This window comes from Macrotis lagotis, chromosome 1 (genome assembly GCF_037893015.1).
Source record: "Macrotis lagotis isolate mMagLag1 chromosome 1, bilby.v1.9.chrom.fasta, whole genome shotgun sequence".
Lineage (NCBI taxonomy): Eukaryota > Metazoa > Chordata > Mammalia > Peramelemorphia > Peramelidae > Macrotis > Macrotis lagotis.
In genome coordinates, this window is record NC_133658.1 from 4,405,332 (window position 1) to 4,549,510 (window position 144,179).

The 144,179-nt window shown below is 42.0% G+C and overlaps 1 long non-coding RNA gene across 1 annotated transcript; it reads left to right on the forward strand.

The window, feature by feature from the left end:
• Window positions 1-43,448: 43,448 nt before the first annotated feature.
• LOC141512584 (uncharacterized) lies at window positions 43,449-101,124 on the forward strand. Its single transcript, XR_012475535.1, has 3 exons — window positions 43,449-43,793; window positions 45,914-45,985; window positions 101,020-101,124. It is a non-coding gene; the product is annotated as an uncharacterized LOC141512584 (long non-coding RNA).
• The last annotated feature ends 43,055 nt before the right edge of the window (window positions 101,125-144,179 follow it).

The following is a 144,179-nucleotide window of genomic DNA, read 5'->3' on the forward strand; positions in this document are numbered from 1 at the left end:
CTCCAATTAGAGGTTGGTGTGAGGAACAGCAGCCATCTTCCTCCAGTCCTCTGGTCCTCCAACCCTACTGTTCCTGGCTCAAGATCTGACAACCTGCATTTGAATATTTAATTGATTCCAAATGGCCTCAACCATGTATGTTCGCCATCACCCTTTAAGACCACTGCCCCCCACACCGCCTCAGGGCTTGCAACAACCTCCTCCCAGGGAGAAGGCTCCTGTAAGTTGTAGGTGACATGAAAGGAAGGAGTTGAATCTTAGCAGGATCAACTCTAGGTGACTAAAGGGACCTTCTGTAAAGCCCTGGGCTTTCCTTCAGCAGCACCCATCACAGCCCAAGGCCAAGGAGGAACCTCTGTGAGAGTGGGGTTCACTTCCAGGGTAGGTATGGAATCCAAGCCCCTTAGAATCCAGCTCTCTCTCTTCCCCAGGTGGTGCTGCCACTCTCAGGAGAGATACCTACCTAGAAGCCAGATTTCCACACACAGAGGAGTCCCAGGGGCTTGCATCTTGCCTCTGCCCCATGCTTCCCTTGTGGCCTTGGTCATTCCCCCCACCCACTAATTCATCATGTGAATTAGGAGGTCCCAAGTAACCCAAGCTCATGCCCCCATTCTCCACTCCCCAAGTTCTGCAATGCATTGGTCAATAGGGAAAGATAGAGCTAGTGGTAGCTTCTTGGCAGGGCTGAGGGAGCCAGCTTACTGACCCAGGGAGAGTTCTGCAGCAGTTTTAGCTGCATTTCTCATCTTCCTTGTTCCCCAGAAAACAAAACTTCCTCCTCTACAGGGATGCTCCTCTGAAAGTCATCCATGTCCTTTGCTCAGCTTCTGCTCTATGTGGTGCCTCATGTCACCTGCTTTACCAGGGAGTGATGCTCTCTTCTCCTAGCCTCACTTTCCCAGGCCTGTCCCCTCCTCTCTCCAGAGGCAAACCTTCAGAAAGGGCTGTTGAGTGATCAACTCAGGACTCGATTGTGAAAGTGGATTCTGTTCTGCTACAGTGCCACCAACCAGTCTTTAGGGTGGAAATGAAGACATAGACCTGGTATCAGGGTGGCTGCCCAGACCTGGAGATGGGAAGACTTGAATTCAGATCCAGTCTGAGACATTCATTAGCTATGTAACCAGGCAAAGTGGCTTCACTTCTGCCGCTCAGTCACTGCAGAACTCACGTCACAGTCTTGTTGGGAGGACAGATGAGCTAAGATTTGAAAAGTGCCTTGTACATGGTATGGAAATGTTCGGGTTGCTGGTTGTTGTTATTATTGTTATTAGAAGGGTCTGGCAACATTGAATGAGGTGCCCAAGGTCAAGGGAGTAGAGCAGGGATTTGAACCCAGATCCTTAGATTCTTGCATGTCTAGGAGACCAAGCCTTCCCAAGGAGGAATAGGTCCAGTAGCTTCCACAGTAACAGTAGCTGACCTTTCTGTAGCATTTTTTGGACTAGCCTTGTGAGCTCAGCAGTCTACAGAACTCTGTACCTTCTTATGACCTGAAGGGGTGAAAGGGCTTGCCCGGGTGGCAGAGTGTGTGTCAGAGAGACTGACACCCAGGCCTTCCAGACTGTGCAAGAGGCTACACTTCAAGGTCTCTCCCAGTTCTACTAAGTATGTTCATCTTATTTGATTACCCTGCTAGGCCCCTAGGGAGGCAGGTCCCATTGCTAGCCCATTTTATAAGGAACAAGAAGTGGTGACGTGCCTCTTGCCATGCATCTGGTGAAGCCTGGGTTCAGCTCCTCCCTCAGACACTAGCTGAGACACCCAGAAAAAGCAACTTCAAGGCTCTGGGCCTCATTTTCCTCACTTACAAAAGATAGCATTGGACTTAATGACCTCTCCTAGCTTTGAATTCTTGATTCTCTAAGTGCTCCAGGCAGGATTTGTACCCAGGTCCTCATGGCTCCAGGGAATTCTCCAGAGAGGAAGCCTCCTACTTAAGTCAAGAGAGGAAATGATGACTCCTTCCTTAGATGCACCCTACAGGAAAGTGGCTGGGTCAGTGGAGCAGCAGAATACCCTTGTATTAGTTTATAATTATCTTCTTGTGTGTATGGTGGTCATTTTCTATGGAATGTGAGCCCTGGGAAATGGGCAGCCTGGTTGTTTTGTGAAAAAGCAGAGCCCCTCTCTGTGGCCCATCCATGAAAGGACCGGAAGCGGCTTCATGTTGGAGGTGTTGGGTCCATGCCTTCTGTTGACAGAAGCGATTCTGCCCAGGGGTTTTGTGTTAATGTAATCAAACACTTGAGAGTCGGAGGCAGCCCAGGAGAGCCCCAGTCCACCCACCTCAGAGTTTATCTTTAGCTCATCTGGAAGAGTTTATTTTAAACACTGAACATTGTTTGCTGCTGTTGAAATGAAAGTGAGAGGGTCGCTAGCTTTCTTCCAGGGCCATCTGGCTGCCTGGGTGATGGAGCGTGGGCTCCGATCTGCGTAACCCAGCTGGGGGAGCTCTCGCCTGGGTGTAGGTCATGCAGCTGGCTTGGCCGCACTTGAAAGGGCTCCCACAAGGCTATCAGAGCCACGGGAGAGGGAGATGATGGGATGGGAGCAGGGAGAAGGGGAGAGGGTTGGCAGAGAGGACAGAGGCAGCAGCAGGAGATAAGGGTCGGGAGGGCGGAATGTTCCAGTGCCTTCCTCACCAGCCTGTGCTGGGCCACCTGGGGTCCATCCCAAAGGGGCAGTGAGTGGGCAACCTTGAGGTGGTTGCCCCAAGCTTTCCAAAGAGACATACAAACCTACTTGACAGAAGCAGGACAGCCTTCTCTCCTCGCATAGCTTCTCAAGAACCCTTGGGCAGGCTCTTCAAGGATCATCATCTCCATTTTGCAGTTGAAGAGACTCGGAATCCTGCACAGGATTCTATTAAGAGCTAGCATTTCCTGCATTTCGAGAATTCAGAGCGCTTTATAATTGTTCTCTCATTTGATCCTGGGAGAGGGGTCCTATTATTATCCCCATTTTACAGATGAGGAAGCTGAGGCAGAAAGAGGTTCCTGCCTCCTGGCTCAGCACTCCCTAGCATGTAAGTGAGCCCTTGATACATGCTGCCTCTCATTATGTGATTATGCCATGTCCAAGATGAGGAGGGAAGCAGCTTTGTCCACTCTGCCTGGATGTGTCCCCAAGTGGTGTTTGCACCGATGCTCGAGGGGGCTTGGGATCCTTTCCTAATGGCTCCCCCATATGGGGAATAAGATGGCGGACATCAAGAGTGGATTTCAGAATGGGGTCTTCTCAAAAGTCCAGAAGTCACCTTGGAGATGTTGGGGTTCAGGATAAGGCCTCACCACCTCTTTGATGAATGAAGAGACTCTGGAAGATTCTCCTGTTCCCATTTTATGAGCAGCAAGCTGAAGCTGCAGCAGGGAGTTGTCCCTGGTCATCCAGCCGCTAACTGATGGGGCCCAAGTCTCTGGGCTTGAGAACCAGGGTTCCTGGATCCCAAGGCAGTACACAGCAGAGTAATAGGCCAGACACTGTGCTGAGGGCTCCGATGTCAGGCCCTCCGTCTCCTGAAGACTGCGTTTCCTAAATGGCCAACTATTTCTACAGGTCACATCTGTATTGCCCTTGTTAATGAGGGCCAGGGCAGCTAGGTGGCATCATAGTGCCTGGTCTGGAAGCAGGGAAGACCTGAGTCCAATGGCCGCCTCAGACACTCACTAGCTTAGTGACCCTGGGCAAGTCACTTCACCCTGTTGCCTCAGTTTCCTCATCTATAAAATGAGCTGGAAAAGGAAAAGGTAAGATATTCTGGTATCTCTGCCAAGAAAACTCCCAATGAATCATAAAGAATGGGATACAACTGAAAAGTGACTAAAGAATAATGAGGCCCAGGGGAGGCAAAGATTCCTGCCTGAATCTGATTTGAATTCTTCCTTGCAATCCTTTCCAGCAGAACTGATGCTCTTGAATTCATCCAGCATTCAAGGAGCCCCTGGTAATGATCCCCCCTCTTTCCATCCTTTTCCCAAAACCTGATAATCACATCAAAATCATCACTGCTCCAATGAAGGGTGAAATCATCTATTTTCCTTTGCCTGCACTCAGTCTTTCCTTCTGCCTCCATCCTAGGTTACCTATAGCCAAGGTTTCCTTCTTGGACTACCCCTCCCTACCCGCTTCCTACTGCCCAGGTCCCTAAGCCATTCCCCTGAGCTGGAGGGTAGGAAGCCTCTGCCCTCTTGCAATCAAACTGCCTTTCCTATAGGTTCTGGACTCTCCCCTCAGAAGTGGCATTATATGTATTTTGTATTTATGCCTCTTCCCCTCTTGCCCTCTAGAAGAAGGGAATCCTATGAGGACAAGGATTGGGTCATTTTGCTTTGGGGATGTCCAGAGAATGAAATCAGGGATTTCCAAGGTCCACACCGATGTCCCAACCTACATGAAGCTGGGCATATATTGAATCATGTTTCATTGGCTGTCCTTGCACCATCCTTAAAGTCCTATGCTGGCCAAGAACAGATAAATTAGCATGGCTCTTGTGGGAGAAGCATTTCTCTAATGATTGGTGGAAGGAGAACTACAACAACAGAGACCTAGAGAGAAGATCAATAACTTCAAAACCTAACAATGACTCTAGGAAGAGAAGATCTGAGAAAAGGTCATTGAACTTGGCAGTGACAAGGTACCTAAAGAGGATTTGACATAAGGGGAAAAACTTCTTAATGATTTTGTTGTTCAGTTATTTTTCAGTTGTGATGGATTCTTTGTGCCCCTATTTGGGGTTTTCTTGGCAGAGATACTAGAATAATTTGCCGTTCTTCAGCTTATTTAACAATTGAGGAAACCAAGGTAAACAGGGTTCGATGACTTGCCCAGGGTCACATCCCTAGGGAATTTCTGAGACTGGATTTGAACTTGGGTCTTTCTGTCTCCAGACATGGCACTCTATCCATTGTGCCATCTAGCTTCCCTGTTTCTGGCTTTCCCAAACTAAAATTCGAGTGAACACTGAGATTTTGGAGGTCCTCAAGCCAACGATGACATGTCAGGAAGGTTGTCTTGGCCATGAATGGGTTGAACTAGAGGACCTATTTAGATTCTGTCATTCTAGATTCTCCTTTGGACCAGGTAAGGGAGCATGGGCTCATGTGAACACAGGTAGGGACTTAAGGGAAAGTAGGGAGAACTTTAAAGTAGGACCATGAAGTCACAGATGGAGGGGAAGGGGAGGGTATAAAATCCAAGCTCCTCTCTTTGCAAAGATGGGAAAAGAAAATGATTGGACAGACTTGGATTTAAATTCTAACTCTCTGACCCTCAGCTGCTTGCTCTACATGTCTTCTAATCTTCCAACCCAAAATTTAGACTATGATTTTGAGGATCACCTAATTAGTAAGAAATGATCAGAATTTGAACCCAAGGCCTCAGTTTTCAAATCCAAATCCACCCTTCTTTCTTTCATGCCAAGCTTCTGGTTTTGATTGATGTGTAGTAAAGGATCTTGACTCTCCTCTCAAAAGTGTCCTTGGTGGAACAGGTGGTATTGTGTAAGAAATTGCATCATTCCAATGTCTTGAAAAAAAGAATGAAAGGAAGAAAAGGAGGGAAGGAAGGAAGAAAATGATAGCTTCCCCAGGCCACCCTCTCTAGTTTTTCTGTCAATGCAGTTGAATAGGAAAGACTTCTGCTTAATATCTCCCATTGTAAATTAGAGGGTGGTTAAAGCAATCCGTCCCCAACGCAGCCCACTGGTTTCATGCCAGAGGGAGAGAGATCATATTTCATGGGGATTGGAGAAATTGCCCAAACAATGGTGATGTCTGAGTTCTATCATAATGCAGTGATCAAAAGAAGCATGTTGGAGGGCTCCGATACCCCGGGCAAAGCCGAGCCTCCTCCGAAGCGCAGGGCCTTTAACTCTCCCACATCTGCAGAGAGTCCAAAGAGATTAGCAATGCCCTCTTAGCAAAACAGACTAATTAAAGACTTCAAATACCGAGAATAGTTTCCCTGCGATGTAACTTGCCCAACTGATAACACAGCTTGACGTGGCTCATATTATTTCACTTTTCAAAAAATTTCAATTGGGGGAGAGATAACACAGAAACTTTCTGGGTTTCTTTCTTTAAAAAAAAATAAAAATCAGACCTGAAGTCAGCTTTCAAATGCATGGTCTTATCATATTGGTTTTATTACCACAAATAGCTAACGGAATCCTGTTTCCAGGCTCCAGATACTGACTTTCTTCCCCTCCCCACCCTTCTGTCCTTTAGGGATTGGTGTAAGGGAGAAGATCAGGATATGGTGTGATAGGGCTTTAAAATGAGGGAAATTCTTCACTTCCAACGTCTCTTTGGAGTTTCACAGTCATCCCAGGAGGGAGGTAAATGATTGTTATTTCCCTCCCATATGGGTGAGGAGGACAGGATGGAAAGAAGGCACTTACTTTTCCAAGCTAATACAATGATTGCCAAAAGTGGGATTTGAACCCAGGTCTTCCTTCAGCATTCTGCTTCTGTAATAAAGAAACATTTCCTTATTAAGTTATATTGGTTTTATACCCTTCCCCCCCCAATAAAATGTAAGTGAAACTTCAGTTAAACCATATTTCTTTGGATTTAGCTAATTTGTACTACCTTGAACCAAATTTCACTTTGGTTACACTTTTAAAAAAGGGTTAAATATTATTGTTAGTATTGTAAACAGAATTGAAAGAAGCATAATTGTAGTAAAAAGATATAAAAATAGTTCTCAGAAGAATTTAGACTACTAAAAACTATAAAAGAATTCTTCAAATCAATAATAACAAAAGATTTAAAAAGTTATACCTCACTCCCTGTAAGTTGGCAAAAATGACAATAAAAGTGAATAGTCAATTTTGGAAGGAAGGATTCTGGGAAGAGGGACACTGATGCATTGTGGGAGTTATGAATAATGGTAACCATTTTGGAAATGTAGAATTATGTGAAAAAATGGGCTAAAATTCCTCTATCCTTTAATCCAGAGATTCTGCTTAGATCATAAGAAAGTCATTGATAAGAAGAAAGTCCTCACATTCACCTAAATGTTTATAGTGACAATTTTTATAGTAGACAAGAATTAGAAGCAAAGTAAACGTCCATTGATTGGGGTATGACTGAAAAAACTGTAGCCCATGAATATTCTGTAAGAAAGGGTGATAAATGTAGAAGATATTTATGAGTCGATGCAGAGTGAAGGCAGCCAAGAAACCAGTGGATGCCATGACTACAGTAATGGGAATAGGAAGAACAATTATGAAGCAGTAAAAAGTGAATGTTTCCAAGACTATAGAGAAGAAACTTCTCCCCAAAGAATAGATATGAGTGGAAGTCCCCAACCTACCATTAGCAGAGTCCACAAAAGATTATATCTTTTTCCATGCATTAGAGTTCATGTTGCTGCTGCTGCTGCCACTATTGTTTTCTCTTCTTCTTGGGTAAATAGCCCAGGAGACCACACAGGTAAATCATGATCCATGCATGAGGTTATTGGAGCCTCACAGCATTCCAATGAAGCCTTTAGCACATTATTGTCCCATCTGACAGATGTGGAAGTTTTCTAAAACTGCCTAAGATTCATTGGGCTGCCACTTGTTTCTGTTTGTAAAATAATAATGATAATAATGGTAGCAATCATTGCTTTGGTGCTTGTTTTTATCTATGCTTACTCTGCTCTTCATGGTGAACCTTGTGAGATGGGCAGGTGCTATGATGGTCCACGTTTTGCAGAGGGGGAAACTGAGGCTAAGAAAGGTGTGCTCTGCACCACCAGCCTTAAGGCTGGTTTTTGTTTATTTGTACAAGAGAATGAATGAAGACAAAAGGGGGTGGTAGGCACAGAAAGGAAGCGAAAGATGTGGAGTCAGAAGACAAGAGCTCATACCTGATCCCAAAACTTACTGTGTGAACTTGGGGAAGTCATTTAACTTCTTTTGGCCTCCAATTCCTAATTTGTGAAATAGGGATAATAGTATATACTACAATCAGTCAACCTTTTTTAAGCCAGTCTGAGTTATACCAAAAAAGGCAAAAACCAATCCCTGTCCTCAAGGAGCTTATGATCTCCTTGGGGAGTGGGGAGAGAAAACATGGGAAATAATATGTGAGAAACTAACTACCTACAGGAAAAATAAGAGATAATTAAGTGGGGAGGTTCCTGGAATGAGGAGGAGCTGGAGAGACTTCTTGTAGAAGGAGGAACTTAAAGGAAGCCGATGAAGGCCTCAGTGGTGAGCCTGCCCTCTAGACATACATATATGCACATGTATGGACATGTGGACCCCAGCAGCTACTGCACTAATTCAGGCAGGAGAGTGTCCAGGCAGAGGTATCGGCCTGGTGGACACAAGGTGAGCACAACTCTGCCTGGATGCTCTCCCTTTTGTATTATAAAAATATGTGTGTATGTGTATGTATGTGTGTGTGTGTGGAATGTGGAAAGAGAGAGAGAGACAGAGAGAGAGAATTGCAATAGTTCAGGTGTGAGATCTTAGACTAAGAGAGAAAAGTGGCATCTGTGATGGATGGTTTTGGAAATACAGGTTCTGTGTGACAGACTGGCCAGAGCTCAGGGTTGGACCTTCAGAGACCCAGGTCATTGTCACAGTTGAGTTATTTCCTTGCTTTGGGACCTTGGACAGGTCACTGTCCTCTCTGGGTCTCATTTTTCTATCTCTACAAAAATATTCACTGAAGTTACCTTTTAGTGTAGTGTTTCTTAAAAACCTAAGGCTTTTAAACCCAAAGGGACATCACTAATGCAGACATTCCAGTTCAGGAGTTTAAGGGAAATACCTTGGGGTTGGAGAAAGGAGATCTGTTCCCTGCTCATGAGGCTCAGAACCCTGCCCCCCATCTCTCCAGCCTCTTGACTTCCTTGCCATTCTTGAAGTATTGGTGCCAACCTCCCACCTCCCTTATAGCGGAGACTTTTTCTAGTCTTCTCAACACCCCCCCCCTCCCCAATGACAGTTAGTGTCTTCGGTTATCTTGTTCGAACCTAGTTGTAACTTGTTCCCAGCACATAGTCGGTAGTAAGCCAATGGTTGTTGAGTGGTGGTTGACTTACCTCTGATTGAGCATACTTCTTTTGGGAAGGGACCTTCAGGCCTTTATGGGGTGGGGAGTAGGAGACCACTTCCCTCCATTATAGCCAGAGCAAGGTCCTAGTAACCCTGTCCCACAGCCTCTTAGGAAATAAATTCTGCCTGCAGTCGAGAGAAAGAGTTAAGAAGTTATTTATTCACATCATTAGTCATCTAAATTCTTGTAAGGAGTAAGAGCCAAGCCCCACAGGTCAGCCACTCCATGTTTCCGAACCACTTCCACTGTTCTCTAAACACCCGTCCTTGATTTATAGCCGAGTTCTGGCCTCTGCGGGGCCTCCTGAGCCAGCATGTCCTTCCCCCAAATGGGGACTCTGGCCTCTCCCGCAGCTCTGATAGACTTGAGGGTAGCAGGTGACCTCTGCTGCCAATGCAGAGCCTCCAATTAATGGGAAGGGTCCCCAGGAGCCCTTCTCCCTCCACAGCAGCCCCCAGTCCCTTTGTATTTTCAACTTGCTTCCTGAGGATTTCTTGGCAGGAGTTCCTTCCCTGTATAGGAGGACTATTCAGATCTGGAAAGGACCTCCTTTGAGGCCTAGAGACGTTAAATTGCTTGACCCTTTAAAGTAACACCACTGGTAAGCAGTGGAGCTAGAATTTGAACCCAGCTCCTTTGAATTGAGAGCCATTTCCACGTACCAGGGCACTCCCTACCTTTGCTCTCGGGTCTTATTGGTACTATTGTTATTTTTATTGATATTGATTAACTTTGGTGTAGTCCCCGAAGGTTTACCGGGTCCCAGGAGCTGGGTTAGAGAAGCCTCAGGATTTCCATTCTCCGTCTCCAGGAAGGGAAAGGCCAGAAGTGGGAGTTCACACCAGTAGCCCCTCCAGCTCTTGGGAAGCTGGGCAGGGGCATCTCTTGAGCCCCTAGAGCTCTGACCTGCAGCAAAGCCCATTGGTCAACACCAATATGGAGGGCCATATCTCCTTCAGGAGGAACAAACCTGGGAAGACAATAAATCCAGGGTTATGAGCTCCTCCAGAAGTGGAATTTGAACCAAGGCTTGTCTAACTCGAAGCCCTCCACTCTGTTTTCCCCCTGCTCAGCTTCTCTCACAGATTAGTTGGTCCAACCCACTCTTTTTACAGATGAGGAGACTGAGGCCTAGAGAGGGAGTGGGAAATGACTGGACTGAGGATGACTGGAAGAAAATTTACCCTTCCTTTAGTTGGAGCCAGCCTCAAGACACCTCCCACTGGAGGTTTTCCCTCCTTTGGACCATTCCAGGAGGACTTGTGCAGCAGTAAGGCTGCCTGTCTGCTGTCCCAGAAAGCAAGGGCAGTGTTCAGAAGTGTTTTTCAACCCAGCAAAATAAAAAAACAATGTACACACACACGCATGCGCACACACACACACACACACACACACACACACACACACACTTCAGTTTAGTCTTTAGTTTTAAAATCTATGCTGTCCCTTCAGTCTATACAATCAATAAAAAAATTAGCCAAACCCTGTGTTAGTTGTTTTTGGAGGCGTAAATACTCCCCCCTGACAATGGAACACCAGGCTCTGCAGCCAGCCTATGGGGGCTTGTCCTAGCAGTCCTTTGAGACACCACACCTTCCCCCCCAGATTAGGTATGAAAGACAAACATTGTAGAGCTCTCAAGACGGCAGATGGGCCTGGGTGAAGAATGACTTGAAGCACCTGGTGAGGGGGAGCTCAAGGAAGGCTGGAGCAATGGAGGGACTTCACAGAGGGGGCTGGGGTTGACTCTGACATTTAGGTAGGATTTGGTGAGAACTGAAGGTGTGTGTGTGTGTGTGTGTGTGTGTGTGGTGTGAGTGTGGTGTGATGTGTATTGTGGTATACATATGCATGTGTGTATAAGCATGTGATATGTATGAAGGTTGTATACAAGGTGCATGATGTGCACTGTGTGATGTGTATGTTGTGTGTGATGTGTGATGTACATGTATATGCTGTGTGTGGAGTGTGAGTGTATGTGTTGTGTGTGTGGAGTGTGTATCTGTGTGATGTGTATTATGATGTGTGTATTAATGTATGTATGTGGCATGTGATGTGTATGGGTGTTGTGTGCGATATGTGTATGTTGTGTGTTTTGTGTGATATGTATTGTGGTGTGGGGGGTGCATAGTGTGTAATGTGTGTGTGATATGTTTATGAATGTGTACTTTCCAATGTTCCTGTCCCTGGAGGGTAGGAGAGTGGTGCCCGCACTCAGGAATAAACATCCTCATGCCTGATCATAGCCTGTACATCCCAGGGACTCTGAGCTCATTTATCAACATCCAGAAGTCATTCCTCACCCCATCCCAGCTGATTCCTCATTCCCTTTGCCCTCAAATTTTCCACCCCAAAGTTTCATCCCAATTCCTCCCCAGCCCTTCTATGGTGCCCTCTGAATGCCTGTTCCTTAGACAACAATCTTCCCTTTATTTCCAATCTATTCCTCTCCCTCTCCCTCCATCTCTCTTATTGAACCCGGCTCTATGACCTCTCTGGCCACTCTTTCCAGGTGTGGCTGCCCCTTTGTTCACTGGTCAAGCCTGGGGATTTGGGATTCTTCTGGTTTCCCAATGTCCCTTCTAGGTTCTCCCTCCCTCTCTTGCTCAGGGACTTCTCTTCCTATCTGCTACCCAGTTAGAATTCTGGTAGTCATTGTCTGTAGACCTCCAGATCGCCCCTCCCTTCCCCAATGAGTCTTCTACCTGCTCCCAGTCCTTCTCTCCTCCTCTACTCCTGTCCTCATCCTAGGGACATATATAAGAAATAGTCTTTATTTCAACTGACCTTTATACCAACTAAAATCCTCCCTTCTCTGGGAAGGCTTCCTCACCCCTCTTAGAATAGGAGAGAAGTTGTATGTATTCATTTCTACCAAATAAATTATGACCATCCTGATTGAGCAACCCAGAGAAATGCCCTCCTGCCTTGGCAGATGAGAGCCCTGGCCAACATCCTTGGGGCTTTGCAAACCTTGCTGAGCTTCAGGATCCCTGGAGGGGCACTGACCCTTTCACTAAACCCTCCAGCTCCAAGGCTGTCCCTGGGGACCACATTATTGGAAACCTTGATCATTCACCTGGAGAGCCAGTGACTATCCCAAGTTCTCCAACTTAGGTTTGGAGCAGAGGAAGCATCAAAGTGGACTAGAGTCATAGATGTGGGACCAAATCCCCACCATGTCACCTGACCACCTGGGCTCTTCCCCCTGAGTCTCAGTATCCTCCTTTATAAAACCAAGGGTTGAACTAGAAGATCCCCAGGTCCCTTTGAGCTCTGACAATCTGCTTTTTTACAAATTATTTTGATGGTAATTGAATCCAGAGTCAGGAGGTGGAATCACAGAGGGACTGTCATCGTGTCTAGAATTTATTAGGGTCTGCAAAGTGCTCGTTAAATATTATCTCATCAATTCCAACAATATTGGGAGGTTAGCACTGTTATTAATCCCATTTTACTGATGAGAAAACTGAGGCAAACAGAAAACAAGTGACTTGCTTAGAGTCACACATCAGTTAAGTATCTGAAACTAGATTTAAGTTCAGATTTTCCTGACCCCAAGTCTGGCACTCTGGGCATTGAGGTGTTCCCTAGCTGCCTCTAGACCTATGGAGGTCTGAATTTCAAGGGAGGAGGACTTGAGTTCAAATTCACCTCAGACAGCTACTAGTAAAAACTATTGATTTGTAGGCATTAAAAATAGGGAACTTTTTCCTATCAAGGGAAAACTTCCTCCAGATGAGAGCTGCCCCAGAGTAGCCTGGCCACTTTGGGGGAGATGAGTGGCCCCTCCATGAGGGATTTTGGGCAGAAGCTAGAGACTGCTCCTGAGGAATGTGTTAAAGGGAATACTCCTCTTGGGTATGAGCTGAGCTCCCTTCCAGCTCACAAATTCTATGATTCTACTGTAGCCACGTGGTCAGAGATCACTTTGCTCAGGAAGTTTCCTTACCTCTAAAACAAATGACCAAATTTTGATGACCTCTGTGGTCCTTCCCAGATCTCAGTCTGATGAAAGATCTAATTTGTGGTGTCTCCCTCCTTTGTTTTATGGAAAAGGAGTCTCTGAGAGGTTAGATGAATGACTCAGGGTTCATCAGGATTTGAACCTGGGTCTGAGGATGCACTCTCACCCTTACAGCATGTCCTCCAGGCAAACCATCCAGTTCATTCACTTCAGGGACTTGGAAAAGCTTAACAATAGCAATAGGTGCCTAGAAGGCTGGGCATAGCATCAGGAGACAACTGGGTTCCTATCCAGTCTCAGCCTCTGATAACAGGGCAGTAAAGCTTTTTCACTTTAGAAATGAAGCCCACAGCAGACCCTGCAATCCCAGTTGTCTGGGGACTGAGCCACAGACAGGTTGGGCAACTCTGTTGGAACAAGCATGGAACTGGTTGTGCAAGGAGGGATTTAGGAAGAGAAACCAGGATTTAGAGGCCCAAGTGCCAGAAATGGAAGACAAACAAGCAATTGGAGCTGGAGACAAGTGGATCAGTGACAGTGCAGTTTTGGGCAAGAGAGAGAGAGAGAGAACGAATAGTAGATTTGGATCCTCTGGACTTGAATAGGGATCTTGACCCTGCCTCTGCCTAGTTGTGTGATTCTGGACAGAACACTCCCCTCTCAAAACCTCAGTTTCCTTTTCTGTGAAATGAAAGGGTTGGACCATAATATCATTTCTGGCACTGATACGTTGTTTTTTCTTCAAAAAGGGATGAAATTTTTTCAAAGTTATTTCCCAATCTCACTGAGCATCAGCTGTGGTTCATGTAAATCTAGTGCTGACTAGGAGTTGGGACCCAGGGAGCCTTCTGGGTTGGAGCCCCAAAGTCCAAACTCAATCTCTGCTCAGGCTGACAATAGTCTTCTACACCTGGAACATCCTGAGGATAATTGTGAACAAGGAGATGTAGACAGATATAGTAATCCAATGCTCATTTATTGGATTCAACCTGCTCTGCTCTAAAGGTTGTTTTGAAAATGCAAATTTGTTCCAAAACTCACTCTGTTAGGGAGCAATCTGAGCATAAACTGAACTTTCCCATTTCCTATGTGCAATTTCATCTAGGAGAAACAGTGAGAAGACAGAAGTCTTCACTGCTTTCCCAAGCTGCCACTCTTCTGATGCCCACTTCCACAGTCACATTTCTTTCTCAGTCAAGGTCAAGGGTTACATTCCTTGTGTATCTTCTGGATTAGTCAGAGCTGTGGGCAGTGGGCTGGACCACCAGCCTCATGAATTCCCCTTCCTCCACCTCTTGCTGTGGCCCTTGGACCCTGTCCAGGAGGTTCTGCAACTAATTATTGTAGAATTTATTGTATTTGTAAAGTATTTAACATGTATAACAAAAATATAAAAAATAAGTTAATATTTATATAGCACCTACTATGATCAGGCACTGTCCAAAGAATTTTACAGTTATCTTATTTGATCCCTGCAATTCTCTGGGAGATAGGTATTATGATGACTTTAATTTTACAGTTGAGGAAACTGAGGCAAAGAGACATGAAGTGACTTGCCCATGGTCTCCCATCTAGTAAATATCTGCGACTGCATTTGAACTCAGGTCTTTGATTCCAGGTCTGAGGGTCTTTGCACTGCGGTGCCACCTAGCGGTACGAAATGGCAACTGCTCTTGTCTTTTTCTGAATGTCACTCTCATGTTCAATGGTTGTGCCCCTGACTCCCTTCCCCCATAGTCTCTGAGCTTTCTATTGAACAGCATCACATAATAGCAATGATGTTTAGGGAAGCAGATGTCCTGTCACAGTGGAACTGACCTCACCAACTAAGCGTTAGACTGCTGTGGGCACCCAGCAGGCTGGTCATTGGTCCAACCCAAAAGGGTGTCTACAGATGTCAGCTGACTGCAATGAGTCCATAGCTCACACTTTCAATATCCTCACTTGATTAGATTATCTTTCCAACTTTAGTCTTGATAGAATGATAATATAATTGATTGAAGGATTTAAGGTATTGAGTTTGGAGAAGAAAAGACTAGAGGAAATGGTGGGGAGTGGCTGCTTTTAAGCATTTGAATAATAATGAACAAGTGGGAGTGTGTGTGACCCAGGCCAGCACTAGTAGCATTGTGGGGAGGTTCTAAGAAGGAAGAATCTGGGTTGATGAGCAATGATGCCAGAGCAGCCCAAAGATATAAAGAATCTCTATATGAGCTGGTGATCACTAGCACTTGGAGATCTCAAACAAATAGCAGGAAACTCCTCTTCCTCCCTCTCTCAGAGTGCATTCTTCAATCTTTCAAATGGTTTTTCTTTTCTCTGTTGTTACTCTCCTTATTTTGCTCAGTTCTTTATGCCTCAGTTCATTCAAGTCTTTCCATGTTTCTTTGGAACTTTCCCTTTCAGGAAAACAAAACTGGGAAACAATTTTCTCAGCTAGGAGTTCTGATAAATGTCTCATTTCTAAAATATATAGAGAATTGAATCAAATTTATAAGGTTACAAGTTATTCTCCCACTGATAAATGGTCAAAATGAACAGACACTTTTTTTTAGGTTTTTGCAAGGCAATGGGGTTAAGTGACTTGCCCAAGGCCACACAGCTAGGTTATTATGAAGTGTCTGAGGCTGGATTTGAACTCAGGTACTCCTGACTCCAGGGCCGGTGCTCTATCCACTGCACCACCTAGCCTCCCCCAGACAGTTTTCAAATGAAGAAATTAAAGCTATATGTAATCATATGAAAAAATGCTCCAAATCACTATTGATTAGAGAAATGCAAATTAAAACAACCATGAGGTATCACCTCACACCTCTCAGTTTGTCTAAGATGACAAAAAGGGAAAATGATCAGTGTTGAAGAAGTTGGGACTTTAATGCATTGCTGGTGGAGTTGTGAACTGATCCAACTATTCTGGGGAGCAATATGGAACTAGGCCCAAAGAGCAATAAAACTTATCATACCTTTTGACCCAGCAATTCCAATTCTTGCCCTATACCCAGAAGAAATCATAAAAAATAGAGACAGTCCTACATATCACAAAATATTCATAGCAGTTCTTTTTATAGTGGTAAAGAATTAGAAATTGAGGGGCTGCCCATCATTTGGGGAATGACTGAACAAGTTATAGTATATTCATATTATGGAGGACTATTGTTCTATAAGAAACCATAAATGGTTGGACTCTAAAGAAGCATGGAATGAATTACAGGAACTGATGCTCAGTGAAGGGAGTAGAACCAAGAGAACAACATACACATTAACAACTTTGTGAGTTGATCAGTGTTGATGGAAGCAGCTCCTCTCAGCAGTTCAGAGAGTTAGGACAACCCTAGGAGACAATGCTATCCCCTTCCAGAGGAGGAAAAACAAAACAAAACGAAATAAAAAAATCTTTCAGAATCTGAATGAATACTACATTTTCTTTTAAAAACTTTCTCTTATGTTTTTCTTTCCTATCTCATGGATTTCTTTCTTTTCCCTTAATCTTAATTCCACATAACAAAAATGACTGATCTGTAAGTATGTTAAATACAAATGTGTATGCACAATATTCACCTGACTGCTGCTTAGGGGAAGAGGTGGGAAGGAAACTATGCAACTTAAAAATATGCATATGCATGTGGATGAAAAAATTTTATGACATGTAGTTGGAAAAATAAATAAAATATCAATAAAAAAACTTTCCCTTTCATTGGTCCTTTTGAAGAAATAATGTTAATTTGAAAATTAGCATAGAATTTACCTTTTAAAAGTGTGATATCCAGAACTTAACACAATCCTCAGATGGGTTCAAACCAGGATCAAGGACAGCTAGCTGGGGTAGTGGCTAGAGCTCTTGGTCCAGTTGGGTGACTCTGGGCAAGTCCCTTCACACTTGTTTGCCTCAGTTTCCTTAATTGTAAAATGTGAATTATAAGAACATGCACCTTCCAGAGTTGTTGTGAGGATAAAATGAGATATTTGTAAAATACTTGCACATAGCTATTTTTTTAAATTTTATTTAAGGCAATGGGGTGAAGTGACTTGCCCAAGGTCACACAAAGTAATTATTAAGTGTCTGAGGCCACATCTGAACTCAGGTCCTCCTGATTCCAGGACCCATGTTCTATTGCCTGCACCAGATTCCACCTATTTGTTATTGGAACCCTTTGAAATTTGTTTGCTTCCTAATGAGACACCTGTCCAGCTATTGCCTTTTTCTCCTTCTCCAATACACATTTTTAAGAGGAAGTAGACATTTTTTGTCAAGGTTCCCATCATCTTCACCTCAGTCTCCCAGTTCTTCCTTGCTGGTGTGAACCAGGTTCGATAGAGATTCCCTCTCATTGGTTCTTCACATTTTGTAGAATGATGAGGAAAGTCAAGTTGTTAACGATCACTCTGCTGTAATTAGAGAGAGCACCGGAAGTCTGGATCCATGAAGTCCCCCTCCCTGCTAATCTTTTTTGTAAGGTGGACACCTGTCTAGATAGAACCAGGGAGAATACACAATCTTCGTCCTCTCTCTAAATGACCTTGGAAGGACTCTGATGAAAGGTAGCTTCTTTCTAGCTGCCCTGGCTCTCTCCTCTGGGAGCCTTAGCTTTCTGTTCTCTGAAAGGCAAGGTCACAAATATTTATTAAGGGATTCCTGATTACTCAATGCTGGGCTAAGCCCTGCAGAAACACATAGAGCCCCTGCTCTCAAATCCAAAGGGGTGAAGACAACATGTGCAAGGTAGTTGGAGGGGAGGATCTTCATGGGGCCAGAGTGATGGCTCCATGGAACCCCTCAAGGCTCCAGGAAGAATTCACCCATGGTAGAAGAGGTGCTCCCAGGTGGAGCAGAGGAAATATGGAATAATAGGCACTGCCTAGTTTCCCTCTCAAAGGAGCTGTGAAGGTTCTCTAAGATGGTGAATGGGAAGGCCTGGACAGTGCTGTGGTTAGAACTCCCAATTTTACAATTCTTTGTGAATGGTTGAGTTTTAACTATGTCAGTCCCCTCAACTAACCTCAGTCATAGCCCCTACAGCACTTTGTGCTCTATGTTCTAGATAAAGAAGTCATACCTCTTTGAACATGGCTGGACCTTGCCCTCTCCTGGCTCAACCACCAGCTCTGCTCCTTACCTCCCCCCTGGGATGAGTCATGGGAGAGGAAAGGAATAGAGGGCACTGTTATCCATGAAGCCTCCCCCCCAAGAGGGATGAAAACATCTTTCAATTTTATGGGTAGGGTTCTGTTACCAAAGAAGAGTTTACATGCAGTGACCATTTCTTATCTTCAACATCACTGGGTTGGTGAAGCCAGAGCACAGCACCCAGAGAGAAAGTCTGAACTCACTTCCCACCTCTGACCCAGGCCCTATTGGATAACCATGGACAAGTCCTTTCCCTTCTCAGTGATGGGCTGAGGTGGGGGATAGTGCCCACCAGTGCTGTTGGAGGGTGGTTCCTCCCCTGGGAGTGCTCTATTCCAATGACATCTTGGATCCCATCCCTACTCCTAAATAACAAAAGAATGCATAACAAAGAAACAACTATTGACCAAGAGGTGTCATGGTGGCCTGTTTGAGTCCCAACTAGAAAGCTGGCCAAAAGGGACCCCCTCCCCCCACCCTGACTTGAAGGGGGGCTGCTCTGATCTCCTTGGTCTGTCTTTTTCCTCAGGCTCAGGGCTGTCCCTGCCTCAGAACAAAAGAGATTTCAGCTGTCACATTCGACAGAGACTTGAACTGTTCTCCTTTCTAACTTGGCTGACTTTCTGGGTGTGCTGCTTTGCATCAAATCCACCCCAGCCCCCTCCCTCTTTCCCACCCCACCCCCTTTTCCTTAGATGATTGGTAAAGATTAAATATCCTGAAATTATATCGATGGAAAAAAGTTAATAGAAATGTTAATCCAAATACAAGTTTAACAGTTCCCAGCCTTTGAAATGAGAAGCAGGCTGTCCGCCCACTGGGATACCAAGGCCTGAGCACAGGTGTTAATTAGCCCTGGGAGAGGCCCCCAATGCCTTGTGACTGGGGTAGTACCCCACTTCAGAATTACATTTTAAAACATTTTTAAAAAATAATAATTAGGAACAGATTCTATTAGAGAAGACTGGAGAGGTTTTAGAAGAGGGACCATATTCTATCCAATTTGGGGTGGGGGTTTTCCCTAGTTCCCCCTCCTCCTCATATTATAAATGAGAAACTGAGGCATGGGTTGGGGGAAGCTGATAGGTTCAAGAGTATTGTCTCTGAGCCAGGACTAAAACCCAAGAGATACATTTCCCCCAAGCCTTTATTTTTCACTGAAGATCCTAGACTGGAGAGAAGAGGAGTTTCCTCTCAAGATTTTCCCCAAGGTGACTCAGATCTGTTCATCCTGTGGTCTCATGGGTCATTGTTGGGACCTAGGCTTACTAAGGGCATTCACTCTCTCCTTCCTACAAACTGGGAAAAGACTAGAGCTCAACCCGATAAGGGCAGCCTGCCGGCAACTGTGTCAAGTGTTAGAGGCAATCAACATGGGTAGGAGTCCAGAATGACCTAAACGATGGGAACCTTAGCCCACAAAAGAGGTTTCAAGAATGGGAGGAATATTGGGATAGTCAGAGCAAACTTCAGAGCTGGGAAGAACCCGATACAATACTGGAGAATCTTAATGGAGCATACAACAGGGACCATCAGAGCAGATAGACCTAACCTTAGAACAAGGGCACCTCCCATAATGGCGGCAAGATGACTGGACTGGGAGAGGTAGAACTGTGTTCAGATCCAGACCCAGCCCCTCATTGCTTCCATAGTATGATCCATCTTATTTTCCCTTTCTGTGCAATGAAGGGGCTGGATTGGATGACCCTTAAGGGCTTTTCCTGCTCCAACTCTCTGACTCTGTGATCATAGAATGCCAGAGGTGGGAGGAACCCTAGAGACACCCAAGGTCAACATCCTCATTTTACATGGGATTGAAACAAGACTCAGAGAGGTTGAGGTTTTCTGTTCTTTGTTTTTTACTCACTTAGTGGGGGGGGGCATGCCCTCAATTTCCTTTCATACCTTAGTTTCCCATTTGTAATTTGATATGCTTGGACACTATTGTGGTCTCTGTCTCAGGGCCTCTAATAAAATCTGTCCCTAATTATTATCCTTTTTTAAAATAAATGTTTTAAATTGTAATTCTAAAGAATTTTCAGTTTCAAGGCATCGGGAGATTTCCTAAAGGCCAACGGAGATATGAACCTACTTACTCCCGGGGCAGGGATATTTTCATAGTCTTGATTTCTGCCATGGAGCTAACTCTTATCCATCCCATGCTGCCCCCTTTTTTACACCCAGCCTTGGTTGCTGGGAAAGAAAGGGAAAGGAGCCCAAATGGAAACCACCATCCAAAGCATGGAACTCCAAGGGTAAGCTTCGGGCGCCCTCTTCCGGCAGAGTTTGGCCCTGGCCCCTCCAGGGCTTCTGGCTGGATTAACTCTATAAATAGACCCATGATTTATTAAGCAGATTTGAGGCTCATTTGGGGAGCTGAGCCATTATTGATCTCTCCCCCAAATAAAAAAAAAAACATTTGGGGCCCTGACTTCTCCAAGGGCACCTGGAGTCATTTAGAGCCTCCAAGCCCAGCCTGGCTGTTGGCTCGAGCTCCCCCAGCCCCAAGATGCCAAGTTCTCCATCAGGAGAACTTTTGTAACTCAAGCAAAATAATCATCATCTCCCCCCACTGCTCTCCCCGCAGCGCAGGCGGCCGGGTTTCGGAGAGGATACACAATACCTTGTTATAAACCGTGTAATGTTTTTTAAAAGTATCTATCTGACAGCTTTGGCTCAGGCCCGATCCTCTATCTAGATTACTTCAATATGTCGCAGGCCGATCGCGCTACAGAGTCCACCGTTTCCACGCCAAGGCTTTCTGTCTTGTCCAACCTTCCCATCTGGAAGTAATGAGCCTAATATTCTTGCTCTCCCCCCATGAAAGCCATGTCACAAAAAGTAGCAGTCTGAGGAACTGCTGAATCCCCCAAAGACATTTGAGATCCATTGAGTCTCTTAGCTCTATCCCAAGTCATTTAAGCACAATTTTCCCCCAGCTATCCCCAGAAGACCCATAATGCTGGGAAGAGCCTACAAGAGATCTGACAACCATTTATAGTTTAATCCTCTTTTTGACATCTCAAGAGATTTAGTTGAAAAGATAGTGGGGGGAAAGGAAGGACTTTCTGGGAAAGAAGGAGCAGTCTTGAAAGGGGCCCCCTGTTTCTGAAGGGGCATACCACCCCAAGGAGCAAATCCTGGAAACCCAGTTACCTCCCTCCTGTAGATTCCTCACCTTCTCAAAGAGTAGTCTGTACTGAGCACTCATAGAATGTGATCTTAAAGGGACACTTTTCCTAGGAAAGTACAGGTGACACTCATTTATTCACAGCTAATGAGATAGTGCCCACCCATGCTGGGAGTCTAGCCCTGGGATGCACCGCTTAAGTCTGGGACAAGCCAGAGGAAGCACTAGTCTAACAGGAGATAGTATAGGCACCTGAGAATTGCGATCACAATTCTTATCCATCCATGATTAAGAAGAGAATGTCAAAGGACAGCAGAGGAATTGAAAAGGATTTTCAGGAAATCAAGTGTTAGGTTGAGAGAAAGCTACAGGGTGAAGAAACTGTGGAGGGTTAGCCTGGAAAAGAGAAGACTTAGTGAGTAGAGACAGATGGGGTTGCCCATTGATGGACCACCATGTGCAAGAGAACCAGAAATATAGGAGTGTGATTTGATGGCAGCTAAGGTTTCTTTAGCTTCAAATTTGTGATGCTGTCATCCTCTCTGATTCATTATATAATATTGTGAATGAAACTTTTGTTCTCTGTGTTGTCTCATTGCTATACTTGGAACTCTATGAAGATGGAGGGACTGTCTTACTGACACTTTGTAGTCTAGCCTCTGATATATAGATATCCATATATATACAAATATATGCATATTTATTTCTATATTCATGATTATATAACATATATATGTAGAAAGAGAGAAAGACATAGAAAGACAGAGAAACAGTGAGAGAGAGAGACAGAGAGACAGTGAGAGAGAGAGAGAGAGAGAGAGAGAGAGAGAGAGAGAGAGAGAAAGCCTTCTCTATAGAAGGTTCCTTCTGGCCCTGAAATTCTGTGAATCTCATCATCCACAGTTTCAAAGATGAGGACCATGGGAAAATATGGCCTGGGGATGCTCTTTTGGAGTTGTTTTTTTGAGTGAGAGGTCCCCCACTTGACTATTTTCCCATGGTGGATTCATTCTCCTACATAGATCACTCATTCTCTTTTCTTTTTTTTTAAATTGATTTAGTATTTTATTTTTCTCCAATTACATTTAAAAACAATTTTAAATATTCATTTTTAAAGCTTTGAGTTCCAAATTCTCTTCCTTCCTCCTTCTCCACCACACCCCCATTGAGAAGGCAAGCAATTCGATATAGATTATACACATATGTAATCATGTAAAGAATATTGCTATATTAATCAGATTGTGAAAGGAAACATAGATCAAAAAATAAAAAACCCACAAGAAAAAAAGTTAAAAAGTATGCTTCAATCTGTATTCAGATGTCATCAGTTCTTTGACTTGGGATGGATAGCATTTTCTGTCAGAAATCCTTCTTGTGTTGAGAATAGCTAAGTCATTCACAGCTGATCATGTTGCAGTATTGCTGACATTTTGTACACAGTACTTTTCACTTTGCATCAATTCATGTAAGTCTTTCCAGGTTTTTCTGAGAGTATCCTGAGAACATTTCATAGAAGAACAGTATTCCATCATAATCACATGCCACAATTTGTTCAGTCACTCCCCAATTGATGGGAATCCTCCTGATTTCCAACTCCCTACCCCCATAAAAAGAGCTGCTATAAATATTTTTGCATATTCAAATCCCTCTTCTTTTGTCTTATTTGGGATATAGGCTTAGTAGTGGTATTTCTAGTTCAAAGAGTCTATGTGTGGTTGTGTGGCTCTTTAGTCATAGTTCCTGATTGTTTTACAAAATGGTCGAATCATTTCACAACTCCACCAACATTGCATCAGTGTCTCATTTTTCCATATCCCCTCCAACATGTTATTTCCTTTTTCTGTCATGTCAACCAGACTAATAGGTATGAGGTAGTACCTCAAAATTCTTCCAATCAATAGCAATTTGAAATAACTTCTCATATGATTATAGATAATTTTAATTATTCATCTGAAAACTATTCATATACCTTTTAACATTTATTAATGAGTAATGGTTCCTATTTTTTATAAATTTGATTTAGTTATCTATATATTTAAGAAATGAGGTTTTTAACAGAGAAATTTGCTTAATTTTAAATTTATTTTCCTCCATCCTATTTCCTCCTTGCCTTGCTTATTTTATATTCTCTCTTCTTTCTTTTTTCACCCTGTCTCTCCTCAAAAGTGTTTTGCTTCTGACTACTATGTCTCCCAGTCTGCCATTCCTTCTATCACCTCCTTTCTCTTATCCCCTTGTCCTTCTATTTCCCTATAGGGCAAGATATCTTTCCATACCCAGTTGGGTGAGTTTAAGCCAATTCTGCTCAGAGTAAAGTTCACTCATTACCTCACCCACCACAGCCTCCATCCTCCTCTTTTTATAAAAGGTTTTTCTCGATTCTTTTATGTGAAATAATTTACCCTATTCTACCTCTCTCTTTCCCTTTCTCCTAGTGCATTCCTCTTTCTTACCTTTTAATTTATTTTTTTTAGAAATCATTCCTTCATAGTCAGCCCATACCTATGCTCTCTATCTATAAATACTCCTTCCAACTCCCTAATCATGAGAACGTTTTTATGAATTAAAAATAGCATCTTTGGGGCAGCTAGGTGACACAGCATTGGAGTAATGAAGAACTTAGTTCAAATCTGGCCTCAGATACTTGATACTTACTAGCTTGGTCAAGTCCTTTAACCCCATTGTCTCACAATAAATAAATAAAAATAGCATCTTCCCATGTAAACAGGTTAACTTTATTAAGTCTCTTACAATTTCTTTTTCCTGTTTTATCTTTTTGTACTTCTCTTGTGTTTTGTATTTGAAAGTCAATTTTTCTATTCAGTTCTGATTTTTTTTTTTATTTATTAAGGCCATGGGTTAAGTGACTTGCCCAAGGTCACATAACTAGGCAATTATTAAGTGTCTGAGGCCAGATGTGAACTCAGGTCCTCCTGACTCCAAGGCTGGTGCTCCATCCACTGTGCAGCCTAGCTGCCCCCAGTTCTGGTCTTTTAATGAATATTTGAAAGTTCCCTATTTAATCAGTTGTACGTTTATTTCCTAGGAAGGGTCATACTCAGTTTTGCTGGGTAGGTGATTCTTTTTATTTTATTCTTTTTTTATTTAAGGCAATGGGGTTAAGTGACTTGCCCAAGGTAACATAACTAGGTAATTATTAAGTGTCTGAGGTCGTATTTGAACTCGGGTCCTCCTGATTCCAAGGCTGGTTCTCTATCCAGTGTGCAACCTAGCTGCCCCCAGGGTAGATGATTCTTGATTGTAATCCTACCTTCTTTGCCCTCAGGAATAGCATACCCCAAGCCTTTTAGTACTTTAAAGTAGAAGCTGCTAGATCTTGTGTTTATTGTTAAATGTTAAAAATTTTATATTTATTCTAACTCTAGCTCTAAAATATTTGAATTATTTCTTTATGGCTACTTACAATATTCTCTCCTTGTTCTGGAATTTGGTTCTAATATTTCTGGGAGTTTTCATTTTGGGATCTCTTTAAGGAGGTGCTTGGTGGATTCTTTCCATTTTTATTTTGCCCTCTGGTTCTAGAATACCAGGGCAGTTTTCTTTGATAATTTCTTGAAAGATGATGTCTAGACTTTTTTTTAATCATGGTTTTCAGGTAGTGCAATAATTTTTAAATTCTCTCTCCAGCACTTATTTTCCAGGTCAGATGTTTTTACAATGCGATATTCCACATTGTCTTCTCTTCACCCCCCCCCCACCATTCTTTTGGAAAAATGGACATTCAATTAAATAGGGAACTTTCAAATATTCATTAAATGATCAGAACTGAATAGAAAAATTGACTTTCAAATATAGGACTCAAGAATATGATTCTTTTATTGTTTCTTGATTTCTTATAAAACCATTAGCTTCCATTTGCTCAATTCTAAGGAATTATTTCTGTCAGTGAACTTTTTTCCCTCCTTTTTTATTTGAGTAATTCTATTTTTAAGGAGATTTTTTTCCCCTTCATTGAGTTTTTATGCCTCTTTTTCCATGTGACCAATTCTACTTTCCAAGGCATTTTACCATTTAGTCTTTTCTATTTTTTTCAGTTTCTATTTTCTTCAGTAGTTTTGTGTGTTTCCTTTACTAAGCTGTTGACTAATTTCTCATGATTTTCTTGCATCCCTCTCATTTCTCTTCCTAACTTTTCTTCTATGTCTCTTGATTTTCAAAACCCTTTTTGAGATCTTCCATGGCCTGAGACCAAGTCATATTTTTCTTGGAACTTTGACTTTATATTCTTCTGACTGTGTGTTTTGATCTTTCTTGACATCATAGTTACTTTCTATGGTCAATTTATTTTTTTTCTATTTTGCTCATTTTTAGTCTATTTCTTGACTTTTACCTATTTTTTTTAAAAGTGAGACTGTTTCCATGGTGGAGGGTGCACTGTTCCAAATTTCATCTGTGTTGTGCAGCTGTTTTCAGAGATACTTCTAGGGCCCTGTAAGTTTTCAGTTCTCTCTGAGCTATGTTCACTACTCTCCTGGCCTGTACACTGGTCTGTGAGTGAACATATGTACTCTTTTCTGCTCTGGAACTGTGAGAAGGGAATTTCTTCCACCACAGTCACAAGTGGGGTGTGTTCATAGCCCTGAGATGCTACCTATAATTGATCCAGAGTCCTACCTCAGTGCTTTCAAAGAGACCCCTATAATTTCCCTTTAACCTGTTGTTCAACCATCATTGAGCTGAGAGCTCCAAAAACAGTTGTTGCCACTGTCCAAGGTCTGAGTTTGAGTTGACTTTTCATGCACTAGACTTCACTCCATTACCACTCAGGTATGATAGACATTTTGTATTGACCTTTTAAGCTGTCTTTGACTGGAAAATTATTTCACCCTATCCTTTTGTAGTTTCCATCACTTCAGGAATTGTTCTATAGCTTGATTTAAAGGTATTCAGTGGGATATAGGGAAGAGCTCAGGTGCCACTGCCTTTTCTCTGCCATCTTGGCTCTGCCTCCTGTATCAATTTCACCTAGGACAGCTGGGTTCAGCGTCATGATGGAATTTCACCACTAAGAGGGCATGGATACCCTTAACTCATGACTTCAGGGACTCCCTGTCCTTCATCTTCCTGGAGGATCACTGACTCTGGGGCTGTGCCTAGCTGGCATTCTGAAGCACAATCACCCTGTGCTGGAGCTAACCTCTTTATTTTGAAAAATTAATTCATGACTCAGGAACGGCAGAATTTGCCATAAGCTAGCTGCCTGAGAGGAGGTTGTGTTGGGGTCTGTCTTTTTTATACCAAGCTTTAATATATTTATTTGGAAACTTGACCTCTGTTTCTTCTAGAGCTAATCCCATGTTTTCTCTGAGCTACCTTGGGAACTCCAGTGGATGAAAAATATGTGCTGATCCTGGAGTGCAGGTTAATTAAAAGAATCCCAAGGGTGATGATCTTGGAATCATCACCTTATATATCCACTTCTCAGACTCCTCAGAGCTTGGGACTGACTCCTGACCAAACAGGGAAGGAGCCCTGTATATAGGCTACTGTCAGACATCTGGGCTCAGGGCAGGGCATCTGTGCCTACCAGCTGTATGACCTTGGGCATAGGATTCTGCTAATATTCTGATTTCTAGTCTCTTCTTCCTCCTTAAAACAAGTTTAATACTCTCTGCATATGGTCTTCCTCACCCAGGTAGGCTAAGGGAAGGTCTACAGGGAGCAGGAAGCAAGGCATGCCAGAATTGGAACAATAACGGTGGGCATAGGAGGACTCAGGTGAAAATGGGAACTCTCAGGCAGGCACAGGAAGATTCAGGGCTGCTGCTCTCAAGGTACCTTTCCCACAGTTATATGTTTGACCATAAGAACAGGACAGGCACTGACCATGTGGCCCTCATGTCTCTGACCTCACTGGAATTTGGGAATTACTATAACTATTATTATGCCTATATAATTCTTTGAGACAGGGGAAATACTTTGGGATTATTGTAATTGTTATTATACACACACACATATATCTTTGTAACAGAAAAATAGCAGAAAATTTCTAAAAGATTTTAGAAAGTTGATAGTAGCTCTGTGTTATACATTTAGCAATCAATATGAGTTAATGAGAGAAGAGACATTTATTAAACTTTGACTGTGTACTAAGCACTATGCCAAGTGATACAGAAGCAAATGTAAAAGCATGAAATCATTCTTGCCCCTGAGCCTCTTATTAGAAGCACATATAGGGTGGTGGAGCCACGAAGGAACATTTCGTTTTGAAAGTTGTAGGGAAGACATGTGAAATCATGGGGGATTTGATTGACACAGCCTCTGAAATTGGAGACCCTCTAGGGTCAACTCATGGAGGGGAATGCAAGGAAGGACAGGGGGAAGCAGCAACCCCAGTCCCTCAAAGCTAAGTCAGCTGCTGAGAGCTCCAGAGAAAGAAACCATTAATGTGATTATGGTTCCATAACTGGGAAGGACAATGGGGATGGGGAAGTAGGGAAGGGGCACATGCCTTCCAAAGTAGTTGCTGAGAACCTAAGCTAGAAGACCTGTGGGGATATGATTGCCTATGTGAGGCATTCCCCAAAGGGACAGTGGTGCCCAGGGTGAGATATTGGGAGTAGAAAGGAGTTAGTCCTAAAGAGCAGGGTCTCTAGTCTAGAGAGACAAAGGAGCTGGGGGTGAGAGATAGGGAAGGAGTCAGATAAGAATGCCATACGTATATGCGACATGTGTACACCTACCTGGCTCACCTGTATTCACATGAAGCACAATGGTTGTTTGGTTGATTGGTTGGTTCTTGCCCATTGCTATGTAAGATCAAAATGACATCACTATGTTAGAGACAAGTTTCAGTATGTCTGACTGTGGATAATCAGACCAAGATGAGCTCAGAATGCTCTACCACAGGATAGGTACAAATGTGAATACCATGTGAACACCTAGGGTGGGTACTCTAAACTTATGTATCTCATGTTTCTTTTGAGCTGCATCATAGAGCACAACACTCTCTCTAATGAGGGTACACCATGCTGGGTGGTCCTGTGCCAGTGTCTCCCATGCTGCACAATCACTTCCAAAGTTCTTAAGAAAGACCTTCAGGGTGAGTGCCTGCCCTATGTAAGTTCTCTATTAAATAGTCTTTTTGGCAAGTATATGTCTTAATTTCACTCTCTAAGTGATCTTTTTGGGTTTTGTAGAGCACTTTTCAATTATTTTTATTCATTTATTCATTAATGGTAATCCATTTTTTTATCCTATAAACATCTCGGACAGGTGGGCACAATAGGATCGTTATCCCCAAAACTGAGGACTCAGAGATACAGAGACTTTTTTTTTCCATTCAAGCCCTTCCCTTTTTATCCTGGTGCATTAGTTTTGTTTGTACAGACACTTTTCAATTTCAGATATTCAAAGTCATCAATTTTATATTTTGTAATTATGTTGTTGGGTTAAAAGTACATCTCCTACTCACAGCTACATCCATTCAGAATGTATTATGTAATATGGTATAAGATGCTGGATTAAACCTAATGTTTACCATGCTGATTTCTAGTTCTCTGAGCAGTTTTTAACAGAGAACATTTTCTTAGGTTATTTATGTTTTCCATTTTATCAAACTCTAGGTAATTGAGTTTTGCTGTTTCTGAATTTCCCTTATCTTGTCTGCTCCATTAATTTATCTGTTTCTAAGTCAATACCAGATGGTTTTGATGACTTCTGTTTAGCAATATAGTTTGAAGTCTGGAAGAGTTCGTCCTCCTTTGACTCTACAGTTGAGATTTTTTTGTTTTTTTCCAAGTGAATTTGTTATTATTTTATCAAGTTATAAAATATCCCCTTAGTAATTTTGACTGATACATAGTTAAAAGTATAAATTAATTTTGGTAACATTGATATTTTTATTATACTGGCACACTGTAGGCATGAATATTGAATAGTACTCCAGCGGTTCCCTTATTTCTTTAAAAAGTACTTGTAATTGAATCTATTCAAATCTTTTATGTGCCTTAATAATTTGATCCCTGTATATTTTATGTATTTTTTTAGTTATTTGGAATGGGATTTCCCCTTCTATTAATTCTTCCTATGTTTTATTACTAAATTTTAAATTAATTTATTATTTAAGTTATATAAAATATAAAATTAATATATAAAATGATTTTTGAGGTTTTATTTTGTGGTCTGAAATTTTGCTTATGCTATTAATTGTTTCAGTTAGTATCACTGATATTTCCCTAAGTTTTCCAAAGTAAACCATCATATTATCAGCAAGTAGAATAGAGTTATCTCCTTTTAAGCCATCTTTATAACTTTGATTTCTTCTTTTCTTATCATTGTTAACATTTTCAGAACAAGATCAAATAATAGTGAGGAAAATGGGTTTCAATTCTATTTTTATTGGGAAAGGTTCTGGTGTATCCCCATTGCACATGATGCTTTCTTTTGATTTAAATTATGTTTTTGATGGCATTTTAAAAAAGCAGAGAAAATGAAGTCTGTCTCTACCTACTTTATTAGATTTTTACCTTATAGGGTTTTACTTTATAGGGTTTTGTACTTTTTCAAAGGCTTTTTTCTTTATCTATTGAGATGATCAGGTGGTTTTGTAAATTTGAGGCTTTTTGTTTTTGTTTTTGGCAAAGGAAAGGGATTATGTGACTTGCCTGAGGGGACCCCTGTAAGTAAGCATTAAGTGTTTGAAGTAGAATTAGAACTCAGGTCCTCCTGACTCCAGGGTGGTGCTCTATCCACTGTGCCACCTAACCGCCCCCATATTTGAGATTTTAATACCTTTTATTGTTTTCCCAATGTTGAACCATCATAATATCCTTGGTACAAATTCACTTGGTTATATTGAATGATTTCTTGGATAAATAAATCTCTGTATGTTTGATAGGATTTCATTTATAATTTTTGCATCATTGTCCACAGCTGGTCTACTACACTTGTCCTAGCTCTCTGAAATACTGAGAGGATCTGGATCCATCAAGGTTGATTAACTCACAATGTTGTTGTTAATGTGTACAATGTTGTCTTGGTTCTGTTCCCTTCTCTCAGCATCAGTTTCTGTAATTCATTCCATACTTCTCTAGAGTCTGACCTTTATGGTTTCTTATAAAACAATAGTGTTCCTCACATTCATATAACTTAACTTGTTCAGCCATTCCCCGATTAATGGGCATCCCCTCAATTTCCACTTCTTTGTCACTAATAAAAGAACTGCTATGAGTATCTTGGAACATGTGGGACTTTTCCAGTTTTTTATGACTTCTCCCAGATAGAGACCTAGAATTGGAATTGCTGGGTCAAGGGGTATGTTCAGTTTTATTGCTCTTTGGGCATAGTTCCATATTGCTGTCCAGAATGAATGAATCAGTTCACAACTCTACCAGCAATGCATCAATAGCCCAGTCATCCCACAATCTTGCCAACATTGATCATCTTCCTTTTTTTTTTTTATCAAGGCTATTCCCATCCAGTAGAAGAAAAACAAAACAAAACAAAAAACTTTCAGAATCTGATGAACACTATATTCACTTTTTTAAAAAAAAATTATTTTATGTACTTCTTTCCCTTAATCCTAATCCCTCATATCCAAAATAACTAATCTTTAAACATGTGTAACACAAATATATATGTATAATATTAGCATGACTGGTTTGCTGCTGAGGGGAGGGGGTGGGAAGGAATAGTGGAAGGAAATATTATAGCTTAAAAATATGCATATGCATATGGATGAATTTTTTTCATTTTTAAAGGTTTTTGCAAGGCAAATGGGGTTAAGTGGCTTGCCCAAGGTCACACAGCTAGTTCATTATTTAAATGTCTGAGGTCACCAGGGCTGGTGCTCTATCCACTGCACCACTTAGCTGCCCCTCATATGGGCATGTATATGGAACATGTATTTGGAAAAACAAAATAGCAATTAAAAGTTTTGTATAAATATTAATTAATTAATGAGATTGGCCTATAGTTTTCTTTTCATATCTCATTTTTCTATATTTTGGTGTTGAATTATATTTGTCTTATGAAAAGGATTTTTGTAGATGCTTTGTTGATTTTAAAGAATAATTTGTGAAGTATGAGTGCTACTTTTTCCTTTAAAAATTTGCCAGAATTCTCTTCTAAATATATCAGATCAAGGGGTGGCTAGATGGCGCAGTGGATAAAGCACCGGCCCTGGAGTCAGGAGTACCTGGGTTCAAATCCGGTCTCAGACTTACTAATTACCTAGCTGTGTGGCCTTGGGCAAGCCACTTAACCCCTTTTGCCTTGCAAAAAAACAACCCTAAAAACAAACAAATAAATAAATATATCAGATCAGAAGTTTGTTTATTAGCTTTTCCTTTGGTAGTCTCTATAGCTAGATCTATAGCCTTTTCTGAAACTGGATTTTAAAATTTTTCACCTGGTCTTCTGATACTTCCAGCTTATTACATTTTTGAAGGTGATCATCTATTTCTTTTATGTTCTGTTTTGTTAGTATATAACTTTGCATATGTTCTGATTCTTCATTTTGTTTCTTCTAATTTTGCTGTGATTTCACCTATTCACTTGCTCTTTTTTAAAAAATTTATTTTATTTAAGGCAGTGGGGTTAAGTGACTTGTCCAAGGTCACAAGCTAGGCAATTATTAAGTGTCTGAGACTGGCTTTGAGCTCAGGTCCTCCTGACTCCAAGGCCAGTGCTCTATCCACTATGCCCCCTAGCTGCTTCTCTCATTTGCTCTTTTATTTCATTTTTTGCTCTCTTTTTAACCTCTTTGACTATTTATTCATTTTATTAGTCTTTTTTAAAGAAAATAACCACTTTTAGTTTTATTCATCATTTCTGGCAGGTTTTTTGTTCTAATTTATTTATTTCCCCTCTAAATGTTTAATATTGCCTCTTGTGTTTATTTATTTATTTGTTTGTTTGTTTATTTGTTTATTTATGTATTTTGGTTTTTGCAAGGCAATGGGTTACACAGCTAAGTAACTATTAAGTATCTGAGATCAGATTGAACTCAGGTCCTCCTGACTTCAGGGCCGGTGCTCTATTCACTGTGACACCTAGCTGCCCTTTTGTGCTTATTTTTATTTTGTTTGCATGTTGACTTTCTGATTAAAATACATATTCAGTTCATTAATCTTCTCTTTTTCTGTTTTGTTAATGGATATTTGCCAAGATATAATTACCCTAAGGACTACTTTAACTTCATCCCAACAATTTGGTGTGTTGTTTTATTATCAATTTTCATAGCTATTATTTGGGATTCTTTAGGATTTTATTTTTTTTTTTAGTTTTAATTTGGATCTGTATATTTTGTTTATGATCCCTGAATCAATTACTGGTTTTACTGCACCATGTCTGTAAATGATCAATTAACTATTTCTGTCTTTTTACATTTGTTTGCAATATTTTTGAGTCAATTTTTTGAAAAGTTCCATAGAGTGCTTAGAAATATGTATTTTTTGTGATTTCATTTAGAAGGTGCCATAAAAATGATTGATTCTCCATCATTTTTTTAGTTCTGTAGTTTTGTTTTTGTTTAATTTTTCTGTTAGACTCATCCAAAAAGGCAAATCAATATTGAAGCCTTCTGTTACTGTTGGGTTTCTGTTTCTTTGTGTAACTCAGGTGATGATTCCTTTATGAATTTGGTTGCTAAGGCTTTTGGAGTGTGTGGGTTTAATGTCAATTTGGTTTGTTATCCTTGCACCCTTTCAGTACAATGTATTTTTCTTCCTTGCCAATTTATTTATTTTTATTTGGCAGATATCATGATGACAATGCCTACTTTTTTCAGATCTACTTCATGCATAGTGATTTTCCCTCCATTTTATATTGTGCAGGTCTTCTATACATCTATACAAACCTCTACACATATATGCAGAAGTAGATTCAATCTCCCCCCCAAGGAGGTAAGATAAGTGGACTTTTCAAGCACCAAATCCCCTAGGTCACACCTTGCCCTTCACAAGCCATCTTCTGCCACCCAAAGGAACATTGAACAATGGCATGTCACTCTCTCCTTCCTTTCCTTCCCCCTCCTTCTTGCCTACTCCCCTGTGGGGACACACCTTCCTCATACAGCTAATGCATCACTCACTTATTTCTATTCCCCCTTTCCTGTACCTTCTCATGCTGTGATATAGCCCCCAAAACATTGATTCACCTGTAGAGAGGTTGTGTCCCAATGTCCTTGTCTGCTTCTGTTACTATCACTGCTCCTAGAATTCTTCCTTCACTCTGTCCCTTGGGTATATTTAGAAAGAAGTCTCTTAACAGTCTCTGCCTTCATTCTACTGTAGCTTTAGTCTTTGACTGTTGCTTTCATTTCCCCTCCTGCCTTTCTGTTATTCATCGTGCTCTAGAAAAAGGTCACCTCTTCCTGTGACACACGCTCAGCCCCTCTGGAGTCATCTATTGTTCTGGCTCTGTAGTCAGAAGACCATGACTAAAAATCAGCTCATCAATGTGTCCATGTGTTATTTGGGTTGGAATCAGGCATACCTCCATATGCTTTGAGGATTAGTCCTTTATTCCTTTTTATTGGCCACCATTCCAATTACAGGAAGAGGAAAAGACTTGGGATGAGAGTGGTCTCTTTAGCTATTTGATGGAGCAATGGGGGCAGGGAGGGGAAAGGAGCAAACTTCCTAATAATTCTGCTAAAATTCAGAATGAGCTAAAGATGCTGGCGAAAAACAAAAGTAATGAAAAAGGTTGGGTTTGTTGGTGAATATTTTGCAATACCTACATGAGAAAACATGAGGAATGGGATCACTGCTCAGGGTCCCGTGATAGTTGATAAAAGAGATAACGTTCAACTATTTGATTCGTTTTTCCTTTGACTTTTTTCTACCGAGAAGAATCATTCTTAGACTAAAAATGGCTGAACAAAAATTCCTAATAAGATATTTTATTTATTATTAAATTACTTAGAAGAAAGTTCTACTTCTTATAAGTAAGGAGATTAAGAGAATACATAATTATTCTTGTTGGTGTTAAGTTCCCAGTCCAGGTACAGAAAGAATGTGTAGATGTAGTCCTGGAGGCACTATCAAGTGATTGGGGGGGCTGAAGAATGGAACACACCTTACAGGTTTGTAGAAGAGTAAAGGTCCTGTTTTATTTTTTTAATTGGAGGGAAAAAAGAAAAGGAGAAAACAACCTTTAAACTTTAATCAATTGAACCTGAACCTCCATTCCCAACATAATCCCAGATTTTAGCAAAGCTGTTGGAGAAATGTCTCAAGCTATTCATGTGGGAAATCAGAAGAACTAGATTATGGTATGATCAAGTGGATTAGAAAATGAATGAATTGAATGAAGCAAATGAAATGCTTGACATACTTTAAATATTATGCAAAAGACAAGGGATCTGAATCCAAGCAAACAAGACAGTGCCTACCCTCAAGGTGTTTACAGTTGAATGGAAATGGCAGATGACTTGGTTTGGCCAAGAACCCAAAGAAGAAACATTCCTGGCTCAAGGTGAGTGGGCAGGAGGTCTATCGAGAAGCTCATCTTGTACCTCTCCTTGGGCTTGGATGATGGGAAAATTGAGCAGGTTTTGAAATAGATACAAAGCTGGACTCACTGCCCAATAATATTCAGCAACTTAGAAACTCAAAAAGTTCCTTCAGAATGTAAGCTCCCATGAGTGCAGGGACTATTTTCATATTTCTCTTTTTCTCTTCCCTGGATAGCTTGGTAGTGGATCCTTAATAAGTGATAAATCAAATTGATTTTACAAGCTAGAACTTGGGACTGGCTTAAGTGAGATTAAATATCCCAGAGTTGATTGTAAAGTCTTGCCTATGAGTTAAAAAAGTCAACTTCCCAAAAAACATGACTGCAGAGACATAGTCAGACAGCAGCCCATCTGAGAGCAAGTCTGGGAGTCAGAGTGGACTTTAATACCAATAAGAGCCAATGGTGCAGTGCTTCAGCCAAGAAAGTTAGTAGCTCTTTGGCTTGACTGCAGGGCTAGAGAGTTCAGGAAGAAAAAGGAGATATGTTAGTTCCTTGCTAGTGGGACCATCTTGTTTCTTTTTGTTGCATTCACTAGGATCTGGAAAGCAGAAAGCACTCAATAAATGCATGCTGAACTGACCGAGGTTGAACTTCTCTGGGATATATTACATGTAAACTCAGCACTGAACAAGTGCCTGGATGATGCAGTGACTGGATGGCAGTCCCCTCTTCTGGTCAGACCACAAGTAGAGCTGGGAGGAAATGGAATGGCCCACCCTGGAAAGCAGTAGGTCACTTCTCCTTAGAACTGGGGACAGACCTAGGAGAGAAGGGGATCTTCAGTTGTCCAGGGACATCCTGGAGCTCTCTCTTTGCCAAAGACAACAACCAAGAACTTCTCTGCTTGCCTTGGTGATAGTTTCATTCCTCAAAAGATGCAGGAACCAATAAGAAGGAATTCTGGGTTGGATCTGATTTTCACTGTCAGAGAGTTGTTGTGGTTGTTGTGGTGGAAAGGATGGCTACTTTGGGAGGAAGTAACTGCTTCCTGTTAGATTTTGTAATTAAGGAGAAGAAAACCAGGCATAGTCTGACTCTGGATTTCTGAAGAGCTCATAGTTCAGAGGAAGCATAAGAAGGCTACCCTAGAAAAGAGTCTACAATGGAAATCATCCTGGCAGGGAGGAAAGAAACTCAAGAACAAATTTCAGAAGACATAAAGGGAAACAATTCCAAATGAGGAGAAAAACCAGGAGCCATCTGAAATGCTTATGTTAATGAACTCATCTACCATCTTAGATTTTAAAAAGATGTGTTCAAAAAGACAGATGTAGTCAATGAGCTAAAGAAAGACAGGCACACTCATACAGTGTTGGTGGACCTGGTCCAAGCATTCTGGAAAGTAACTTGGAATTTCCAAAGTGCTTAGAATGCCCGTGCTCTTTGACCTAGGGACCACACTGCTAGTCATAGAACCCAAGGAAGTCAAAGATGATCAGTGCCAGGAAATAGCCATTGAGAAAGTGACACCAGGAGGGCAGAGAAAAATCATGGAAATAAACAGGGCCTCGTTGGCTTCCAGAATGCTATTTATCACTGACAGCCTTTTCAGAAGCAACATGCTTGCTTCCTGCCAAGGTCATGGCTCTTGCAGAGGTGGGAATTGTTGGAGGGACTTCCTCTGCAAGCCAACCTCTCCTCCTGTCTCTTCAAGCCCTGGCCATGTGTACTGTGTAGAGGAAGGACTGACATCTTCTATATGGTGGCATGAGAGCATATAAAGTGGGACAGCTCTGCCTCCAGCACCTGGGGTGGATCAGCCCAACTCGGAGCTCAAGCTGGGGTTGGCATCCCCACACTCCAACCCAAACTTCCCTTTCCCATGGAGCTTCCAATGTTTTGCCCTGGAGCAAAGAGTAAACCTAATTTCTCTCCCCCGACCGCAGCCCAGCGTGTCCAGTACCAACCACTGAGCGATTTCCATCCTTGTGGTGGAATGGCTAATTGGTAACACATTCAACCATGGTGTATTTTTTTTTACAATATTGAATCTTTATTAACTTCTGCAGCATGATGGATGGACCCAAGTGGGTCTTGAAGTGGGATGTACAAGATGGTGCTATCTGTCATTCCATGTCTTCACCTCCTTTCTCCAACAAGAGGCAGCAAATTCTAATTGTGTTCTTGAATGTCATATTTGTGGAAGGGGAGAGGTAGGCATTTAGTTATTTATTTTTGTTAGCAGAGGCCAGGAGAGCAGAAGTGGGTCCATATGCATTTTAATTGGAGGGTGCTATATTGTTGAAATGATGTTGATAACCTGGCTAGTAACCAGAGGAAATTGAACAGGAAGAAGAGCCTTGAGACCATGAAATAGGAGGCTCTTGAAAGAACTGGTGACATGTAGCCTAGAGGGGAGAAGGCTGGGGTGGGGCAGAGGAAGCTCCCTGAAGGTATTTGAAGGGTTCCTTTATGGAGGAAAGATGATGGATATTTTGATTGACCTGAAGAGGCAGAATTACATGAGATGAATGTCATGTCCAGAGAGATCAATTAAGATTAGATGTTCCTATCAATTAGAATGAACCCCAAATAGAATGGAATGGAATGGCTGGGGAGGCAATGGCCATTTTGATGCCACTCTAAGGTTTTCAAAGGACTTTATATACACAATCTAGAGGAGCTATAGGGACCTTTACTATGCCAGTTTTATGGATGAGGAAAGTAAAGTTCATTCAAGTTAAGTGACTTGCCCATGGTCACACAGTTCATAAATCTCAGAGGCAGAATTTGAATCTAGGTCATACATTCCATTTTTATATGTCATTAACACACACACACACATACAAACACACACACATACACACACATACACACACACACACACACCTTCAAGCAACACAGGAATTCTTACCAGTGTAATCTGGGTTAGTCTTCTGAGATCTTTTCTAATTCTCAGGTGCTGATTCTGAAATCCCACTTTGCATCTGGACTAGTGAACAGGAGCAGCAAAGATCTTCTAATTATTCTTCATTGATGTCTGTGTTGTTTAAATCATAACCAATCCTGGAAGACAAGATCAAGAAAGTCCCTCACTGCTTTCTATCATTGATCTCTCTCTCTCTCTCACACACACACACACACACACACACACACACACACACACACAAACACATATATGCACTCACACATAGATACACATACAGAGAGGCATAGTCATATACACCACACACAGAGACATAGAGCTGGGAAGGCTCTACCAGGTCATCTCTCAGGTGAAATACAGCCTCCATCCCTGCAAATATGGACACATTAGGTCTAGATGTTTGGGAAGAGGAGGAAATGTAGTTATTAGTTGCTGATAATCATTAGACTATAACAAACTTAAGAATTTGATTCTTTGTGGGGGAAAGAGAGTTGCTGATCAGTATCTGAGCCCTCCCTCCAGGCCTAGGACATCCTATCTGAGCAACCAATCAGATGCACAGAACCACCCTCTTCCCCATAAAATCCATGATGCTTGCCCACATGGAAGGGCTGTCATAAGAGTTAGAAAAGATGATGGACTCATGGAGCAATGTAGACTACTGGAACCCTGGTGTAACCTGCACATTGGAAGTTTTGAGGGTGATCCCTGGCAGGGCCATCACTGGATCTTTTCCTGTCCCTGTAAGTCTAAAGATTCTTGTGTCCAAGATCATCCACCCCCTGATAGACTTCCTCACCCTTGTTTCTGTCCTTGGTTGCTCCCACCTTCCCCCAGTGCATCATCTTCTGACTCTTCCTTTCTTGGTATCTGTTGAAGCACCCTGAAAGTAAAGGTCTTTGAGCATTATTGACATATATCCCTCACAAGTGGGGAACCCTTTGAACTGGGTCAGCTGGTCAGTGTGGGAGCCAAGCCAAGAGAAGAAATTGCTTCCCTGTCATCTCCAACCAAGGATTCTAGTCCTCCCTCCTGCAAAAAACTATTCTAAATATGGCTTTTCCTTTTATAGCAGAATTCTCCAAGTAATTCAGGTATCCATTTAAGCAATAGATATGTCAAAGATTTATGATGGTCATTCCATTTTATCAGGCATAGGATATTTGATAGCTCCACATCTTCCCCTCAATCTTCTCTTCCCCAGAGTAAATACCCCAATCCCTTCAAGGGATCCTTGAGTGCCATAACTTTGAGGTCCCTCATTTGGAGAACCATTAGTAGAGAAATTCAGTCTGAGCAGGATTCCACAATGAGGGACCCTGCTGTGTTTACAAATCTGAGTCATGAAAATGTAACAGAAGACTAATCAGAGTGAGAATTGGATACTTCACAAATAATTTCATTACTTTTTCCTAAATTCCTCAAGAGAGTTTTCCACAGCAAGCATGAAACACATGGAAAGTCTCAGGCATTTTTTTTTCTGGTTTGTCAGTATTCATGTATCAAGAAACAGCCCTGCCTATCCACACCCCTTCTCTGCACCCTGTGGCCACCACACCCTAAGTTGGGATTGACCCCCTTTATTCTTTTCACTCTTGGATAACAGAAAGTTGGTCATATAAAATTTACTCAAAATTTCCATCCCCATGTCCCTTAAGTGGTGTGAAAAATTCTGGACCATCTGATCAGGGAAAAAGAACTCGGAAAAATTAGCGGCAAGTGGAAACAGCAGTGGGGAACTAACATGAATGGCTGTCTCAACAAAGGCCAGATTTCCCAAAGAATGGCGTTCTCCCACAAAGCAGCCCTGACCAACTTACTGGCTGTTCAACACCAGCAACTATTTCTCCCATTTTGATTATGATCATGGAATCCCATCATCCCAGAGTTGGGACATTCCTCCAAGTCCATCTGGTCCTACCTATGGAATCTCCTGTCCAACCTTTAACAAGTTCCTTGAAATTTCCAAGTCTTGATTGCTTCATTTGCCAAAATGGAGATGGGGATACTTACACTCACTATATTGTTGTGAGATAGGAAGTGAGACCATGCCTGAGAAATACTTTTGTACTTGGGACCTGTGATGTGGGCAGAGATTATTATGGCTGTAATCATCTTTTAAGTATGGAATTGGTTCCTGAGTCTCACTGATGCTGGTGCCCCTTCAACTCTTTAGATGAACACCCAACCATGCATTAGCCCACTCACTACCCTGGGGACCCCATTGAAGTTCTCCAGACTTCCCAAGGTTGTTGAGGGAGTACATGAACAAGAAATCCAATGGTTAACTCTACTCTCCCTACCCCCCAACCAGTCCATATTCTTTTTGATTAGATATTTCTTTTTTTTTTTTAATTTAAATTTTCTTTTATCCCAATCACATTTAAAGGGAGTTTTCCACACTTATTTTCTGTAAGATTTTGAGTTTCACATATTTCTAGCTCCCTACCTTTCCACCCCCTCTACAGGAGAGAGACAATAATCTGTTGATAGATATTTCTTTTCATCCCCACTTATCTGTAATGTATAGCAACCTGATCACACAGGATGTGTCCTCTGAGGGTTAAATATTTTTAACTCTTTATTTATTTATTTACTCATTTGCTCATTTATTTATTTATTCATTCATTTAGTTATTTATTTATTCATTCATTCATTCATTTGTTTGTTTGTTTATTTAAGGTAATGTGCCCAAGGTCACACATCCAGATTTGAACTCAGGTCCTACTGGCTCCAGGGCTGGTGCTCTATCCACTGCACCACCTAGCTGCCCCTCATTTTTAACTCTTAAAAGGCTGGTAGCATTCAGGTATTTTAGCCTCATGATAGTGGCAGAACAACACCAGGAAAACAATAACATTTTTATTAAAGGTGTAGCATGGACAGTAGTTGCAAAATCATTCTTCCCCAAAAGCATGGGTCACCCTCTTCCACAAATACACAAAGAGTCTTTAGAGAGAGGATTCACAACCTTACAAGATATTGTACTGTTTATTGAATAAAAGTGACCACTTGGGAGCACCTCAGTGTGGAGTCAAGAAGAACTGAGTTCAAGTGTGACCACAAATACTTTCTAGCTGTGTGGCCATGGACAAGTCATTTCACTTCTATTTGGTTCAGTTTCCTCAACTTGTTAATGAGTATAATAATAGGACCTACCTTCCAGAGTTGGAAAGATCAACTGAGAGACAATTAGTAAAGTGCCAAGCAGAGAGACTGGCACATAGTAGGCACAACAAGCAATCATTTGTTATCTACTTTCAGTGAGGCACTTCCCTAATAAGTTCTGGGGATACGGAAAGAAGCAAAAGACAGTTCCTGCCCTCAAGGAGCTCACAATCTAAAGGGGGAAACAACATGCAAACAAATATAGAAGCAAAACTATATACAGGCCAAGTAGAAGATGATGAGCAGAGGTTTGAGTTGAGACAGACCAGAAGTGTATTCCATTCTTTTCCCTCACCCCTTCCATTGGAGAATCCCATGAAGTTACCCAGAGGCCACTCTCCTTTCTAGGCTCAGAAGATCAGTTCCTTTATCACCTCGATATCTCAATGAATTTACTCCAACTGGCATGGACTCTCCCATTCCAATTCCATTTGCTCACTATTACTGGACCAGTCTCTCCAGTCCTCAGTCAGTGGGGAGGACTTTTCCCACCAAAAGATTGATTCACGCTTTGCCTGAGTTCATTGGGGATTGACTTCTGTCTTTATCTGTGGTCCCTGAGGCCATGTTGGATTCTTTCAGGCAATCACAGGATGTTTCCTGTAGGTTGGCATCTACTTTTCATCCAGGAGCCAAAAACTCACTAATCCCATCTAATTGATTAGGGATTTATTAGTTTGAGGTTTTAAGCCTAAGGGTAACATTTTGTAATGAAATTATTATTATTATGTATAAGTAATATGTGCATTATAATAGCATTAGATAATGAAATTTATACTATAATATAAATCCACTTGGAAGGAGATCTTATGATCCTCAGGGATTTATGCTCAGTCTTTACTGTTTATTGTCAGATCTGAGTAAAGGACAGGATTTCAAACACATTATGTTTGCATAGGGTGCATAGCTGGGAGAGATGGGTAACATGGGCATCCAGAAGGGTCATGACAGGCCAAACCATGGGCCCAAATCTAATAACTGCAGGATCACAGAACATTAGAAAGTTGAAACAGACTTTGGTGGGGTTCTCTTCTCCAACTCATACTCTGTTGTGACAAACCCTATGAATGATCACTCAGCATCAACCAAATAGGAACCAACAGCTCTGAGGGATAGGCTCCTTCTTAAAGAAACTTCTCCAAGATGCCTTTGTCAAATTTTTAACTCATTGCTCCTAATTTTCCCATCTTCAGTCAAAAACAGTCTAGTAGAATATAAGCTCTTGGAACATAGGGACAATATTCAGTTTTTTGTTTGTATCCACAATCCCTAGGATGCATTAGGTGTGTAATAAATACTTTTAAAATGGACAGTCCTTCAAATAATTGAAAGCAGTTGGAACAACCCTCAACCCTGAAGTCTTTTCTTCTCCAGTTCCTTCATTGCTCTTCAAATAATATGATCATTCTCCATCCTCTGGGCCTTCATCCATCCTCAATGTCCTTCCTCCTATGATCACGCAGATGCTGTTTGACCAGGGTAGCATCGGGATTGCTGAAGTCTTGTCTACTTGTGGCAAATTCCCATTGATTTCTTGACTGCCAGGAACACCTAATACATCTTGGACTTGCCGTTCATGCTGACTCCTAGATCCGTTTTTTCCTCCCAGAAAAGCTTCTATTTCAACCTTCCCACTCTAATTTTTAAACTTTGAAGATTTACTTTTTTATAACTCTTCCGCACTCTGCTATTTATGACTAATGTGACCTTGGGAAAAGTTATTTAATATCTTTTGGTCTCCATTTCCTTATCTGCAAAGTGCAGAAAATAACCCTTAAAGTTACACTCTAACCCCAAGTCTATATAGACCCTGTAATTGATAGACTCACTCTGATTTAACATTTAATTTATCCAAATTAAATTTCATTTTGTTATATTTCACCCGAAGTTCTTGCTTGTTGAGATCTTTCTGTCCCTACACCTGTCTCTCAACATTGTACCATATACTACTTTGACGGGCATGCCATCTAAGCCTCTTTGCCAGTCACTGATAAAACATGAGGCCAAAGAAGATCCCTGTAGCTCTCCACTGGAGACTGCTTTCTAAATTTCTGTTGTTCAGTTGTTTTTCAGGCACATCTGACTGTGATCCCATTTGGAGTCTTCTTGGTAGTCTTGGTAGTCTTCTTGGTAAAGATACTGGAGTGGTTTGCCATTTCCTTCTCAGTTCATTGGATAAATGAGAAAACTAAAGCAAATGGGAAAGTGACTTGTCCAGAGTCATATACCTAATAAGCTGGATTTGAACACAGGCCTCTTTGATTCCAGGCCTGGCACTCTATCCATTGTGATACCACCAAGTTTTGACCCACCCCTTTGATCCAGACCTTGAGTGAGTTCAAAAACCATCTACCTGTCCAACTCTCTGGCCAACTTCTCCCCATCTACTCAACAATAGCAGAACTAGAAGCTTGGATGAATGTTTTACTAAAATTTTATTAACTCATTTTTCCTGTCTCTAAATAGAGCTGGACAAGATTAGTGTAAAGGTGAGGCATAAGCAGGTTAAATTTGGCGTGGAACACATGAGTTCAAATCCCACAGTTCTACTTCCTTGGTGGTCTAGTCTTCTCCCCACTGTGACCTCATCCTCTTTCTCTATATAAACAGGGGATAGGATAAGAGGATGGTGAGCTTTCCTGGAGTGACCCCAGCAAAACTCCATGGAAGGCCACATCTTGATGCTCCACAGGCCCCACTGAGTCTTGAGAAAGGCTTCAGGGCCAGAAAGGAATTGGAAACAGAGAATGCCAGAGCCCCAGGAGAGCTTTCTCTTGAGTTTGGACAGTATGGTTACCTCCTCGTGGTGTGCCTTGTAACTATGGTTTCCTTTTGTTCTCCTTTGCAAAGTATTTGTTTTCATCCATTTTCTCATTAGACTCTCAAAAATAGTTATGAGAGATACAGGACAGGGTCCAGAGAGAAGGTCTTCAAAGATACATTGGCTTTAGAACCCATGTTGCAGGGAAGGGGAAACTGCCCTTTCTCATCATGTGAGTTGTTCAAAGGGAGAAAATGAGTTACTGTGGTTGGGGGGGGTGAGTTCCAACCCAAGCAGAAGGTATGAGATACTGAAGACTGAGTCATCTTCTGCTAGTTTGGGGGAAAAGTAGAATTAGAACCCAGGTCTTCCCATTTGAATTCTCTTTCCAGGATCCCACACCCACTTGATGTGGGGAGCTTGTCCGGGGGTCATTTATCTTCCATCCCTTCTTGGAATCCATCCTTATTGCTTCAGCTTCTACAGACTGTCACCTCATGATATCGTGAACATGCTCCCAGGATACCGAAGGGACAGATAAAGGGAATTCATTTGTGGAAATGGCCTGGATGCTGTGGTCTAATAATGCTTGAGGTTGTAGGCTCTGAGAAGGGCCAGCCAACTTGGAAAGAAGCAGTCTTTCATGGGATATTGCTGAGAGTTTATTTGTTTAAACACTTACCCTTTTAGTTGGTGACTTGGGGGGGGTGACAAGGAAGGGGGGGGGGATAAATTTTTGCTCAAACAAACAATTGCAAGAAATACCAGGCCTTGTTTGACAGACCTTGATAAACAATGAGCTGTTTTGAAATTTCAGCAGCCTTGGGGGTAAATGTGAGAATAAGCTGGGAATTCAGGCTCCCCTGACAGATGGAAGTTTGTCAAGTGAGAAAGTCCAGACTGGCCTCCAGGACCGCGCTGACAAGTGGTGCATGACACCATCAGAGGCCAAGCCTGGAGCCCCACCCTGGTATAGTCCTCCTAGTCCCCTAGGATGACCACCCCAACCTGCAGGGTCTCCCCTTCCCCTCATCAAACTAGGGACAACATCTTGTCAATATTACCCCTGATATCTCCATTCCCTTCTTTCCATTCTCACAGATGCCATCCTAATTGAAAGCTTAGTCATCAAGCATTTATTGAGCACCTACTGTACACCAAGCTATGTAAAGTGCTGGGGTTACCAAAAAAGGGCAAAAATAGTTCATACCATGAAAGGCCTCTCATGTTAGTAGGGGAGACACATGGCAACAACTCTGTACATGCCAGACAGGTGCCAATTAAATTGGACTTCTCACTTAGACAATGATAATAGCCTTCTCTTTGGTCTCCCTGATTCAAGTCTCTTCCCCACTCCTGAAACAGTTTTAACAAGGAGTGGATCTGGTCCTGATCCTAACTCTCCTGCTCTACAAGAGTCTATGACTTTCTAATGCCACCAGAATGATCCTTAGCCTATCATTCAAAGCCTTCCACAATTTGACTCCAGCTGGTCTTCCTAAATTTATTTCAGATTGTCTATGTTCAAACCAGAATATCTTTCTGGCTCTCCCCCAATCACTTCCTAATATCAGCCTGTCCTCCATGAATCATTTTTGATAATTCTCAACTTCATTTTGAAAATTGTTTATCATCCTAGGCTGACCTGTGAAAGACCTGAGATTAAAAAGGCCAGGGTCTCTCACTGCACCTGGGGTCATCTCCAGTTATATATATATGTATATATATACATATATATATGTATATACATATATATATATGTATATATATACATTTATATATATATATATGTATACACACACATATATATATATATATGTAGTTTGTCAAAATGACTTTTTTTTCTGTTTTTTTCTTGAATTCCCCAGGAATGACCTGCCTCACTTGGTATCGTTCAAGCTTTACTTAAACTAATTTTATCCTTTACTTCTTTCTTCTTCAATAAATGATAGTACTCATAATTGCCTAAAATCCTTAATCTTAAAAATTTTATAAGCAAACATTTTAATCCATTGTTGCCTTTGACAGATACCTTTCTCTATTTGACAAGTAAGGCAAATGTTTAACTGAATGAGGCACTTTTGCTCTCCTTGTTGCAAGCAATTCATTTTTATCTGTTTAATTTCTCAGTAAAATTTAATATAGTTGGTGTTGATGTCTTTTCAGTTGTCAGTTTCTCAGTTTTGAATTTCATTAGTTTCCTTAAATAACTCATCACTAAATCTTCTAATTATAATTCATATTTTCTTGTCACTATTTTTTCTTTATATTAAAGAAAAATAGTCTGATTATGCCATGGGTCTATCTAGGATTGAAGTCCATTTATTAAATGGAGTCCATTTCTTTTTTTAGGATGGTATTTGGTACTCATCACACGCAGCATCTGCCAATTCTCTTTTTGAAGAAGATGTTTATGATACAAAGGTACGTGGCTTCTGTAATCATCATGCCTTGGATTTCTTTCATTTCTTTCTTAACCATACTTTCTTATATATATGACTTTATATTATGACATGGTTCCTCCTTTGCATTGAAATCATCAAGAATCAGGCTGTAGGTTGACTGGAATTGGCAGGTCTTCCTTAGCTCTCCAGAGATTCTCTCTGCCTTCTTCACAGAATCTTTTTCAGTTATCACTATCAAGGATTTTGTTACTTAAGGATGAAGCTTTCTAAAAAATTATCAATAATGTAAATGATATAATTCCATGAAAGAAACAATACTAATTTCTTGGGAAATCAGGAGAGATTTCCTGTAGGAGGTGACACAAAAAGTGTATTTTGAAAGAAAGTAGTGTGTGTAAGGATCAGAGGAAAAGGGGGAGGATATTCCAGACATGAGGTGAAAAAGAAGAGACTTCAGTAAAGACTCCATTTGGGAAATAGCGAACAGACTGGTTTGATTGGAATTATATAGTGGACAGTGTTTGGGTGAGAATCAACAGTGAGAGAAGCAACAGGACATCATGTGGTGGTATCCTATAGACCACCCAGCCAGACAAAGAAAACATGCAGGAGTGTGGACAACAGATTACAGAGCTGGCAGAGAGGCTCAATCTCTCAGTGATGGGAACAGGAGCGATGCAGATATCTGCCAGAGTTCTCTCTCAGTAAAAAGAGACAAAATGGTGCATCATTGACATAAATTAATGGAAATTTCATTGTTCAGAAGGTAGAAGAAGTGATGAAATATGGAGAAGTGATGAAAGTGATGAAATATCTATCCTGGTGGTGATTCTGACCAATCAGGAGTAGCTGACCACCAAAAGAGAAATGATGGAAACCTCTGAAGAGAGGGACCATAAATAACATCTGACTATGACAGATAGACAAGGAGAGCCAATCTGGGCACAATTTGGCCTACATGTTAACTCTTGGAACAGTGGATGGAAGAGAGCTCAGAGAAAGTTTGCCAGTAGGTGTCAAGGAAGAGAGAGGGCAGCACTGGAAATTAAGAAGACCAGAGTTCAAATCCTTCATCAGACACTTGTAGCTTTGTGACTCTGGATAAACCTCTTAATCTCTGTCTGCTTCAATTTGCATATATATAAAATAAGGATACCAATAGTGCCTACCTCCTAGGGCTATTGTGAGGAGCTAATGAAATATTGTATATGAAGCATTTTTCTATTTTTAAAATACTTTATAAATGCTACTTCTTCTTATTATTAACAATGTTGCATAGTTAGTCATCTCAAGAAGATGAAAGTCTTTCAGGAATGCAATTCTGAGGGCAAAGACAGGGCTGTGTCTGCATAGTGATTTCACCTTGCTACCCATAGGTAGGCATAAGGCATTGAATAAGAAAGAGTGATATTGTTCACTATAGGTCTGTTTATATCTACAGATGTGTATATTCAGAAATAGAATTGCTATTTTATTCTCATTTTTATGTCTGGTTTCTTCACCATTATAAATATTATTTCACATGGAAAGAGAAACTAAAGTCCCCCCTTTCCCCCCCAAAGCTTAATCCAACATTGAAGCCAAACTAAGTGAGAAGACATTAAGAAATACATTAAGAGAGCCCTCAGAGAGTCTTCCTGACTCCACATCTCCACTATTCATCTCTTTCTTCCCTTTCACTGCTGATTTCTTTGAAAGAATCACCCACAATTAGGTATGATGGTGTCCACCTGTGAACTTCACCATTTCTTCAGATCACTAAGCTCCATGTTTGAGTCATTCACCACTCCTGTTCCCAAAGACATGGGTTCTCTCAGAAGTCCCCATTGGCTTCCTCCTTTGGGAGGGAAGGGATGCTAAATGATCCTCTCAGGGCTCTGCTATACATGCCCTAAAATATTGTCTTTCAGAATGTTAGTTAAAGGATGAACAGATTGACTTTTCAAGCTGTTAAACATTAAGAAGCTGACTTAGCATCATACAGAACAGGAAGATTTCTGTATGTTTGGAGGCATATGGAATTCAGGGAGGCAGGTATTAGACACATGGTCTACACTGATCAGAACAGAGTTTGAGTCCTATGGTCCTTTCTGTCAGCTACTGGAAAGTAGAAGTGATATAAAAGTAAAAGAGAATAATCAAAAAGTGTCTAGGAACCAGAGATCCACTGACAAAAATGAATCAATTTCCACCCACTAAGTCTCTAAGTCACAGAGTAGGTGCTATCCTTCTCTTGGTAGAATATCCTTTTTGGAGAGTTCTCTGGACCCATGAGTCAACAGATCTGCACCTTATCTTTATATCAGCCCCCTCCCCAGCCTGCCTTCAGGTTCAGGGGCTCTGTCTTCCAGGAAGCCCTCCTTGATCTTTCTCTGTTGGAGATGTTCCCTCCATGCTCGCGTCCTGCCCCTACCTTGAAATGATGCTGATATTTGTATTCTCACTCACTGTCTGTGTCCATGGCAGACCCACCCTGAGAGCTCCCATTTCTCTACATAATTCTTCATGACTCACACAGCCCCTTTCCTCCAACATAACTGTGACAGAAGGGATTCCAGGATCATTGGATTTGGAACTGGTTATCCAAACCAGTTATGGAACATATCATAATTATCTTAGAGATCAAACAACTTCTATTTTATAAGAGAGGAAAGTAAGGAGTAGAATTTTAGGATCTCAAAGTCTTAAGAGCCAACAGTGGTCTGTCTTTTCAGGAAGGAAAGGAATCCTTACTAAGCTACACCAGACAAGTGGCCATTCAGCCACCCCCTGAAGAACTGCAAATAGAGAAAGTGGACACTATTGTTCAAGGAAGCCCAGAGAGGGCAGAGTCTTGTCCTAGGTCACTTCTATCTCTCTCACCCTATTCTCAAACTCCTTTTACCCCACACTGCCCTGTCAGATAGCAAGCTCCATGAGAAAAGGAAGGAATCAGATGGTACTACAACACATTGCTCTGAACATAGCAGCACCTAGGGAAAGACCTGTAATCTAGATCTCAACTGAACCCAGTTGAATCATTTGGAATTGAGTTGAAGGACTGACAGGAGGTGTGGTTTTCCCAAGAGTGACTGCTGCTGTGAGAGGAGAGTCTCTGGCCCATTGGAACATCTCCAGGGAGGAAGGGGAACTGTGCTCCCAAGAGGAGTCCCAGCTACACCAGAGTTCCATCCTTTTCTATGGAGAAGTCTCCCAGAAGCTTCTTTTCTCCTTCCTCTAGCAGTAACCCTTCTAAGCTGGCCTCTGCCCTGACCCCTTCCCAGGCTTCCAGATCATCGGCACTGATCCCTTTCAAGCATTGTTAGAGGAAGATTTCTCAATAAGAATTCACCACACCAATTAAATCACAGCTTCAATTTAAACAAAAACCCTGATCAATCACCACCAAAGCTTTTTGTGTGTGTGCACTTGATGCCAAATACATCCTCATTGTCATCCTCCTCCTCCTCCTCCTCATATTTATATGGCACCCTGAGCTAAGAACTTTTCAACATTATCTCATTTGATCGTTTCGTGGAATTTGGGTGTCCCTGTTGGGATCATTCTAAAGCAGTTACGATCATAGGAATGTTGATTTATTGTTTTTCCAAGTTGACTTCCAAATGAAAAAGGACAGAACATGGCTTGTCACCCACTGCTGTCATTCTCAGCCAGCAGCTGGCCATCCTTAAACCTGGCATTGTTGCTTGAGGAGACTGAGAATGTTCACAAGCTTCTTCTTGCAGATGATTTCCTCCCGGGCAGCTGGGGAGGCAGGAGGCCATTGAGTGTCAGAGATGAACCGAGACAGGGTCTGTCTCTTCAGGACTCTCTGGGAGCTTGCTGGGAAGGAGCCAGTGGAAAGTGAACAATTAAACATGAGGAACGTGCTGTACACAGAAATCAGTTAAAATATCTTTCTTTACAGCCATGTCCAATTCAATTGAGCATTGGAATCGATTTCAGAGCTCCGTGAACATCGTTATGCAGATTCTTAAACATTATCCTATTAAAAAGGAACAGTCAGTCTACAGGAATGAAGTCTGAAGTGTTTTCTCCTTCCCAGGAATGACAGTGGAGTTTAAAAACAGCCCCGTTACTCATTGAAAAGGACAAGATCGGGTGACAGGCCATGTTCTTTCCTATTCCGTTTGGAAATAAACATGGAAGAAAAATAAAGCAAGGTTCATAATTATTTTAGAATCATTACATAAGGCTTAAGCCAGTGTCAGTAAATGACCATCAAGTCCAGGCCCTGCCTTCGGGCACGATGGCAGTCAAACCCATGTGGCAATCCAACGCTGACAGAATCCAGGACTGGGCCAAGCTCAGCAGCCTCCCTTTGGGAGGCTCCAAGAATGAAGACACAACCACTCCTATTCCATCCTCTACACCTCTCTCAGGCAAGGAGAATAATCAACAAGACTCACAAATGTTAAAGCTGGATGAGCCCATTGACCGACAGAGAATGCCTAAGGTCATTGGGACCTAGGAATAGGGAATATTAGAACTGTGGGGACTTTGGACTATAGACTAACAGAGTTGGGAGAAAGTTCAGAATATAAGCTACCAGAATTAGAAAAGACCTGGAGAACATAGAACTGGGAGGGACTTTGGAACATAATATTTGAGGTAAGAAGGACCTTGGAACATAGAATATCAGAACTGGAAGGAACCATAGAACACAGAATGTCAGCATTGGGGGGGGGGCCTTAGAACATAGAATAACAGAGCTGGAAGGAACCTTAAAATTCAGAATATCAGAATTTGAGAAACCTTAGACCCCAGACTATCAAAATTGGGAGGGACCTTGCTACATAGAATGTCTGCCAAGCTTCCTAACTCTAATCTCCTGCTTTCCCTCCTGCAAGAGGGATTAAAGTGTTCAGGGTCTGTGAGAGAAGGGACATCTAGATTGTCTTTCTTTGAACCACATGACACCTCAAAAAAGGGGCATGGGATTTCAGAGCTGAGAGGGATGTTAGAAATAGAATGTTAGAGGTGGGAGGGACCTGTGAATAAAGACTTTCAGAGCTAGTCAGGGTTGTGGGTGGGTAGGGTTGGGAGTCTTGGAACATAAGACATCAGAATCTAGAGAGATTTAAGAAATATATAAATTGGGCAAGACCTTAAAATGAAAAATGCTAGAATTAGGAGGACCTTGTAGAACAGAGAATGTCAGAGTTGGGAAGACTCTCAGAATAGAGACAGACAGAGGGAAGAGGAGCCAGAGAGATCACTTACACCCTACACCCACATTTTAAAATGGGGAAAATGAATTACAAGGAGGAGAAATGAAGATCTCAGATCAAAAAGTTGGTAAGAGCCAAAGCTAGGATTAACACTCAGCTCTTCTATCTCCCTCTCTTATAGAGCCACAGTACTCTATCTTGTATTAAATTTGTCTACCTATGAGTTCATAGAGACATGAAAATCTAATCTCTACCCAAATGATGAATCCTCTCTTTATCAATGTAGTAAAATATAATAATATTTATATTCATTGTCCCCCTGAAAAAAAGCAAAAACAAAACCAGAAAACCTCCTTGGTAGTTTTTTAGCAACTCTCCTCCCTTATATAATCATATAAATTCCTTAAGAAAGCTGCTTATGAGTAGGGCCTACACCTCCTTTCCTGTACCTCCCTTTTAACACCTCCTCAATGTTGCCTTGGACCAGATCATTTAGAGCTCTGTCCAAAATCACCAAAGATGTTTTAATTGCCAAATCAAATGCATTTTTTTCAGTTCCTATGTGTCTTGAACTTGACATTGCCGATCACACTTTACTCCTGGATAATGTTTTCTCTCTAGGTTTCTATGACACAACATTCTTTTGGTTCTCCTCCTACGTGTTTGATCCTCCTGCATCTTCTTCACTGGTTCTTCATCTAGTCTAACCCAATTAACTAGAGATGTCCTTCAAGGCTCTGTCTGGGATCTCCTTCCCCTTTCCCTCTATACTCTTATTATTTGGTGATTCCTAACTTCCGTGAATTGAATGATCATCTCTATGAAATCTCTATTATATCTCCATGAAGATATAGTCCTAAATTTCCTCTTGAGCTCTAGTCTCACATCAATAACTTCTGAACATTTCAGGTTCACTCAGGAACCTCTCAAATGAATTATGTCCAAAACTGAACTCATTACCTCCACCCACTGAACCCCCAAGTCTTCCCTCTTCTGAATTTCCCCGTTACTGTTGAGGGTACCACAATCCTCACATCATCCAGCCTCAGAAAACCAAGATGATCCTCAACTAACCCTCTTAAAATGACTTCATCCATCCAATCTGTGACCAATACTGTTGTGTTTTTACCTTTCATTCATTCAATAACCATTTATTACGCACTTACTATGTTACAGGAGGTGTATAGTATTCAGGAGGACTAGCACCTCAGTGTGAGGGTGGTTCCTATGCCTTTTTCAGGGCTGCTCATTCATCTTTGGTATCCATCTGCACTCAACTCTCATCTGTGGTTCCAGAAAGGTGTACTTGGCAAAGCAGCCGCAACCTGATAAAACAGCCTTGGTAGATGGGCTAAACCAGAATGAGAGGAAATGACAGGCTACAAATCCATTGTTGAGTCAGGAGAGTGGCTACTCCAAACATAGGAAGACTTCCCCCAGTGGAAGGGGCAGATGAGAATGGTTTGTTCCAACAACCATGAAGACAAGTGAAGAAAGTGCTGGGAAACACTTGGAACTTGGTTAGACATCAAAGATGTCAAGGTTATCCACTGCATTCTGGGGCCACCACCAGTCACATTGACTTTTGTCTTGTCATGGGGCTTTAATGATTTTGGAAGAGAGAGTGAGGAAAATGGCTTTGTGCAATTCTGCCTCATTTAAATCCTATTCCCTTGCAAGTCAAGACATTACCCATGATATCACTGGTCCTCTTCAAAAGTGAAGGATGAACAATAACAACAAAGATCCTAATTTAATTTATTAATTCAATGTGTTATTTTTTATTCGCTTTCAGTTTTTTTTAAATCTCTGGCTTTTAGCATGTTTATTTTGGCATTTAATTAAGGGAGGCCTAATTTATTGGATTTTTGGTTTTTGTTTTTGATTGCATGCCCAATTCATCAATATTTAGAGATATAAATTTTCCTCTCTGGACTGGGTTAGCTGCTTCCCCCAAATTTTGAGATTTTTGTCTCATTGTTTTAATTATCTCTTAGGAAATGATATATTGTTTTTGTGATTTATTATTTGAACCACTTATTCTTTAGGATCAAGTTATTTATGATTCAATTCATGTTTAATTTCTTCTTCAGTGGTGCTTCATTAAGCATGATTTTTATTTCATTGTGGCTCATAAAAGATGTATTTAATATTTCCATTTTCCGCATTTGTCTGATTTGTTTGCCCTAACATGTTAATTGTTGTAAATATACCACAAGTGGCCAAAGAAGTAGAAATGCTTCTTTCTCATCCCTTTCAATAATCTGCAGAAGTCTATCATCCTTATCTTTTCTAAAACTCTATCCATGCCCTTCCCTTTTGCTTCATGTTTTGGTTAAATACATCTAGATCTAAGAAGAGCAAATTGAGCTCCCTCTCTCTATGATAGTTTAATGTTTATTTTTCTGTATAATTTAACTTTTCCTTTAAATATTTAGATGCTGTGTCATTTGGTTTATGTTCAGTATTAATAATTCATAGTGACCCTGTTAGCCTTAGTTTCTCATCTGTAAGATGAACTGGAGAAGGAAATGGTGAACGTCTCCAAACCTTTGACAAGAAAACCCCAAATGGGATCACAAAATGTTGGACGTGATTGAATCAACTCAAAAACAGCAATTGGCAGTGGTATTAAGCTCCAAAATAAATTGGGACCACTAAGATGTACATAAGGATACCCGTGAGTCTCATATTGATTTAGAAAATCACCTAGTAACATTACCTCTGTTCTATTATATTTTTATTTATTTTGTTAGATAGTTCCCAGTTATATTTTAATCTAGTTTGGACAAGACTCAGGTATCTTGGCCCACAAGTTACCTTGGACACCTCTAGCCTACCTTTCACCAAAATTGGTTTCCTTCTCTTTCTTTTAATTAAATCTTTTTGTGCCATTGTTTCATAATTACTACCCCCCCTTTTTTAACTTTAAATGAAACAAAAGATTTTGCTGCTACCTCTTATTTTAATTCTGTGTGCATATTTCTCTTTAGAGTGCTTATTATCAACAACATAGTTGGATAATGCTTTCTGATCCATTCTATCCTTTTTTCCATTTTTTGAGGGAGTTTCTCCATTCGTATTCAGAGATGTGATCGCTGAGTTTGTATTTACCACCATTCTATACTTTTCCTTCTTTCTCAGTTTCCTGCTCCTTCTTCTTAAAAGAAGGGAGGTGGTGAGAGAGAAGGATGGAGTTTAGCACCAGTGATTTGGCTGTGGTGTAATCAGTTACTGCTCCTCTCCTCTCCTCTGGCTCAGAGAGGGTCTGATCCTTTTTTTTTATCTTTTCTCCTAAGTCTCTTTTTGACATCCATCTTGTTTAATTAAAATGAATCCCTCCTTTCAACTTTCCTCATTATTGTCTTCTTTCTTTTCCTCCCTGTTGAATAAATGCATTTCTGTACTGAACTATGTGTGTTTGCACATGGGTGTTTGTGTGTCTGCATGGGTGTGGACATGTGTGTGGACATGTGTGTGAACTTTGACAAGTTCAGAGGAGAGGGCAGTTTAAGGATCCCTCCTCCCTACATCCCTTGCTCCTTGTTGATATAGACTTCTTCTCATGCATCCCAATGAGGTGAGAACATCTCCCTCATTTTTCCCCTGTCCCCTCCCTTGATAGATGTCTCCTCCCTTCTCTTTTCATTCTTTTAAAATCTTAAAAGAAGGGAAGGGAAAAGGGACCAAGCATTTGTTCAGCATCCCTCCTGTGGGTCAAACACTGTACAGAGAGCTTGAAAAATATCTCATGTGATTCTCACAAGAATCTCGAGAGAAAAGGACTCTTATTATTTCCATTTTATGGCTGAGGAAACTAAGATTGGCAGAGATGAAGTGACTTGCCCTGGGTCACACAGCAAGTAAGTGTTTGAAGCTGAATTTGAGCTCAGATCTTCCTGATCTGACTTTAGTGCTCTACCACTGTCCTTCCAACTACTTTGACATAACAGAACCAGTTTCAAGCCCTAAATTTAATTAGACTTTCTCTTTAACCCCTCTTAATAGAGTTCTGAGAAAGCTTATGTAACATCTCCCAACATTAGTATAGAAACACTTTGGTTCATGTAATTTTTTGCTCATATTTGCCTTTCTATATTTCTCTCCTCTTCCCCATTAAAAGGGGAGCTTCTTGAGGGCGGGGACCGTTGTTTTTTGCCTTACTCCATATCTGCCAATGTTGATTTGCAGGTATGGAGTAAGGCAAAAAAATGAAATTAAGTATCTACTAAGGCAAAAAAGAGTGATATTCAGTATCTGCTCTGTGCTAAGTGCTAGGAATACCAAGAAAGGCCAATGTCAGCCCCTGCCTTCAGTGAACTTCCAGTTTAGTGAGGGAGACAACATGCAAACAGCCATGGACAAACAAGCTTGGGCAGGTTGAATTGGAGATGATCAGCGCCAGCCTGAGGAAGAATCAGAAAAATCTTCTTCCTGAAAGTGGAATTTTATCTTGAACTTGAAGGAAGCCAGAATATGGACAGAAAGAAAGAGAATGTTCTAAATATTGGGGGAGCCTGAGAAAATGCTGGGAGATTATATATGTAGCATGTATGCATGCATGTATGTGTGTAGATATATATCTGTAAATAAACAAATGTATATATGTATATGCCTATACACACACACACACACACACACACACACACACACACACACACACACACACCTTGGCCACCTCTTAAAGGCTCCTTCCTCCCTTTCCCATCTCTTCTCACTATGTTCCCCTTCATGTACTCTGCTCTAGGGATGCCAAGCCTCATGGAGCTTACTTACCTAAGACCCTTCCCCCTCTGAGGTGACTCTTCCCTGGCTGTGTCATTTTAGAATATTCACCCTCCCTCCCTCTAGCTCCACCTCCAATATTCCCTAGTGCCCTCTGGGGCTCAGCCCAAATCGTGAGGGACCCTGTCTCTACTTGCCTCTTCTTTCTGAGGTTCCTTTCCACTGATATGTATCTATCTTATGGGTAACTTTGTTTGGGGGGAGGGGGTTGTGCCTAGTATTTCCACCCATCTAGGATGAGCCTACAAGGAGGATGAGTTTTCATCTTCCTCTGTAGCCCAGATACTCAGTCTGGTGAAAAGCTTCTAGGAAGTCCTTCGTAAAAGTTTGTTGCCAAAACATGCCTGTGATGTTTGATGCTTCCTGGGATGTTCCATATCCATAACCCCTCACTTGTGAATTGGTGGGAGCGAGGTTTCTTTTCTCAGGCCACACTCGGTCATGAGAATCCCACACCATTCAGGCCGCAAGCTGCCAATCACAAAGCTGCCAGAAGCCTGGTGACGTGGCCTGTGTCAGCACATGGAGATCATTAAGTTTCATCAGATACCGATGTTTCCCAATCATGTCTCACCATGTGCTTGGTAAGCTCTGCCGTAGTTATTCACTGGGGACTCCGGGGAGGATGTGGGAAGGATTCCTTCACTTTATTAGAAATTCCTCCATTTGGCAGTTGGAGAATCTGCTGAGATTTATGGAAGCTGCAATGGGAGGCAGAAGACCAGAGTTCAAATCTAGACTCTGCTACTTACTTGCTCTGTGTCTCTGGGCTGGTTTACCTACCTTTCGGAAACCCCATTTTCTTCCTCTGTTAAATGAAGAGTTGAAATAGATGATTTTTCATAGACCTTTCAACTAAGTCAACATGTTTGTATGTGTTGTTGCTTTTGTCTTTTCAGGTGTTTAGGGGCTGCTGCACTGGGGCTCTAGCCAACTGACAGATACCAGTTGGCTGGTCATGGGCATGTTACTTTATGTCCTTCAACCTCAGTTTCATCAGTTGGAAGATGAACCTAATTCTACTTGCATTATGAATTTTATTGATTTGTGAAGAAAATATGTAGTAACCCTTAAATATTAAAACAAATTAACTTAGGCTATTGATTAGAAGGTCAGACACTGAAACTGAAGCTGAAATCCTTTGACATACTAATGAGAAGATGGGATTCATTGGAAGAGACTCTGATGTTAGGAAAGATTGCAGGTAAAGGTTAGGGTTAGGGTTAGGGTTAGAGAAGGGTTCAACAGAGGATGAGATGGGGAAATGGTGTCCTGGGAGCAACAAGCATGAGCATGGACAGACTTGAGGAACCATTAGAGAACAGAAGAGCCTGGTTCATGGGACCACAAAGAGTCAGACATGACATGGCTGAACAACAACCACCTTTAAATTGTTGTAGATTGGAGTTATTTTGGGTGTCCTGCTTACTGAGACAATGACAATGACTGATGGTTGTTCTAAGGTCTCTCCATTCTGCATTAGATGTTCTAAGGTCCCTCCTGGCTCCAACATTCCATGTTCTCTGTCCTGGTACTCTTCCAGCCCTTGTATTCTGCATTCTAGTTTCAAGTTTTCTCTGGGTCCAGAAAATCTCCTCTTTATTGAACTATTCATCCATATTCTTACAAACAACACAACAGTTGATATTTTCTCCATCTAGAAAACAGAAGACACATGTGTAGGCAGAGTATTTCTTATCTGACAATCAGTGGCTCTTTGGGACACGGAAGCTCCCACATTGCCCGCCACATCAGACATCACTGAAGGAACTTAGCCTCTGACCTCACAGTGCCTGAGTTGGGGTGCCCCATCCCTTCTCTCCCATCATGTGCAAGTGCCAGTCAGGGTTGGGTGAAATGGGGGCAGTTCCTGGGCCCGGGAGGCCAAGTGATTGGATGGAAAGGCAGCTGGGAACTCAGGCTCCTTCTCGCAGCCTCCGAGGCAGGGCAGGAAATAGGAGCCATGTGTGTGGTGAACGGCAAACAAGTCCTGGGTTTGCTTCCCTTGCTGGTGTGGTCCTGGCATCAGAGGAAAAAGGAGTTCCAGCAAGGCCCTGCTCCGAACATGGGGCTGCCTCCCCTTCCATTCATCTTCCCTGCTTGGCCAGGCCGCCCGCCTTCTGCAAGGCCCTCCCCGGCCAGCCAGCTGGCTCTTGGATCAGCCTCAGATTCTTCTGGATCCTTAAGGGAGGCCATGTCAGAGCTGGCCAAGAAGCTAAGTGAAAACTGATGACAGAAGCTGACATGAATCAGCCCCGCCGTGAGTTCGGCCCTGCCGCGTTCTCCCAATAAATCAAAACCCAGCGACTCCAAGGGGGCATTTCACTGTTAGAGAGCAACTGTTCGCTGTGGTCTTCAACTGCTAAACAGGATGAATTTAGGATTTAATTGAATCAAGCATCAGCCTCTTTGTAATAAACTCCATATTGGGGTGTGTCCCATGGGACCTGGAGGCACCCCATCTCTCCAGCAGTCTCCTGTCTCTGCCCTTCCCCATGGTCTGGGCAGCCTCTTTGGCATGGCAGTCTCCTCTTTATTGCAAATCTAATGGCAGCTCTCCTGAATGGATAGACTCTTCCCAGATCAAATATTTTCAATTCACAGTGGGGACCACCAGAATAAGGAAGATGGAAAAAAGACAATGAACACCATCAGCTGAAATAGACTCTGCAGGAGGAGGCCCTGGCCTGCCTGGCCCTCAGTTTCCTCCTCTAACCCTCCTTGCGTTTGTGCTAAAGATCCTTCAGTCTCTCTAAGGAGGAAGCTGAAGTGGAAATAGCACATGCATTAGAATCAGGAAGGGCCTGGGCTAGGATCTTCACTCTGGTCTTCTTCTTCTTCTTCTTCTTCTTCTTCTTCTTCTTCTTCTTCTTCTTCTTCTTCTTCGTCTTCTTTAAAAAACTATTTATTTATTTGTTTGTTTTTCTCCATTTGTACATGTATATTTCCAAGTTACAAAATTTCCTTCCGCCCTTCCTTCCCACCCCCTCCCCGCAGTAGGGAACAGTCAGGTTAGCATTTTACATACATATCTTGTTAAACATATTTACAAATTAGTCATTTTTGACATGAGGAATTAGGATTAAGGAAAGACATACAGAAGAGATCATTTTTATAAGGTGTTCAGATTTGGTAGGGGTGGTTTTTTTATGTATGCTTTGTTTTGTTTTGTTTTGTTTTGCTTCCTCTGGTTGGGAATAATATAGACCATTACCAGTCTAAAACAATTACAAATTATGGGATCAAGGGAATGCCATTTTTATCTTTTCTCAACCTTATTTTTCTGATCACGACAATGGGGCTAAGACTCTAGCATGTACCTACTTACCTCCCAGGTTTGTTAGGAAGATCCAATTATATGATGCATGTAAAGGGCTTGGCAGTTTAATGGACCTGGAAAATGAGATCACTTTTTAAAATTAATATTCCTTCTCATTACTGATGACCACAGGGCTCTCTGGCTCTTAGTAACTGGACTTTCCTGACCTCAATGAGAATCAGTCCCTGCAACTCAAAGTGTGGGGCAAAGGCTCTGGAGCTGTTCTACTCTGCTGTCTTCAGTAGGAAGCCAGCCTCCAGTGGTATCCGGTACAGGAAGGGCTCCATGCCCCAGAGGCCTCACTGACCACTTGTCAGCATCCTCTGGACCTGAGTTCCCCAAATGATCACAGCACAACCCGATGCAGAAAACTTCCCAGAGACCCCCACACTGGCACAGCTCTGCCACTCCTCCACCATGCTACTTTGACAAAGGAGTCTCATTTGGCTCACTTTCTGTCCTTCCTTTCAAACTATTGGATGTAATGGTCACAGTTGAAAGGCTCAATTCAATTTGATATAATTCAATTTAATTCAATCCCATGCAACAAGAGTTATTCAATGTCTAACACATGCCAAGCCCTGAGCCAGACTCCAAGGACACCAAGGCAACAGCGCTATCGTCCCTCTTTCGAGGAGCCAAACCTGATATCCTCAGGATCACGGGCAGTAGTGGCTGCCTCCCTGATCCCATGGCAAGTCTGAAGATAGAGGAGATCCAAGAGGAGCAGCAAGGAATCCCAAGGGAGAAGGGCTGAGGATGGACTCAGATTGTCCTCAATCAGAAAATGCAGACAAGAACTCGCCACAACATCCTGTTCTCAACCTTGGCTTACTCATGGGAACAAATGCAGAAGTAACTGTGGCCAAGGAGTTCTACTCAGCTCCTAGGAATTTGAGGTAGAAAGGACATTAGAGACAATTTAGTATATATATGGAGGGAGAGTTTGAGACTGAAGGTGGGTGGGGAAGGGGCACAAAAATTAAATGACATATGCAGGACTTGAACTCAGTTCCATTGAATTCAAACGCCACTGATTTCTATTAGGATCATGGTTTTCCTAGCCATCAATTGGTCAGTCATTTAGCTTTGTCAAGCCCCTTCCTAAACACTGGACATACAAACATAAGGAAAGTCCTTGCCTTTGTTATGCCTTCTGGCTAATAATGATAATAACAGCATTTATGGAGCATTTTAAGAATTTCATAAATATTGCCTCATTTGATCCTCAGAACCACCTGGGAGCTGGCTGCTATTTTTACTCCTATTTTACAGTGAGAACAGTAGGATGGTGTTATCAGTAGCTGAGGCTGAGTCTGGAGCTTGAGTCTTCCTGATTCCATGGCGAAACAAGCTACCTGCTTCTTTATATTCTCAAAAGAAGGCAACATTTATAAGTATTTAAATATTTACAAGATAAAGATTGGAGCTTGGGAAAGCATTTGGCTCACTGAAACTCAAAGAAAGCCTTAGTCTTTTTTTAAATTTTATTATTTATTTTTTAAAATTATATGTAAAGATAAATTTATGCATTCATTTTTTGGTAAGGTTTTCTCCCTCCCTGGGAAAGCAAGTAATCTGATATAGGTTATACATGTGAAATCATGTTACACATATTTTCATATTACTTACATTGTGAAAGAAGAATCAGAACAAAAAAGAAAAAATATGACAAGGAAAAAGCAAAAAATAATAACATTTTAAAAGGTGAAAATTGTAGGCTTGGATCTGTAGTCAGATTCCATAGTTCTTTCTCTGCATGGGGATGGCATTTTCCACCCCGAGTCTTTTGGAATTGTCTTGGATCTCTGTGTTGCTTAGAAGAGCTAACTAACTCTATAATGGCTGATCATCACACAATGTTCCTTTTTATGTACATTGTTCTGATTCTGCTCACTTCACTCAATGTCAGTTCATGTAAATCTTTCTGGATTTTTCTGAAATCCACCTACTGATACTTTCTTACAGAACAATGGTACTCCATATCATTCATATACCACAACTTGTTTAGCCATTCCCCAGTTGATGGGCACCCCCTCAATTTCCAGGTTTTTGCCACCACAAAAAAGAGAAGATATAATTTTGAAAATGGTCCTTTTCCCTTTAGAGGTATGTTTTAATTATTAGGAAGTTTGGTGTGAGGGTTTTTACCTTGTGTCCAACTGAAACCTACTCCTCTGAAATTTCTTATGCTAGCCCCTTGTTCTGTTCTCTGAAACAAAGCATGGGACAGCTAATATCTTCTTCCTTTTCCCACTCCTGACTCAATTTCTCATGTCCTGATTTACTATCCCTGCTTCTTCCAGCTTCCTGCAGTTTTCCAAGGAACTCAAGACTCACACAGATTTTTACCTGAAATGAAATGAATCATCAAAACGTTTGTGAGTGCTTGAAAATATAATTAAGATTAAAATTTTTTCAGGATATAAAATAAATCCATATAAATCATTCACATTTCTATAAAGTACAAAGTCCAGAAGCAAGAGATAGCAAGAAAAGTCCCATTCAAAACAACTGTAGAGGATATAAAATACTCAGAAGCACTTGCCAAGGCAAACCCAGGTACAATATGAATATAATTATAAAGCATTTTTCACACAAATAAAGTCAGATCCAAACAACTGGAAAAATAACAGTTGTTCATAAGTAGACCAAGTTAATATAATAAAAATGACAATTTTACCTAAATTAATCTATTTATTCAGTGCTATACTAATCAAACTACCCCAAAATTGTTTTATAAAGCTAGGAAGAATAATAAAATTCATCTGGAAGGACAAAAGACCAAGAACATCAAGAGATTTAATGGAAAGGAAGCCTAGCATCCTCATTTTCATCCTCTAGTATCCAGTGAAATTCAGGGACCCTTCTTTGAGTCACATTTTTGATGCATAAAGGAAACCAATGATATTGAGATAGTCAACCAGTAGACATTAAATGCCTACCATGTGCCTGGATTGTCCTAAGGACTGGGGAAAGGAAACAAAAAAGGAGCTTCCATTCTCAAAGGGGAAGACAAGACAAAGAAGACAACTGAAAAAGGGAGAAAAGTACTTAGAGATAGGCATGTTGAAGTTCAGAGGGGGAATAACCTTATGGGAAATGAAGAAAAGACCAGGCTGGATGCCCTCATTCAACAGAAGTTAAGAGAAGGATCCTGTTGGCAGAGGGCAGTTTTTCAGTGTGAATATGAAATTTCATGGAGCCCAGATTAGGCATCCCTGTGTTCTTTTACATAGCATGGACTAGAATTTTTTCGTTCAGTTTTGAGGAGGACTTGATAACCTAGGATGTTCCTTCTATGGAGGAGATTCTGGAGTTATACTTGTTCTCCTTGGATCCAGTGAGGGATTGTCATCTATCATCTGGAGACTATCCTTTCTAATTCTAGAGAAGGTCTTATATTTTTCACAAGAGAATAAGATTTTTAGCCACAAAAACCCTCAAACACCATTTTCTAAGTCCCAGAAAGGTTAGGTCTGTGGAAATATAGGGAGTGTCCACACTGGTACTCTCTCAGATCGTTGGTTATTGAATGGTGGGTTGATGATTGATATTGATGGTGATGATGATGATGATGACGATGATGGACTTTGAATAGGCACTCTTGGGGGATGGAGCTCTTAAATTCAACTCAGATGGAGAGCAGTAAGTCATATTCTTTTTTCTTAGGAAGCCCATAGTCCAGTTGGACAAATAAGACATCAATATGTCAGCATAGAAAAAAATGAGTTGGCTCCCTTTACAGGAGTAGATTTCAGCTGGACACAAGGAAAAAACCCTCACACCAAACTTCCTAATAATTAAGTGGACTAGGCTCCCTTCATGGTGATGGCTAGATGGTCACCTAGCCATAATGTTCTAGATGGGGCATCTTCACATTCATCCTCTAATATCCAGTGAAATCCAGGGAACCTTCTCTGAGCCACACTTTTGATGGGCTTGAAAAGGAACTATTAGTCTTTGGGAGCAAGGGAAGACAGAGATTTTCTGGCTGCCATATTGGAGAAAGTGTCAAAACAAACTTGTGAGATTTACCATGGGTACTGTGTAAAAAAAATCTGTTTGTTTATCTAAGATTTTTTTGACCAACTAGATCTATGATTTTCTTGTTTTGAGAAATTCTATCTGTGGGAGGTTCTCTAGCAATGCAAGACAACACTGCTCAGTAATGTAGGCTCCGAGAGTTTAAGGGATGTCCAGGGGTGGCACAGTCAATACATGTCCCTGGGTCATCCAAATGCCAAAGTCAATTCTGTTCTCTCTTCTACAACTGTCTCATTATCATTATTTATAATTGATATAAAAAAACATTTCTTGAGTATTTTAAGGTTTAAAAATATCTTCTATATATATATATATATATATATATTTCTTCTATATAATATCCTTGTAAGAAATAAAGTAGGATATTATCCCTCTTTTTTAGATGGGGAAACTCTGGTCACTCAGTTAATCGTCCCAGCCAGAACTTAACATCACACACTGTTCAAATGGGAAGATGCCACCAAGGGCAACTGATCCACCATTGGAAACTCTCAAAATTGCTCCCAAGGTGTTGCTGACAAGTTGTCATCTGCCATACCTCATCCAACCTCCAGCTCTTCATTTATTTTATTTTATTGGAGGCAATTGGGTTAAAACATTTGCCTAGAGTTACATGGCTAGTATATGTCTAAAGTCAGTTTTGAACTCAGACACTCCTTATTTCAGGGCAGTGTCGCTGAGTGCCCTATGAATTCATTTTAACTAGAATTTTCTTCATAGAACTTTACAAACATGACCTCATTTAATCCTCACAACTACCCTGGGGGGCAGATTATATCATTATCTCCATTTTATAGATGAGGAAGTCAAGATTGAGAGAGATTAAAGGGCTTGCCTGGTATCCCACAGCTGAGGTTGGATTTGAACTCTGGTCTTTCTGAGTCCAAGTGATGTGCTCCCTTCACTGCACCATCCATCTTCTTGATAGAGTGATGCATTTTTTGGATTTAGACCCTTACAAAGCCTACCTACTAAAACACCATGACCCTTTAAAAGCAGACACAAATATGGGCCAGGAAATGTGGAAACCCTTGACTCATGGGGTGGCATCCCACTGGTCCAAGCCAAAACTTCAGGAACTCAATTGTGGCCATATGGCAATTATCACAAGCCCCACGTGCATCCCAAGGAGCCACGGAAATGCTCTATCTTGAGGTTTCCAATGTCTTACTTGTAAATGTGCCTTCTTCATTTGTAGCCCCTCTCCCTCCCCAAACTATAAATCATCCCCTTCTGTCCACAATAGACACCGCAATGGTGTCTTGTTTCTTTGGCCATGGACTCTGCTGGTGAGAGGGCTGCTGGCTCTTCCACTTTCTCTTCTAGTTCAGGATGTTGTGGCCTCCACAGGGTTGGCAGGGATCCCACTTCACAAAGATGACCCGTTTGTGACATATTGGCTGCCCCAGATACAGAAAGTCAGCCCCTTGGAGAATAGCACATGAAGTTCTCAGCCTTTTGGAAAAGAAAAATGGTGGAGGATGTCAAGAGGAAGGATCTGGGGACCACAGAGCTTTCAAAAAAGAAATTTCTTACCAATTTTCTCAAGCTCTGCCTTGGAGGGTGGTTTAAGTCACACAAACCTCCTAGGTGGTGAGTGAACATGCCAAGAGAATGGATGGGCTCCCGTGGCCTCAAAGACAGGAGTTCATATGGAAAGAGGAGAAAATCAAATCAAGTCTTCTTGGAGAGGATATCATCTTACATTGGCCATCAGGAGGGGATTACCGGCTATAGTGTCTCTGAAGGGAGGCCTGCAATGGGAACCAAAGGCTCTGGGTTCAAATTCTAGGTGCAGCCCTCCTCCTCTGCCAAATGGGGTGAGGAACTGGATTCTTAAATTCCCTCTACCTCTAAATCTTAGCCTTAGAACCATCTAGAAGTGTGAGGTGCCAAAGGAAAAGCTTTGTGATGGAATCAGATTTGGGGAAGATGTATCAAACAACCCCACCTTGAGGTCCATTTTCTGCTTGGTGACTCCCTCCCTTTTGGGAAGGAAGGCCTGACTTTCCTGGACTCATTCTCCCTGTTGCCCTCTGACCACCTTTCCCTCCCTACTTTCTCTCTCTCCTTTAGAGGTTCCCTCCCAACATTAGGACATAAGCTCATGGAGAGCAGGGACTGGCTTGTTGTATCAAAGGATTTGCAGAGCATGGACTCATACTAAGTGCTGAAATACTCCCAATGTGTTCTCTCTCTCTCTCTCTCTCTCTCTCTCTCTCTCTCTCTCTCTCTCTCTCTCTCTCTCTCTCTCTCTCTCTCTCTCTCCCCCCCCCCCATCCTATCTCCAAATCTGGATACATTTTTCTAATCTGTCCACCACTTTACCCAAAGCAGGCACTTAGTAAATGTTTGTCAAGGTTTTAAATGAGAGGAAAAAGGTGACTTGGGGAGATGTGGAAAGAGCCAGGCCAGAGCCTGGACCAGAAGCGAAGCAAGCTGAACATCCTAGCCAAAGAAGGGGGCACATTTCAGGGAGAGCTTCAAGGAGGGGGCAACCTTAGGGCAGAGCCTCCTCCTCTTCTTTCCCCTCCTGATCTCTCCCTTCTTCCTCTCTCCCTCCTCTCTTCCTCCTCCTGCCCTCCTTTCCCTCCTCCTCTGCCCCCCTATCTGCCTCCACTCTCCTTCTTCCTTCTCCCTCCTCCTCCTTGTCCTTCTCCCCTCTCCCTAGTTCCCCCAGTCATCCCATCTATACATGAAGCAGCTAGGTACACAGAGCCCACATTGTGGCTATTGGCAGAATGAAAGCCCCAGGGAATATCAAAGATTGAGGAAAGAAAGACGGCGTTCCAAGCCTGGAAAATCCCACAGATGGCAAAGCCAGCTGGAGAATCCCAAGGTTTCTAGACAAGCAAACAAATGAACAAAACCCAAGTTGCCTACCCTGCTCAACCCTCTGAGTCCCTTTGGGTACCAGTTACCATCCCCACCACTCGAGGGCCTCAAGGCTAACCCAACAGTCCTACAGGGTGTGGGGGGGATAACAGTGATGATTCTCCCCTCCCCCAATTGTAGAATTAGGGAAACTAAGGCCAAGAGGGAAGTTAAGTGAATGACCAGTCTGGGTTCAGTGTGAGGGAGATAGGAGAGCCAGCTTGGACACCCAAGTCTCTTGCTACCTTCCTTCAGATGAATGAATCTCAGTCTCTCAGAGGTGGGAGCCTCCTCAGAGGCCTCCTAATGTCCTCTATTCTGAGGCAGACTTCTTTATACTCCCCCCACCACCACCACACACACACACAAACACATACACACACACACACACACACACACACACACACACACACACACACACACACACACACACTAACTGGGCAGGTCTAGAGGCTAGCTTCCTTCAAAGGTCCAGCTCCTGGGCCATCCCCCATGGGAAGCTTTTCCTGATTTACCTTGCTTTGATTCTATTTTTTCTTTCCTCTGGTCCCTTCTCCCTTTTCCCTCCCATTCCTCTCTCCTCTCTCCTTTCTTCTCCCCCTCCCCCTCTTCTTTCCCTTCTTCCTCTCTCTTCCTTCTCTGCTTTATCTTCCTCCTCTCCTTCCCCTCCCCTCCTCTTCCCCTCCCCCCAGTAATCCCATCCCATCTATACATGAAACAGCCAGGTACACCAAGCTCACCATGTGGCTATCAGAATAGCCTGAGTTAGAGCTTTGCATTCAACCCTTCCAATGTCCTCATCTGTGGGGGGAGGGAGGGGTGGCACCAGCATCTGCCTTCACAACAGAGCTGAATGTGCTTGGCAAATGTGGGCTTCTTTGGTTATTACTTTCAACCTCCTCACGTCCCCAGTGGTTCCCCCTTGATCTGTGGAGACATTGCCAGCCCATTCTAAAGGCTTGTTGGATTGGCTTGGAGGAGATAACTTTCATGAAGAGGACATTGTTTTCTTACAAGAAATTCTCCATCTACCACTGTGTCTTTGAGCCTCCTTCCCGGTTCTTCATTCTGGAGACAAGGAGAACAAGCTGAGACCCTTCTTCATGGGATGGCCTCACAGGTCTGGGCCCCAGTTCCTCTCTTCTCTAAGCTAAACATCTCCTCATTCCCTCCATTTCTATTTACCTGTTCTTCTGGCAGCCTGGTGGCCTTTCCACCCTTGAATGTCCCCTTCCCCCCTGTGACTAATCTCTGCCTTTCCAGGACAGACCTGACCACTGTTCTACAGAGATGGACTGAGTAGGACAAGGGATAGGACTTTGTCCAACTTGTTCTGTGGCATTTTCACCAGCTGTCTAGATGCTCTTCTCTCCATCTCTTGGTACCTCCAACCTCCTCCAAGTCTTAGATAAAACCCCACCTTCTATAGGAAACCTTTCTTGGTCCCCCTTAGTGTTTTCTTCTGAGATCATCTGTCTCCAGTTTATCCTGGCTCTGATTTCTTTGCTCATTTTTTGCCTGGAGTCTCCCCCATTACACCAAGCCCTTCTTGAGGCAGGGATTGTCTTTTGCCTTTTTTGGAATCTTCACTTCCTCGTTTAGTGCCTAAAAATGAAGCTGACTGACAGATATCTCCTTTTTCCTGATCTTAGATGAATAAATTTTAAGGAAGGAATAGACCACATGTTTGTACTATGAATTTCAAAAGGTCCGAAGATGTAGTAGAGGTCCCCAAACTGGAATTCACAGCAAGGTAGGCCAGCAGTTGCTGCCTCCAATCCCAGGAAGGAGTCAGCCCTTGGCAGAGGTCGGTCCAGTTTGATCCAGATGAGTAGTAGAGAACCAACTCAGCAACAATGATACACATCCTAAAGAACAGAAGGAAACCATCCATCAACTCTACCCCAAGGAGACATGAACCTTATGGAAATAATTCCTGAGACCAAGGGCGTATGTAGAACAGAAGGATGAGCAGGGAGGGATTCAAGAGTCAAGGACAATGGAACATTGAATTGGCTAACTACTGGCTTGAGATGATTGGGGAAGGCACTTGGAATCACAGCCTCAGCACCAAAAAATTGAGGATCAGATGACAAAGAAGGAGCTTAGGAGAGATAAAGCACATGGAGAAATGAAATGAAAGAAACTATGATCAGTGGAGGGACTCCAGAGTTATTGATTAAACTGCCAATAAGGTATACACCATAGTGAAGTCCATTTGGTCATGGGGCTGTTGTAGAATGAAGCAGGTGTTTCTGGGATTGATTCTGGGAGATTAGAAAGAAATCATATCATTGAGCATTAGAGTTGCAAAGGAGGGCAGGGGTTGGAAAGGAAAGGAAGACCTTGAGTAAGCAGGTAAACTCCTTGGTGAAGAAAAAATAATAATGTAGGAATCAGTCCACAAAAGTCACCGTCATTTGCCTGGGGCATTATTCCACCCACTTCCTCCAGTGTTTTTTCCCCCAGAACTCCAGATGTGAGAGAAATACTCCGTTTTACACCAGATAAACCAGTAGCACAGTATATAACCCCTAAGGGAACAAGGCTATCCTACCCAGTTGGATTCAGGGACAGCCAGCCTCAAACACCAGGAGTCCCTGGCTGCCTGTCCCTTATCTAATTGCTTATTCTGTTGCTATTTGGTCCCCTTTGCAAGGAAGGTCCACCTATGATGGCTGCCCCCGCCCCGACCCTGCTCTCTCCAAGCTCCCCATCAGGCCTCACAAGTCACTTCAGCCAAAGGGATCATCCTAGCTATGTCTGAGGCTGGATCACAATAAAATGGGCAAGGAATCACCCTGCCTCTTCTTCAGGATGACCGCAAACCACAGCCTGCCTTTGCCAGGACAGAGGGATAAGAGAGCTGACTGATGCGTGGCAGATCACTGACTCTCCTGGGCCAGGCAGGGGCCTTTTTGGGGTTCCATTTCCCATCAATCACAGCTCTCTGCACCACAAGGCTAGCCCCATTGATTCCTTTAGGATACTCTGAGCTGGCTGAGATTCCTCCCCAAGCATTCAGATTTTCCACCATGTGTCTACACAGCCAAGCACATGTGGCAATGAGAAGCTGCCAACGATATGGTGGTGACTCAGAATCTTGTGCTGTTCCCCCCTATTTCTGTCCTTTGAGAAACTCAGCAGATTAATGAAGTCTGGGATATAGGGAACTATTGGAGGCAGGTGTAAACACAGGAAGTATTTGGGGTATTGTGGACTGCTCTGTAATATTCTGAGCTCCAAAGTTTTTGATTCCAAAAAGAAATTAGAAATCTAGCAGAGGTAGGATTAATTGGCCTTGACTTAGTTGTTTGAGAGAAAGAAAAAGAAAGAAAGAAAGAGAAAGAAAGAAGAAAGAATGAAAGAGAAAGAAATAAAGAACAAGAGAGGGAAAGAAAGAAAGAAAAGAAAGAAGAAAGAAAGAAAGAAAGAGAAAGAAAGAAAGAAAGAAAAATAAAAAATAAGCAAAGGAAGGAAGAAAGCAAAGAAGGAGAAAGAAGGATGGAAGGAAGGGAGGGAGGGAGGGAGGGAGGAAGGAGGGAAGGATGAGGGGAAGGAGAAGGGAAGGATGAAGGGAAGGGGGAAGAAAGGAAATAAGAATAAGGATGGAAAGAAAGAAGGAAGGAGGGAAGAAAGAGGGAAGGAAGGAAGGATGGATGGAGGGAAGGAAGGAAGGAGGAAGGAAAAGATGGAAGGAGAAAATGAATTCCTATAAGGAAAGTTTTGTGGAATTAGTTTGTTCTAGAGAAAAGAAGACTTCAGGGACATTCATGAATTTCTCCAAGCACATCATCTCTAACCAGGAAGCCCCTCTCTATGCATGGAGTCAGGAAGTGACTAAAGTCAACTGATTACACCTGTAGCAACAAAGTGCTGCTCTCCACAGGAGGGTGTGGAATCCCCACAAGATAACTCTCCACACAAGTAGAGAGAGAGACAGGTCTTCCCTCACTGTCAACTTGTCTAGGGCCTGCTCAGACATTCCCAATAGCTTGAAGCTTTCTTAGATTCTTTCTTGCCTCCCTCTCAGGACTATGATGTGAATCAAATAAGAGAATGGATGCACCTTAGGAATCATAAAGTTGTTTGAAACTGTGCAGCCTGTATAGAAATGAGACCTGAGGGCTCCTGATGCCTTTGAGCTCATCTCTGTATAGGGTGATCATTCCTTTTCCCCCCATCCCTCCATGCCCCCAGTAGGATTCAAAGTCCCAGAGTTCAAATCATCTTTGAATCACCAGCAACAGCACAATGCAGGTACCCAGTAGGTCTCTAATAAATGCATTTAATTAAATTGAATAGTTTTACTTCTTTGTCAAATATTAAGTTCAGAGTTTGGCTATATGGAGTTTTTTAAAAGCTCTTTGTTTTAGGGGCAGCTATGTGATGCAGAGGTTAGAGCACTGGCCCTGGAGTCAGGAGGACCTGAGTTCGTGTCCAACCTCAGATACTTAATAACTACCTAGCTGTGTGACCTTGGGCAAGTCTTAACCCCATTGCCTTAAATAAATTTTAAAAAAAGAAAAGATTAAGTAAAATAAATTTAAAAAGATGTTTAAAAATTAAAAAAAAGCTCTTTGGTTTCAATACTAGTGTTAGGAGACAGTGCTTCTCTTTTTGGGTAGACATAACTAAGAGTATCAACTTTTCTGTTGGTCATTGATAGATGCAGAGCACCCCCTCATAGATGCAGAGCACCCCCTCCAGGATAGCCCCTAAACATTTTGACACTCTCCTATTGACCCTTGGGGTTGAAGTCCCCAGGTTCAGAGTACTCTGTTGATCTGTATTCATCTTTTCAGTCCAGGCTGGTAAGGGGAGACAGACTGAGAGAACAAGCAGGCAACTAAGGCAACCAGTTCTATCCAGGTTCTCTTGGCTGCTGAGAATTCTAGAGTAGAGAGAAGTTGTACACCTGGGCAAGAAGAGGTTCCAAATCTGGCAAAGAGGAAACCAATCTTGAGCAGGGTCACAGATCAGGGGTGAGAGACTTGAGCCTTTGGGTGGTGTTCCTGAATGAGAGTGACAATATACTAAGTAAAGAGCAAGTGTGGTTCTGACTCCAGAAGTGGCTGCGGTCTCAGCTGTGTTGTGAAATTTGTAAGAATTCTCAAGAAAGAAAACTAGAACAAGGATCCCAGGCCCAAGTGGAGCCTACAGGTCGGCCATTGAACCATAAAAATTTTCCAACTGAGTTCCAGTGTCTACTGGATTGCTAACTACAATGAGCCCATCAGTATGGGGCCCCTTCACTCAAATCCAATTCTTGTGTTTGTCATGGCATCGCCTCCCTGATATCATGGTCTTCTTTGAGAATGAAGGACAAACAGCATCATCATCCATGCTAGACATATATGAACTGAATGGGAATAGAGAGGAATTAGACAAAGAGAGCAGAAATTGGTCCCCCCCCATATCAGACCTCTAGATGAAACCACTGATAATTTAGATGTCTCTAAATGAGCTGTTTCTGAGATCCTGAAATAACTTAAAATTCAGTACTCTAAGAAAATAACAGAACCTACCCAGATAGTCTCTCTATGCTCCTAACATAAAACCCAATGTCAAGAGGGTGAACAAGTAAAAAACTTGATATTATGATAACAAGGACACTCAAAGCATAAGCTGGTCTTCTAGTGCCAAGATGGTGGAGTAAGGAAGGAACCCTCTGAAGCCCTCTCCAATTCCCCTCTCCATGGTTGGAAAACCTCAGATTTGATCTAAGACCAGGGAAGCAGCTCACTAACCCTGCAGGGAAGGTCCTACTCCTTGGGATGGGAGGAGAAGAGGTCCAAGAACCACAGGAGCAGCAGTCAATCTCACAGCAGGGGGTCTGTAGTAAGGCTCCAGATCCAGGGTTATCCACCAGTTAGACCCTATCTTCCTGCAAACCATAAGCCCCCTAGGCAGGTTGACAGCTGTGCAGTGCAGCAAGGTCCCACCACAGCAGCCTCTCCCTCAGTACAAGCCAACAGCAAGGCCTTGACTCAGGTAGTGAAGATCAGTCCCAGGATTGGCCAACAGCAAAACTCTCCCCTATGGAGGCCCTGTTTCCTTAGCAAGTCAATAGTTAAACTCTACTACCAGGAAGGTCAACAGGGAGCCCCCCCCCTCACCCCATCCCCAGAAAAGTCAGAAGGAAATCCTATAGAAAATCAAGCAGCTAAACCCTGAAGCCTCATGAAAGCCAGTGTTAAGACCCACAACCCCAGCACAAAAAATAGGACAGTTGTGTACCAGTCTAAGATAAAAGCATCTAATCATAAAAAAGCAAGAAAAAAAGGAGCAGAAAGAGCAATAAAACAAGAGCTTGGTTATTTAAAATTACTGTAGTGATAGGAAGGGTCGGGCATATACTTAGAGAAGAACAAGAGTGTCAAAATGACTCCATGTGAAGAGTCAAAGAAAAATATAATCTGGTCTCCAGCTGAAAAAGAAATGCCTAGAAGAGCATAAAGACGATTTTCAAAAGCAAATCAGAGAAGTAGAAGCAAAAGTGGGAAAAGAGTTGAGCATTAGGCAAGAGATCATGAAAAAAGAGTCAATAGCATGGGCAAAGCTTTCCAGGAATTTATCCAGCTATCAAAGAAAACTAGCTCCCTAAGAAATAGAACAGGCTAAATTGAAAAATAAAAGCACACCAAGAAGGAATGGGGGAAATTATCCCACGTAAAAAAGGCATGAAAGAGCCATTATAATATAATACAAGTTGGAGAAACGGTGAATTGATCTTTCAACCTGGAGCAGAATCGATTATGTCTCAGATGACGTAAAGAAAACAGGGGCAGTAATCATGATCTCAGACAAAGAAAAAAGCAAAAATAGATCTAATTAAAAGAGATAAAGAAGGAAACTCTATCTTGCTGAAAGGTACCACAGACAATATAGCTAGATGACACAGAGAATGGAGCACTGGCCTTGGAGTCAAGAGTTCAAATCCAGCCTCAGACACCTGGTACTCACTAGCTGTGTGACCTTGGGTAAGTCTCTTAACCTTGATTGCATATCATTCAGGGTCATTTCAAGTCATCCCAATTCATATCAGGTCGCTGGATTCAGATGGGCCTGGAGGAGAAAGTGGGGCTGCTGACTTAGCACAGCCCCCCTTCACTCAAATCCAATTCATGTGTTTGTCATGGCATCACCTCCCTGATATCATGGTCTTCTTTGAGAATGAAGGACAAACATCATCATCATCCATGCTAGGCATATATGAACTGAGTGGGAATAGAGAGGAATAGACCTTTTTCTCAGCAACCCATAGCACCTACACAAAAAATGACCATGAGGTCATGAAGATGTCATAAGCAAAGGCAGAAAAACTGAAAAAGTGAATGCATCCTTTTTAGGTTTCAGATTAAAAATTAAATGTAAATTAAATAATCTAATCCTAAAAACCAAAGGGGTCAAAAAGCAAAACATAGAAACAATAAGTACTTTTGTTATGACAGCAATGAGATAACAAAGCAAAATTTATGGGATGCAGCCAAAGCAGTACTAGGGGAAAATTCATCTCTCTAATTTCTTACATCAATAAAATAGAGAAAAAGCAGATAAAAGAATTGGATATACAACTAAATAAAGAGAAAAAGGAACAAATGAAAAATCCTTAATTAAACACCAAATTAGAAATCTAAGAAAATGAAGGTGAAATTAATGAAATTAAAAGTAAACAAACCATTGAATTCTTAAATAAAAGCAGATGTTGATTTTTTGTAAATAATGCAACAAGATAGAAAAGTCATTGGTCAATTTGATTTTTAAAATGGAAAAAAATACTAGTATTAAAAATGAATGGCATTTTGATCAAAAAATGAATTCTCCACAAATGAAGGGCAACATAAGGCAATTATTATGAGCTATTCTACTCAATAATATGCCAAAAATTTTCCAAACTAAATGAAATGATGAATATCTACAAATATACAAATGAACAGATTTACCTAAAAAGAAATAAAATATTTAGATGATCCTATCTTAGAAAAAGGAATTGAACAAGCCGTCAGTGAGATTCCCAAGAAAAAATGGATTCACAAGAGGACTCTACCAAATGTTTAAAGAAAAATTAATGCCAATACTATATAAATTATTTGATAAAATAGGTGAAGGAATTCTACCAAATTCCTTTTATGACATAAATAGGTTGTTTCTATCCAAAGCAGAAAGAAGCAAAACAGAAAAAGAAAATTACAGACCAATTTCCCTAATGAATATTGATATAAAACTATTAACTAAAATACTAACAGAGATGATAAGCCAACGATCAGACACCAGGAAGGCAGGAGTAGTTCAATATCAGCATAATTGGCCACAGCAATTTTAAAATCATGATTATTGCAACAGATGCAGAAAAAACTTTTTAACAAAATCACTATCCATTCCTATAAAAAATACTCGAAAGCATAGGAATAAATGGAACTTACCTTAAAATGGTAAATAATATTTATTTAAAACCATCCACAAGCATTACTTATAATAAGAATAAAGCTTCCCAATATAATTGGGAGTGAAACAAGGATTCTCATTATCACCACTATTATTCTATATTTTATTAGGAAATAGTAAGAAAGAGAGAAAAAGAAATTGAAGAAATTGGAATAGGTAATGAAGAATCTAAACTGCTTTTTGCAGATGATATGATGGTATATTTAAAGAATCTTTGAAAATCAATTAAATGAAATTGTTAATATCTTTAGCAAAGTTGAGAGATATTAAATAAATTAACATATAGTATCAGCATTTCTATATAAAACCAAAAAATCCAGAAGTAAGAGATAGAAAGAGAAATTCCACTTAAAATAACTATAGACAATATAAAATACTGGGGAATCTGCACATACACACATACACACTGACACACACACAAAACCAAAAACTCACACATACACACCGACACACACACAAAACCAAAAACTCACACACACACACACACACAAACACACACACTCTGCCCCCCAAGTCTCTCCCCCCCCCATATTCCCCCTCAAACAACTTGACTGCTTGGAGATCTGTCTTTATTTTCTAATCTAAGAGATGGGTCTGATTCATTTCCTCTCTCCCATCATCTCTTTTGGTTCCCTCCTTCTACTCTGTGATGAAGGACTCTCTGTGGGGTCACTTCTGTCTCTTCCTGGGCCCCAGGAGACCCGAAGTCTGCCCCTGAGGACCTGGCTTTTTGAGGATCCAGTTTCCTTGAGTCCAACAGCTGATTTCTAAGATGAAAGATTGTTTTCCCCTTGTTTCCTTGGCCCACTTCTCAGGGATTTCCCATTAGTGTGAGGAGGACTTGGAAGATCTCAAAAGCCCTTTCATCTGGGAGAAGTGAAAGTCAGACTGGAGTTGGAGGATAGACAAAGAGACAGATTCGTTGTCTCTAACTTCGAACCTCTAGGGATGAGTGAGCTTCTCCATCCCGGAAATCAAGTCCCTCAGACCAAAGGCAAAACCAGCTAAGACATGCCTTTGGAGTCAAGCAAAATGAGTGGGAGGGGAGGGCACTGGGTCTTGCTCCACCCAATGAAAGAAAAGAAAAAGAGGATGAACTTCGGGACTAGAAAATGATTCATTCCATAAACACACATCGAGAACCTACATAATATGCAATGTGAAGTCTAATATCGTGTAATAAAGATGGAGTCAGCTGACAAATCAAGGCAAAAGGCACCTACTTTGTGCCAGGCTTGACTGGGATTTCTAATGCAACTTGATGGAGAGATAGATATACAATGAGATAGAGAGAATTGGAGAGAGAGACAGAGACAGAGATTTCAGACAGAAAGACAAGAGAAACAGGGAAGGAGAGAGAGAGAGAGAGAGAGAGAGAGAGAGAGAGAGAGAGAGAGAGAGAGAGAGAGAGAGAGAGAGAAATTTCTTTAAGCACTCTGGTACTGGGCTCTGTGCTAAAACCTGGGGATTCAGGACAATCTCAAGGAGGTTCTAGTCTAAGGGAGGGAAACAACCAAGTTCAGTCAAAATGGAGGGGAGAAATGGTGCCAGGCATGTGAAAGACTGGCAAAGAGATGGAAGAGAGTCCAGGAGAGTGTGACTGTTGTCCTCTGAATGGTCTGGACAAGCAAGCTACCATTCAAGGGAGAGACCTTAGGGTGAAAATTTCTCCAGGATGGGAAGGAGTGTGGAGAGGGGGCAAACCCAAGGCAATAAGTTTCAGAACAATTATATGTGTTGTATGGGGGAGTTTCCTCTTTGCTCCACTGGTGAAATCATAGGTCTGGCACAAACAATTCAGGGAACTGAAATGGGCAAGGCTAAGAACTCAATGACTAATGTGGTCAGTAGTCCAGAGTCCTGCCCCTGGGAGTCAAGACTTCAAATTCTGATTTGGCCCCTGTGCCCCTCCTGAGGTGACTATGGACAAGTCAAAGGTCTCTCTGGATCCCATTTTCTTCCCCTTTTTTAAATGGGGGGGCGGGTTACTGTGGCCTGAATGACTTCTAAAGTCTGTTTCCATGCTGAACTCTGATCCCAGGATAGTGGCAGCATGGCAGGGTGAACATGGTGCTAGAAATGAAGGCAGAAAGATAGGCTCAAGCCTCTGTATCTTCATTTCTTCGTCTGCTGTGGGACAGTGACATCCAGATGCCTACCCCACAGGTTATTAGGAGGCTCCTGTGAGATGCTGTATGGTAGACATGCAAACAGCATACATGTGCTTGCACATCCACAGGCCTCACTATAATTATAACCATATTATTACTCCAGTAGGCCAGGCATCCTCTATTTAGTGATGAAGTCTTTGACTGTGGAAGCCTGAGAAGAAGGGAAAACCAAGCTATCCTCTGTTCTATGTGGCCTTTTTGACCTTGAAAATGACCCTGATTTAGTTAGGGGTAGAAAGGGTAATCAGGGCACCACTGACAACATGGCCCATGATCAACAGCACTAGAGGGAATATCCATCTCAGAGAGCTCACAGATGCCCAGCCCTTTGGACCATCCCTGACTCATTGTGGGTGCTTCCCAAGGCTTGTGGCCCACTGTATCCACTGACTGATAATGTCCTGGCCTATGGCTTTAGGAGTGTAGGGAGTGTTATCCAACAATGTGAATCTGTCATTTATTCTACAAATTAGAGTCCTGGAGCAGAGAGGGATTCTGTGAGCTGTCCAGGGTCACAAAGCCTGAAAATTTCAAGACAAGGCCATATCCAGGTTTTTCTAGGTTATTTGCTGTTCCAAGCTGCTTCTTGGATATTGTTTTTCATCAATAAGACATTTGTGAGCAGTTAGGGGAAAGACTTCTCTTCCTGAGTTCAAATCTGGACTCAGACATTTACTAGCTGGGCAACTCATTTGATCCTGTTTTCCTCAGTTTCCTCATGTGTCAAATGATCTGGAGAAGGAAATGACCAACCTCTCCAGTATCTTTGCCAAGAACACCCAAAATGGTGTCACAAAGAGTCAGTTACTACTTAAAAATGGCTAAATGGCAATAGAAAACTCCCTCCCCGTGCTGATGTTGTAAGATTCTGGAATCCTCTGCCTGTTTCTCTCCCTCTCTCTAGTCTAGTTGCCTCTCCTGGTCTTCCCTGTCCTAGAAAGAGAGGCCCAGAGAAGGGGGTTTCACAGTTCTATTGTGAAGGAGGGGAAAGAAGGGCAATCATTGAAAGTTGGACTGGTGGGAAGTTGGCGAAGCAAAGGAGGGAGGTCAAAGGAAAGGAGGTGTGAGGAAAGAGAAGCTTTTGGCTGAAGTTGGAGCCTCTGCATCTTTACCATTTTCTAAGCTGTGGCCTTTATTTGCCCTCCTGGATTGTGAGACAGATGAGGGAAGGGCTAACACCCTGCCATGATGATTAAAGGGAATTCTCTCCAGGGACCTGTGTACTTCATCCAGGCAAAAGAGATTCTCCCCCAGGTTTTCCAAAGGTGAAACAGAGAGGGGGAGGGAAGGAGAAGAATCTAAGTCTGTTTCGCTGGACAAGAGAAGCCTGGAGGAGTGGACAGAAGAGCTGTGTTCAGGTATTTGGATAACTGCCACATGGTAGATGGACTGCATTTGGTCTGTGGGGCACCAGAGGGCAGAATACTGAAACTAGGTTTGGCTGGATGAGCACTGGTAAAGGGAGGCTATTACTCTACCATTGTTGGACAAGGCGTCTCCGAGGTCACAGTTCTGAGATACTGTGATTAAGTACCCTAGGGGACAGAACAATGTTATGGATGATGACTGTACTTGAAGTAAAGAAAGCCTGGGTTGGAACCCCACTTAATAATGGGCCAAACAGGCCAGTGACTTCACCTTTCTGGGTATTGCATTCAATGAGTCAATATGGACCTTCCAGCTCTTGATCAAAATCCTATGATTTTGTGTGCCTTTTGCCTTGATTTGTCAGCTGTGTCACCCAAGGAGAAAGCATCAGACCATCATCATTTTACAGATGAGGAGACTGAGGCCTAGAGTCATGATCTGCCCTGACCAAGGATTTTTTTTTTCATGTAGGTCTGGCTCTCCTGAAGTCCAGGCTTTCTGCTGCTAAGCCCTGCTTATCCTTGGAGCAGTAGCAACCCAAAGGTGCTCAGTGGGAGCCGAGCCAGTCCAGGCAATGTGACTGCAGCTGAGGCTCAGTGAATGCAGTCTGTCTGCTGAACCATCAAGCATTTGGGATTTCTTGGCAACGACCTGGCTTTTTTCACAGACTTGGCTGACCTCATTCATCCTCTGTAGAACAATAATAATTCACATTTTAAGGTGTAGAATGTGCTTTCCTCACAACCTCATGGATCATACAGTGTGAGCCTTGTTAATCCCATGCTACACATGAAGACACCGAAACGGAGGAGAAAATGTTTGCCCGCATTGAAGGGGCCTACTGGTATACCAGCTCACCTGTTCAGCTAGTCAACAATCTGCTAACAGAGGGAAAGAACCCCCAACTCCTCTCAGCTCTGGAGGCTGATGTCATGTAAGCTTAATGAGGGTCAGAAGTCACAATGTTTTTATCTCCAACATCCAACACAGCATCTGTCACATAACAGATACTGAACAATTAATTAATTGGGTGATCTAGGGTCCATATATTAGAGCTCAATATTTCTAGGCTCTTATAGACTTTGGCCATAACAAGCTGCAGAAATCTTGACATTCTCCGGTTTAGGAGTGTGACCCTGCCTTTTGTGTTTATAGGCTATCTTTCCTCTAAAGATTTTGTCTCTTCCTTCTTTCTGTAATGAGCATCTGATGCAGAGTACATCAAACAGCATCTTCCTAGGAGGAGAGGTGGAGAAACTTGTGTCAGGGAGCAGCTCAGGACATGGAATAGTCATACCTTGGACAAACTGGGGAACACGTGTAGACATTCTATATGAGATTCCAGTCTGCCAAACACATGGCTGGGGGCGCCTTTTTCTACTGGTAACCACTTAGTCAGAACTGGGGTCATCTTTGAAAAGGACCTGCCTTGGTCTACTCTTTTTGGTCATTTTCTGTTCAACTTCTCTAGGTGGCTCTTTGGGACTCATTCACCGCAGGATCTGACCAAAGACAATGCTTGGGTCCTCCCCATTAAGGCTGTCCTGGCCCATACTCCAGTTTTGGTCAGCCTTGGTATTGGTCTTATTCCTCTCACTTGAAGGTTCCAGACTCTAAAGTGAAGAGGGGTCTTCTCCAGTAGTGGGAGGAGACATATGTGAATAACTGAGTAAGATTGGTCACTCTGTTGCTTCATCAGAGACAGACACCTACAAAGCTGAGCCATACAAACTCATCAGCCGAATTTGCTTGAAAGAGAATATAATAATTAAAGTAAACAGAATATCAATCATCTCGTTGCAAAACATCTAACCTATTGTAAGCACAAACTACAGGGAAAATGAGGAACATCATTTATAAAGTTTAACCAAATCTCTCCCAAAGAACTTCTGCACAAGAGTTTTCTCATTTTCCTTGTTTGGCCTTCATTCTCAAAGCCCACGATGCCATGACAAGCACATAAACTGGATTGGAGTGAGGGGGATTGTGCTAAGTCACCAGACTCACTTTCTCCTCCAGAGATTCCTGGGTCCAGTGGCTAGATATGACATCAGGATGACTGGAGATGGCCCTGGATGCCAGGCAATCAGAGTCAAGTGACTTACCCAGGGTCACACAGCTAGTAAGTGTCAGAGACTGGATCTGAACTCCTGTCCTCTTTGATTCCAAGGCCAGTGCTCTATTCACTGTGCTATCTAGCTGCCCCCACCCAGTCTTCTTATTAATAATTCTAGAATTGCAATTATTCCGGAAGGAAGATAGTTCTGAATCATTTTCTTAGTCCCAATTGGACATACCTCAATGAAAGATCATATGACCATCGTAATTCTCAGCAAAACAAAAATAACTTTCTGTCCCTTTATAGTCAAGGGAAGATGGAGGAGAGGGACTGCCTGGGCTCCTTGACTACTCCATATTTTGGCAGAGGAGAAACCCACTTCAGAAAGCTAATTCAGACTTCCTTGAATGGCTTACTGGAAAGGAAGAGAACAAGCCCAGATCAAGAGAATCCTGCCAACCCTCCTTCCCCCCTTTCTAGTCCCACTGGTTCCTAGGGTCTCAGGCTTGTGGTCTGCCAGGATTCAAGGGGAACTGGGGAACTCAGAATTAGTGCTAGAGAGTTAAGGGCTAAGATTAGTTCTGGAAGTATGTCAAAGGGCAAGACAGTCTCTCATTGCAAACTCTAAGAAAGAATCTATTGGGGGTGGGGTCTGGCCTTAAATCCCCTCCTCAATTCATCTGGAAGCCTCTGCTTGTTCCCTTTCAAATATATCACTGACTTGAAACAGATCTTTCCAAAGTTACCAATGATCTCTTAATTGCCATATTTATTGACCTTTTCTTCCTTCCTTATTCTCCTTGACCTCACTGGTCAATGTCAACTTTGATGTTGTCTGTTCTCTCTAGACAGTCTCTACTCCCAGGATTTGCAAGAATCTTCTCTCTCTCTTTCTCCTTCTCTCCCCTCCCCCTATCTTTTCCCCTCTTTCTGTCTCTCTCTTTCCTCTTTCAAGATTCAGGACAGATAACACTTTCTATTTTTCCACTCCCCCCAACCTCCAAGTTTCCTGTGTCTATTAAATATGTATCTTATCTATACCTAGGGGCGGCTAGGTGGCATAGTGGATAAAGCACTGGCCTTGGAGTCAGGAGTACCTGGGTTCAAATCCAGTCTCAGACACTTAATAATTACCTAGCTGTGTGACCTTGGGCAAGCCACTTAACCCCGTTTGCCTTACAAAAAAAAAACCTACACCTAGGCACATCCCAGTTTTCTTTCTCACTAGAGTGTAAGCCCCTTGAAGGGCTTTTTCTTTGCTGCCTCAGTGCTAAGCAAAGTACAATATGCAAAGCAGGTGCTCAATAAAAACCTGTTGAATTGCTCTGTCCTGGGAATACAAAATCTAAAGGGGAACAGTTTGGAGGAATTTACATTCCATTGGGGGAGAAAATGTGTGCCCCATAAGTCCACATAAAGGTAACACCAGGTCATTCCTGTGGGGGTAGGGGATGCTAGGGGAAGGAAGTCTTCTCCTAGGATTCTGAGAAGGGGAAGGGAGGAGGGAGTACATTCCAATCTTGGGAGGAGTATTAGGAGACAGGAGTGGCAAGATGGCAGATTTAATTGGACATGGCCTGTGAGAGTAATATAGAAGTCTGGAGAGGTCAGCTTGAAATGGCCCATGAGAGCTGTTTGGTCCTATGCTCAGTTCTGAGAATAAAAAGCAAGTTAAAACTCTGAAGGGCCTTATGTGTCTCTGGACTTCAGTCTCTCCATCTGTAAAATGGGATTCACATTTCTTTCCTTGTGAACCTCACAAGGATTTTATGAGGATCCAACTAGCCAAGTTGGATGCTACAAACTGTAAAGTACCTTCCACAGGTGAGCCACCTTCTACATCGAAAAGTACCTTTTTATAGCTTAAAGTGCTAGGCATACAAATGGGACTGTCCTTCCTGGGAAATGGGGAAGGACAGATGGCTCTGGGTCCTTCTCTGGCACAGGAAGGGAAGTATACATCTGGGGTTCTCTATATAAGAGAACATTGGCTGTCTAGAGCTCATGTTCTCCTCCCTGGCCACAGGGCTGATGCTTATCTTCCAACATTTTCTCTCCACAGTCTGTAAATTAGCCTGGAAAGTTCCTATTCCAGAACAGTGGTCTCTTTTGGACAGGCAGAGCAAGTCTCTGGGTTTTTCCAGGGTTTTGCCTCTTTGGCATCCAAAGGGAAACCAAAGAAGTCCCTGGATTTCCATCTGTCCTGTCAGAAAGCCATGCCCTGGAGCTTGGAGAACATCCAGAACTCTCTTTGAACAGATGAGGAAATGGATGCCTAAAGAGAAGAAGGGGTCTGGCCCAGATAACCCAGGTAAAGAGTTATGGGACTCCTCTCAAGTCCAAGCCCAAATGCAGGATAAGGCTGCACAGCAAAGTCCATGAAGACTTACTGGGTTCAAATGCTACCTGAGATACTGCTCACTGTGGGACTGTGGACAAGTCATTGAAGTGCCATTGTAAAATGAGGCTAATCATACTAGAAATAGGCAGCCATGGCAGAGTGGAGAGCTCCTGGATATGACCATGACTTCATCTACTGGAACTGACTCAGTTTCTTTTTCTGTTAAAGATCTTTATAATATCTCCTGGCTTTCATCCTATGTTGTAAAAACCATCCCAGCTCTGATACTCTGAGTCTCTGTTCTTTTTTTTTTTTTGTAAGGCAAATGGCGTTAAGTGGCTTGCCCAAGGCCACACAGCTGAGTAATTATTAAGTTTCTGAGGTCAAATTTGAACTCAGGTACTCCTGACTCCAAGGCTGGTGCTCTATCCACTGCACCACCTAGCTGCCCCCTGAGTCTCTATTCTAAAGATTCTTCCAGTTCAGACTTCCCATGGGTTTTTTAGTTTTTGTTTTTGTTTTTGCAAGGCAATGGGGTTAAGTGATTTATCCAAGGTCCCACAGTTAGATAATTATTAAGTGTCTGAGGTCAGATTTGAATTCAGATCCTCCTGACTCCAGGGCCTGTGCTCTATTCACTGTGCCACCTAGCCACCCCCTTCCCATGTTTTTAGATAATGAACCTGACTTCAGAGTCCTTTTACTGTGATCAGATTCTTGCTGCCTAGCAACCCACAAGCCCAGATGATCTCTGGCCTGGCCCAAATGCAGCTCCTCTGGCTGCTCCTTTGAGGTCAGTCCCTTTTGCTGCATCATCATTCATGTTCTGTCTACTATAGGTGATTGTCCCCTTGGTCTCTGACCTGGTTCCTTTTCTCTTCTCCCACTTTTTTATCTCTCTTACAGTATTAACACTTCTACAGTGATCACCTCCCATGTGCTCAGTTATAATCCTCCTCTCTCTTTCTCTCTCTCTCTGTCTCTCTCTGTCTCTGTCTCTGTCTCTGTCTCTCTCTCTCTCTCTCTCTCTCTCTCTCTCTCTCTCTCTCTCTGTCTCTGTCTCTGTCTCTCTCATTACATCTATCAATCTCTATAAGGATCTTTCTAACTTTATATCTGTCTCTATTTGTATCTATCTATAGCTATCTCTGTCTATCCATCCAAGCCAGTGCCTTTCTTCCCTTCATCTCACATGATCTTCCTTCTGGTCAGGCTCCTTGTACCTGATAATTGTTCGTTCATCACAGTTCCTTTGCATGTGCTGTGCCCCATTTCTGGAATGCCCTTTATCCTCATCAAGTCCCCAGCCTCCTCAGCAGAGGCCTTTCCAAGCCTCCCCAGTTCTTCCCACTATTCTTCTGAAGACTTTGGTCTAGCTTCACACCTTGGACATGTTGTGCATGCTTCCTAGTGTAGTTAGCATCATTTTCTACCATATGAGCTCCATAAGGGACAGGGACTCATTATCTTTGTGTTCCTAACACCAAGTGGTTTGTGATACACAGTAGGCAGATGATAGATGCTTGTCAAATTGGAAGACATTCAGATCAAAGTCCATGAAGCAGAGAAGGCCCTGCTAGGGCTACTTTTGCAGGAAGATAGTGAGTTTTGTTTAGACACATTGAGTTTGAGGTCATTATGAGATGCCTGCAAAAATGCCTATAGGAATTAATTTCTATAGTGCATGAATTTTTATTCAATTCTTCACTTTTCCTAGATTTGGACTTGGTGAAGATCACAGTATCTCCGTCTTGAAATTGGAGCCCATGGTTACAACTATTGGGCCGGAAGGGTCTGATGGACATCTTTGGTCTTTGATTTCTCAGGGTTCTACCCTAGAATAGTGGGGTCTTGGGATTCCTCTGGGTTCCCATATCCAGATGGCTTTGCTGACATATGGGAGAAGGATGTCCTGCTCATCCTTTCCTCTCAGCACAACCATCATTCATTTAATCCTCATTTTATTTGATTAATATGCTACTTGCATCTTATAATTATCATTCCATACATCCCAAAGTTGAGTGATAAGGAACGAATCAACCTGGAGAAACTCCATCCTTTGAAGTTTGCTTTGGGAGCCTCCACTCCTACCTAGCCTGGGCATGTCTGCTCTGCCCAGAATGGTGGTTCCCAATGTATGGTGAATGCATAAAGTTGATGAACCCATGCAGGCACCAGGCCTGGTCAGTTTTCATGGTTATTTACTGCCAATGAAGTATTTGGCCTGACTCCACAGAAGGAATTAGAAAGCAGTACTTCAGAGGATAGAATAAATAACCAAGTCCCCATGTCAATGTTGGACTGGGTTCCAAACATTTGTAGCTGCTGTAGAGATTGATAAATGATGCACATTCATTTTCAAGTATCTTGGAATTCCCAGGAGCAGTTTATATTCAGGAATTATTTCAATTTGCTGAGATGAATAGTGAAATGACTTTCATGTTTGGGCCAAGAGCAGAAAAATGATGCTAATAATGGACTCTTGTAGTCGAGGAAATTGAGGACTGCTGGCATGGACTTTTAGCATTACTCAGTCATCTTGGGGACCACTGGAATGGGTTCTTAGGGCAGCCCAGTCATCTTGGGGACCACTGGATTAGGTTCTTAGGGCAGCTCAAGTATTTTGGGGAACACTGGCATGGGCTCTTAGACTACTAAATCATCTTTACCCCTAAGGTGGTGATGGAAGAACTGCTTGGGGAAGTGTGGTGCAGTGATCAGAGTCTTGGACCTAGAGTGCTCAATCTCAGCCTTGTTTCTCAGACTTTTCAGTGTTTCATTTTTCCCTGTCTCTTCTATAATATTTCATAATACTGAACATTAGAGTGATCTGGTCACACTAATGCCTGAGGGCAGTTGCCTGTCCTCTCCCAATGTTGAATCTCTACTAGTGCTTGGCAGAACTCTCTACAGGATGTGATATATAATGTTTTCTTTAATTTATGAAAGAGTCAGAAGTCCTTAGAATTTTAATTTAATCCTGATTTCACCATTTACTTTTTGGACTTGGACAGACAACAGAATAACAGGATCTCAGCACTCAAAAGAACTTTAGATCATGAGTGAAGGATATCAGAGCTGGGGGAGACCCTGGAAAATATAGTATCAGAGCTGGGAAGGTAGTAAAGGTAGTAAAACATGAGAGGTTAGAGTTAAGAGACCTTCCGTTCTCTGAGAACAGAGAAACAGTGATGCCAGGACTGAGTGAGAATCATCTCCAAGATCCAATCACCTCATTTAACACATGAGGACACAGAGCTCCAAATAAAGTGACTTGTCCAAGGTCATAAAACAAATTAGTTCCAGAATTGACATTTGGAATCTTAGTCTCCTCCATCTTGACATAGCTAAGGTTTCTATGCTACACTGAATCTCAGTTTCCTCATCTATAAAAAGGAGACTCATCATTAAACAACAGCTCTGAGTCAAAGATGTGTTGAGAGTATCTGGTAAAATTGAATATGTTCTAGATATGAAAGCTACTTGTTTGCTCTCCTTCCCTCCTGGGGCAGTTGGGGTACTTTAAGAGAAAAAGTACACTGTCTGTGTGCCTCAGTTTCCTCCATCCCTTCCCTGCCCTCCTCTCACTGTCTCTGTCTCTGCCCTCATCCTGTCTCTTTGTCTCTCTGTCCATCTTTGTATCCCTGTCCTGTCTTGGTCTCTGTCCTATCTCTATCTCTATCTCTCTTTTTCCTCTTAGCATCACTAGCCCTTACCACAGCATATGGCACACAGTAGGAGCTTAATAAATGTTTATTGACAATTTCAAGGGAACCCCCTAGCTAGAATATCTTCTTCCGGAAGGAAGCCATGTGTCCTTTGTTGATGAATTTTCTTTCAGGGTTGTGTTGGAGAATGAAGATGAGTACTCAATTATAAGAGGCTTTTCAGGAAGTGAGACTAATCTGTGTTTGTAATATAAAAATAAAACACATTAATAAAACTTAGAAAAACAGAACAGTATGGCCCATCAGTGTCAGGGAGAGGAGAATGGTTTATTTTCCTGCCCCTTTGAGTTTGAATCACTATTGATCTGGGAAGCCAGCCTCAGAGTTGGGGGCCAGAGATATCAGACAAACAATCATTGAATAAAAACTTCCTAAATATTTGATCTGAACTGTGCACTGTGTGGGAAATGGAGAGAGACAAAGGTGAAGCACACCCTTCTCTCAAGGAGTTTACATTCTGTGTGACCCTGGGCAAGTTCCTTCCTTTCCATGCCCCTCAATTTCCCCAACTGTAAAATGAGAGGAATGGTCTGATGGCCTCCAAGATTCTTTCCAACTCTCCATCTTGAGGTTTGTCTCTGCAGAATGAACATATTCTTGATCCCTGAGAAAGTGAGAAGTGTAAAGGAAGGAGTCTGGAGAATGAGAAGAGAAGCCATTTCTTATTTCTACCTCCTTACCCTCTCATCATAGCACCATAGACAAGTACACATTGACTGCCTGTTGTAAACAGGAGACAAAATGAGCAAGAATAGTGCAGTATGGAGCCTTGCCATGTCAGAACTGGGACGGACCTCAGAGACCATCTGATTCAACTCTTGAAATCTCCCAAGGAGGTGAGTGATGCAAATGGAGAAGCAATTAAATTTACCTGTCTTTCCTCTCCATCTCAGAGACCAAGCCATAAGTTAAAAAAAGGTCACATGGAAGAGAAGAAGATTACCCAGTAGAATGGAAGCTCCTGAAGGGCCGAGTTGCTTCTTTTCCAAGTTGCATCTTCTTTTTATATGTTACATAGATCAATTTCTTTGCATCTTCTCTCATCCGTTAGACTGCAAGGTCCTTGAGGGCCAGGTTTTTCTATAGTTATTATGTCTAACACTTAGTACAGTGCCTAGAAACTACCAAATGCTTCATGTATTATTATTGACTGACTGGTTCAAATTTCTCTTTTAAGGAAAAAATAAATTAATCAGTCCATAAATTATCCCAATTAAATCACTTCCTACTTTTCTTGGAAGATCTCCAAGAAGAGGGAGGCTCTTCATCAGCCAGAATCACTCCATCAATTTGTGGAACCATTGATTACAGTAGATGGAGAAATTTTGAAAAAATAATGAAGTTGACACATACATTGCCAGAGCTAGCTCAGTATTTGAGATTTTCCAAAGGAGAGGAGAGATATTAGATTGCCTATTGGACTGAAGGTCTACAGAGCCAATGTGCTGATCTCATTGCTATATGCCTGTGAAACCTGGGTAGTCTACCAGCACCATGTCAAGAAATGGAATTGCTTTTATTTAAATTGTCTCAGGAAGATTCTGAAGATCACCTGGCAGGAAAAGATTGTTCAACATTACTACAGAGAGACAACTATGATGGGCTGGCATGTTGTCCAAATGCCAGACATACACTTGCCAAAAAGACCATTTTATGGGGAACTCCCACAGAGTAAGGGCTCAGAAGAAATGATATTGAGATACCATGAAGGTTTCTCTTAAATTTGGAATTCATTGTACAGCATGGGGGACACTGGCACTGGAATGCCCAGCATGGTGTGTGCCCTCATCAGTGAGGGGGCTGCACTGTATGAGCAAGGCAAAATTGAAGCAACTCAAAGGAAACATGAGATATCCAAGTTAAGAGAATCCACCCCAAGTATTCACATGGACTATTTGTACCCAACCAATACAGTAGAGCATTTGAGCTCCTGTTGGTCTGATCAACCACAGACAGATGCACTGTAATTTGACTCTAACCTAGTGCTCTCATTTGGACCTCTTCAAACATGAAGGACATTGATCTTAATTAGCCATCATCCTCCAAGTCATCTGAGTTTCAAACCTAAGAGTCATCTGGAACTCCTCATTATCTCTCAGCTCACTCCATAATCTAACCTGTTGCCCAGAACTTTCAATTTTATCTCTGGAACATCTCTTGAATATGCCCCTATCTTTTCTGAACTGCTTCCACCCTAGTGCAGACTGACATCACCTGACTCCTGGACTATTGGAGTAATCTGCTAATGAGTCTGCCTGACTTGAGTTTCTCTCCATTCTCTCCATCCCTCCATCCATTTGATGACTGAAGTATTTTTCCTACAACACTGCTCTGATCATGTCACCCACTATTCAATAAATTCCAGTGCTTCCATATCACCTCCAGAATCACCTACAAAATCCTCTGCTCAAATCCTTGCTCCACTTCTGTTTTGCCAGTCTTCTTACACCTTCCCTGTGGACCAAATCTCTTCAATCCAGTGAAAGTGGCTTCATGGCTGTTCTATAAACAAGATCCTCCACTTCCCCTCTCCAGGCATTATTGTATTTTGGATGTTTTGTCTGTTTCCTATGCTCAGAATTCTCTCTTTCTTCATCGCTTCCTCTTGGCTTCCATAGCTTTCTATAGCCTATTTCAAATCTTACCTTCTTTAGGAAGCTTTTCCCAATCCCTCTTACTTCTAGCTCTTTCCTCTGCTGATTATCTCCAATTTTGCCTGCTTCTTGTTTCTACTGAGCTGATTGCATATTTTCTCCCCCATCAGACTAGGAGCTCTTTGAAGTCTGGGTTAACTATCTTTTGTCTTTCTTTGTATCTCCATTAATTAGCCCAGTGTGTGGAAATTAATGGGCACTTAATAAATGCCTATTGATTTGACTAAGAAGTGTTTTTCTTTTATAAAATTATATATTTATTTTTCCAACTTCTTGCAAAGATAGCTTTCAACATTCATTTTTGGGGTAAGATTTTGAGTTCCATATTTTTCTTGTTCCTTCCCTTTCCTCCCCCCACCTCAGGAGAGCAAGTAATCTAATATAGTTATACATATATAACTATGTTAAACATATTTCCATATTAGTCATGTTGGGAAAGAAGCAAAAGAGCAAAAGGGAAAATCAAAAGGCCAAAAAATCAAAAAGCATAGAACAAATTTTAAATATGGAAAATAGACTGCTTTGGTCTGCATTCAGACTCCATTGTTCTTTCTCTGGATAAGGATGGTGTTTTCCACCACGAGTCCTTCAAATATGTCTTTGATCATTGTACCACCGAAGAGAGCTTAACCTGTTATAGCTGATAATCCCACATTGTTGCTATTAATGTGTACGATTGTCTCTTTGTTTTGCTTACTTCACTCAGCATCAGTTCATGTAAGTCTTTTCAGCCTTTTCTGAAATCCAGTTGCTCATGATTCCTTACAGAACAATAGTACTCTCTCACATTCATATACCACAATTTATTCAATCATTCCCCAATTGATGGGCACCCCCTCAAATTCCAGTTCTTTGTCACTATAAAAAGAGTTGCTATAAATAGTTTTGGTACATGTGGATCTTTTCCCCTTTTTAATGATCTCTTTTGGGACATAGACCTAGTAATGGAATTGCTGGATCAAAGGGTATGCAGTTTTAGAACTCTTTGGGTGTATTTCCAGATTGCTCTCCAGAATCATTGGATCAGTTCATAACTCTCCCAACAGTGCATAAGTGTCCCAGTTTCCATATACTCTTCATCATTGATCATTTTCTTTTTTTTTATCATATTGGCCAATCTAAGAAGTGTTTATAACCAGTTTCCTCCATCTTTAAACTTTTAGCTGGGATCACCTCATCACAACTAGAGGTTTTTGTTTTTAGGTTTTGCAAAACAATGGGGTTAAGTGATTTGCCCAAGATCACACAGCTAGGTCATTATTAAGTGTCTGGGGTCAAATTTGAACTCATGTCCTCTTGACTCCAGGGCCAGTGCTCTATCCACTGTAACACCTAGCTGCCCCCCCCCCCTTTTTTTTTTAACAATAACAGGTTTAAGGATGGAAGAAACTGGAGCTCAGAAGGGAAGTGACTAAAGACTGGAAACTCTGTTGAAACTCGGACCCTTGATTTCAAGTTCATAACATCTTCCACTACATTGCATGATTTTTATAAGGCAGAGTTCCCATCCATCTTGCCAGATGTGACTCAAATGAAGATGAGAATACTGAGCTTGACATTACCAAAAACTCAAATCAGTGTAGGCTGGTGTAGTGACTGGGGGCTGTGCTTGGGGTTAGAAAAACCTGACTGAAACTCATTACTTTTGTCAATCAGGGCAAATCAATTAATTTTTTTGAACCTCAGTTTCCTCATTGTAAATGGGTGTAATGGTACCCATGGTACCTGCCTCACATGGTTGGTATCAGGTCTCTGTGTGTGTTTGTGTATGAGGATATTTTGTGGGCATGTGTATATGTGTATTTGTTTGAGCATGTCATATTTGTATTTTTTTGTAATTGTGTTTCTGCAAAATTGTATGTGGATCTATGGGAGTTTATGTGTGTGCGTGCGTGTGTGTGTGTGTGTGTGTGTGTGTGTGTGTGTAAGTGGTGGTGGTAAACAAGTCTTATTGTGCAGTCAAGTGGACTACCTCCATACCTAGGACTGAATACTCACTTCTGCATCTTTCTCTGCCCCAGTGCATAAATCTGTTTATTGGACCTGACACATGATATCATTGGTGTCAGAAATTGCCAGTGAAGAAACTCCCTCCACTAGTGCAGATCAGCACCTGAGGTTCCCTGGGTAGGCTTAGACAGAAACCAGTGGGTCACTGAGGATCAGCCACAAACTTGTATCCAAGGAAGGATGTGATCCAGTTCTGTGACTCCAAGGCCAGCTGTTGATCCACTAGGCAGCATGACCATTGATCTCCATTTTGTAGAGGAGGCAACCAAGTTCAGAATAGCTCCACAGATTGCCTAGAGAACTGCAGTATGATTCCAAACCAAAACTTGAGCCCATCCACATTCCTGACTTGGAAGACCTGATCTTCTCTAGGCCCAAGATCCCACTGAGATCAGTACCAAACCTAGGATTTCATGGAATGGGGTCCTCTGGAATATGAAAACTCCCTCATCAGTGCAGCTTGGAGCTTCCTCTATTGTTTATAGTTCCAGAGAGTTACTTAGAATGTGAGCCACTTATTTAGAACCTCTCAGCCTCTGTGGGTAAGAGATTGGACTGAACACAAGATTCCCAGATCAACTTTCTGCCCAACCTCCTGCCTTTCAAAAAGAACCATAAGGTTTACAAATTGTTCTAGTCATCAAAAAAAATTCGCTAGGACTATGAAATTAATCATAGCACTTCAGTAGGATTAAAAGGAGAGTAAGGCAGTCAACAGCATTTATTAAGTGCCTGCTGTGTACCAAATGAAGGAAAGAGAGCAAACAATTATTAGGCATTGACTTCACTTCATTGGAGTAAGGGGAGAGTAATTTCAGAGGGGAAGGCATTAGCAGTACGAGATCCAGTTGAGTGGTGAATGAAGCCAGGTCAGAAGTGGGATTCCAGAATTGGAGGGCAGATAGTACACAGAGAGGGACATGGGAGTTAGAGATCCAGTTAACTGGGCTGAGTATTTTTTGTTGCGGTGGATTGTCTAGACTTAAAAAAGTGATGGAGAAAATACTGATGCAAATTAAATATAAAAGTGTTTTGCATGCATTTCTCCCATAGTGTCATTTGTCAAACATTAACCCTGATATACAAGGTGTGCTTGCTATAGTGAGAACACATATCTTGACAAGGACAGTAGCAACTCACAGGTTATGGCTAGCCCTTTGTTACAGTCTCCAAGATGTTTCTGGTAGGCTTCATGTGGCTATTATGCTGAAAGAACAAAGAGGGGTGCCTGCAATCTGATTTCCTTCTCTTGACCATCTTATTCTCAGATCTTGGCAGACATCCACACTGGACCCTACTGTCCCTGAGACACTACAAGAATACCCATGAAAAGTCCAAGTCCTTTGGTTTCTCCAAGTTCACAAAGATGGGGGTAGCAAGGCAGAAGGCTGAGGTGTTCCTTCTCTACCCTCCTCCTGAGTGATTCCTTGGAAGTTTGCTGGGGTATTCTACCACTGAGCTGCCAGATGTTCATTACCCTTTTGTTCTATACTGGGTGGTCATTCTTTTATAGATGACCCATAGGACATAGCCAAGTTTCTGTGATTGATTCAAACATATTTACTTTTCAATGGTGCTCCAGGTCATAAATGGCTTTTCAAGACATTTAAATTCATTAAAGGCACTTTGTTCTTAAAGTCTTTAGTCAATTGATGGAGAAATGTTGGCCCTTGACCTTGAAAAAGCTATCATGGCATAGCATCTTATCACTTACATTTATTAGGGTGGAACAACTGACTACATTAATGACTGCCACCCTCAGAGAAGATTTTGGCAAATAATTATGCTTAAAACAGAAATGTAGACTCAGGAAATGGTAAACCTGGGAGAGACCTAAGAGACTCTAGTCGAACCTAATCATTTTACAGAGGCAGGAATGGAGTCGAAGAAAGATTAAATGTCTTGGGTAAGGTCATATGACCACTAGGTGGAGGGAGGAAAGAGTAGGGGAGGGCTGGGTGTCTAACCTGTGTTCCCTTACTCAACTTCTCCATTCTCTCCCAGGGCAGCTGTGGGGGAAGGGGTTCAGTGGATTGGATAGCAGGAACAATTTCTAGATTTTGGTTACCAGTTACAACCCCAACTTGAACCCCAGCTCTCAAGAAGAAAGAGAAAATGTAGCCATTACCCAGGATCACACATGTCTAAATATCCATATCTCCTTACGGACCATTTGAGGGTGAAATGTCTTGTGTGCCAGATTAAAAAACACAAATGTCCATGGTTTCTCCCACTATAGGTAAAGAATGACTTGAGCCAGGGCTGAGTGCCAGCTTGCTTATTTGGGGATAAACCACATTTCTAATGTTCAATAACAGATGTTCTGGCTGTGGTTTGAGAAATCATTTAATATTGCTTTATGATGTGGTAATAAAAAAGGCATCTGGAGCCATTGGCCCAGGTTACATATCTCCTCACAAGGGTCGAGATGAATTAATCCCCATCTTCCAACCAAGAAGGGTAGGGTTCAGGGAAAGTCTAAAGGTGGGGAATCTGGGTTCTTGAGTGGTTTCAAGGACCCGTGACTCACCCCATGCTCCCTGCACTCTCTTTATTTCTATCCAACCCTTTTCCGGCTCTCCAGAGAAACAGAATGTTCCCCAGGGGGCTGCTGATCTCCACCCCTCCCCAAGCCCACATCTGGCAGCTAGGAGTTCAGAGGAAAGGCAGACCAATCTAATACATCAAACTTGGCCTATGTGGGTATCAGATAATGAAAGCGATTGTTTTATCTGGGGAGCCCAGGAAAGAAAAAGAAGACAAAGAGACCAGAGGGTCTGGTGGAAGGAGAGCTAGCCTGGCAGCCAGGGCAGATTTGGATTCTTGTCTGGACTCTGTTGCTCACTTCCTTGGTGAGCTGAGCCCAGAGCTTTTCCTTCATGACCCTCCACTTCTTTTTCTGCAAAAAGAAGACATTGGACTAAGTTAATTTGTATATCCACTCAAGAAACTTTTGTTATTTCATGATTTCAATATGGAACTTTATTTTGGGTAGCCCTGGGATAAAGTGCGCATGCACGTGTGTGTGTGTGTGTGTGTGTGTGTGTGTGTGTGTGTGTGTGTATGTGTGTGGTATGTGTGTGTGTGCCTGCCTGTGTGTGCCTGTATGTGTGTCTGTGTGTGTCTGTGTGTGTGTGTGTGTATTTGTAGGGGGGAGGAAGGAGATATATATGAGCTATCTTTATTACCTCCTTTCTTTGGCAGAGGGTGACCACATGGAACTGTGGACAAAGAACCAGGCCTGGAATAAGGAAGATTCTTCCTGAATTCAAATTTTACTAGCTGTGTGAGACCCTGAGCACTTCACCCTGTTTGCTTCAGTATCCTCATCTATAAAATGAGCTGGAGAAGGAAATGGCCAATCACTCTAGTATCTCTGCCAAGAAAACCCCCATTGGGGTCACAGAGAATCAGATACAACAACAAAGTTCCTTTGCTCCCTTCCTCTGTCCCCAGTCAATTGAAGCCATTCCTCATAACTTCTCTAGTTCTGTTCAAACCACTATCATCCCCTTTGCCCAACCTCAGAATTATCCAGAGACACAGTACTGATCACACCATCTTCTTCAAAAACATCAATGGCCCAACTTTACCTCTAGGACCAAGTGAAAGTCTTTGACCTGATATTGGGAAGTTTCCCCACAGCCTGACTTCTAAATCTCCTCTCCACTCTTATTTCATGTCCTTTCCCTGAGTACCCGCCATTCTAATGAGACTGGCCTCTGGAGTCATATCCCCTCTCCAACCTCCAAGACTTTGCCTATATCCCCAGGATGTGGATTGCATTCTCTATCCCTGGGAGAATCAAGGACAGATCATGGACCCCTTAGGACAGGAGACCTTCCATGTTCTCCCTCCCTCTTCAAACTCCCGAGCTCTTCCTCATAATCTTTTCATATTACTTTGAATTACTTCATATTTACTCATTTCTTCTTTTTGGCCCATTCTGTTTCTTGTCTTCTAGAACCAGACCCTTAGAAGACATTTAATATTTGTGGAATCAAATTGGTTTTGACCCTCATCTCTTTCTTCTCCTTTCTCCCATGCCCCCCATACCCAGTCAGGTACCAAGTTCCATCAGTTCTACCTCCCTTATGGATCTCTCCTTAATTGTCCCACTGTTTGGCTCCTTCCATCCTCCAACTGTCAGAAGACCCTTCAAAAGTCCAATTCTAATGTGTCACTCCCTTATCCACTCTTCCATGGCTCCCTCTTACCATTAAGATAAAATATGATCTCTTCATCTTGACAGAGAGTTTCTTAATAGGACTCCAGACTTGGAATGTCCTCTCTCCTTCCCTCTGGCTCTTCCAGTGAAGGCTCAGCTCAGCAGATTCCTATGGGCAACCTCCCCGGAACATCCTAGTTAGCACCAGCTCCCACTTCAGATTAGCTTTTGAGTCTTTCATCTCCACCACCAGTGGGATGAACATTCCTTGAGGGCACACCCAGGTGAATTGGCAATTCTTCTCCCTTGTAGGGAGTTTAAGATTGATCAGGGAGGAGATAAAGGAAAACATGTCATTGGGTCAGATGAGAGGGTATCTCTGCCAGCTAGCATTGGAGAGGGATCTGGAAAAGATCAAAAAGGTACCAATAAAGGATGGGTCATCTTAAACCTCAAGGAAACAAGGGCAGATGGATGTGGCCTAAGATCAGGGAGGTGTCAGGTCATCTGAACTTGGTGGAACATATCTTTATGTTCTGTGTTCTAAGGAAGAACATTGGTCTGCCATATTTTATTCTATATTCTAAAGTCATTTCCATATGTGACATTCTCTAGTCTGTGTCCTAAGGCCCCACTTAGCTCTGACATTCTCTGTTCTATGTTCTAAGGTCCTTCCTTGCTCTGACATTTTCTGTTCTATATTCTAATGTCCTTCCCAGCTTGAACATTAAGCATTTGAAGCAGGAATAATTTGAGGCTTGTGGGGGGGGGGAAGTATTTCAGAAGTTCTTTTTATTACTCTCTAGGAGGAGGATCAGGAGGGAGGGAAAGGCCATCATAAAACAGTTCTCCTAATAAATCCCAGGGAATTTTAAATGAGGATGGTGTAGCTGCCAAGAGGCCAGAGTCCTGACTTTCATGACTCAATGAAGACGAGCCTTCTGCAAGGATGATGATAAAGGAAGAACATTTTCTCCTCATCTAGAAAATGAAAGGAAGTAACCCAGGCCCCAAAGAGCTAATAATGACAGGAAGATAAAGATGTTCAGACCCCTGGCACGTCCATCGAGCGGGACATCTGGGCTCATGGATGTGCAATCCAGAGCATCAAAGAAATAAAAGTGCTTGCAAGTTTTCACAGAGCCAGAGAGTGACTTTCCAATGAGCCCAATGTCAGAGCTCCATCAACAAGAGCCAAACTCTAACAGACAACATAAACACCGGGGGCCCCTGAACCCTCAGTCAAAGGGAGAAAGGAATCACATAATCTTAGCTTCAGTGAAGCCAAAGTCCAACATTCATTAGAAGAAAAGCAAAAATCCCCTGATGATAGAAAGCTTGTTAATCATCACAGAACAAGGCCACATCAATGCCCTGATGCACAATGGGAAAATCCCAATGAAGCCAGGGCATGGGTTTCCATGGAGGACTCTCCAATCCCAGAAAATATTGATTAAGAACCTGCCGCATACAAGACTTTGTGCTTGGCTTCAGGGATACAATGATGAAAAATAACACAGCCCCTGTCTTCACATGGCTTACAACCTATTAGAGGTTGGGGGCATGCCCACAAGGTAGAATTTAATGGGAAAAAGGAAAGATGGAGAAAAAGATCTGAAAGTAAATTTGAAGAGGGAAACATTACTTTCAGCTGTGAAAACTTGGCAATGCAGCCAAGTACTAAACTTGGAGTCAGGAACAAGTAGAGGTCAAGGTCTAACAAAAACTTGTGATGACAGGCAGATAACGTATACCTTTTGGAGACTCAGTTTCCTCATTTGTAAAATGAGGATAATAGCTCCTGCAGAAGAAGCCTCAGAACCCCACTGAGGCATGTTTGTAAAGGACCAGACAGACATCCACTCTAGTGACTCACATCATTTCCAGCTTAGAAGGAAGCCGCTGACTCCAGATCCACAACACCACCCCAAGTATTCAAAAAACGAATGGTTGTATGAGCTCAATTTAACCTCAATTTAACCCTTGACCCCTTCACCTTCAGAGGGGGGCCACCCAACATGTGGGGACTTTCCTCTCACTCTGTTGATGGTTTTTAGGTCTATTTGTGGGGACTGTTGCAATACGTAGGCTGTCTAACTGTGGACTTAGTTATCGTTAGATAGTTGGTCTAGTTTCAAATCATTGACTCTTGAATCTGACCCCATTGATGACTCCCATATGTCTAATAATACTAATAAATAGTACAATAATAACGATAATCATAGCCTATGTTGCTCTGTGAAAAGAGCTCTGGGCCTGGAGTCAGGAGTATCTGACATCACATCTGACTTCAGACATCTCTTGGAGGTGAAACTTTTCTGAGTTCCACAATTTCTGGTACCTTCCCTTCCCTCTGCACTTCTTCATGGCAGCAAACAAGCTCAAATATTTTCCATATTAGTCATACTGTGAAAGAATCATCCTCCAATTGCCTCAGTTTCCGAATCTGTAAAATGAAGATAACCAAAGTACCTATTTGTCAGGGTTGTTGTGGGAATCAATTGTGATGATATTCATCAGGCACTTAATGTCTGATATGAATGTTGGCTAATATTATTATTATGAATTTTATAATAATATCAGTTTAATAGTTAACATTGGATATTTTTATAATTTTAATATAACTTGATATTCATTGATAATTCTATGATTATTCACAATTAATCTATTTTAATTAATTTTTATTCTTTAAAAGATTAATAGTATTAAAGATTTGCAAAGTGTTTTATATAATAATGATGATGATGGATGAGGATGTTATTGTTCAGTCAGTTTTCAATCATGTCTGACTCTTTGTGACCCCATTTGGGGTTTTCTTGGCAAAGACACTGGCGAGATAGACCATCTCCTTCCCCAAATCAATTTATGGATGAGGAAACCGAGGCACATGGGATTAAGTGACTTGTCCAGGTCACACAGCTAGTGAGTGTCTGAAGTTATAGTTGAACTCAGATCTTCCTGATCTTGGGTCCAGTGCTTTCTCCACTATACCACCTAGTTGTTCCTATATTCCTGCCATATTGTAGATGCTTAATAAATGATAGAGTACTAACATTTATAAATGATGGGCTAAATGGACTCATCCTTCAAAGTCAAGCTCAAATACTTCCTTCTCCAGGAGTCCTCCCCTAGGTTTCCACCATGAACAATGAGACAGAGTAATAGAAGACTGAAGAGTCAAGGAAGGCAAGGTCCTACTGACATCCTTTATTACACTAAATACCCATTTGGCCTAAAATACACAGCAGCCCAACCTCCTTTATCCTAGGATCTGTGAGCACATCCTGTTTAGACTTCAGTCATTCTTGTGTATGTCACATAAGGTGGAGGGCTTCGCTCTAATCTACAAAGGAGAAGTCTGGCAGACCCGCACCAATGACCTTGACTTGACTATCTTCTTCTAACTTCTTTTGAGGCAATGAACAATGGTACTATATTGCCCAGCTCATGGAGGTGAAGTTCCTTATTCAGTCTGATGATTGGGCTCTTCGAAAATTACCTGATAATCCAGTTGAGATAACTCCTGTTGTTAGGGAGTTCTTCCTCCTATCCAGCTTCAATTGGTTATTTGTAATTACTACCTTCCCAGGCCCTCCCCTGTTCCCCTTAGGAACCAAAAAAACCTATTCTAATTCCTCCACCCTGGACCAGCTCTTGTATTCCAGATTCCACCTTGAGATCACTCTTCTCCAAGTGAAATAGCTTCTCCTGACCCTCTGAGAATAGAGAATTCAGATCCTTTGCTGCCCTTCTCTCCAGATATAGGGATCTTTTGCTTCTTGGACAAAATGACCACTCCCCTTAGGAAACAGAAATAAACATTTTGAGGCTGATGTCAGTTGTTGGATAATCATTTCCAGAACTAGGACAATCTGCACCAGAGTGAGACATTGGCGAGAGCACTGTACCTCAATTTCTTTGGCATCTGGTTTTGCTGTTTACTACCTGTGTGGCTTTGGAGAAGCCCCTTCCCCTCCCTAGTCTTCTGTTCATCCTTTCTACAAGGAGACCTTTCCAGTTCCCCATCATATGGATTCCTATCTGTTGCCTCCATACCACTTCTCTGTTTGAATGAGATTTCTCTAAGAGCAAGGGTGTACATTCTATCCCATGAGCACAAACTCCCAACCATATGGGTTTGTTCACCAAACCATCAAGAAATGGAGTTGGTTAGAACCTCTCAAAGGATGACACATGGTTGGCAGTGACATATTCCAAGAGTTAAGGTCCAGTCCTTTTGGGGTGCTTCACTGGAGAACCTTCCAAGTCTTCCTCCAGGGAACCAGAAGCATCTTCTCAGCACTGAGGCTACTCAGCCAGAAGGTCATTCATCAATGCTCAAGTTCCAGAAGGGTGGAGCCCCTATACCAGGTGGAGCCTGTCTGTCATGGGCCAGAGACTTCAGGGAAGCATTTGGAATCATGGCCAATGCTGCTGGGGTCACAGTCAGAGGGAGAGAAGGAGGAAGGGGGAAAGAAGAGATGTGGCAGGCTCCAGGGACCCCCATCTGCCTTATCAAGAGAGGATCTCTCACCAGTTCTTCATTTCCATCAAAGGAATCTCATAGGAGAGAGGCGCTGAGAAAGCTGGCCTGGAGCCATGGATGCCACATTGATGATGGCTCTCAGTCAGCATACCTAGCCTGAGCACCACCCTTCCCAGGTCAGTGGAACTTGATGGAGCATTCTGGTATATGAACAGGAATAGGAGGGAGATGACATAATCAGAGGATTCCTGCCCAGTTGGTCCAGTGTTGTGTACCTCTTCACCTAAACTTAGAGCTAGGAGGAGATGAACAACAGCAGGCAGAGAATAGACCTGGGGATATAGAATGCTAGAACCAAGAAGAACCTCAGAGAAAGGAACTTAGAATGGAAAACGTGGAATGTCAATTGGACAGACTTCAGAATATAGACTACCAGAAATGAGAAGGACCTCAGAGAATAGAGAGACCTTAGAAACACAGAACAGAGAAGGTCAGCACTGGGAAGGATACTGGGACATAGAACAAGGAATGATAGACTAATCTTAGAACAGAATAGACAATGGCATAAACAGCACCAGCCTCAGAAAACAGATTATAGAATGACAGAAAAAGGAGGGAGTCTTAATACATAAAATGTCAGTATGAGGAGACACCTTGGAATATAGAACAACATAGTTGAGAGAGAGATCCAAGAAAATAGAATGTGATCTTAGCATAATTAGAAGGAACCTTAGAATCTGCTCTAGAATATGGATTAGCAGAAGTGGGAGGAACTTTACAACATAAAATGCCAGAACTGGAAAGGTCCTCAGATGTCAGTGAATGTTGAAGTTGTGAGGGCCAATAGGGATAATCATTTCTAATGTTTTCCTCCCTTCCTTCCTCCCTCCCTCCCTTCCTTCCTTCCTCCTTCCTTCTTTCCTACCCCCAACCCTCCCTTCTGTCCTCCTTCCCTCTTTTTCTTTTTCTTCTCTTCTCTCTTCTCTCCTCTTCCCTTCTGTCTGTCTCTCTGTCTCTCTCTGTCTCTTTCTGTCTCTGTCTCTGTCTCTGTCTGTCTCTCTCTCTCTCTCTCTCTCTCTCTCTCTCTCTCTCTCTCTCTCCTTTCTTCTGGGAAAGAATGATGATGTCAGTGTTTTGTTACAATTGTTTGAGAACTCAGCTATCTCAAGATTATTTTCCTGGGCTGCTTCCAGCTGTGATTCTGTGTTCCTTACAAGTAGTCTTTCCCACTGGTGTGACTCCCGGAGGTGTACTCAACAATACACTTCTCCTTGTAAAACAGATGGAGAAGTGTTTAAAAAGGTGCCAGGTTTATTTATGGAAGCATGAAATGGAATTGAATCAGTGGATTTGGCTATAACAAGATGGGAACTCTCCAAACAGGAAGTGGATTTCATTACTTATTTATTTTATTCCTGTATCAGTGGCCGGAGCAGAGGAATCCATCCTCCTCAGAATGAGAACCAGAGCATCTTGACCATCAGACACTCCAGGTCCTCACTGCCAGACTCTCAATGATAAACACACTCCCTGCTGTCTGCTGATGTTGATCTTCTGCAGGTTTTGTAAAGAGAGAACATTTGTACCTGCACATTTAGACCTGATTTTAGAAGAATGCTTTTAAATAAAGGTGGTTTTTTCCATATATAAAAAAAGAATAAAACAATAAAAACAAAAGAAAATCAAGAGAGGGACTAAATATGAACCTGAAACATTTCCTCTCCTTAGAGTCCACAGCTAGAACAGAAATCAGTAGCCAAACATCCTTTCTGAAAGAGCTGAATGTTTACACCAGCAGAAATGCACATTTGATCATCTGTGTCTTTTTAATATAAACACATCATGGTAGAGGGAAGTAGAATGTAATGGACAGAGTATAAACTATGAGGGTAGAGGGCCTAGAAAGGACTTTTCCCAGTCAAATTCCCAGAAACACAAAAGTTGAATTGCCAGGGATCACACCAAAGAATTACCAACACCATGCCTTGTTGGGAATACCCAATCTGTGTTTGAAAATCTCCAAAGGGACACCCACATCTATCCAAGATGGTCGACTCCATGGCAGAATGGGAGGAAGCTTTGTTTCATTTTTGTTTTAAGTTCAAATGTGAATTGACGATGGAGCTCTTTGTACCTACTAGGCTTTGATCTTTATTCTGCCCTCCATCCTTTTGATTTGACCCCCAGTTCTGCTCCCCGGATCAGACAAAGAGAGTTGGAAGGGCCCTGAAAATCCCATATGTTTTAGATGAAGAATGGAAGTCCAGGGAGAGTAGCTCATCCAAGATCACACAGATAATGAGCAGTAGCATCAAAATTTGAACTCAAGTCTACGGATCTCTAATTCTTGCATTCTTGGACCCCTCTACAGGGAAGTCACTCACCCGGCCTGCTAGATTACAACCAATTAATATTGGATGAGATGGTCTTTGAGACCCTTTCTGTTCTAAATGTATATCCCATGATCCTAAGTTTCATTGCTCTCATCTAGAGATTCTGGCAGATCCAATGCATTCAATTATTGGATGATTGACCTATCTACTTATTCAGTCCTAACCTCTCTCTTGTCCTCCAGTTAAATATGAGCAACTGCCTATTAGACATTCTCAACTGGATCTTAAACTCAAGATATCCAAAACTAAGCTCATTCTCTCCCATCTAGCACTCCTTCTGGACTTCCCTCCAATTGTCAAGGGTTCCATTCCCACCCAGGTTTGAAGCCCAGTTGTAATCCTGGGACTCCTCACTCTCCCCCCCCCCCCCACCCCTCCCTCAGCCCTATCCAATCAGTCACCCAAATCCTGTGGATTCTCCCGCACTTTTCTTCTGGGCTCTGCTGATTGAGAATCATGTATTGTATGTCACTTCCTTGGAGGCTTCTCAGTATCCCAGACTGAGGGATATCTTGAACTCCCCAACACTGGATTTCCTCAATTTTAGGGGTCTAAGCATCCCAGTGCCATTTAGTCACATCAGATTTGCTTTTAAAAAGTCAGAACAAATAAATATAATCTCTGCCTGAAACACCTTGGGGGTAGAAGAAAATTTGTTTCATAGCTTGGTTCAGTTTCTACATGGCATTAAACACATTATCATTCAAATCCAAAGCCCTCCCTGGCCATGAATCCTAGAACTTTAGCATTTCAGGACTTTTCTGGTACACTTAGCAGCATCCAGCCAGGACTTCTGGGTTCCAAAGCCCCCAGGGATCAAGTGCTAGTTCCAGGACTCTGTTTTCTGCCTTAGAACTGAAGAAGACAAATAAATGAAACCAAAACAACAAATCCATTTCTTGAGGTCACAGAGCCTAAGGGAAAGGGAGCCATTCCCTAGCCAGTTTACTACATGATACCTCTTTGGAGAGCAAAATAATCCTTCACCTCTGGACCCCACCAGAAAGAGTGACAAACAGAAAGAAACAGGGAAACAGAGACAGAGATGGGGGACAGAGAGAGACAGAGAGACAGAGACAGAGACAAAGAGAGACACAAAGGGAGAGAATAAATGTAACTCAGTCAAGTAGATTTATCGATCTAGTCAATTTGGGCTTTACAGCCAACAGAGGATGGTCTCACCCAATCAATAGACTAAGGCAAGATATTTTCTCCCAGAAGTAGGTCTATGGGATCACATCAGAACCTCCAGCTTAGATGGTCTGATTATATATTACCTTTGCAACCTCTCTCTCTCTCTCTCTCTCTCTCTCTCTCTCTCTCTCTCTCTCTCTCTCGCTATCACACACACACACACACACACACACACACACACAAACACACAAACACACAAAACCACAACCCTCTGTTTACCTCCCACTTGGACTATTCCAATAGCTGATCTTTTTACCATATCATAATTATACTAGTCGATCTCCCAGTTCCAAGGCTTCTCTTCACTCCAATCTAGCCTTCCTCAGTTGACAAGCTGAACATTCTGTAAACCAAATTCTTCATTCAATAAATTTCATTGGTTTCCTATTACCTTCAAAATTCAAGGCTTCTAGTCTTCTCTCATCTTGGCCTCCTCTTCTATCTGCTCTCATATAAGGACACTTGCTGTTTCCCACCTCAAGCCCAGAACCATCTTCCTCCTCATCTCTATCCTGGCTCCCCTGGCTTCCTTTAAGCCCCAGAAAAAGTTCTCCCTTCCATAAGAAGGCCTTCCCAGGACTCCTTAATCTTGTGCCTTTCCTCTGAAATGATTTTCAATTTCTCTTGTCTCAATATTATTTATATAGGCTTAAATAAGATCATATTTGTAAAGTGCTTGGCACAGGGCCTGACCTATAGGAAATGTTTGTTGGTCCCTTCTTTTCCCCCTCCCCCACTTTATGTAATTATTAGGATGTTTATCTTCCTCATTAAACTGTGAGCTACTCAAGATCAGGAATTGATTTTTTCCTTCTCAAGAGCAGGAACTGTTTCCCCACCACCACCACCACCTTTTTATATCCCTATCACATAGTATGGGGTCTGGAGCTTAGAAGGTACTTAATGTTTACTTTCTTGTTTGCCTAAATTGTATCATAAGGGGCTTAGACAAGGTGATTTCTCTCATAAAGTCCAACTCCAACCTTTTATGATGAAATCTAATGTAATGAAGTTCTTATGTAGGAAAAAGTAGTTTAAAACTATCTGCAGGAGTGTAGGACAAGAATTTCCAGCTCCAACCCCTCCAGTCTGGTTAACCAGGTACCAGGAATGACTGGGGAATGAAAAGGAACTTTCTAGACCCCACACAATTTGCTGATAGGCAAATAGGGTATGGCTGCTGAGGCAGATCAAAAGTATATTCTACATCCAAAAATACAGTCTTGACTGAAGTCCTTTTGTTGACTGGCTTGGCATTACAATGGGTCTGACTCACAAAAGAGCACAAATTATCCTGTATTCTGGGTAGTCTTAGGAAAGTTTTGATAACTCACCTGAGGGGAAAAGACCTTAGAAAGGTGCTTCAGCTCTGTGTGGAATCAGATGTGTACACTGCAATGGAGGAGGACAATCCAGCAGATTCATCAGTAGTTGTGTTTCAGCAAAGAATTCATAGATCACAGTATAGAACAAAAGATGTCACTGCAGAGAGCACCAGCAGCTTAGGGCTTGACATTGCAGAGAACAGCATTACCAGACCAACAGTAAGAGGAAATCAGTTCTCTCTTCAGGGGGAATGTTGCAACTAAGTTTTAGTTCTGGGAGAATGAGTATTACCCCTCCAATGCATATAACCTGGATCTAGGAAGTTTCTATATGCATTCTCTCCCTTCCTCCCTCCCTCTTTCCATCTCTCCCCTTTATGTGTCTTCCCCAGTAATGCCTATTCTTTACATTATTCTCTTCCCCCCTCAAGTTATTTATATGTGTTCTCCATTCAAGTTTCCTCTTTCATTCATACTGTTGGAACTTATAGGACATATAGGACAAAACATTCTTCTGAGTGTGTGTGTGTGTGTGTGTGTGTGTGTGTGTGTGTGTGTGTATGTTTTTCCGTCTTGATTCTTATCCAGATGTATTGTCAGTTACCTGCTGCCATTTTTCTAATTTCTCTGCATTCCTGTTTCCTCTAGTTGGGCCTCTTCCAGGGGCTCTGGAACGGCTTCTCCTTGCAGATGCTGTTCCAAAGCTTCCCTTGAACCCCGTGTTCAAGGATCTCTACTTGGAGGGGAGCACAGGTCTGTTCTCTCCCTCCTTTGCCATCCCCAACATTTCTATTCTTCTCCTTCCAAATGTCAGGCCCCCCAAATGCTTCCTCTGACCACGATCCAGTTGTTTGACTGGACCACAGTACTTGGTAATCACTAGAACCAAGAAAGATCTCTAAAATCAACTAGCCCAAGCTTCTCATTTTATGGATTAGGAAGCTGGGATTAAGAGATGAAAACAATTTATCCAAAGAGAAAGTTGAGAATGGAAGAGTTTGAGAGACCCTTAGTGCCCCATCAAATGAACTGATCATTGAAATCAGTTACAAGAGACCACTGAGGTTGAATTCTGCCTCAGACAGAGCTGGTCACCTGCATGTTGCTGGACAAATTTTCTTCCTTTTCAGATCCTCAGTTTTCTCATCTGTAAAATGGACTTTTTCATGCATGAAATATGTACATGTTTACATGTATCCACCTCCTAACCTGTGGAAAGATAAGGTTTGAAGGAGAAAATTTGTGAGTGCATTTGACCAACCTCAAAGTGTTCTACAAATGGCTGCTCTTGTAATGTTTATCCACAAGCTGAATACTAGAGAGGGAAAATGCTTTACTGAGGGTGTTTTGAGGCAATTAGTAGCAAAGCAGGGCCTAATTTGAAGTCTCTCTCAATTCTAAATTTAGTTTGCTTTCTACTCCAATTTTTGCTTCTCTTGGGGTTCTTTTGAGGGGAGAGAGTAAAAGATAATTAAAATCCACACTTACTAATTACAAAAACAAACTCAATGGGGTCTGGGTCATAGAGGGAGGTGGTGGAGATGCAAGATATGTATGTGGCTAGACCAGATTTCTCCAATGAGAAGCCAGACTCAGCATTATCTCTGTTACTTTAGAAATGTGAACCAGTTCTGGTGTTTAGGCCTCAGTATCCTGCACTATAAAATGAGTTAGGTAGACAAATTATTTCTGAGGTCTGCATCTCAAGGATATCTCAAACTCAACATGATCCAAGCACAGTTCATTTTCTTTTTTCCCCAGCTAAAGGCTGATATCAAGTCTGTGTTCCTGTTGAGGGGGCCCCCATTCTCTCTTTCATCCAGTTTATAACCTCAGGAGTTGTCCTCAAATTTATCTGCCACAGATCTAATTTATTTTCAGATATGGTTTCTCTTCTTTCTACTCATGGTCCAAAAGTCAAATTCACATCGCCTCTAGCCTGAACAGTTGCAACATCCACCCAATCTCCCATTTCCACTCTCCCCTCTCCAACCCACCTTCCACATAGCCTCCTATGGCATGGTGACTATGTCTTTCTCTTAATGAATCAATTCTTGTGGCTCCCTATTGCCTCTGGGATAAACCAGAAACAGCTCTTCTTTGGCATCTAAAATCCTTTGCTATTGCTTTCCATTCAACTTTCCAACCTTATTCTATATTGTTCCCTTTCATATATAATCCAGCCAAACTGCCTTTCTCTTTGTTCCTCCCACATCACCTTCTTCTGGTCCCTGGGCATTTGCACCAGCTGTCCCCCAAATCTGGAAGGCTCACCCTCCTCACCTCTGCCTCCCAGAATCCTCACCTTTCTTCAAGACTTTGTTCAAGAGCCAAAGTCTCCAGGAGGCTTTTCCTGATGGTCCAGCTACTAATCCCCCCCCCCCCCCCCCCCCCGAATGACCCTCACTTTTGTCACTGCTGGTTGTCTTCAATTTTGCCCTTATAGTGCCAGGGCAGAGCAGAGCTGGTCACACAGTAGGTGTTTGACAATATATGCCATTCTATATCTTGTTAAATACTACCCCAGACAAGACCAGAAATTACCTGGAGGTTACTTAAGCTTAGTATTGTCTTTTGACAAGACAATGAATCAAGACAATGGCAAACAAAAAGGGCTTTATAAAGTAAGACCCTAGAGAAGTGAGTTGGGGTGATGGTACAACATTGCCACCTCCTGGCTGCAATCTTAAACATCACTTTATTGGCTCATTCTTAGCCTTTGTCCAGAGACCTGTGCAATCCAGTGCCCTGGATGTTCTAGACTCAGCCAACTTTTACACATTTATCTGTCACTCTCCACTCCACTTAAATGAGTTTCACAAATACATTTGATCAACCTCTGAATTCTGTCCTGAGTCATACCACCATCCTTGGGACAGGGGATCTGGGTTGGCCAAGCAACTCCTGCTCTCTGTGGTTCAATTGCCTCATCTCTCAAATGGGAACAATATTCTCTGTGTTTTTTATCTCACAGTAGGCATGTCTTTGTGACCAACTCAGAGCTCTAAAAAAACCGTGTTAGATGGTGATGGTAGAGACAGTGGGGAAAATGAAGATGATGGTGGGGAGATGGTGAGGGCAAGAACTTCCTCCTCTGCCTTCAGACTTGAATTCTGTTAGAGATGTTATTGATTACCCTGTACTGAAGCTCTCCCAGGATTATAAAGTTGACAACAATTTGTCTCCCCTATGAAAAACCCAGAATTCCTTTTCCTTCTGATTTCAGAATATCTGGAAGAAATAATTGTGTTTTTTAGACTCCAAGATGAAGAATTTCTACTTATAAGAAGTCATAGGGAGAGGAGATCATTGACCAGTCCTGCATGGATGCTATTGCAATTATGAAAAAGAGAAGAGAATGAAATCTGCAATGTGAATGAATGAATAAGTGAAAACCATTAATTAAGCATTACTAGGCTTATTATGTTTTAGGTATCTCCATTAGATTTGAAGCGCTTCCAGTGGGAGGCACTAAGGATCCAAACTAGAGAAGGGCCTTATTAAATGTTTCTTTAATGATTGATTGCAAAGCCCTCTGTGCTCAGCATGATCACATGAATAGGAAAGTCAAACAGTCCCTTTTCTTAAGAATTTCTAATGGTGGAAAACTGCCTAAGAAAAGTTTCAGCTAAGAAGTCAGATAGAAAGGTTCTCTGGTCCCTAGGGTAAAGGTGCAAAGCAGATCGCTATGATTCGTTATTAATGTTATTTCTTTTTTGTAAGTGTTTCCTTACTTATCTTTTAAAAATATTTTATTGGGGTGGCTAGGTGGCGCAGTGGATAGAGCACCAGCCCTGGAGTCAGGAGTACCTGGGTTCAAATCCGGCCTCAGACACTTAATAATTACCTAGCTGTGTGGCCTTGCCCACTTAACCCCATTTGCCTTGTAAAAAAACTAAAAAAAAATTTTTATTTATTGTCCCAATTACAAGCAATGGTAGTTTTCAACAATCATTTTTGCAAGGTTTTGAGTTTTATATTTCTTGCCTTCCTTCCCCCCTCCCCACGACAGCCACCAATCTAATAGAGGCTTTACATGTTTAGCCACATTAATTATCTTGTGAAAGAAGAATCCAATCCAAACGGAAGAAAAAGCTTAGAGAGAAAAAACAACATAATATGTGACAACGTTTTTAAAAATTGAAGTGTCAAGTTTGATGTTCCTTTAACTCCACACTTCCTCTTCTGGACACAGAGGATATTTTCCACCATGAGTTTTATAATTATCTTTGAGTTTTAATTTTATTTTTATAGATAAAAATCAACCAGTTTTTGATTTTGCGGTTGCTGAGTCCTTTTTTAGACATGTTTAATTCTTTGTGTCCTTTTAGGGACTTTTTTTCAAGAAAGATACTGGAGAAGTTTGCCCTTTCTGCAGTTCATTTTACAGATGAGCAAACTGAGGCAAGCAAGATAAGTGTCCAGGGCCAGATTTGACTTCAGAAAGATGAGTCTTTCTGATTTCAGACCTGGTATCTATCTTCATCGTACCACCTAGCTCTATCAGTTCCTGATAAAGAATCCACGAAGGCAGTGAGCTGGATTTACTCTAATTCTTAGAAAGATTCTAGCCCAGACCTCTCTTTAGGTTACTCAAGAGAGAGCTTATGACCATCTAGAAGAACTCATAATCACTGAGAGGCCACAAGACTGAAGCAAAAATAGATTCTTTCTAATTCATCTTTTATGGCTCCCAGCATTTAGCCCAGGCCCTCATATATGGTCAGGAGTAAATGCTGATTTCCTGTCTGACACCTGAATAATCTCATTTCTTTTCTTACCATAATTGCAAAACTGGCAGGCCAGGGGAACACTATAGAATGGAGATAATAAACTGAAATATTGGCATAGCCTTTGAGAAAATACTTGGCTATTTTTCTTGGAAATAAAAAGAAATAAGTGGGCTGGGGAACAATACAATCAGATTACTCATATCAGTTTGAGGTCTTAACTATACATGGTTCAGGGTTCAATGCTAAGTTGGAAGGAGGTAGCCAGTGGAGTGCCTCAGGGCTCTATCATTGACCCTGGCTTGGTTAATCTTTTTATTCAAGACTTGGTTAAAGGTGTTTATGCAATACTTAGTAAATCTGCCAGTGACATAAAGTTGAAGTCAACAGCTAATGACAAGTTTGGATTGATGAAATTTAAGGATAAAGTTAAAATCTCATTCATATTCACAGTTTCATGGGTGCTGGGCAAGTGATACAGATGGATATGAGCTGAGATGGAGAGATAGAGGAAAAGACAGACAGAGAGAGAGAATAGAGAGATAGAGTTTATATATATATATATATATATATATATATGTCCTATATCTGTGTATGTATATATATATATGTAGATAGATTAATGGAGATATCAGATATATATATATACATATATATATATATGTTAGATAGATAAATAGTTATAGAGACCAAAATATCAGATATCTATAGAGAGAGAGAGAGAAAGAAAGGAGAGACAGAGACAGAGACAGAGCTTGATTGCTTTGGAGAAATTAAAAAACCCTTTTAATGACACCCTACCTCAAACTTATTCAAATATCTGAGCATATTATCAGAGTTGTTGTATGTCAGTGAGACATGGAACCCACCACTTCTGAACGCCTAAAAATGAGTATCATGGAGAAGGTGGCGGAAGGTCCCATGAGCCTATTCAGGCTGTGACAGAGAGTCAATGGGGCTCACAAAAGAGAGACAGAGAGACAGAGGGAGATAGAGACAGAGATAGAAGTGATGGCTACAGGTGATCCACTGGGGTTCTCTAAACATCAGGAACCATCAGGAAAGACCTCCAGCACATTTGTTAGACTTCCTGGGTTGAACTTTGAAAGCATATGGAAGAACCTTTTGACCCACATCATTAGCTCCCAAATTGATGAGATCAGAGATCCTCTTTCATTGATAAGAGAGGCACAAGCTGGAAAAGGTGTGGCAGGAGCAGATCCAAGACTTTTTGTTCATGACATTATAGCTGGGGATGGGCTGCATCAGGAGAATTGGGGAAGTGATGGTGTTACTATCTCTGCCCCAGTCAGGTCATGTTACAGTAGTTCCCAGTTCTGGAGGCTCTATGGGGCTTCTCCCAACTCCCACTCACCCCAATGTGTCAGAGGCCCTGGAGCATCATTAACTACATCTCCCCTCAGGGTTCTTCACTAACACCAACAGCCTCAGTTCACCTGTGTTCTCTCCAGCACCAATGTCCCCTTACTTCTATAGCTCCCTTACTTCTATCATTGAATGACAAAGAAATTAGTGCCCAACTATCATTTAACTGGTAAAAATTATTTTGCTTTTACAAAGGGACATTGACTGACAAGGAAGAGCAAGGAGAGAAATACAAATATCTCACCCCCCTTCCACTAAGGGCATATTCTCCCCTCTGTCATGTCAGAACCTAGGGCTTGAGGGTGTGCATTTGATCCACAAAGTTTCTTTTCGAATGTGGCCTCACTCAAAGGAATCACTCAGAAAACAGTGTTATGATGATTCTAAGGGGATTCCTGTGGGGCTAGATGTGCAAGTCACTCCTGATTGGGTTCAACTGCTTCTTAACTTGGTCTGTTCGGAGGTCCTGGAGCCTGGCAGTCTTTCCTCCCCATGTTCAGAGCTCCCAAGGTTGCAATAATCTCTATTACACCATCACCCGAGAAAAAACAACCACAGTGGTAAAAAAGTAACCAGAGACCATTGTCATGGGCACATGTTGGCTCTGGTACAAAACAGCCAATGGTTTCCGCCTTTCTGATGTCACCCATCTCCCCACCTGGAGGTTTATAGCAAGGTCCACCTGAGGCAACATGAAGAAGGAAAGAACATGATCTACCTGGTTGGTACCTTTTGGATTCCATTCAATTCTGAATTGGTGGCCAAATTAGTCATATCGGAATATCTATGCAAACTCTTTTAGAGGATAACAAAGATTTCAAGCCTCCCCATGTGGTTTGGCTTATTCTAGGTATGGCAGAGGCCCTTCATCCTCAGTGAGAAACCAACCCAATGTGGCTCAGTGCTTTCAAACTGGTTCTGAGTCTGGGAGGATGGGATTGATATTATACCTTTTCCATTGCTTCCCAAGCACTCCTGCCCTTTACCCTGGATCTAGATCACAGACCTAGCTTAATCATTTCAAAGGGAAACAAAATCAAGTTTATCTTCTTGGGAAGACAGTTTAGCCCATACTCTGTCCCAAGAAGGTTTTCCTCTTAAATATTACAGACCTGGGTTGGGTGGAAGTTATCCCTAGCCCTCAGATGAGAAACCAAATTGAGCTGAGTAAACCCTGTCACAATTCTCTCTGCCATATAGACCAAAATTCAAGGTGTCCCTCCCTACAATGAATTCACTAAAATTTCTCTAGGGGTCCTCATAGATGATCCTCTTGGATATTTAGGTAAATTTGCAAAGGGTACCTGAAATTTTTCCTATGGAGTCTTGTGACTTTAAGAGAAATTCTGTTTAATTCCAAAGTCCCCCAAAGATAGGACCAGTAGACTCAGGGAAGAGACCAAAGAAGGAGCAGTTGAGTAAGTTCTGACCCAAGGCAAGGCCTAAAGCCTACAAGGTCAATGACTTGGAATTTCTAAGCCAATAGGCCAACACCAGTCTAGAAGTCTAAGAAACTTGAGCATGGCCCAGGAGAACAAGTAGTCTAGGTTGTTTAAAAACAAAGGAAAATCCAAACATTCCTCAGCAAGGCCTCAACATTGTAAGCATACAAACTCCCTACTTCTCAGATCAGTTGTAAAATCAGTACTTGTAAAGCTGTAGTAATCCAGAGGCAGCTAGGTGGCACAGTGCATAGAACACCAGCCCTGGAGACAGGAGGAACCGAGTTCAAATTTAACCTCAGACACTTAATAATTACCTAGCTATGTGACCTTGAGCAAGTCACTTAATCCCAGTGCCTTGCAAAAAACAAACAAAAAAAAAGATGTAATAATCCAATCGATATCAGTCCTTAAACATTCAACTAGGCAAAGGGAAGTGGAATGACATAATGGAAACAAATCAAAAAAGAGGAAAAAAACAAATGGCAAAATGGCAAATTATTCTTGATGGTTCTTCTACACTAGGGAATCCAGTAATAGAAGTCCCAGGTGAGAAGGACTCCTGGCCCTGAAATTTCTCATGGTGCATTTCTCGGATTTGAACATCCTTTTCCTGCCAAGGAAAGCTCACTCATTGGAAAGTGCGATATTACCCTCCCTGGTCCTCCTCAGAGGCTAGTTGGAGAGTGGGGATAATGTGCAGTTCTTTTGCCCCATGGCCTCAGTCCAGTGATTTCTCTCCAATAGCCACCACCAGTTATAGTTAAGATCACCTCCATATCATCATTCAACCAGTTAGAAGAAATTAACTTTTATAACATAAAATAATAATAATAATAATGGCTAATTTTATATAGAATTTTCTATGCTCCAGGGCACTACAATCAGTATCTTAATTGAGCCTCACAACAACATCAGGAGGTAAGGGCTATTATTATTCCCGTTTTACAGAGGAAGAAACTGAGGCAAATGGAGGTGAAATGACTTGCCCATGGTCACACACTTAAAAAACGTCTGAGGTTGCATTTGAATTCAGATCTTCCTGACTCTAGGTTCAACACTCTAATACTGTTTGTCCTTCATTTTCAAAGAAGACCACAACATCAAGGAAGTGATGTCATGAAAAGCATGTGAATTGGATGTGAATGGGGGATGGAGTGCTGGATTACGTCACCAGTCTCACTTTCTCCTCCAGACCTCTCTAGGTGAAGTGGTTAGATATGAATTAGGACAACTGGAGATGACCCTGGATGCAATAGGAGATCTTGGCCTTGTACTAATGTCTTTCCCAGGTCTCAGTTTGTCTGATGGAAGAAGGAAAGAAGGAAGGAGCTGTATTGCCCAGCTGGAACTGGCCGGGAAGGTCCCCATTGGGGTAGTTACTACTACTCACAGTTTAAAGTGACTTGCCCAGGGTCACACAACTAGCAAATATCTGAGGCTGGATTTGATCTCAGGCCTTCCTAACCCTAAACTCAGCACACTATTCCCTGAGGTGCCCCCTAGCTGCCCCTTGGCAGACTCAGGGATATTTCCTGAAGAGATTAGCAAGAAGTGAACATCCACACCCACTTATGCATGTGGGCATGCTCTCCTCTACCTTCAAAGTATCTTCACTTCTCATGTCCAGGATGAAATCCCCCATGTCCCCCCTCCAGAGGAGCAGAACTGTCCCTCTGCCTCTGGTCCCAGCACTGTCCCCCACCTTGTGTGTGTTGTTTCTTCTCTAAGGGCAGAGAAGGAACTTTGTTATTTTTGTATTGTCTTTCCCAGAATCATCAGAGTGCTAGTTAGGCATTGTGCTTTCTTCATTTATTCAGTGCTCCAAGTTGGGCATCTGGGAGAGGGACTGAGAGTCAGGGTCATGCCTTCAGGCCCTCAGTTGAGGAACTAGAGAAGGGAAGACTCAGGGTGGGGGAGACACAGTAGCTGCCTCCTAGCACTTGAAGACAGTTCATATGGAAGCCAAATTAGATTGGCCCCGTTTGGTAGTTGAGGGCAAGCCTAAGAGCAATGACTGAGAATCCCAGAAAATCAGATGTCAATGCAGGATTAGAGAAACACCTTCCACTAAGCAGGCTGCAAGTTCCAAGGACTGATTGCCTTGTAAGGGAGAGAACTCCCTCTTTCATTGACTGGATGACCATGGTCCAGGGTATTAGAGGTGAGATTCCAGAGGGATCTCTGAGATCCCATGATCCCAGATGCATAAGATGAGAGATTTTTGGACCTGGGTGGTACCAAAGTCACCTTGTCCATGTCCTCTTTTTTAAGCTAAGAGCACCAAAGTCACTTGCCAAAGCCACATGGAACATGGTCACAAAGTCAGCATCAGAACCAAGTCCTCTTTGTCCTAGTAAAGTCCTCTTCCCACTGACACCAACAAGTCTAGACCTAAGACACAGTGAATGGGGAAAAAGAAGGCAGACTGTGGGAGGAAAGAATGACCCTTAGAAAGAGTCATCCTGGCCAGAGGCAAGGCAACCCATGCCCCCAGAGCTGTTGGATAAGACCTCGTGCCCATGGCTCGTCTCTCATTTTCAGGGCCCTCACATACTCCCAGAGCATTCTTCGGAGTCCCAGCCAAAAACGTTGATCCAGTTGTGAGCTGTGACCTTGGGAGCTCACACACACATTTGGAGAAAGGCTTTTAAATGCCTGCCTCCAAGGCTCTGGTTTATGTTTCAGGGTCTTTGAACTTCTTACCTCTCTCCAGAGTCTTGGAACACGAATTTGGGGAGCATTTAAAGTTAACGATTTGATGTAAAAGGAGGAGGTTCTTTGATGTTGCCTGGGTAATTCATTGCTCTCATTTATATACTCTAAGTTAGGAAAGACGGGTCCCGCCAAATCAAGGAATTTGGAGAAATAAATAACATTTTGGAGAATGGAAGTAGATGGTTGCTTGGTGAGGAAAAGGGATCAGTCAGGACTGGAATAGCCAAGGGAACAGAAGGCGATGATTAATGAGAGGCAACTTCACAGGCGAACACTAGCAGAATGGGGTGACTTCACTGGGACGACCAATTTGGGAGGATCTCAGTGGTCCTGCATTAGACTTTGATAGCTGGACAATCCACAAATACCAAAGCTAACCTCTAACAGCAGAACAAATCATAGAAGGTCATCATTTGGCCCCCTGCCTTTCAGGGGCCCCAAAGAATGGACCATGAGCTGTTAAAGAAAGGAGGAGAATATGGAGAAGCAAAGCTTCTTGGGGTTCAAGTCATTGACCCACAGTACCCTTGTCAATGTCATTTTGAAGTTTATGGCTATTGTATTATTAATATATAGTTAGAAATGGCATTGGGATAGTGTCCTAGATTTTCTTTCATACTTAATGTTTATCAACCCTCTTGGCTGTTATTAAAGATGGAAGAGGGAGTATCCCTGGGATTCCATGAGTGAAGAGAGATCCTGACTGTAGAAACTCCTTTCTGCCGTTTAACATCTCAGTTTCATTGAGAGGTTAAGTGACTTACCCAAAGTTAAAATGCCAGAGACATTTAGATTTGAAACTGGGTGTCTTTGGCTTTGAGCTGGTGCTTTATCCCCTATAACCTACTGCCTCTCCTATTATTATTCTTATTCTTGTGCCACCATCATCATCCTCAACACCATCATCATCATCATTTCTTGCAGCTGCCAAGGATCTCAAAAGGCATCTAGACCATCTGTATCTAAACAATAAGTCTTTTCTCCAGCACCTCTGACAACTTGTCTCTTCTTCCCAGATCTCCATGGATGGAGAATCCATTTCTCCTCATGGCAGTTCATCCCAATTTCAATGGCTGCTATTGTGAAGGCTTTACTTACATGGAACCAAAATTGGTTTCAGGGTAACCTCTACTCATTGCTTTTGGTTCTACCCTCAATTACCTTTGAATACTTCTTTGCTCATGGAGACAAAAGGCAATGATGGTTTAATAGATAGATTGCAATCAGGAAAAACCTGGATTTGAACTTTCCTCTAAGTTCTATCTCTGACTCGAATAAGTCACCAAACCTCACAAAAACTTAGTTTCTTCATCTGTAAAATGTTATAATGACACCTGGAGTCCTTGGCTCACATGGTTTTAGAGAGGCTGAGATGAGGTCATGTATGCAAAGTATGCCACCTAATTTAAAGCAGTATTAAAGTTTCTCATCATTATCATCATTTGTCTCTTTACACCATATGGAGTTCAGATAGAAATGGACCTTGGAGTAGCTGCCATCTTAGTTTTGTTCCTTTTTTGTCTAGTGTTGAGGAAACCATTTCACATTTTAACAAAAATAATCATATTTTTGTCATGAAATCAAAAGCATTGGGAGTCAGTTCCATCTTCATTACATTCACTGGAATCATCTTTTAGGGCATTCCAGAACAAGACAGAAGAATATTGAGGAACATAATATTCTTCATGCTATTCTCATCTAATAATTATTTTTTCCACCTTAAGGTCTTTATATATTGAAATGGTTTTCATTCTATGCAATCTGAGGGTTCTGAGTGCATGATATCATCTACGAACATCATTCTTAAATCAAGGGTGGGTTAAAAGAGGGGTCAGTGTTACATCCAGGCTATTGTGGGCAAAATGATTATTTGCACTAGCTCACTGGTTCCTTTTTAATGAACTTTTTGAATTCTCAAGTCTGTTGTGTGGTTTCTGGTTGTAGGATGGGAATTTGTCTTCTCATCACTTATGAATAATGAGCCTCTGGTGAATAATCTTGGCCACAGGATCCTTGAGGGTCGACTCTTCATCATGAGTTGTGCAGTTTCTGGTTTCCCTGCAAAGTCTTCACTAACCAGTAAGTCCATAAGTCCAGACTCCTTAAGAATGAGTTGCTTCTAATATCTGGGGTCAATGATCTGGTATGATATTGCTATCAGTAAACTCTCTCTTTCTGTAAATAAATCCATTGGATAATACCATTTGTCAGAGCATCTTTCCTGCCATATTCTTTAGGGTCTTCATGTGACTGTCACTCATGAAGGAACTTTTGATTTTAATTCTTGGATCTGAGCTGTTTGATTAATTCTTTTCAGTGGTAAACTAAGACCATTTACTTTCAGTTATTTTACTGGCATATGGCTATGTTTTTCCCCCTTTCTTGGTATGACTCATACTTAACACGGTATTGGAACATAGTATAGAGTTGACAGATGCTTGTTGACTTGCTAACTGTTTTAACAATGTTGTCCCATCAGTCTTTGCTTTTATGCTTCCAGTAAGTCTCTTGACATATGCAGCTGCTACTTCCTTCTGGATAATTTTTTTTCTTGTTCAGAGAAACAAGATATTTGTAATTATTTCTTGTACATATTGATTCTATTTGATATTCTTATTCACAGTCTGATTCTCAGCGACTCAATTATGGTATTAGCAAGATTCTATTCCCTTTGCTGAGTTTGAGAACTCAAAGTCACAGCCGAAGGACAAGGTATGGAGAATGAGCATTAGCAAAGAATTTAGACAAAAGACTGAAATTCAGAGACCGTCAATGAGGACTATGTCATTTTTCAGATCTTGGAGGTGACCAAGAGTTTCCTTCTCCAAGGTGAAAAGACACATGAGGGTGTATCTTTCATTAAAGTGATCATCAGATCATACACACACACACACACTCACACACACAAACAAATACACATATGTAGAGGTGAGTGTATGTGTGTACACATAATATAGGATGTATGCAATGTAAAATATGCAGTATATTATATGATACAGACACACACCAGCACTCTACTGAAGATGATCATATTTATGTAAGAAGCAACATGGCATAAGAGATTGGACTCTACACTTAGAAGAAAAGAGGATTGGATTTAAATCTTAGAGACTTACTAATTGTATGACTTGGGCAACTCAATGAAGCTCGTTGCCTTAGTTTCTTCATTTGCAGAATGGAAAATTAACCCTAATTATCTCTAACATCTTTTCCAATTCCAAGTCTACAATGTGGATATTTACTCTAGCAAAGGCCTGTCCATCCTTTGGACTCCATTTTGTCTATTCACTACAAGACATCATCCCAATATTCTGGAGGCCTTTGTCCCATTCTAATGGCCCCAGCAGGATGCAAGGGGCAGGTCCAGGCTATTTTCTTGCTCCATGGTCAGGCCCATCTTCTTTTCAAACCATACATGACTGATGTCATTCTTGACTCATCATCTTCCTTGGGTGAAGCCTGGTTTTTATTGTATTACCATAGACCCCCTGCTCCCTCCTTATATATCAGAATGTAAGGTGGGAGCGGGGAGCAGCCCAGCATATTTTGTTATGCTCCAAGCGTAACAAATGATGATATAATAAGATGTAGACTTTTGTTTGGAGTCATTTGAGGGTTATCTTTCCATGAAAGGAAGATGAGCCCAGTGATATTTTGCTGAGGGAACACAGAGAAGAAAACTCAAGGGGATAGACATGTCAAAAAGAGCCACTTCTTTATTGTTTTCCTGAAGGGAGCTAACAGACTGATCCTCTCACCTACATTCTGGAACTTCTCCAATTCATACTATAAGGTAACATAGAGTTATGCCAACCCTCATGTGACTTATGGGAAACTTTGTACTCATGGGTGGGCCCCCCTTCCACTAGGGAAGTTGGTGGTAATTTGTGGTATGTGGTAATAGTAAACAAGAACCTTATAGGCATCTGTTCTTCATAGGTAATGATTGTGAGCCCCAATTCTTGAATGGAAAATGGGAGTTTTGAATCCTCTGGGCAGCTTGATCCTATCATCTATCCTTCTAGGCCAATAAGGGAAATGTTCTGTGTAGCCCCAGGGTTAGGAGATACCTCGTGGGTAAAACAAAGTGACTCAGTGACTAAAGTGATGGATTTGGAGTTTGAAAGACCTGAGTTCTAAATCTAGCCTCTGACACTTATTGACTGTAAGACCATGGGCAAGTCATTTAACCAGTGTCTGCCTCAGCTTTTACACTATGAAGCACAAGAATTCTCACCTAGATGGCTTATGAAGCCCTTTCTAATTCTGAATCTATGCTCCTATGGTAAATTTAAGAAAGGAAAAAGACATTTGCCCTGCTCTTAGTTCACCTTTACAGGAACACTGACATTGGGATCCATCCTCTATCTCATTTTCAGAGGTATTATTACCTAAGGTGCCACTAGCAGGGGTGGCAGCATAGAGGACAGTCTGTGGGAAGAGATAGAATGGATTGCAGGGGGCAGCTAGGTGGTGCCATGGATAGAGCACTGGCCCTGGAGTCAGGAGGACCTGAGTTCAAATCCAACCTCAGACACTTAATAATTACCTAGCTGTGTGGCCTTGGGCAAGTCACTTAACCCCATTTCCCCTTAAATGAAAAAATGTAAAAAAAAATGAATAGAATGGATTATAGGATAACAGGAGACAGGGGGCCACTTTGGAGGTACAAAGGTTCATCTGTCTGACCAGGGGGGATCACCCCCCCCAGGTCAGGGCTCATGTTTTCCCCATTCCATAATCCTACTGCCTACCCACTCCCCCATACCTAGTGGGGCAGAACCTGGTCTCTGAACCATGAAGAGGAAAGTCCCTGAGCCAGAGTCCTCATCACCAATCATGGCTCCGCTCACTTTACTCCACTGATGAGACATTATTTCCAACTCCAAGATTCTCTTCTCACCTGGAGAAAATGAAGCTGAAAAGCATAATGACCACATCTGCAAAAGTGGCATCTGAAGACCTTGACTCCCAGGCCAGGCAAGCTCTTCTTGGCACCTTAGTGGGGGTCTGGGATTCCTCACCAGAACCTCCCCAGTTTCCCACAGTTCTGCGGCAGATGACAGCCGCTCACGGGAACAGGCCCTTGGACTCATTTCCTGAACATTCTCACACCTCATTTGGGAAAAAAAGAAGGAAAGATATTCAGCAGAGCATCCAACCCAAGATTCCACAATGATTCTCCCCCACCCACAGCTGTCATGGGTGTGAGGGTCACTGCTAAGGGGCAGGAAGGCTTGGGAGAGAAAGAATTTCTGAGTGTGAGAAAGAGAAATGTGGAAAGGGATGGCGTCCATATTGAGGAAGGTTGGGGGCTGAGGGAAAATATGGGAAGTCTGATGGAGCCTCTGACAAGCTGGCTGCTCTTGGGCCCCACTATACCTGTCTGGACACCCATCTTCCCTTCTACTCCATTTCCATATGAACTCACTGCTACTACATTTTGTTTTAAATAGTGCAATCAGAAGTACCAATCCTCCCTTCACTCAACCGGAAACTTGTCTTTGTCTCTCTCGTTTCCAGAATAACTATATAACTCCTTTGTTTTTCTTTTTGAAATATGTCCCATTCCAACTTGGATTTCATGACCCAAGTTTGGCTTGGTCTACCCCAAGGTCAGGAAGGAGGTCCCTCATGTTGGAAAAGAACTAAATGATTAATGTCCACAAATCTGAAAGAGCTGCATTTCAGGGTCTCCCAGATCTAGTTCCCCCAATGTCTTAAGAGAGGAGAATTGAGGAAGGGCTCCTCAGATTTGCTAAATAGATCATGACTCCAAAACTCCTTCTTGGTAGCAAGATCCTATGGTAGCTGGATAAACAATTGTTTGCCTCAGTTTGAATATCTGAAAAGGTGACGTGTCCAGGATGCAGGACCAGGTTCTCAGATTCCAAAATAAAGAACCCTTCTAATGCATCAGAAAGCAAGAAGCACCTCAAGGCCTTTGGGGCTCACACCCCCTCCCCCATCAAACACACACACACACACACACATACCTACACACAAAACAGGCACAATCATACAAGCACATACAGACATATAAATCACACACAATTCTACATGCAATCACACACATACAATCTCATATAATCACAACACAAATATATTCATACCAAATGCATAAAATCATACACACACACACTCCCAATATTTCTTTCACACAATGTTTATCTGTTTGTGTCAGTCCTACATCAAACATCCTTCCAGAGCACCCTCTTTTCTAATAACTACTGTTCACACTTCCAGACAGGGAAGTCTGATGAAGTGAAGAAAGGATTGGACTTGGAGCCAAGATAATTTCTGGATCAGTTGTTGGGATTTAGGTGACTCTAAGAAAGACCCTTCTCCTTTCTAAACCTCAGTTTGCTCCTCTGGAAAAAGGAATCCTTGGAAAGGGGGGGGGGCATGCCTGGGTTGAGAAGTATACACATCATAGATTTGGAACTGGGAGGGATCATTTAGAAATCCTCATGCTTAAAACTCCTAGATTTTCCCTGTCTCCAACACTCTCTTTTCAGAGGTCCCCTCCTAGTTCCAACATTCTCCGAAATCCAATATTCTAAGATCAGACATTGTATGTTCTCCCTTCTTGACTTGGATGTTCTGTGTCTTCAGTGTCCTCCCAGGGACTCTGGTTTTCCAGGTTCTTGGGTCCTTCCTCCATCTCTCATTCTATGACTTCCCAACTTTCTCAAGTTGAACATATGTTCCACATTTACATCCCAAGATTAGGAGGGCAACTGAGGGACTCCTTGCTGCTTTTCCTTCTTCAGAGCTTCTCCTTGGATTTCATAGCTTCTTTCTCACTGCAAACCTGAAACTGGATGTCCTGGGCTAGGAAAAGCATTTCCCAAAGCAAGTCTAATCCCTGATCAAATGGCCTGGAGAGCTCCCAGGAGACTCTGGCTTCTCCCTGCCTCTTCTTCAGAACAGTGAGTTTGACTCACTCTGAAATATGCTGAGTAAGTCCTGGCAAAGTCTTTGCTCATTACCATGGCAACTTCTGCCTCCTTAATTGAAGGCCAGATGGGGAAAGGTTAAGGTAGGCCTCAAGTCACACGCACAGTTGTTGGCATATCTAGAGTCCTTGAAGATTTACAAAACATTTCCTACACAATGATATCTGAGTCTTCCAACAACTCCTTGAGGTCCTAGTTCTACATCTGATTTTTCTCACTGAAGAGATGAGAATAGTGAAATTCAGAAATGCTCAGTAACTGACCTAGGGTCATGGAGCTCTTGTTGTGCATGAGGAGCAAGATTTGAACCCATTTTCCTAAAGCCAAGTTCAGATCATTCTCCACAGGAGACTTCTGCTTCTTTTTCTTGATTTCCTATCATTTCCCCCAAAGCGCCAGAAATGATATTGGAGTCCCCAAGGTGCAGCTAACCCCTGCTCTGGGACACACATGATTTTGGGACAAGAGGAAGAGAATTTGGAAGCATGTGCAGTAGTGGCTTGGAGTTGATAAGGGACAAATCTTCCCCACCCCCAAACCCAAGAAATGCATCAGAGATGTGGGGTAGGCACTACATTCAAGAGCTAACTTCCTTCCACTCCCTCCGGTCAACCTCCAGTTGGAGAAACATGGAATTTCGAAGCCAGACGAAACTTCTTCAGGCAGTAAATCTTCCAGTACAGGTAGAAGATTTCCAAATGATCAAGATGACCATTTGAAGACCTCCAGTGATGAGGAATCCATTAATTCCCAAGGCAGCCCCTTTCATGTGGATAACTCTGTTTGGTAGAAGTTTCCTTCCTTTCTATCAGGAGGAAATCTGTTTCTGAAATGTCTCCCCTTCAGGTCTAGTTTTACTCTCTAGGGTCAAATTGAAGAAGTTTAACCTTTCCTCCATGTAGAATTCTGAAAAATAAAGTCCATCACTCCCCTCTCCCAGACTTTTTCTTTTAACACTCAACTTCCCCTTGAACCAGTCCTTGTATAGCAGCATAGTCCTGAGGTCCCTTACCATCTTGGCCACCTTCCTATGGACACTCTCCTCCTTAGCACATTCTTCTTAGTAGAAGCGTAGGGTTCCACCTCCATTTCCACTCATGTAATTATGAGGTCATAAGTGTTAAGGGCTTCACACAATGAAGTTTTACTACCAGGAAACTCTTTATGGAGAGGGAGCCCCTCTTTTAATTGACTAACCACACTGCAGTAGGTTTTAAAGATAGGTAGAATTTCAGCCATTGACTTAGCCCAACAGTGAGGACTCCAAGCTGGAAAAGCCTCAAGGAGATAGACCCTTGATCTTGCGACAAAGGACAGCATGAGGCGGGGGGGGCAATTATGAGGGACTGTTATTCTCTCTTCCACTTTCTAACCCCCTTAATCACATCATCATCATTGAAGAGAATGAAGCAGTAGAAGCCAATATCTACAAATGAAGGAGACCAGAGAGAAACACATTGAGAAGAAACAGACACATCAAAATGGCACTGAAGGGAAGAAGCAGCTTCACCTTTTATACCTAAGAGGAACATCAACTTAGCACTCAAGAAACCAGGAAGCAGTAATGATGATTCCAATATTTAATATCCATTATTCTGTAATTATAGAGTTCATTCTTCCATGAAGTGGGTCCTTGCAGAAGAGCAGACCTGACTTTGGTAGGGATGGCTTCATAGGGTGATTCACCAACTCTTTGTCTTTCATTCTAAACTCATGGAATTGATTTGATAAAGTCAAATGCTAGTATTAAAGTCCTAGCAAGAAGTATATCCCAATTTGAAAAGTCCTCTGGGTCTATTCATGTTTTATAGCTACCAGAGCAACCCCACCTGATTTTCCTAGCTTTTGTCTAGGACCATGGAGCTATTTTCCCCAATTATATACGGTACATTGACCACCTGGCTTCTGACAGCCAAAGGCTAAGTAGGTTAGGTTTCACCCTCAAACAGAGTTCTCCTGTACCTTTAAGTAGGATGAGGGTCCAGATTTCTTCAAATGGTTTCAGATCCCACTGATGGTGTTTTCCCAAGCAAAGTGGGGTCACTTTAGCCACTAACAGTAATTTAGTTTTAACAAAGAACTATTTCCTCCAAAATATATAATCACAGATACACAAACTTTCCCTCTCTCCTCTCACACCCCCACCCTGTAGCACTTCAGTCTCTAGGAAAGGTAAGGGTTTAGACTCATGGTTACTATAGATCCATTCCCAATTTCCAAGTTCAATACTCTCCTCCAGCTCTAGTCCCAGGCACTGCAGTTTACCTGTTGGCTGTCTATTTTGATTGTCAACCTGGATTCGAGACTGCCATGACTCAGAGTCCAGGTTTAATGGGAATGCCTCCTGCACCCAAAACTAAGAAAGACAACACAGAAGAGAAATAAGAAAATACAAACATCTCCAAGCCTATATCTCATCAGGACAATCAAGGGAGCAGGAAAAGGCAGTCCTTCCCTTCATTGGTTCTGTTTATGGTCTCTCCTGGGGGTAAACTGATATCTTCATCCTTTGAATGCAACAAGGACTATGAGGGCAACCAGAAGAGCTGACAGTGGCTTGTCCAGTCCCTCAAGATCTGAAGACAACACCTTTTCTGGTTATGCAACCAATCAAAGTAGGTTACACCACAGCCACGTGGCAAGGGATGCTGTGGCCTCCACATTAGGAGAATCTGGGCATGGTGCCCAGACAAGCCTGAGCTACATATGTACTCTTTATGACATCCTTAATGACCCTTCTTGAACACCAAAAATCACTGACAAAGTGCTGGGCCTGGCTTTAGGCCACCATTTATCTCTCCCTTGCCTTTGGGGCACCTGTGATTCAGATTCCTCTGGGATTGTGGGGCTCCATGATTTGCAGCACTGAAGGACTCCTGAGGGACGTTGTTGGAAGAAACATGTGTATAGGGGCAGGGATGACTTAGTGGTGTTGAATGTGCTATGCAATACAGCCCCCTCAGCTGCTATGTACTTCTGGACCCAGCTGCATATCTTCATTGCCTGTCCTGAGAATATACACTGATGGATTAACACACTGGGCTCATCATCCAGAGGCATGTCTAGACCATTGGCATTTTTCATCCATTCCCCCCTCCCAGCTTTCTAAGACACCCCTTGTGAGTGGTTGTGGGAGTGACAAGTGGGAAGAATTCAGAGTTGGAGGAAAACCATCGGTATAGCAGTGGGGGGGAGACAAGAATAAATATCCAAAGGGAATGGGAATACCATATTTGGGAGATGCAGAAATGGCCGATACATCTGAAGCAGAGTGTTCGAGTAAAGGAATAATAGGAGATAAAACCAGAAATGAAATCAACAACTAGATTGTGCATGACCTGGAATGACTGGTTGAGGAGCTTCTCTTTGTTCCCCAGACAACTGAAGTTATTGAGATTTGCTTTTCAGGATCATGGGATTTTGAGCTGGAAGAAATGTTGGAGATTATCTCATCCAAACCCTTCATTTGACTGCTAAAGAACCCAAGCTCCAGAAAGGCCAGATAGGCAGTGGGTTGGACTCCATTACAGAACTTGTCCCATTCAGGAGACCATCCTTGAAACTTCTGGCATTAAATATGAGAGGTTGTGTGACAATATTGTCAAAAGAGATTTTTAAATCTACTTTAGTGTCATCGATCCCCACAGATTCTGACAGCATCAGTGTTCTCCCTTTTTTTCTCACCCTCATCGAGCTGCTTTTTGCTTACTATGTAAGAATTTTTTTTTTTAGTTTTTGCAGGGCAATGGGGTTAAGTGGCTTGCTCAAGGTCACACAGCTAGGTAATTATTAAGTGTTTGAGGCTGGATTTGAACTCAGGTCCTCCTGACTCCAGGGCTGATGCTCTATCCACTGTACCACCTAGCTGCCCCAATATGTAAGAATTTTTCAAGGAATTCTTTATCTCATGGATGTGGGCATACTTTCACTGGCTGTGGGAGTCATTCAAGCTACCTATTCATCCTCTGAGATTGCTATCAGTGGCTTCCCATAAACCCTTTATAGAAGTTTTCTCAGTGACTAGGGATTTCATTATTTTTTTCATATAGGATTGAGACAAATGCCAAATTGGGCAGCTCACACCATGTTCTGTTTCTTTGCATAGTTAGACATTTTCAAACTTTTCATTTGCTAGATCCTGACTTTAAAGAATTTCACAGCATCTTAAAATGTGAAGCTAGAAAGACCTCAAGGGTCACTTAGTTCAACTCATACACAAGAGGCATCCCTACTAAAACACAACCAGCAAGAGATCCTCTGCCTAAAGACCTCCAGGAAGAATTAACAACATTCCTCTGGTCAGATCACGTGGTGACTTGTTGTAGGAAATTTTCCATAACATCGAGTCTTAAATTACCATTTTTCAATGTCAACCTAGTGTTATTGGATCTGCCTTCTTGGGTCACAGAGAAAAGGTCCAACACTCTACCCACATGGTAACCCTTCAAGCACTTCAATATTCCTCCCAGAGTCTTCTCTTTTCCAGGTTAAATATCCTCTTTTCCTTCCACTAATCCTTATAGGTTGTGGACCCTAGGCTCTTCACCTTCCCAATTGGCTTCCTCTCTAGTTTCTCAAAGTCTTTCGAGAGTGATGATTCCCAGAACTTAACAGTAAAGTGCAGACGTTGATGACACTATCTATTCTTTGATTCCTGGGAGTTACGCTCTCCAAGTCCAGCCTAAGAGTTCATTCAACTTCTTCAGAGTTATATCACTTTGCTGTCTCAGAGAGAGCTTCTAGTGTATTAAAAAATATATTATTAAGCTATACCCTAACATCTGATAGCTATGTTTCCCTCTCCCTAGATTTGTAACCATACATATACATAGTTTTTTTCCTAATTACATGAAAAGACAGTTTTCAAAATCCATCCTTTTTCAAGCTTTTGAGTTCCATATTTTACTCTCTCTCTCTTTTTTTCTTTTTAGTTTTTGCAAGGCAATGGGACTAAGGGGCTTACCCAAGGCCACACAGCTAGGTAATCACTAAGTGTCTGAGGACAGATTTGAACTCAGATCCTCCTGATTCCAGGGCCAGTGCTTTATCCACTGTGCCACCTAGCTGCCCAAGTTCCATATTTTTCTATCACCCTCCGTTTCCTTCCCCCTCCCCATGACAGTGAACAATATGATATAGATTATATGTGAATAATTGTGTTTAACTTATTTCCATATTAGCCAAGTTACAAAAGAAGAATTAGAACTAAGGGGAAAATCATGAGAGACAAAGAAGCAAAATAAAATAAGTATTTAGAAAATAAACATTGTATGCTTTGATCTGCATTCAGACGTCATAATTTTCACTCTGAATATGGATGACATTTTCCATAACAGGTCTTTCAGGATTATCCTTGACTACTAAACTGCTGAAATGAGTTGAATCTGTTATAAGTGATCATCTCACAATGCTGTTGTTAATGTGGACAGGGTTCTCCTGGTTCTACTCACTTCATTCAGCATCAGCTCATGCATGTCTTTCCAGACTTTTCTAAAGTTCAACTGTACATGATTTCTTATAGAACAACAATACTCCATAAAATTCATATGCCATAACTTGTTTAGCCATTCCCCAAATGATAGGCATTTCCTCAATTTCCAGTTCTTTGACACTACAAAAAGATAGCTTCTTTGGCTGTATCCCACATGTTTTAGTATGATGTCTCCATATTGTCATTGTCTGGGATGAAATTGTTGATTATTTCTGGTATTGGTTGCTAGATCCACTCAGGCTTTAAAAGAAGGTTATTTAATTCTCAATTCATTTTTATTTTATCTTTCCATGACCCTTTATTACATATGGTTTTTATTGCATCATGGTCTGATAAGGATGCATTTAATATTTGTATTTCTGCATTTGATTGTAAGGATTTTAGGCCTTAATACAGTTTTGAGTAGCAGCCTTGAACTACAGAGAAGGACCTATTTATACTTAAGCTAGCTATTATACTTAAGAAGTTGTGCTTTTGGTACCCAAATGTAAGACTTAAAATTTTTTTCTATTGAATTCCATGTTCTAAGACTCATTCCAATGCTTCATCCAGTCAAGCTATTTTTGGACTCTGACTGTATTAGTGTTAGGTCCTTACCCAAACTTGGTGCCATCCACAAATTTAATGGACATGCAATGTCTTCTTTGACAAAGTCATTGAAAACACATTAAAAATCAAGACCAGACCCAGATCCCTGGGGGAACCCATCACCAATGGTTTGTCAACAGATGATGAATTTTATTGGCCAAAAAAGCTTATAAAATCACGTATTGAAGTTGCAAAGGGCTTTTATTCTGTAATTTTGGAAATTTCAGGAACACTTTGAAAACTCTAGGTTTTTCTAGTCATTGTTCACCTTGTTCTGAGTTTCTGGAATCAAGGTCTCCCCCTACTACACCAAACTTAGAACCCTGCCACCAGCTTTCCAAGGGCTGGCCCCTTCCTACTCAAGCCAGTCCAGGCTTCTTCTTACTCAGGCCGATCCAACCTTGCTTCAAAATTCTGAGCTGTTTGGAATGTTCCTTTCCACCTCGGTTCTTGGGTGGCATTTTTCATAAGGTTATTAGTTCATAAATTGGATAGGGCCAAAGAGACTTGAAAAACAACAGCGTTCCCCCATCCTTCCCAATTCTTCCAAACGTTAGAGTGGTTTGGAATATAGTCAAGGAGATGATTCAGCTGGAACACGCTCCTTGACATGGACACTTTCAGAGCCTCAGCCACGTTACGTCTTGTCATCCATTTTCTTTTTTCAAAGGAATTCCAAGTTGGGAGGATAAAATATGAGTTGACCTCTTTCTAATGTCAACCTTGCCAGTGAACAAGGACCAAAAAAATGGATCCGTTTCCAACACAGCTTTTCCATTTGGCTGAAAAGAAAGCCAAGGCAAAGAGGAGAAGTGACTCAACTCAGACAATTCACTCTCAGGGGAAGCTTCAGCACCTAAATATGGGAACTTTGAGGCATGAGTACCTTTGGCAGGAGCCCCAAGTGCCAGGAGAAAGGATTGTCTTTGGTCCATCATCCTGAAAGATGTCTTTTCTTGTGTTTTATAGACACTGGGACAAGAATTGAACAGAAAACAGGGCTGAGTTCCAGCCATCAGAGGCCTGTTAACATGGAAAGTCGTATTTTAAAGTGTGAATCATATGTTTACAGAAATCTAACAAGGGCTTTAACAGCTTGGAGTCCTTCGGAACATGGCAGCAAAAGTGGCTTCAGGGAGGAGGAGGAGAAGGAGACAGCAGCGATGAGGAGAAGAAAGTCAGGGAAAGGAGAAAGAGGAAAAGGTTGTTTGGAAGACTAATGAAATTTTTTCTGCCTTTACTTGTACATTGGTGAGGATGAGGATGAGGATGACTCACCTCAATAAATTCTGCAGTTTACAAGTTCGTTCCTTATAATAATTTGTGGCAGGAGAAAAGCAACTCTTTTTTTTTTTTTACTGTAAACAGATAAGGAAACTGAGGTTCTGTTAGATGTTTGTTTATTCATCAAGTATTTATCAATTTTGAGCACTAAAGATTCAAAGCAAAAAATCAAAACAATCCTTGCCCTCAAGGAGCTTAGGGAAGTTTTGTTTTCAGGCAGTCGGTCCACAATCATTTATTAAGTAACTGCTATGTGCTTGGTTCCAGTGATACAAAGAAAAGGAAAAAAGTCCCTGCCCTCAAGGAGCTCCCAGTCTAATGGGGGATACAAGTAAGCTGCCATGTACACATAAGACATAGACAGAATGAACTGGAGATCTTCACCAGGAAAAGCACTAATAGAACTTGAGGAAAGTGGAATTTAAACCGGGATATAATGATATGAGAGAAGACAAGAGGCTTCCCCAGATGGGAGACAGACAAGAAATGGGGAGGGGCAATGGAGCAAGGAACAGCAAGCAGGTTAGTATGGCTTGATGGAGTCCATGGAGGATAACAAAGTAGAAGCTGGTTGGTTGGTATTGTCCTTCATTCTGGAAGAGGACCAAAATGGTGTTCACTATGTTAGAGAAAAGTTACAGTATATCTGACTGTGGTGATTCAACCAATATGAACTCGGAAGCTTCTCCCACAGGTTGGCGCAAATAGTCTATTTAAACACCTGAGGTGGATTCTCTAAATTTGAACATCTTGGAAAAGTAGAAAAAATAAGTAGAGACCAGATTGAGAAGGACTCTAGATGCCAAATAGAGTATTTTAGATTTGATTCTTAAGGGAAAAAGAAATCTCTGGAGTTGATTGAGTGGGAGAGGGAGATATCAAGATCAGATCTTAATGTTAGAGAAATTTCTTTGGCGGCTGAGTGGAAGATGGATTTGAGTGAGGAGAGACCTGAGGAAGGGAGACTGAATACAAAGCTATTCCAATAGTCCAGAAGTGAATTGATGGGGGCCTAGACCATGGTGGCATCTCTTTGAATAAAGAGCCAGAGAAAGAAACAAGAAATGCTGCGGAGGTAGAGACAAGCACATGTGTCAAGAATCTCTCTGTGGACTGAGGGAGAACAAGGTGTTGAGAATGGCTGAGGTTGAAGGTGTGGGTCCTGGATGGGATAGCCCTTGATTGAAGTTGGGAATTTGGAAATGGGGAAGGACATGTCAAGTTTGATGGCCAAAGAAAAGTGATACAGCTCAGAAGTGATGATCAGGAGGTGAACTCAACTCTTGGAATCACAGGATGTAGACAATGAGACATCTCAGATGCCCGTGAGAGAAATGCCCCTATTTCTATGGAATGGAATGGGGGCAAAGAATTCAAAGTTTCCTTCCTCAAATTGCTGGTTCTGGATTCTCCAGATACCATATTAGTCACTGGTTCTGACTCTTTCCTTGGTCTTGCATGTCTGCCTACTATGTGATTTTGCAGATCTCTGTTTCCCCGGGGATATCAACCCATCTGGAAAGGGAAGGGGCTTTCTAAATTTAAAATGAAAGTTTTCATTGTTATTTGAAGAAGAGGAATTCAGCTTTCTCAATTAAAACCCCTTGTTAAATTGTTCCCCTTGCTGGCTGGATTTCCAAGCATGATGTCTTCCAAGGTCTTACAAGAGCATGAGGATAGCCAAGGGCTGGGCCAGGGGAGCCCCAAATGGATGAGGTCAAGTCTGGTTGGAAAGACTTTAAGAATGTGCCCAGGCAACAGACTGGGTGGCTGCCATCTGAAGAGAAGCCTGGCCAAACAAAAGCATGCTCCTCACCAGAGCATCTGCCAACTGCAGCTTCCATTCTCCCGGTGAGAAACAACATAACCTCCTGCACATTTACTCACACTACATGAAAAGTTGATACAAAATAGTTGACCAAAAAATATAAACACAATATATACAAAAATATATAGGCAAAAAGTGAAGGTAAAGGTGTGAGAGAGAGATGGAAACATAAAGAGAGAGAGAGAGAGAGAGAGAGAGACAGAGAGAGAGACAGAGAGAGAGAGACAGAGAGAGAGACAGAGAGAGAGAGACAGAGAGAGAGACAGAGAGAAATTGTCAGATAGACAGACAGAGGCAGAGAGGAGAAAGAGAGAGACAGGCAGACCCAGAGAGACAGAAACTGAGAGAGATAGACAGATAGACACAAAGAGAGAGACAGAGAGAGCACTAATAACTGGGGTTATCAAGAAAGGTCTCTTGAAGCAGGTAGGTGACACAGTGGATAGAGCAGGGCCCTGGAATCAAGAGGAACTGAGTTCAAATCCTACCTCAGACACTCAATAATTACCTATGTGACCTTGGGGGAGTCACTTAACCTCATTGTCTTCCAAATCTCTTGCCCTCCAAAAAAAGGCCCCTAGTAAAAGTGTCACATAAGTTGGTTTTGGTATGAGAAAGTTTACTGCATCTTCAGAAATCCTTGGATCCTATAGTTTTCAGTGAACCCTGGGAACAACACAGTGAAATGGGGGGGGGGAGAATAGGGGATTGTATGTCAGAAAACAAGATTTAAGAGTCATCGTGGGTCTCTACATCCAAATTTTGTTACTTTGGACACATCCTTTTCCTTAGGTAGGTTCCAGTTTCCTTCGCTATTAAATAGGAGGTCTGGCATAGAGTCTGACATTCTATGATCAACCAGTAATGGCATCAGATGTGAGGCAATAGAGCAGTGAAATAGCCCAAGTTGTGTTTGTTACCCTAATTAGATCACTTTAGTTTGGTGGCAACATAATAGTACCCAAAGTCCACATGATTCCCTTTCTTAGGGAGCTTATGTCACAGTCATTAACCACAATCATTCTGAGACCTCAGGAAAATTCCTAAATTATGAGATTGGACTCTTTAACTTTACATTTATATCTTTCTCTAGCTATCATTGGCCTCTTTATGATGGAAGAAAAAATAGTTTATTGGAAAAAATTGAGAAATGAAATATCAGATAGACAGGCCCCAGGTTGGTGAGTTGGTAAAGGAATAGAACTTTTCTTGGGACCTCCTTCAGTTAATCTTCTTCTCTGAGACAGTCAATGGCCCTCTTAGTATACTTTCTTCTTTTGTCTCAGCTCATTCCTAATATTGTTCTTCAGAAAAGTGATGGAATAGTCTCTCTAATTCAATGATTATACTCCAAGAGGCTCAGGATCACCATCTGGTTTTGAGATGACTCCTTCCTTTTGTACAAATTTCTTGGGTTTTAAACAAGTGTCTCACCCAATGGCCTTTATTCATTGATCCAGTTCAAACACAGTATCTAGATATGCTTCTACAAAACAGATTTAATTACTTTTAAAGCAGACATGGAGTCCCATCTTACACTAGGATCACAGATCTAAAGGTGAATGGACCTCAGAGGCTATCTGAACCAGATGGCTTCAATTTACAGACAATGAACAGAAGATTAAAGAAGTGGACTTATTTGTTCAGATTCATTCAGGACTTAACTAATTCTCTGACCTCAAACTCCTATTTTTTTCTCCACTAGAAAAAATTTAAGAATATAGATTAGGAAAACTATCTTTACATGTAATTGGAATAAAAATAAAGTAATTAATTGAAAAAAATTAAATGATTGGTTTACTTCATTTTGGGAGGGAGGGGTTCATTCCGTTGCTTCATGGCCATCAAGCATGAAGCTTCATAATAGACAAAGGTCACTGTGAAGGAATGTACATGAGTCACTGAAATGTTTTTGTTGTTCTTGGGAATTAGATTGGAGATTTACTCTCTTGTCACTTGATACGGGTTTACATCGCTATTGTTTTGATGTCTAAGGTCATGATTCTATTAACAGCTACCAGGGCTGTGAACAGTTATTTAGAAAGAATGAAGCAATCGTGACCATCACCCTCCCCACAGTTCTGCTTGGTCTCCTCATTGGGTCATGGAGGTGATCCTGGATTGGAGCAGATGAGCCAGCATTTCTACGGTGCCTTCAGTTTGCAGAAGAGCTTTACATAAGTGCTGTCATTTGATTTTCATATTGTTATGATTTCCATTTTAGAGAAAAGGAGATGAGGCAGTCAGAGCTGAAGTCATTTGATAGCAAGTGTCTGAGGCCCAAGTCACCCCAGGTCTTCCTGAGCTGAGTATCCCACTTGGCCCCATGTTTATGGATTGGATTTGGATGAACTTGTTTGCCTGTTGTCTCCTCCATTAGCATGTGAGCTCTCTAGAGCAGAGATTCCATTTTTGTTTCTTTTTTTTTTTTTACCATCCCTAGGACTTAGTCCACTGAGCCACAGGGTTGACCCAGAAGAGACAATGACATCATGGTCTTCTTCTAGAAGGAAGTACAAATAACTTCTGTAAAAGGAACAGTTCCTTTGCTAGCAAGTTGAATTATTCTTTCTTCTTTTGTTTTTTCCCTCCTTCCTTCCTTCTTTCCTTTCTTTTGTTTTTTCTTCTTTCTTTTTTTCCTTCCTTTTGTCTTTCTGTCTTCCTTTCTTTTTGTCTTCCTTCCTTCCCTCCTCCCTCCCTCCCACCTTCCTTCCTTCGTCCTTCCCTTCCTTCCTTCCTTTCTTTTCTTTCTCTCTCTCCTTTTTTTTTTTTTAGATTTTTGCTAGGCAATGGGGTTAAGTGGCTTGCCCAAGACCACACAGCTAGGCAATTATTAAGTGTCTGAGACCAAATTTGAACCCAGGTACTCCTGACTCCAGGGCTGGTGCTTTATCCACTACGCCACCTAGCCGCCCCTCTTTCTCCTTTTCTTTTCCTACTTATAGGTGCTCTGCCTAAAGGCCTCATAAGAGTTCTTGGGGTTTATAGTTCCTAAATCGCTCTGGCTCTCCTTAATTGGTCAACAATGAAACCACCTCACTTGTATGTCATAGCATCACCTTCCTGATGCCATGGTTTTCTTTGAGAATGAAGAACACACAACAATGCTCCTATTCATCTCCTTACCCAAGAGCTCCTCCCACCACACCCTGCTACAACAATATCCCTAAAACAGGTCTGATTCTGTCAGTGTACTATTTTAACATCAGAGGCTTCCCATTACTTGTAAGAGCAAATAAAAATTCCTCCATTTGGCTTCTAAAACCCTTTTCAATCTAGCTCTGATCTTTCTAGTACAAATTACTTTCCTTTGCACTCTCTATAACCCAGCCAAAGTGAGCTCTGCATTGGTCCTTACATACCCTGCCCTCCCATATCTGTGAGGTCATTCCCTATGCCTGGTATTCATCCCTGCTCCACCTCTACCTTTTAGAACCCCTCATTTCCTTCAGAGTTCAGCTGCCATGCCACCTCCTTTCCTGAGTACCCCAGTCTTGGGCCTCTTTTCACCCAAACCACTTTTGCTTTTCATATATATATTTGATTTTGTTTTGTTTGCCTATCTGTAGCATAGCTGTATAAAGTAGTTACTTCTGGACATTTTGTCAGCCTTGTAGAGTGCAAGACCCTTGAGGCTGAGGTCTGTACTGTGTTTGCTCAATTAAATGGAAAACCAAGAGGTTTTGTTAAAATGTGTTAATGACATAAATTGGGACAAAATGATCGAGTCTATTTTTAGGGGCCCCTGAATAACTGACCTATTTCTGTCTCTTTGCCCCTTTGCTACCAAGCTTCTAAAAGGAATAGCTACAACTAGGGTAGGGCCACTAGAGTGTTGCCTCAAGTTGTGGCAATCTAAAGAGTTCTTATAGCAACTGCACATTACCCCCTGCGAAGAAATAGAGACAAACAACAAGCTAGCAGTTATTTAGGTAAAATCTGGCAAATGACAATGCAATAAAATTCTTGGCATACCTAAAAACACAAAATAAATATGAATATTTTTTAGGTTGTTTTTCAAGGCAAATGGGGTTAAGTGGCTTGCCCAAGGCCACACAGCTAGGTCATTATTAAGTGTCTGAGACCGGATTTGAACCCAGGTACTCCTGACTCCAGGGCCGGTGCTTTATCCACTACACCACCTAGCCACCCCTAAATATGAATATTAAAAGAAAAAACAAATAACAATGACGATGATGATGTTTGTCCTTCATGCTCAAAGAAGGCAATGATATTAGGGAGATGATCATGACAAGTTCATGAATTGGATTTAAGGGCAGTGGTGCTGTGCTAAGGTCCCCAGCCTCACTTTCTCCTCCAGAGCCAAACAGAAATCAGAATGCCTGGATATGACCCTGGAAGTGAAGCAATCAGGGTAACTTAATCTGCCCAAGATCACACAGCAAGTCAGTGACAAGTATCTGTGTTCAGATATGAACTCAGGTCCTCCTGACTCCAGGGCCAGTACTCTATCCACTATGTCACCTAGCTTCCCATAAAATGCCACTGTAAAAAAAATAAAAATAAAACAAAAAATTCACAATAATCATGAGGAGGAAAAGGAAAAAGAAGAAGCTCCCAGGTTACTTCCCCCTCTGTTGACTCTATTCCAGCCCAGGTGAGCTCTTTCCCTGTTGTCCTTTCCCAGCTTTCCCTTCTCATCTACCTCCAAAGATCCCACCTTGCTCCAGTCTCCTCTGCTTCTTATGCTCCTGCTCTGTGCCTCAGCTACTGTCTACACTGCTCTCCTTTTCCTATGTGTCTGCTCATCACCCTATCAGAGTATTGACCTGCTTCTTGCCTATCTTGCCTGTGGGGATCTCTCCCTTCCTATAGGTTCAAGATTTTCCCATTACAGGAAGACCTCTAGGGCTGCCTGCTGTTTGGAATCTTAGCATGACTACCCCTCGAAGATTATTTCCATACACTACACCGCCTCCCACCAGAGAATGACTTTTGCCAATTGTCTGATTAAGGAATAAATAAATAAATAAAAGATCGTTTTCCTTTTTTCTACTTTTGAAAGCAGACCTTAAAATGGCAGCAGAGATGGAACAAATCCCAGTGCTGGTGAGATTTGTTCAAAGGCCAAGAAGATCATAGGCGAGCCTCAATTACTCTAATTCAGTTAGAGTATGCATTCCTGGAACAATGGCTGAAGTCTCCGGAGCCCTTTAATACCGATATGCCTATTTAGAGACAATGGGCCAAGCCCTCATTCTCTTGGACCCAGTGGGATTCTTCTGAGAAGCTTCATCATTTTCCACGAAGGTTCCCATTGGATGGATGACACGAAGTGGGACCTGGGCCTATTGTTCGGAGACATGCATATCCAATGCATATAAATTTTAAAAGACACTGCATGACAGTGTTTCAATGTAATTTTATAGGCTTACTTCTAAATGTAAGGAGCCTCGGGATGTCTTCTGATGAGAGGTTGACCCCCAGCAAACTCTGAAAAAAAAAAGCCAGTTTGTTATTTTTGTTTTTACTGTTTCCCAGTGAATCAATTGGGACAATCCTTCTTTAAGTGCTGGAGGAGATGGGAAAAGTAATACAAGTTCTGTTATTACCAGGGAAACACCAACAAAGCCAAGGGTCCAGTAATTGAGGGTGATTTATGAGATCTTTCTGGGAGCATTTTGTTGGTTAAAAACCTGTAAGAACAGAATTTCATCTCGGCCCTTTGGGGAGACAAGGAGTCTTGTTCTCTTAGTGGGCTGTGATCCTGGCTAGATATTGCCTGGAATCTCTCAGACCACCAGTCTATTTTCAGTGAAGGTGGCTTCCTCAGAATCCTCCCTGGCCCCTAGGGAATCGGCAGCTCAAGCCCTGGGAGGATCTGGCAAGGTTCATCCAGAACCATCAGTTTTCACAAAAGGTCAGCTCTGTCCAGATGCGCTGAAAAGTCAACCTCACTTAACCTTTCACCATGGGGAATTTCAGCATTGGACAGAGGCAGCCCCATGATCTTGGCTTAACCCCCTGGATAGCCATCCCCTCAAGACCTCAGTCTGGGCAGCCTGCCTCTCTTGTGGGCCCCTCCCTTCCTCCCTCCCCAGGCAAAGATCCCTTTGAAGAGAGCCTGTCTCCAACAGAGAAGTATAGATCTGAGTCCTCTGGATCAAAGCTCCCTTCTCTACAATAGCCAATCAAATTAACTAAGCTCAGTATGGTTAGAAGTAGCAAGTCTCCTCCACCTTCCAGGAGCCTCCACCTGGAGCTGAGTACAATGCCCTCACACAGTAGGGCTGTGGGATTTCAACAACTCCCATATCTCTTTCACTCTTGAAAGTTTGTTTGCATAGATTCTACCTGTGGTCTAGGTGGGTGACACCTCCCACCAGCCCTTGAGGTGGGAAGGCAAGTTCATTATCCTCATTTCACAAAGTAGGAAATTGAGACTCAGTAAAGACAAAGAATTGTAAACCCACAGAGGTAACCACTTTGTGAAATCCACCCTGTTTGGGAAATGACAAAACTGAAGCCCAGAGAAAATAAATGATTTGCCCAAGGACATGTCTGAGGACTTGAAATGGGACTCACACCCAGGCCCTGGAACTGATGAGAGAAACTAAACCTAATTTGAAAAGATCTAAATGAATTGATGCAGAGGGGAAGCAGGAGATTCAAGAAAACAATATTCACAAGGAATTCACAAGCACTATAAATGGAAAAACATAATTGAAGGTGAACATGGGAAATCACAAAGAATCAGACTGGCCCCCAAGAAAAGACACTAGAAGACCCTCATGCTCCATCTACCTTTCTACAGGGATAGGAGGTTTGGGGGAGTTGTATACATTTTTTTTTTGCAAGGCAATAGGGTTAAGTGGCTTGCCCAAGGCCACACAGCTAGGTAATTATTAAGTGTCTGAGGCCGGATTTGAACCCAGGTACTCCTGACTCCAGGGCCAGTGCTCTATCCACTGCGCCACCTAGCTGCCCCAAGTTGTAAACATTTTTAGATTGTTTCTATGCACCAATGGTCTTCCTGATTTTTTTAACTCTACCTTTTTGCTTTGAAATACTTCTTCAAAGAAGATATATCTCTGGGAAATTCTGAAGAGGAGAGCATTTGGTGTGAAGGATTAGGAGCTCTCTTTGAATATCTCTTTTGAGATATCTGGGATGACCAATCTGAAACATCTAATGGCTGAAGAATGATAAGTAAATGGATGGAGTTCAAGAGAGAGTAGGGTAAAATATAGAAATCTGTGTATTCTCTATGGAAAGTTGAAAAGGAACTGCAGAAATCACTGCCTGAGGGATAGTAGGGAGAGAAGATGAAGTCTTTGACTAGAATCTTGGGGGACACCCAACTCATTGGGTGAAAGATGAATAAAAGAAGATTGAGAAAGAATCAGTAGGAAAAAGAGTCAGAATGAGTAGGAGAAGAACCAAGAGAGGAAGGAGGACCCAGAAGAAGACAGGCTAGGCAGAATGTCAGAGGCTCAAGAAGGATTGGGTTTGATGAAAAACCCACAGGGATCAGCAATTTTGATACCACTGGTCACCTTGGAAAGGGCACCCACTTTGGGTGCCATTGTAGGAAGGTATATACAAAGGGTTAAGAAGTGAGGGGATGGAATGGAGGTAATGAGGACAGACATCTTTGTGGATCTATTAGGACTATTGCTTGAGAGGAGGTGGTAGGGAGTCCTTGTAAGAGCTCCTGGGACAATTAGAAAAGGTCACCTCCCCTGCTGTCCTCACTGTGGAGTTGGAAATGTGACCAACTCCACTTTGAGTGTCTCTGAGACTGAAGGCTGTGTCCAAAATGGCGGAAAACCAAAGTTTTTGGTAGAAAGAAAAGGGAGAGATTGCAGCTGGCACCTCTGGGTTCTGGCCAGTTGAGAAAACAGACCTTTTTTTTAAAAATTCCAAGGAAAGGGCTGGGATTCCTCTCCCCCACCTCCCCCAGTAAGAGTGGTGCCTCCTCATATACGTCAGTAAGGACAGAGCCTTGTCCAGGCAAGCAAGGACCTTAAGTCTCTGGCTGCCCCTTCTGGGTTGTGCTTCTTCTCTGAGCCCAAGTCACTGAAGAGTAACCATTTCAAACCCTGACAGTCGTATGGTGAGTTCAAAGGTCAGGAATTCCTGAGTCAGGAGTTGGTTACCCAACAAGAGATGATCTTCACAACTTCTCAGAAGAGAAGATGATCTCTGCCAGGATCATGCTGTAGCTGAGGATTACGAAAGACCAAGCCATATCCTGGCAGGACAGATGAGCTGACCTTGTGAATTACTTAGATAGCCCAGATGCAAGGGGAAGGGGAAGGAGATGGTAAACAGTTCTCCCAAACTGTCTTGCTCATCAGGAGATGATAATAGGTATGACAACACATCACTTTCACTTTTTCATACTACATTATGCATGTTTGTTAATGCATTTATATTTTAAACATTATTTTGGCATTAGAGAAAATGAATATGCCTATCCTATAATTAACATCTAATTTGTACTGCCTTTTCTAGATGGGACCCTATTAGGGGAAAACCTAGACATGAGCTCCCCTTAAGCTTTTAATATTTAATAGATTCCCCCTGACATTGAGATAGGAGTGTGATGAGCCAGAGAGATGAGAGAAGCCCGATTCCCCATCTTTGAAGTCTTTCTTTCTCTGGAAGGGAACCCAGCCTGTGTAAATCCAGTGCAGGTGGTCACAGCCTCCTGTGTCCAGAAGGTCCCATTCCCAGAAAAAGTGAGACTTTTGGACTTGAAAGAATCCTATCTTGGAATTTATGTATATTTTGTATTTTCTCATATGAGTGAATGTTATTTTGCCCCAATGGAACAAAATATTCCTCTCTGCCTGGGGACTTCTCCCCCTTCTCTGTCCCTCCAATAACCAGCTCTCCCACTGATGAGTTCTTTCAGAGGCCTCCATTTTGGGAACTGGTTCCAGGCCATCCACATTTCATTTCCCACTTGACTTTGTTTGTGACTGAAGGCTTTATGCTGTGCCCCCATGGGCACCCTTTATTCCCCCTCCCCAACTTTTAGCTCCCTTTTATATTGTGTGTTGTCCATTAGAATGGTATATCCTTGAAGGCAAGGGCTGTAGTAGCACCCCTGGTGCTTAACATATGCCTACTCAGAGGAAGCCCTTCATAATGTACCTGATCCATTGCCTGGAAAGGAAACCCCATGAGATCAGGTTCAGAGTCTCCATATTTCACCCCGAGACCTTGTACAGTACTTAGAACAAAGTAGCTATATATCATTTATTCAGTGAAAGGATTAATGTTTTAAATATTGCATAGGTTTTAGATTGACTTGATCGAGTTCCCATGAAGAAATCAGTCTTTTATTCATTGCTGCCCAGTGTTGTCCCAAGAAGAATTGTGGTCTCTTTTTCTTTTCTATCATTTGACAGAGAAAGAAATCAAGAAAGAGCTTTGGTTGAGACTGTTGCTACCTCATGGGCCATTGGGAAAAAAAGAGAAAAAATAAACAGAAAAAAGTTCCAAGAAGCTTGACTCTGATCCCTTGCTGTAAAAATAGAAGTAGAGAGGAGGGCTAAAGGAGTTTTATATTGTGAAACCTTCCAGTACTCCCAGTACTTTCAGGCAAAACACTCTAGCTCTTTTCTGTGTGGTTAGAAGCAAGATATGCATCTTCTCTTATGTCCTTAGATGAGGGAATGAATTGCAATATAGAGCTTTTGACCACCCATAAAAATGGAAGATTGAACCTTCCATCTAGCCCACATAATTTTTAGAAACCATGGGGGGTGGGGCTCATTTCTTATGTGTCATCATCAAAGGCTAAAGTTGTCAGGGGTGGCTAGGTGGCACAGTGAATAGAGCACTGGCCCTGGAGTCAGGAGGAACCGAGTTCAAATCTAGCCTCAGACACTTAATAATTACTTAGCTGTGTGGCCTTGGGCAAGTTGCTTAACCCCATTGCCTTGCAAATGCTGACTCTCCCTTACTGGGACATTCAAAGCACAGAACTTTGGTCCAGTTTAGTAACAATCTTTGAAAAGAGGTTGGGTCATTGGTCATCATATAGGACAGCTCTACAGCCACCTTATTTTTCATTATTGTCCTTAATCTGGATGTTTCTATGCTTTTATGGTTCATTGAGTTAATCCAGAAGACCTTCATCACAAATTAAGGTCTATCACTATCTTGATGTCTTGTCAATATTTTTCTCTCTTTGGGTAATAGTACATTGGAACCATACAGAGAAGACCAGGACAGTGAAGATCATGCCATATAAAGATTGTCTGAAGGAGAGAGGGATGCTTAGCTTGGGGAAGAGAAGACTTGGGACCAGGAGGAGATGGAAAAATAGCAGTCTTTAGTGTCTGAAGGACTCTCATGGGCAACAAAATAAGCCTTGTTCTGGTGGGTCTCAGAGGAAAGAACCTGGAGAGATGAGGAGAAGCACTATGGCACAATTAGGTATACTATCCAGAAGCATTTTTATTTGGCAAGGCAATGGAGTTAAGTGGCTTGCCCAAGGCCACACAGTTAGGTAATTATTAAATGTCTGAGGCCACATTTGAACTTAGGTACTCCTGACTCCAGGACCAGTGCTCTATCTCCTATGCCACCCACCCCTCCAGAAGCATTTCTAACCATGATAGCTATCCCAAAATGAAGTGGATTGCCTCAAGAAGGAATAGATTGCCCCTCTCCAGAGGCCCACAAGCAAAGTCTGGAGGATTGCTTTCCAGAGATGTTTTTGAGGGAGTTTTTAATTCCATGCTTTCTGAGGTCACTTTCCAATCTGATATCAGGGGTTATATAAACAGTTGAGTTCTTTGTTCCATAGAACCCCATTACTTTCTATGACCCATTAGCCCAACCATGTAATCTCTGGTTTGGAAAAGATCTCTGGGGTTCCATCTCTGTTGAACCAGGAATGGTAGGACCCTGGCCAGTGGTCCTCCAGCATCTACCAATAGATGCACAACAAGGGAGGAGCCATCACCCAGAATAGTTCAATCTGCTTTTGAGAAACTGATAGAAATGTTTTCCTTATATCAGGTCTTAGGTACCAGTCTCCAAATTCAACCCATTGCTCCTGGAACCTTTCCCACATCTGTTCTAGGGGATTGAGTAGATCTATGGAGAAAATGTCTTGGAGACCCTCACCTACATATTGATGTTCAAAGTTCTGCTTAAAAGAGTCATTTCTGGGAGTCACAGATCAAGTGTCAATCCACATCCTGGTGAATTGGCTTTGTAATCTTGGAACCATTCCCTGTTCCTTCCTCTTGATTCATCATCCTTCTAATTATCCCAAATTATCTCTAGTTCCACACCAACACGATTCATTCATGACAATTTTGTTACTCTATGTCTTTTGTAAACTCCAATTTCTTATCTGCAAACTTGCTGACATAAACAATTTTATAGCCCACTGTCCTTCATTTTCTTGTCATTGAATTATGTCCTGAAGACTTATTTCCAATGGCAGTCATTAATTCCCCTTCCCAGAATCATAAGAAGAGGTGGGCAGACTCATTATTCATTCCATCATTCCTTTATCACTGTCCCTCAATGATCTGATGAGAAAAGTATAACAAGGGTGAGGCAACTAGTACTTTGCTCCAGGGAACCAAAGTTTAGAGAGTGCTGATAGATCTTACATTCCTTCAGCAATTTAGAAGCAATGGAGCTTAGCATTTTTTAAAGATAAAGACATCAGTTCAAGGCATGTAGGTCTGCATGAGAGACATGGAGCTAGAAGAGGGCAAGACAAGAATGAGGTAGCACAAATAGATCAGTTTACTGAACAAACTCCCTGGAGAAGAATTGTATCTTGTAAGTTAGATATGTTAAGACAGGATGAATAGGATAGTGATGCAATGGAAAGCACTAGTATGTGCCAAATAGAGACAAATATGAGTCCATTCCTGTTCTTAGGGAGTTTACTTGTTATTCACAGATGAGTAAAGATAGGGGGTGTGCAAAACAAAGTACAGTGATTTTCCCTTAGTTTACCTATTTGTAAAATGAGGGGTTTCAATTAGGTGGTCTTTGAAACTCTATATCCAATGTACAAAATGACCACAAATTGTTGCTTGTTCATGTTATATAACAGGGAGATAAACCCAGAAATATGCTTGTCCCATGGGTGATGAGGGTGAGCACTTGTGTCCTCTAAGCCACTTCTGCTGTGGTAATGGTGCAGACTCGGATTCACCCCAGAGGAGCACAGAAGGGATTCCGAGATAAATTAAGAAGATCTTTCTATGTATTTGGGATGTAAACATCCAGCAGATCTGCTCCTTTGGGATTTGTGCTCAGGTTGTAAGTGTGACAATGCTCCTGAAGATGTTTCATACATGCAATTATTAGGCATCGAGTATAAACCAGAAACTGTGCTAAGCATTTGGGATACAATCAAAGACAAAAAACATTTCCAGCTCTGATGGGAGTCCCATCCTGAAGGAAGAGAGATGGGGGAACCTTCATCTCCCTCCTATCTGAACTCCCAGGATACTGGCTTCTCACCTCATCCATCACTGGAAACAATCTCTCCCATACCACTGGCAGACTCTTAGTTTTCAGGTCTGAAGGTCTTTTCTCAATCCTCATCTTTCTTGTTCTCTCTACAGCCTTGAACACATTTGGACACCCTCAGTTCCTCTCTGGATTTCTATGACTCTTCTCTCCTGATTCCCCTCCAACCTGTCAAACTGCTCTTTCTTAGGCTTTTCTAGGTTGGCATACAACTGTGAGGATTCCTCAAGTTTTTGTCCTGGACCCTCTAATTATTTCTTGGTGCTCTCACTCAGTGCTCCCAAGGTAATAAGGAAGGAAGGAAGGAAGGAAGGAAGGAAGGAAGGAAGGAAGGAAGGAAAGGAGGGAAGAAAGGAGGAAGGAAAGAAAGGAGGAAGGAAAGAAAGAAGAAAGAAAGAAAGAAAGAAAGAAAGAAAGAAAGAAAGAAAGAAAGAAAGAAAGAAAGGAAGGAAGGAAGGAAGGAAGGAAGGAAGGAAGGAAAGAAGGAGGGAAGAAAGGAGGAAGGAAAGAAAGGAGGAAGAAAGAAAGAAAGAAAGAAAGAAAGAAAGAAAGGAAGGAAGGAAGGAAGGAAGGAAGGAAGGAAGGAAGGAAGGAAGGAAGGAAGGAAGGAAGGAAGGAAAGAAGGAAGGAAGGAAAAAAGAAAGAAAGAAAGAAGGAAAGAAAGAAAGAAAGAAAAAAGAAAGAAAGAAAGAAAGAAAGAAAGAAAGAAAGAAAGAAAGAAAGAAAGAAGAAAGAAAAAGAATCATTCAGCAAGACTTCCTGT